At 42.6% G+C, this 143,538-nt stretch overlaps 5 protein-coding genes and 1 long non-coding RNA gene across 8 annotated transcripts in view; 1 reads left to right on the top strand and 5 right to left on the bottom strand.

Annotated features, from left to right (window-relative positions):
• Positions 1–9,114, bottom strand: part of LOC121873538 (solute carrier family 43 member 3-like) — a 47,984-nt gene extending 38,870 nt beyond the window's left edge. The window contains exons 1-2 of the mRNA XM_042377168.1: positions 9,080–9,114; positions 4,307–4,476 (exon numbers count right to left, since the gene is read on the bottom strand). Of these exons, the coding sequence (XP_042233102.1) occupies positions 4,307–4,414 (108 nt within the window). The 5' untranslated portion in view covers positions 4,415–4,476; positions 9,080–9,114. The remainder of the gene's footprint in view (positions 1–4,306; positions 4,477–9,079) is intronic.
• Positions 9,115–20,385: 11,271 nt separating this feature from the next.
• LOC121873574 lies at positions 20,386–22,931 on the bottom strand. Its single transcript, XR_006090266.1, has 2 exons — positions 21,821–22,931; positions 20,386–20,884 (listed from the first exon to the last, which is right to left on the bottom strand). It is a non-coding gene; the product is annotated as an uncharacterized LOC121873574 (long non-coding RNA).
• A 33,162-nt stretch (positions 22,932–56,093) lies between these two features.
• Positions 56,094–57,306, bottom strand: LOC121873566 (zinc finger MYM-type protein 1-like). The gene is made up of 2 exons (XM_042377210.1): positions 56,266–57,306; positions 56,094–56,171 (listed from the first exon to the last, which is right to left on the bottom strand). The coding sequence occupies exons 1-2, from the start codon at positions 57,304–57,306 to the stop codon at positions 56,094–56,096; spliced, it is 1,119 nt and encodes a 372-aa protein (XP_042233144.1).
• Positions 57,307–66,812: 9,506 nt separating this feature from the next.
• On the bottom strand, positions 66,813–81,564 carry LOC121873539 (transcription elongation factor S-II-like). 2 transcript variants are annotated; one of them, XM_042377169.1, is made up of 7 exons: positions 81,392–81,564; positions 79,033–79,092; positions 76,927–77,044; positions 74,006–74,227; positions 70,316–70,527; positions 69,399–69,545; positions 66,813–68,526 (listed from the first exon to the last, which is right to left on the bottom strand). In XM_042377169.1, the coding sequence occupies exons 1-7, from the start codon at positions 81,455–81,457 to the stop codon at positions 68,446–68,448; spliced, it is 906 nt and encodes a 301-aa protein (XP_042233103.1). In that variant the 5' UTR covers positions 81,458–81,564; the 3' UTR covers positions 66,813–68,445. The 2 variants fall into 2 exon arrangements, with proteins under 2 accessions (XP_042233103.1, XP_042233104.1); XM_042377170.1 differs by lacking the exon at positions 81,392–81,564 and adding an exon at positions 80,997–81,183.
• A 495-nt stretch (positions 81,565–82,059) lies between these two features.
• On the top strand, positions 82,060–113,789 carry LOC121873540 (putative E3 ubiquitin-protein ligase UBR7). 2 transcript variants are annotated; one of them, XM_042377172.1, is made up of 11 exons: positions 82,060–82,368; positions 89,684–89,820; positions 90,616–90,676; positions 92,394–92,543; positions 92,745–92,847; positions 92,991–93,061; positions 98,169–98,244; positions 98,278–98,472; positions 106,875–106,975; positions 109,414–109,582; positions 112,719–113,789. In XM_042377172.1, exons 1-11 carry the CDS (start codon positions 82,228–82,230, stop codon positions 112,874–112,876), a joined length of 1,362 nt encoding a protein of 453 aa, XP_042233106.1. In that variant the 5' UTR covers positions 82,060–82,227; the 3' UTR covers positions 112,877–113,789. The 2 variants fall into 2 exon arrangements, with proteins under 2 accessions (XP_042233106.1, XP_042233105.1); XM_042377171.1 differs by having other exon boundaries at positions 98,169–98,472.
• Positions 113,790–124,487: 10,698 nt separating this feature from the next.
• LOC121873542 (actin cytoskeleton-regulatory complex protein PAN1-like) overlaps positions 124,488–143,538 on the bottom strand; it is a 30,158-nt gene continuing 11,107 nt past the window's right edge. The window contains exons 3-4 of the mRNA XM_042377173.1: positions 138,541–138,748; positions 124,488–125,399 (exon numbers count right to left, since the gene is read on the bottom strand). Of these exons, the coding sequence (XP_042233107.1) occupies positions 124,948–125,399; positions 138,541–138,748 (660 nt within the window). The 3' untranslated portion in view covers positions 124,488–124,947. The remainder of the gene's footprint in view (positions 125,400–138,540; positions 138,749–143,538) is intronic.

A 143,538-nucleotide genomic window follows, 5' to 3' on the forward strand; every position in this document is an offset into this window, starting at 1 on the left:
ATCTTGCGCTAGTCAGGCCGCACCTCGATTATGCTGTTCAGTTCTGGTGCCATTATTATAAAATGGATATCAATTCACTGGAGTCTGTGCAGCGAAGAATGACGAAAATGATTCCGGGACTTAGAAACCTTCTATATCAAGATAGAGTTTTAGGTAGTAGGTATTAGGCAACTACCAAACAGGGAGGTACTACCGGCTGGGAAGATATTGGAAGCATAATGTGTTGTCTATGGTAGACCCTGCTGCTATATGGCATCACAAAAATTGTGACCAAGTCCCAGGTTGCTGATCTGACTTTCTGCCTCATCTATACACTATTGCAGGGTCTCAATTGTTTCACTTACTATTGACAACACAACATACATATAATATTTTTCACTTTTGATCGTTTTTCATTTTTGTATTTCTTTATGGTTTATTATTATTATTATTATTATTATTATTATTATTATTATTATTATTATTATTATTATTATTATTATTATTATTATTATTATTATTATTATTATTATTATTATTATAATTATTACATTTTCGACCCCCAGGCACTGATGTGGGTCAGTGACCAGTGCCCGGGTGGGCTAATCCCCGTCCCAAAAAAAATAAATAAATAAATAAAGAAACTAAACTTGCATTCCCTAGAAAGACGAAGAGTGAGGGGAGATATGATAGAAGTATTTAAGTGGGTAAAAGGAATCAATGAAGGAGATATAGATAAAGTTCTTATAATATCTGAGCAGGATAGGACTTGTAGCAACAGATTAAAAGTTGGATAAGTTTAGGTTTAGGAGCGAGATAGGAAGGAACTGGTTCACAAATAGGGTGGTAGACGAATGGAACAAGCTTAACCACCTTGTAGTAAGTGCTGGAACGCTGGAAAGTTTTAAAAGGAGGCTAGATAGATTCATGGCTGATAGAGAGTGGTAGTAACTCTCGACAGGAGCTACCATGCACAGGCCAACCGGCCTATTGCAGGCTCCTTATTTTCTTGTGTTCTAATGTGTTTAAACTCTTCCGCCAGCCATGACCATACGTGTTAAGCCATGGAGGTGTAGGAGAGCGACCTGCACGTGCGACCAGTACGGCCAGTGTTCCAGAAGAAGACCTCGCTAGAGGAAAGGTCACAGCAGACTTAGCTCCTGGGGATAAATTGTCGGTAATGGCTAGTGCTACTTGTGAGCAGGGCAGTGCCTTTCTTAAGTTAGAGAAGGTCAAAGAAGAAAACTTGAAATTAAAGGAAGTGATAGCGAGGATGAAGGAAGAAGATACGAGACAGGAAAGTTGTGTCTGACGAAAACTCAGGCGAATGGAAGGTTGTGAGGAGAAAACGACCAAAATGGTAGTGGAAAAAGACACCAAGGAAACGACAACAGCTAAGTGTAAAAACTCTTAAAGTCCTTTGATAGACGAATTGAGCATTAGCATAGTCAGGGACAGGGCTGAGAGGGAAGGTAAAAAAACCTTAATTGTTGGCGATTCTCAGGTACGGTACCTGGATAGAGCTTTTTGTGATAGAAATAAAAATAGGATGAGGGTGTGTTTACCAGGAGCTGGGGTGGGGGATATAGTTGATAGGATGGACAATATCTTGTCTGATAATGGGAACAAACCCATAATCTGCCTTAGTGAAGGAGGCAATGATATTGGCCGGTGTAGGAGTGAGGAGCTTCTTGATAAGGTCGAAGGGAGGGATCCCTATCATATGTGGTGTCCTGCCTAGAAGGAAAGTTTGCAATGAATGGTTGTCAAGGGCAGTTGGTGTCAACGTCAGTTGGTGTCTACGGCCGTCTTGACAGATATTGCAAGTCAATATCAGTCTCATTCAATGACAGCTGGGACAAATTTTACGGCAGAAGGGACCTTTATGCTAGGGATGGGGTACATCTCTCTGGGGATGGGGTGGCAACCCTGGCTGGCTCTCTCGAGAGGGCAGTTTAAAAGATGTCGAAGTCTTTAAAGTGCCATAGGAACATTTTGGCACGGAGGTGGAGGAGACTGCAGTTGGTGCGGGTAAACAGAGTGAAAGGTTACAGGGAAATAGTGCTTGGGATGATGACAAAACTAAATTAGGCAGGGAGTTAAAACCTAAACGCGTCAAAGAGAGGACTCAGAACACGACTAACATAAATGTCTACTTCGCAAACAGTAGGAGCATGAGAAACAAAATGGATGAAATTAGGACGTTGGTATGTAACAAAAAAATCGATATAATAGCATTCACGGAAACATGGATTTATACTCACGAGAGTTACCTGTCGAATACCAAATTGCAGGTTACAAATTATTCCATACCGATAGGCAGATTAGGAAAGGAAGCAGAGTAGCAAGCTATGTCAGAGATAATCTAAAGTGTCAAATAAATAAGGAAATAAAAACTGAGCTGAATATAGAAACAAATTGGATAGAATTAATCGATGGTAGAGAAAAATTAATTGCAGGAGTAATATTTAGACCTCCTAATCTTGATAGAGTTAATGAACGACTTATTTGGGATGATATGCGCAGGGCTTCCAGGCATAGCAAAGTTTGTATAGTAGGCGACTTTAACTTTAGCCAAATAGATTGGAACGACCTTACAGGTAACTTAGAATCAGAGGATTTTCTTGAAGCAGTTTAGGACTGTTTCCTAAGTCAATATATGACCAAACCCACCTGGGGTAATAATATACTCGATATAGTTCTGTCAAACAGAGAAAACTTCATTAGTAATGTCGAGGTAGGGAACGAACTTGCCACCAGCGATCACAAAGAAATAAGATGTCAATTAGAATTTAAGGAAGACGCAAGGAAAATTCCAATAAAGTCCCAGATTTCAGAAGGGCAAACTTTGGTAGGTTGAAAAGGCAGCTGAGAGAAGGGGTATCACGTTTGGGGGTGGATTACATGACCTCACGTGAGGTGACCTCACACAATGTACCCATAGAAGGCGAGCTCGCTTTATATGGAGCCCTGACAACGATATCATCACAAAATATGACGGTTGAGGATGATCTGATTACGAGATCTGAGATTGACGAGTTCCACAACAATTTAAATAATGAGTTACTTAATGCACAAAGGCAGAACATGCCATACAGAAAACTTAGATCAGACAACAAAGACCCTAAATGGATAAACAATTATTTAAAGAATATTATTGGGTAAAGGAAGGCTATAGGTAGAAATAAATCGTGGTGAAGTTTACCTCCGAGATTATTATAAGGTATTGTCCAGTAGGGTTAAGACCAAGATAAGAAAAGCAAAGAGGAATAATGAACTGAAGGTAGCAAGGGAGGAGAAGTCAAACCCCAAGGGATTCTTTCAAATGTATCAAACTGAAATACCTGAAAAGATTGGATCAATACAGTCAGATACAGGCGAGCTAACTGATAGCCACGGAGAAATGAGCAATAATCTGAATAAATATTTTTCAACAGTTTTCACCACCGAAAATTTGAACATGATACCCGAGGCACCGACCATATACAGAGATAGTGAAGAAAATAGATTAAGCGAGACAGTAGTGACTGGTAACGACGTTAGTAAACAAATAGACAAGTTAAAGCCTAATAAGTCGCCAGGTCTCAGGTCCCACCACCAATACAGTGCAAAGATTGACGATCAACCCACAACTGATATACAAAAGTGACAATTTGAACTTGAAAGAAAGAAACAACTGTTAGAGTGACAACCAGTGCGCAGCTGTCACGGGTGACCTGATTCGGACCTCACACACCCAGGGTCCACCACAACTGCCAACACTGGATGAGAAGCCAAGAAAGACTCCAAACTACATCAGGAGAGAAATGAGGATTCCCTACTCTGCCCAGATGAGGAATTATGAATTCCCAACTCCATCACATGAGGAGCAAGAACCATCTCCAACACCCTGTGTGAGCTGAAGGACATACCCGGAACACGTGGTGGATGTGCTAAACATCTGCAGCTGTAGTGAGGGAGTGGCCCTTAGCACCTAGGTACGATGGCCATCCGAACCGTGGGAAGGACTCTGTTGGCGCCATCATCTGGTCACAAGACTGTTTACAAGATCATCTCCCGCAGTACCAGATTCTAGAGTTAATGTTGTACAGTATATGTTGACTCTATGTTTCTTATTTCTTTGTACTGAAAGCTTTTGTCAATCAAGTGACCCACTCCTCAATTTCACTATACGTAACTTATTATCTCTGTTTATTTTATATTTTAAGCCTTATGGCTGACATGTTATCTCAATAAACTGTTAATTATTATTATTATTATTATTATTATTATTATTATTATTATTATTATTATTATTATTATTATTATTATTATTACACTCACTCACCTGAAGCACCATAAAGAGCCCAGCAGAGGGGGTGAAGATGCCGCTGATGATGGCCATGGCAGTGTTGCGGCGTTGAGGGAAGAGATTACCCAGTTGGAGTCCTGCCATCCTGATGGTGTTGCCGCCCACTGAGAGCAGGATGGATGCCCCCCACAGGTAGTCTGGTGACGCTGTGGAGAAGAACGTGTCCTTGTAAGTCGGTGTATTTGTGACATTTTCTTTACAGGTAGACTCCTGCATTTACTGTACGCATTGTACATTATACAGTATACACCTGTACTGTATGTGCTATACATTATATACCAACACTGTTCATGTATATTGTATACCTACACTGTTTATTTACTTTATATACAGTAATTTTTAAGTAAAATGCACAATTGCACTGTATATTTACACTGTGTACCTACACTGTCTATATAACAGACGTGAACACAAACTCATTCCTCTCTTCCACTGTTCCCCGAGCCCCGATTTCAGATTTGTGAATCCGAAGCATTTATGGACAGAATAATACAGCAGTATTTATTTTTTCTGGTTCACGAGTTTGAATCTCAGGGCTTGTGGAGCAACAGAAGCTGCATAAGAGGCGACAGGACTTCTATTTGTGACTGTACACTGTACACCAGCACTATCTATGTACAGTTCTATTCAGAAGTTCTTTATACACCCGTGGTGGAGGGCGCATAGCCTATTGCACCCTTTATGGACGTCAGGTAACTATGCCAACCATCCCACTAATACAGAATGGAACTGACTACGGAACAGCTTGATTCGAACGAAGACTCATCAAAAAGAGATGGGGAGAATATTAATATGAATATCGGCCAACGTTAGTGCTGATGGATGATGAAGATGAGTTACAAGAAGAAGAAAGCCATAGTGATAGGAGTATCTTCCAATATAAGATAAAGGGCAGTTGGTCAAACCCTGCACAGTGGTAAGGTCGTGGTAGTTGGGGACAGCCAGGTGAGACTCTTAAATATAACTTTTTGTGAAAGAGATAGGAACGTAGGATTAGGGATTGTTTTCCTGGGGCTGGGATAGGGCATGTAGCTGAGAGGATTGATAGGGTTTTGTCACGGGAGGGTCCCAAGCAAGTAGTGTGTCTAAGTGTAGGAGATTCAGATTCAGATTTGCCCCCGAGGGGGCTAGTTTATTGGGCACCCCCTTACATCCTGTGCAAGGTGAAGCGCAGAAGCGTTTACAGCGCCCAACAGGGAAGTATGAAAAGTTCATACTTGCCTTTATGACTCGTACATTAAGGGCGTAAAAGCCTGAAGGGTCATAGGTTTTGTCAAGTTACATAAAGTGAGAGAATGATGAGTGTGTGGGGAGAAAGTTCCCGGTACATTTTATCCGTTTATGGCAAAGAGTGGCAGGTCCCTAATAATGTCAAATGCCAGGCCTGTGACTAGGAGGAGGGATATCTGGTCTGGGAGGGAAGAGGTGTTGGTAACGGCTGGGGACCTATAGGAGGAGGTCATAGGGCAAGTGAGGATGTAGTGAGAGAGGGTGTGAGAGTCGGGTTGGCCACAAAGTTTACAAACAGTGCGGTGAGGCTCAGGGTTGCCAATGTACTCCCATAGGTACCTGTACCCTAGGCGCAGTCTCATGTATATAAGCTGTTGAGATCGAGTCAGGGATTGATATTCTTTGTTGTGGCGGTTGTCGTCACCGGTTACAGCGTCATAGTGGCATAGTGTGACGCTACCCCGTTGTTTCAGGTGTGTCCAATTTTCGTTGAATGCCTCTCGTTGTGTGGCGTGTATGCGAGATTTGAGATGATTCAGGGAGAGGGCGAGAGTGGCTTCAGTATCTTCTTCTTGTGTAGCTTCTTTGGCAAGCCGATCCACAGTGTCACAGGCAGTTATTCCTATATGTGACGGGATCCAAAGAAACTTGACACGGATGTCATCAGTTTGTTCTAGCCCGGCAACGGCGGCTAGGGTGTGTTGGGCGGCAGGGGAGGAGGGGGAGGGTAATTTGAGCCTCGCTAGCGCAGAAGTGCTGTCACTGATTATAAGGAGGTTCCGGCGTTCAGTGCGAGCATAGGTCGCCCCCTCATGAATGCCCGCGAGGATGGCTATGCTTTCAGCATCAGTGGAGGAGGCCCAGTCGTGGACCCTGATTTTCCTGCAGGCCTGGCGCTCAGGAATCCACACAGCTGCCCCAGCGCTGCCCAGCGTGGTAACAGACCCATCACAGTAGACGAGGATAGGAGGGTGGGAGGTCTTTAGAGAGGAAGCGACATCATTAATCTGCTCAAGGCAGTTAAGTTTGAGCATATACCTCAGTTGGGTGGATTTACGACCAGGGAAGGTGTGGACGACAACATCAACACACGGGGAGGTCCACGGCGGTAGAGGCGGATGAGTGTACTCGGGAGGGAGAGAGGTCGAGGGGGTGTAGAGGTGATAACGCAGGATGTCAGCAGCAGTGTGGACGGGCCAGAGTTGAGAGGGAGGGGGGAAAGTAATGGGGACAGGCCAGCGCAGGAGGGTGTTAAGATGTGAGTTCAGTGAGCGCGACAGGGGAGTCGGTTGCTCACTGCGAAGAAGTTTAACACCAAGGATGGCATTGAGAGCAGTAATTCGATCGCAGACGGGAAGCAGGATTAGTTCGCGCTGCATGACTTCTATTCTGGTGGTCATAGGGCAGCCGAGGATGAGTCTCATCGCTCTGTTTTGGATTTTCTCTATGCTTTGTTTCTCGCGCTGGGAGGCAACTACAAGGACAGGAGAGGCATAATCTATGACATGAGACGTAGGACCCTGACAGAGGCTCCTTTGAGGCCGTGAGTGAGGGACTGGAGGGGCCTCGTTCGTTGGCGGCACTGGGAGATGACGTGGGCGGCGACAGCGGAGGTCGTGGCTCTGGTAGTGACTCGCACAGGTAGACCAAGGTACCTGTAGGTGCGTACTTGATCGATGTCTTGTCCTTGCAGAATCAGTGGTGTCTGACGCCGGAAGCGTGAGATGAACTTGGTTTTAGTGTGTGAGATGACTAGCCCGAGTGTTTGACAGGTCCGGGCGAACGTGGAGAGTATAGGTTGTTCATGTTGCACTGTAGTAATTTGGAGGAGGATATCATCAGCGTAGCTTATGATGTGACCGTCTAGGGCTCGCTCAGCAAAGATGACGTTGAGACGGCAGATGGAGTTCCTGAGAACATTGAAGAGTGTAGGGCTGAGTACACCTCCCTGAGGCGTGCCAAGATCAAGGTCCCTGATCTTAGAGTAGTGGCCCTGAAAACGGACACGGGCCTGTCGACGGGAGAGGTAGTCAGCAATCCACGTGAGGAGTTTGCCCTTCACATCCATGTGAGTGAGGCCCTCAAGGATCACTTCACTGTTGGTTTTATCAAAAGCACCCTTGAAGTCGACGAAGAGGGAGGTTTTGGCGGAGGTGTTTGCCATGTAGTGAGCGATGCAGTGAGCAGTACTCTTTCCGGGGCGAAAACCATAGAGGTCAGGGTGCAGGTGGGCTTCAATTTTCCAGTGGAGGCGGTGGAGTATCATGCGCTCCATCATCTTTGAGAAGCAGGAGATGAGGGATATTGGACGATATTCATCTTGTCTGCCTGGTTTAGGGACTGGGATGGTGGTGGCAGTCTTCCATGAATGAGGCAGCTGACCAGTATCAAAAGAGAGGTTAAATAGACAGAGGAGGGGGTTACCAGGGGTGGCAATAAGGGCATTTAACACATCATATGTGACGCCGTCATCGCCTGGGGCGGTGGACCGACCACGCTTAACAGCATTTAGTAGTTCACACTGTGTGAAAGGCACGTCAGTGTCTGCAAATAGGTCTTGGTACTCGAAGATGCGCTGTCGGCGTTGTGGTTGCAGTGCGAGGGTGAGGTCTCGTACAGCGGGTGGTAGCGCATCAATGGAGGCGGCCTCCTGCCACATCTGGGAGAGCGCCTCAGCTCGGGCAGCTGGTCTGGGGTGGAGCGCGGGTCTGGCGTTGGTGCCCCGGGCACGGTTAATGGTGCGCCATATATCACCTATAGATGTAGACTGGTCAATAGAAGAAGCAAAATCAAACCACTGCTTCTCTCGTGCGAGAGTGATGGCAGATTGGAGCTCTTTATTTGTGCGCATCAGGAAGCGTAGAGAGTCAGGGGAGCTGGGAGATTTCTTCCACTGGTCGACTGCTATTCGGTGCCATACTCGGATAGACTTAACATTAGGGTCACGGTTAACGTTCCACTGACTCCTGGGCTGGCGGTTAGGGCGGCGGTGTTTTGGGACAGGGCGGAGGAGGTCAGTGCATTGTTTGGACAAATCAAGGTAGAGTTGGTCTGCGGTGGTGACAGTGTAACCCTGAAACCATTCAGCAATGGAAGTGATGAAGGCAGGTATGTTGGCAGGGGGTAGCCTGAGCCTAGGGCCTTTGGGTGGAGCGGGTATTCTCACATACTGGAGGGTAGTGTGGATAGGGAAATGGTCACTGTGGGGGGAGTGGAGGATGCGGGTGGAGTGTGGGCGGTGAGGGTCAGAGTAGAGAGCTATGTAGTCAAGTTTCCCTCCCCCGATGTGGGTGGGTGATGGAGGGCAGAGAAGACGTACAGGGTCATCGGTGGTTTGTGGGTAGGAGAGCCAGGAGTTACCCCGGGAGTTTGAGTGGGGCCCCTGGGAGCCGAGACTAGGGTGACGGGCATTGAGGTCCCCCACAAGGAGGGTGGGGGTGGAGGTGATATGGTGTGGTAGGACAGGTACAGTAGGGGTGGAGGGAGACACATAGACATTGACAATATTGAGGGACATACCTTTTAGTGTGATTGTGATGGCATGTGCGTCGGTGGTGTCGTCATCAAGGGGGACGTCGAGAGGTTGGTAGGGGACATCCTTCTTGACGTAGATCCGTAGTCCACGTGCATGGCTTCGTGGTAGTCCGTCGATGCGGAGAACAGGAGTGGATGGGCTCTCAACACATGTGTAGCCACTGAGCACATAGGTACCAGCAGCACACCGCGTTTCTTGGAGGCACAGCACGTCGACGTCTTCAGTGTAGACGTAGGTTTTGAGGGCACCAAACTTGCTTTGCAAGCCGTTTATGTTCCAGGTGAGTACCTGCAGTCCTGTAGCGTTGCTATCCATTGTGGTGTATTAGACTGATTACCCCTGACGTGGACGGATGGGCCTTAGGTGCCGGCATGTCGGTGGAGTATGGGTAGCCGGGGGTGGAGTCCTCAGGTCCAACAGGTAGCCCTGGTGGAGACAGCACAGACACAGGAGCAGGCGAGGCTTGAGGTGGGTAGACAGGTTGAGGCGCCACGTGACGTAAAGATGAGGCAGGGCTTGGCTCGGGGGCCCCAGTACACACAACCTGTGAGCAGGGGGGTTCACAGGGGGACTACCAGCTTGTGTCAAACCAAAAGAGGGGAGTGACTGGGTGGCAGCAAAGGGCAGGAGTTGGCGGTGTAGGTCGGAGATGACGGTACAGAGTGTAACCAAGAGTTTCTCAACATGACTGGTAAATTCTTGGAAGAGGACATGATCTGTGTCATGTCACTGGAGACGGGTTGTGGGGGGGCACTGGTGGCGGCACAAGGCTTGACAGCGTCAGGGTAGAGACGGGGTTGTGGGGGTGCACTGGTGGCGGCACAAGGCTTGACAGCGTCAGGGTAGAGACGGGGTTGTGGGGGGGCACTGGTGGCGGCACAAGGCTTGACAGCGTCAGGGTAGAGACGGGGTTGTGGGGGGTCACTGGTGGCGGCACAAGGCTTTACTGCGTCAGAGTAGCGACGGGGTTATGGGGGGGAACTGGTGGGAACACGAGGCTTGATAGCGTCAGAGTAGAGACGGGGAGGAGGCTCAGTAGTGGTTGAGTTAGGGAATGGTAGGTGCTGTTGTGGTGCAGCCTGGTGAAGCCAGGCAGGGGCAGGTGACCCAGTAGACTGAGGGGGGCGTTGTGGTAGACGCAGCCCTTGGGGAGGCCTCTCCCCTGGGACAGAAGGGCGACTGGGGCACTGCCGTGAGTCAGCATTGTGCCGGCCGCCACAGTTACAGCACCTGGGCTCAACTACATAGCCCACACCACCCCTATTAAGGTGGTCTTTGATTTTCTGGGCACAGGAGGCGGAGTTGTGGTTACGTGAGCAGAAGCGACATCTAGGACGATCATGTCGGCAGCAGGCAGTGAAGGTGTGACCCCAATGAGAGCAGATAACACAAAATGCAGGCCCAGGATGATAGGGCTCTGCTTAAAGTGGTGGAAGGATTGGATGGGCTTCCACAGTGGTTGGACATACCCTTCCCTTCCACTTGACAATAACAGCAGCTTGTGGAGTGTGTCCCCGGTAATGTCGACGTATACTGAGTAGATTAGAATTAAAGTCATGTGCATCTTCGATGTCAGCGTATAGGGGGAATCGTTTCACTAGGATGTGGCAACATTCATCAGCGTCTGCTGGGGGGGCCACTAGGACAACCCCGTCAAAGCCAACAGTACTAAGGGTTTTATAGATTTCAGGAGTCTGACACTTGATAAAGTTCCGGTTCTTACCCTGTCGGAATTGAATGTTGGGACCATGCTGTCTGCAGTACTTCATCATCCAATTAAACCGATCCTCGACAGATTTTAATGAGTCCTTGGGAAAGTGGAGATTCAGCTTACTTGTTTGTTTGGCAGAGGGCAGGGTGATAGGGTCCATGGCATTGCTGTTTCCACTGTGGCTAGTGTTTCCCATAGAAACATTACCGTCACTGTCATAATCACTGGGGTCTGACTCTTGAAGGGTGTTGGATTCAGTCAAGACCTGCTGTGTTTTATTCCCAGTTGAATTCTTTCTGCTTCCTTCTGTGTGTGTCGTCCTTTTCTTCCTATCATTCATGATCTCATCACTGTCGCTTCCTTCACTTTTCTTCGCCTCCTCTCGCCTCCTCTTCTTTTCATTCTTACTAATCACTTCTTGAAAATTGTCTATCACTTCTATTGTTGTTGGCCGCGGATTGTCTGCTTCTGATTCACTACTTGAAAGCCTCAGGTCGTCTTCTAAGTTGTTCAGTAGGGCAATCTTTTCTACTTTAGCCAAAGCCTTCATAGGTTTCTGCCCACCACTCTCCCCAGGCATTGTGCAATGCTTGTGTTCGGTCACAGGCGAGATGGAGAGGCAACGACGTCACTACCACGTCATTCAACGTCACGCTCTTCGCACTGCGCATGCGCAGATACGAAAATAACCGACCAGATGGACCAGGCAGGAAGTCCATATATTTTATCTAAAATATTGTCTAAGTCCAACAACTATAAATTTCACAAGCGACACTGTGCTTACAACTGGGCTCCACTTTAGTTCTCTAAACAGACTGAAGGTAGTCGTCTCACTAAATTCATCAGAATTGGGAATTGTAGGGAGAGCTCACCCACAGCCTTTGTTGACGTTTTACGGTGCGCATGTCGAATGAAAGTGTAGGAGGTAACGGCATAGGAAAGGTTAGGAGTGAGGAACTTTTCAAGAGGTATAGGGAGGCGCTGGGGAAGGTTAGAGATAGGGGAGGGATCCACATAGTATGTGGTGCCTATAGGAGAGGAGTTGGCGGTGAATGGCTGTCCAGGGCAATTGCCATAAATTGCTGACTAGGAAAACATTGTGCAAGCAATGATTGGGCGTTCATCGATAACTGGCGACCATTCTATGGCAACGACTACCTGTACATTCGTGATGATCAGGGTGTGTTTTTTTAAAGAGCCAGAGGCCGCCCATAGCGTGTGACAGTGTATCAAGTGTTGGTAAACAAGATCATAATAAAGAAATAATAATTGCTGCAAGAGTTTTTTTTTTTTTTTTCGGGGATTAGCCCACCCGGGCACAGGTCACTGACCCACATCGGGGCCTGGGGGGCAAAAATGTAATACTGTACTAATAATAATAATAATAATAATAATAATAATAATAATAATAATAATAATAATAATAATAATAATAATAATAATAATAATAATAATAATAATAATAATAATAATAATTAGTTCATAGTAAATAAAATTTTTAATAATAAATAAAAATAAAATAATAATAACAATAACAACACTAATAATAATAATAATAATAATAATAATAATAATAATAATAATAATAAAGAACCGTAAAGAAATACAGAAATTAAAAAAAAGATCAATCGTGAGAAACGATATATGAATGTTGTGTTGTCAATAATACGAGAAACAATTGAGACCCTGCAAATGTGTGTAAATGAGGCAGGAAGTCAGATCAGCAGGCTCTACCATTAGACAACACCTTCCTGAATTACCATATAAAACAAGAACCACTAACTACCAGTGACCACATTCCAATGATAATAAAACTATCTACAAGCCCAATCCAAGTACCAACAACCCCACATTTCCTAATGCAAAAAGCAGACTGGGAAGGCTACAGGAGGCAACTAGAACAAGTTAAGATCCCAGATCTCCAAGGCAAAATACTAGAAGATATAGACAACGAAACAGATACCCTTATACTTAACATCAAAAAGGCAATAGAGAACAACATACCAATCACAACATATCTAACGCTACCACACATCAGGACATCTCATGAATTGCCAATGCTCCAAGTACAATACAATAACATAATGATGTACATACAAAACTATCCACCAACAACAGAGCTTATTAGAAACTTAAGGCAAATACAACAAAAGTTAAGAGATGAAAGTCTGATAGCACACCAACAGATATGGAACGAACTAATAAACAACCTGGATACCACAAGAAATGACAAGAACTTCTGGCAGAACGTAAACAAAATTCTAGGAAACGACAAACCCCAACAAAAGTACATAAAAGACCAAAACGGGAAAAAACTCTTTGAAGAAAGAGATAGAATCCGCATACAGGAGAGAATGGAAAACAGTATTTCAAATATCAGAAGAAGAAAATGAGCAATTTGATGAGGAACACGAAAATCATATCTGCAGAGAAATGGCTGAAATGATATATAGGATAACCCTGTGGGGTTTTGTGGATATAATGTTGTTTAGCACTCAGGATGGATGGAAACTCTAAGGTGGTTTTCTTGTATAATATAAGTTATATGATAGACAGTCTGGTGCTGGAGGTGCCGTGTGGTGAGGAGCTGCTCAGTAGCGACGTTCGGTGAGTAGCTTGTTGAAGGAGGTAGATGTGCAGGAGCTTCGTTAGAGAAGATGTTGCCTGTTGCTGGCCTCCTGGTTGAATGAATGCTGGACAGCGAGGAGCTTGCTGGAGTAGGTGTTGCGTGTTCAGGAAGATGGGCCAGAATGAGAGCTGGTTGGTGAGGAAGCTCAGAGAAGGACAGCTGGTGGGTAGCCATGCTCGCTGGCGGGAGCGAGGACCGCCAGGCAGCGGCGGAGGAGGAGGTGTTGCTTGTTTAGGAAGAATGGCCAGAATGAATCTCAATGGAGAGACAGAGCTTATATACCCAGCAGCCGTGAGTCATCTATGAGTCATGTTGGGAAAACCCGAGAAAGTCGCCGGTCTTTGGCTCCGTTGCTAAGATACTGCGGCATCTGGTGATGCCCCCCCCGCTTGGGCCGCTAGTTTGGTTGCTAGGGAAGATGGTAGCAGTTGGTGGCTGCGGCTATGCAGTTGTAGGGGAGAAGCCCACTACAACCCCATACCATGTGGTGGACAAAACCAGGCTCAACTCGATAGAACCAATTACAGAAGGAGAACTGCTACACTACATCAGACACACTAAAGAAAAAGCACCAGGATTCACAAAAATCACAAGAAATATGATCCTATACCTACCCAACAACTGCACACAAGGCATCCTTGAAATATTAAACTTAGCTTTGGCAAGTGGATACTTAATTGATGCATTCAAAAACGCAATACTCATATTCATACAGAAACCAGCCAAAGACCACACTCAAGTAATTTATTGGAAGTTATAGGAAAACTATTTGAAAAGGCAATAAACAAGAGAATCAGAAAACGCAGGAGCGAAAACGGACTACTAAACCCCAGACAACATGGAGATCAACGCGCATGCGTGCGTAGTGCCAACAAAGGCTGTAAGAGACTGCTCCTTAAAATTCGTATTTCTGACGAATTCAGCGCGTCTACCAATCCCAGCCTGTGCAGACAACTATAGTAAGACCCAGTTATCAGCACAGTGGCATATATTTTTTTGTTACTTTTGGACTTTGTCATTTTTTGGGGATAAAACATCTGGTCCTACCACCCGATCCCTCTGAGCAAAGTTTTTCAAGTTTGCGCATGCGCAATGTGATAGTGTGACGTCATTACCACTCCACCTGACTGCAGTGTTACCAACGTGCCCTATGCCCGCCGTTAAACGCTCCCGTTCGTTGGAAACGGCGGCAGTAGGTGACAGTGATGCTGACGACTTTCTTCTTGAAGACACGTCAAAGAAGAAGCAGAAACCTCAGAAGTCAGGGTCTCCAGCAGGGGCCACGGCTCCCCCTTGCACCCCTTCTGGGGCTATAGAGGGTGGACTCCTGTCATCGGGGTCCCCAAGTGAGCCTACATGTGGCTCAATGACCGACCCTCCGCCGACGATGGACATAGGGGATTCCCTTTGTCTCCCTGCCCCGTCGCGCCTTCGTCGTCTCGCCTTCCCTCGGGACTTGCCTCTGAGCACACGGACGACCTGGTTCTTCCGTCACTGCTCTCCACTTCAGGACTCAACACTTCGCCTCCGCCGAGGTCCCACAGCCGTGATAGTCACCACACAAATGGACGAGACGGTACGCCTGCTCACTCAGGTGGGCTTTCCTGCTCCCCAGGGGGAGGTGATGCTGAAGTTCACCATCATCACCCCAGAAACTCGTCGTACCAAGGTAATGGTTCGCCACGTACCCTGGGAGATCCCTATCGACGATCTTCGCCCTCTTCTCCCACAACTACTGGACATGGAACGCCGCATCAACCCGGTCTCCAAACGTCCATCCAACGAACTCATCGGCTGGTGGGTGGGCCCCCTCCCCCCGAAGGTGAATGTAGGACCAATTCACAACTGTCCTCTCGACCGATTTATCGGAACCCCGAAAATCTGTGGTCGTTGCCAATCGTGGAAACACCGCACCTGGGAGTGCACGAGGATGGTCGCCTGCGGTTTCTGTGCAGGTCCTCACGACACAGTGGAATGCAAATCGAAAATTCAGAACAAAATCCCAGTTATTCCATGGTGCGTCAATTGCCATGGCAGTCACCACGCCTGGAATGCCAATTGCCCACAGCGTCCTGGCACTCGCCCGGGGAAAACTTACCTTGTACCACCGCCCTCGTCTCTGACGAAGCCCCTGTCAACCAAACCTCAATCCTATCCACCACCGCCTCTTCCATCCACCAAGGATTTCCCATTGATCTCCTCTCCTCTACCACCCCCTCCATCACCCCTACCACCCATCCTTTCTCCCCTCCCTCCCTCTCCCTACCGTTCTTGGAACAAGGTCGTTGCCGGCCCTGCCACACAGTCACCACCATCTCCTGCCCACCCGGACCCCCGCTGTCTCTCACCAGCACCACCACCTCTTACTCAACTGAACCCTCACCGTCCCTCTCCGTCGCTACCACCACCACATGCCCAGTCGGGCCCTCGGCAATCCTCGCCGCCACCTCCAGCTCATGCACAGGTACACCAAGTTGGTTCTATGGAAACAATCACTCTCCGTCTGGATCGCCACTCCAAGCAAATCAACCTTCTCTCAGCCCAACTCGACTTGTTTGTGAAAACAATTGCGACATTGCAGAAGCAACAACAACTCATTCTGGACACCCTGACCCAACAGGGGCGCATTTTGCAAGCCCTGATGACCCGCCTCCTTCCATCTCCCGAGATGGAGGATCCATCCCTCGCTCTCCCACTCCTCCCTCTCCATTTCTCTCAACAGAATTTGGTACCTCCTCTGGAGCCCTGTCTAGCCCCTCCGACTCATCTCACACCGGAGGCCGTTCCCTCCTCTTCTTACAATGGAACATCCAGGGACTTAGACCTCGCCGGACAGACCTCGCCCAGTTTGTGCTCTCCCATCAAGTAGATGTTGCTCTACTTCAGGAAACCATCACAGACGATGTTACTCCACTCCGCCTCTCTGGCTATTCTGTTTACACCCTGCCTCGGTACCGTGGGCAGGCTCGTGGCCTCCTCACCCTTGTGCGTAACACCATTCCATCTGTTCGTCTCCCTTCACCTGACTCACATGGACCCCCGTCTGAATTACTTTCTGTCTCCCTTACTCTTGGTGACCGGACCCTTCGTGTAGTCAATGTTCATTTCAAGAGTGATTCTCTGGACCCCCAGGTTCTTCACGACCTCCATGATGGGGTTCCCACTATTGTTCTTGGCGACTTTAATGCCCGCCATCCCACTCTTACTCCGGATCATCCCACTCCATGTACCCTTAATGGATCACATCTCTCACAGTTTCTTAATGGGGATGATGATGTTCGCTTTCTTTGTCCTGACGATCCTACTCGCCTCCCCCATAGTTTCCTTGATGTTGGCTTACTATTGAACGGTCATACTTCCTTTCATCCTACCGTCTGCACCGAGCCTGCTCTGTATAGTGACCATCTTGCCGTTACTACCCATCTCAGGCTCTCCTTCTCTGCCCCGACATCAACTCCTTATCGATCCCCTCGCCTTCGTCTCACACAAGATGCTGTTCCTCCCTTTACCCAATACCTTTCTACCTGGGCGGATTCCTATGTTGTCCCTCAGTCCCTTGACTCTTACAGCGCTGATTTTGTTGATGCCGTGTATGACTCTGTCAATCGCGCTACCCCTCCACGCCCTCCCCGTCACCCCAGAAGTGCCACCAACTACTGGTATCGTATCCCTGCCATGAGACATCTCCGGCAGGTAACCCGTGATCTCCACTCTGCCATACGGAGGTCTCGGTCTCCAGAGGACTGGGAAGACTTCAAAAATTGGTGCTCCTTTGCAACTCAGGAGCGCCGTCGGATACGTGAGGCGGACTGGCTATCCTTCACGGGATCTCTATCGTTCCAGTCGTCACCCTCTTATGTATGGAATCGGATTAATGCTATACGGGGTACTCGACGGAGGCCTCCTCCCCACCCTGACCCCGCCTCCCTTGCCTGCTCTTTAATGGAGGACTGGGCACGAGCTTCCTCCCCTGAGGCACTTCCAGATCCAATGCAGGAGGCAGTGCAGGCCCGCATCGATGCGTCTGAGCCTGTTGTTCGTGCTGCTCTTACCTCCCCTGCCCCCACTGATCATCCCATCACACAGTTCGAGCTTGACAGTGCTCGTCGCTCTAGAAAAGACACCTCTCCTGGGGATGATCAGATAACCTACTCCGTCCTCAACGCCTGTACTAATATTCCTAACGGCCCCTTGCTTGCTCTCTACAATATGTCTTATGAACATGGGGTTCTCCCGTCCAACTGGAAAAATGCCACTATTATCCCCATCCCTAAGCCGGGAGATCCTGGGAAATATCGACCCATTAGTCTTACCTCCTGTGTTTGCAAGATGATGGAGAGGGTACTCCATCGTCGCCTTCTTCACACCATAGGCGGCTTCCACAACTCCCTCAATGGTTTCATTCAACATCGCAGCACAGCACACTCCATTGCTTCCTTTTATTGCAATCAGACTGCCCGCGTCTCCGTCTTCCTTGATATCAAGGGAGCCTTTGATACGGCTCAGCCTGCCCTCATTTTAGCTGAACTTGCACGGTTAGGGGTTAAAGGGAGACTTCTACAATGGATCGCCTCTTACCTCACTGGACGTCAGGCCCGGGTTCGCGTTGAAGGCTCTATGTCTCCTGTTCAAGAAATGAACCTCGGCACCCCTCAAGGTGGAGTCCTGAGTCCCACCTTGTTTAACACTCTCATGCACTCCATTGCATCACTCCCGTGGCCGACAGAAGTTGTCCACTCAGGATATGCCGACGATGTCCTCCTCCAAGCCCCTGACTACCTCAGCATGCAGGAAGCCCTTGATCTGGTCTCCAGAGAGTGTGATTCACTTGGTTTCCTTCTTTCAACTGCGAAAACAAAAGCCATGTGGCACGGTCGTGTTGTACCTCCACCCCTTTTCTTATCAGGAACGCCCTTGGACTGGGTTAATGAGACAAAATACCTGGGTGTGTATGTAACTCGCACACGTTGTCAGATCCCTGAAGTCCGCTATCTTCGAGACATATGTTTTCGGCGTCTCGCTCCCCTCTCTACCATGTGCAGGGGTTCCCTTGGTGCCAGCATCCCTGTACTTCTCACCATGTACAAGTCTTTTGTTCGTTCCTGTGTCGACTACGCCGCCCCTGCCCTCGTCAACATTAGTCGGACTGCTGTCAACCGTCTCGAAGTTATCCAGAGGAAAGCTGCTCGTATCATCCTTGGGGCTCCTCAGTGGACACGCTCTACTTCTCTATATAACGAACTTGGTCTTTCCCCCTTACAGGATCGTGTCCAGGAGTTTTACCTAAAAACTGCCGTTTCCATTCTACGGGATCCTAGGGGCAACTATGTCCAAACCAACTTGACTACTGCTGTTCGAGACCGACCTCCATCTAGAAGACAGTGGCGAGGGTCACTCATCCGAGCCCTTCAGGAACACGACCTCCTGCCTGATATTGTTGTCACCCCTGCTGTTGGTTCGTCTCCTTCTCCCTGGCTGGATTTTCAACCTGAAGTGATTGCCCTCGGTGGACCGCTCCCGAAATCCCAGGTGAACCCTGTTATTCTCTGCAAATACCACCTCTCCAGGATCGCTCACTGGTCCCCAGGTAGGGTCGTCCTCTACACTGATGGTTCTGTTGACCCCGCTACAGGTAGGGCCGGGGCTGGTGTCTACATCTCCCGTCCTCATGCCCTGAGCCTATCAAACTGTCTCTCAGAGTTTCTGACGGGGCATCCTCCACTCAGGCTGAACTAATAGCCCTCCTTGCTGCCCTTCTCGCTGAGGAAGAAGCAGATGGTTTCTGCCCCTTGCTTGTCTGCTGCGATTCCAGGTCTGCTCTCGACGGGATCGCATTTGGATCTGGGGAAAATAAGGACCTCATCCTCCGAATACGAGGGTTAACATCCACACTTCAGGATGAAGGCCGTCCTGTGACATTCCTATGGATACCTAGTCATGTCGGTATCTTGGGGAATGAGGCAGCAGATGACCTTGCCAAGACTGGCTGCAACAAGGCCACACCTGACTACGTTGTTCCTCGAACACTCTTACAGATTAGGACCCAAATCCGCCGCAAACAGAGAGAAGCTCGGGAAGCAGCCATCCCCCTGGACTCCCCGCCCACATGGTACGATGTCCTCCGTAAACTTCCTGACTTCTCATACGTCTACGGGAAAGGGTCGCGGAAGGGGGACGTGATTGCTGCCCGTATCATCATTGGGTATGACTTTGCTTGGGAGATTGGTATCCCCACATCCCCTGAGCAACGCTCTTGTGCGTTATGCAGAAGACCCGACAGCCGCACCCTTATTCACTACCTCCTAAGATGTCCCCACACACAACGCTTCCGTGACGCCTGCTGGACCACCACTCCACGACCCCCTGACGGAGACACGATGATCCTCCCAATACTGGCCAGATATTTTGTAAATAATATTAATTATGTGTTAAAGGAACACCCTTCCTTCCTTAGGCTTTAGTAAGCCCCTTTATAATATTTATACTGTATATACTTTTCACACTTTCCAGATGATTCTGGTGTCATTGTACAGGGGTACCTAGTGACAGCACTAGGATCCCGCTTCCTCTATCAAGGAATAAACAATTGAAATTGAAATTGAATTGACAACATGGATTCACTGAAAAAAGGGAACACATACTGCGCTAGCCATAATCACGGAAACGTTAGCCAACAAGAAAGCAGAAAGAAACCAAGGTTATTAACTACTCCTTAGTCTGTACTCACCCCTGAAGATATAAATTACACAAAAGCACTTGGGAACTTAGTGTTTTCTCTTTTCTATGTAGTTATCAGCATATACAGTCGTGGTCAAACCGCGAGCTCAAAGTCTGTCTACACGATAGGTCACAAGAGGGTGGGCCTAAGGCCCAAACAACCAACCAGCCAAGAGGTCGGGTGTCCGGGAGGTGAAGAAACGTCATATGGACTTAACTTTCCTTTAGTTTTCTATGCCTTTACTTAAGACTCGGCGGAGGAATGCGAGTGAGCTTTTGGCAGTCGTTACGGCTCATAAGGCGTCTGGCTTCCCTATTTAGAGAAAGCCCCTGATATGACAACACAAGAGAGGAGGGGGCGTGGCTTGCTCACCACCGGTCACACTAAACGAGGCTGTTATACTTGATTATTTCCACCTCTCGTCACTACCGTTCTTGAAAAAAATATTAATTGAAAAAATAATAATGAATGGTGACTTGATCACTTCAACCTCTCCCCAACCTCTCTCGAGGATATAAAACACAATTAAATGATAAAAAAATAAGAATGGATTGTTGGATAGAAAACAACTTGTCCACCCTGTAATACGTTTATTAGTCATGGAAATCAATGTGAGGTGATGAGGTGGCAGTAGTAATGGTGTTGGCCACTGCTCCACACCCAGCCCAGGATGGACGCTAAAAAACGATGATTGACGAGTCGCGGGCAAATTATAATCTACTGTACCTAACCTGTGAGAAATGTAGAAAGATCTTAAATCAACAATCAAGCAATGAAACAAACAGGTAAGATCACTGTGTTTCATATATTTTGGTTGTTTATTCACTGAGCTTAGGTTAGGTTAGGGTAGCCTCAAAGATGTTTAGTTGGGGGTCGATCAGCCTTTTTTTTTTTAAAGATAATCTAGTTTAGCAAATACATTTCATGTAATAGTGGCTGCTAGGGTTAATATTCGTTTTTATCCTAATAGGTATTTCGGATTTTTACCATTATCACTAGGATTCATTTTTAGGTGAGGTTAAGCTAATTAAAAACACAGAAATACACTAGAAAAATATTATCTCATACCATTTGAGGAAATTGGGATAAAAACGAATTTTCACAGCTGCTGGTGTTGTCATAAGGTGAATAATGGTAAATTTTAAGAAGTTATATTGGGAAAAGATACAGCCTTAGATATAAAAATTCAGGTTCAGATTAGGTTAGGGTAGGTTAACTTAGGTTAGGGTAAGTTAACTTAGGTTAGGTTAACATTTTGAGGAAGAACATTAAATTTAAAAGGGCTATATTTTTGTTCTACCCTCCCCCCCCCCTCAAAAAAAAGAAGCAGCATTAAAAAAAATATATATTTAAATATTTTGAGTGCTGCTCGTGAAGCCAAAGACATCCGGGTTTCCGTCGGAAACGTAAAATTTTCAAATATTTTAACCAATAAAATCACACACAATTGTAGACCTTTAAACTTTCAATATTCTACATCGAAATGTTAACCTAACCTAACCTCACCTTAATTTACATATACTGTATAAGGGAGTTTCTTTTCCCTATATAAGATTCAGTATATATGTAAGTGTTGGCACCTTTTAAATATTAACCCTCATAAATAAAGATGTTCCAAAATTTGCAAAGTTAACTAACACAATATTAATGCATTTAATTTCACTTACAGGTGGAGGTCCAGCTGACTGTCCACCCATCACCAAAACTGAAGAAATAATTCTTGGTGTTATGGATGATGTGGAATTTGAAGGTTTGCCACATCTTACTCCAGGAAAGGAAGAAAATATTTTAATCCAAGAGCAAGGTAATGAAAGAACAGTTTTGGTTTGAAAAATGTCATCATAATTTTTGGGGGGATCTGGTTCACATGATCATACACATATACATTGTACTATCGTGCACAAAAGTCGTGTCCACTACCCAGCCACAGTGAGAGTTCGAATAACCTGAGTTTGAAGTTGGGAAACAGCTGGGGGAAATGCTATGGTCGGCCAACAGATGTCGCCCACTGTAGTGTGTGTGGGGTTGGGGGAGGGGAATAGAGGAGGTGGGGGCTGGATGAGAGGTAGGTTGTGTAAGAGTGGAGCATTATCACGAACCCTATACACGGTACTGATAACTTGAGAAATGTGACAGATGGTTTATTTTACTGATAAGATTGAATTATATAAGTTGTAATGTAGTGTTACCGAACAATAAAACGAGGCTGAAACAGCATAATTAGTATAGTCCTGTAGAACAAATATTACTGCATTTAGCAGTATCTCAGGCGTTAGAACAGCAGTATAAAAAACGTTAATCTCTGTGGAGATGTGCGACAAAGCTCCCTGGGCCTCAGCGTTTCACCTCCCCACATTATTCCCTATGATGTCACTCGGACATGCATGCTTCTACAACTCTGCGGCATATACGACGTCTCACGACGAGCATTCATATACAGTATTTGGCATTGTCACTTGACACTGATGACTGCAGTAAATTTAGGGAAAAGCTATGATTACTTGTAATTGGAAGATTATGGACTTTGGGGTGCAAGACACTTTGGAGGGTAGGATGGCTGGCGTTTGGGACTATGCATAAGAAGAAAAAGTTACAAACATGAATAAAGGCTAAGGAAAAAGAACTGTCTGGCCTCAACCAGACTGCTACATGATATATGGTCCTAAATTACTCACTAAAGAGTGGTTTATAGATTATTTATACAACCATAATTTTAAGCTGGCCTTTTAACTACGTTTTGTCTTACAGTTGTTTCTTTATAGTTACGAATTCATGGAACAGGTGCAGTGCCCTGAGTGCTTATTGCTGCTCAGGTCACAATGATACTTTAAAGAATGGAATATATTAAGGATAAAAGTGAAATATGCAAGGATCAGGGTGAAGGGCCTTGGTCAGCTAGTTTTACTCAGCGACTGTAAAGGCCTGGGACTTAGGGACAGACTAATCAGGATCTTAAAAAAGGAAAGTCAAGGACCATGGTTTTCTGAGGAATAACAAACAACCGTTTGTGATCTCTTTACTATAAAATTATAACAAAACTCTGACACCACTCAACAAACATCAAGTAACAATTACGGGAGTCAAACAATTAATGCAGTCAACAGTTAATGGAGTCAAACAATTAATGGAGTCAAACAATTAATGGAGTCAAACAATTAATGGGAGTCAACAACTGATAGAATCAAACAATGAAAGGGAGTCAGCAATTAATGGAATCAAATAACAAAGAATCAAACAATGAACAGATATTTCCTACGGCAGCAGCCCTGGGGAAGGTTCTGGAACACAGTGATCCACTCTCAGGGGGATGGTCCTCACTCGAGAGACAGCGGCCGATGTCCTGATATAGCAGGAGAACACAGGGGCACAGACGGAGGAGATGAACTGACGGTCGTGGTATGGGGTATAGAGGATTGACAGTCGATAGGTGAAGGTCTGGGGACACGGCCCACGAGTCCCGAGCCTTGATGAGATCACAGCCAAACTTTCGGTTGGCGGATTATCAGGGGTTAAGAAGGTACCTTGGTGAGGTTACCTGGGAACAGTCACGTCAGTTCCCAGTAGGAAGGGGTGAGGTCATAGATGACACAACAATTGATCATGACTATAATATATTCACTTGTATACTACATAAAGCACAAGAACAAAATATACCATACAGAAAAATTAGGTCAAATAAGAATGAGCCAAGGTGGATGACCAGAAAACTTAAACATGACATAGGAATAAAGAAAGGAATATATAAGAAATTAAAGGGAGGGGAGGAGCAGCTCAGAAACAGGTATAATGAACTATCTAGGAATGTTAAGAAAAATGTAAGGAAAGCAAAGGGAGACTATGAAACCAAAATAGCAAGAGAATCCAAGGCGAATCCCAAGGGATTTTTCCTGGTATATAGGACAAAGGTCAAGGACAAAGTTGGGCCTTTAAAGTCAGGGAGGGGAGAATTGATAAATGGCAGTGAAGAAATAAGCAAAGCATTGAACAGCTACTTCTTATCAGTTTTCACAGAAGAAATTTGCGATGAAATTCCGGAGGTGGAACTGATATTTAAGGGAAAGGAAGAAGAGAAATTAAAGAATATCACTATCAGAAAAGAGGATGTTCTTAAGAAGATAAATAAACTAAAGAATACAAAATCCCCAGGGCCGGATGAAATTTTTCCTCGAGTCTTAAAAGAGTGTAGGGAACAGATTAGCGGACCCCTCGTAAACTTATTTACAAAATCATTAGACACTGGAGTTGTGCCAGAGTTGTGGAAACAGGCAAATGTAGTACCCATATTCAAAAAGGGAGACAGAGCATCAGCATCAAATTACCGGCCGATCAGTTTGATGTCAGTAGTGGGGAAATTTCTTGAATCAATTATAGCAGATAGCATCCGATCGCATCTAGAGAAAAGCAAATTAATCTACGACTCTCAACATGGGTTTACAAAGGGAAAATCTTGTCTAACAAATCTGCTAACGTTTTTTAGGAAAGTCTTCGAGGTAGTAGATAATGACGAAAATTACTATGTTATTTACTTAGACTTTAGCAAAGCATTTGACAGAGTGCCGCATCAGAGGCTTCTGAGAAAAATTAAGGCTCATGGTATCGAGGGGAAAGTTTTAAATTGGATAAAATCATAGCTCACCGAGAGAACGCAGAGGGTCAGCGTAGATGGTGTTAAATCTGAGTGGAGCCGTGTAACCAGTGGGGTTCCCCAGGCGTCAGTACTAGGCCCACTCTTGTTCATAATCTACATAAACGATTTAGATACTGGGATCAGCAGTGACATAAGCAAGTTTGCGGATGACACCAAAATAGGGCGGCAAATTAATTCAGGGCAGGATGCAAATGTATTACAGGAGGATCTAAATAAACTGCAGGGGTGGTCTGAAAAATGGCAAATGAAATTCAACACCAGCAAGTGCAGCGTACTTAATATTGGAAGAACAAATACTTATAATGTATACAGCCTTAACGACATCAACCTAGAGAAGTCGACTTGTGAAAGAGACCTAGGGGTACTTGTAAGCCCGGACCTACGGCCTAGAAAACAGTGCGTTAATGTTCGAAATAAGGCAAACAGAGTATTGGGTTTTATATCTAGAAGTGTAAGTAACAAGAGTGCAGAGGTCTTATTGCAACTATATCTTGCGCTAGTCAGGCCGCACCTCGATTATGCGGTTCAGTTCTGGTGCCCCTATTATAGAATGGATATAAATTCACTAGAGTCGGTGCAGCGAAGAATGACAAAAATGATTCCGGGACTTAGAAACCTTCCATATCAGGATAGGTTAAAGAAACTTAACTTGCATTCCCTAGAAAGACGAAGAGTGCGGGGAGATATGATAGAAGTATTTAAGTGGGTGAAAGGAATCAATAAAGGGGATAAAGATAAAGTTCTTATAATATCCGAGCAGGATAGGACTCGGAGCAACGGATTCAAGTTGGATAAGTTTAGGTTTAGGATGGAGATAGGAAGAAACTGGTTCACAAATAGGGTGGTGGACGAGTGGAACAAGCTTAGCAACTTTGTAGTAAGTGCCGGAACTCTGGAAAGTTTCAAAAGGAGGCTAGATAGATTCATGGATGATAGAGAGTGGTAGTAACTCTCGACAGGAGCTGCCATGCACAGGCCAACCGGCCTATTGCAGACTCCTTATTTTCTTGTGTTCTTATGTTCTTATTTGACGAACAGCGGGGTAGGTAGTGACTGTACTGACGGCTGAGTAGAATCTGTCCCGTCCAACCCTCCCAAGTGGGGGGTCGCGCCAGCAAACGAGAGAGTAAGCAGCGGTAACGAGCAGGAAGATCGTTTCCGCCCCTACAGCGACCACATCACAATTATGTTGTTATTCCGACAAAGAGATTATGGTGATATTTATTTATATTCCACCCATCCTTTGCTTAATAAATATTTATGATAATATGCAATATTATATAATTATATACTTATGTTAAAAAGAGTGGAGTGGAGTGAAAAAGTGCGTGTGGGTGGAAGGGGGGGGGGGGTGGCAGGTGCTGGGACTGGCCGACCGTCACAACACACACCCAACTACACCACCACCACTACAACAATTCTCAGTGACCCACATGGAATCCATGTGAACTTTGTTTCGGGTTACCGTCACCTCAACGTATTCTATACATCCCATTCTCAGCTCTTGCAGATAGAGAAAAATAAGGCTTTGGCCAACCTCTCCTCTCATAAGGGAACGTGAGGTGGCCGTGTGGTCGTGGCAGCATTATTCATGGTCTTGCATGGGTTCTCCTCAACCCATAACTGGAACACCCACAGTGAAGACCCAGGAGTTAGGCAACACATTAGGTCTCCAGTGTTTAAACACCCCACCACAATATGCAAGCTTCATATATTTTGGAGTGTGCTCAGTTACCGTTAATATTGTGTGCTGAACATCATGAGCATTTCAATGATGGTAGCAATTGTAACTATATAATTATATTGTGTTATAAGATAACACATTCCACGACGTGTCATACAGATCACTGTATACCACACAGTACATAATTTGTGGCTGTTAAGTTACTTTGTTATGAATTTTCATGCAAGATAGTTTAAGACATCATTAAGGACATGGATTTAAGATAACACTGTAGGTGAGTTAATATATATTAATTGTATTTACAAACAATACTAAAATCCAAACAATACACCAATACACACATCTTAGTATTTGGTCCAGCCACCCATTGCATTCAGGACTTCATCAAGGGGATTAGGCACACCCCTGGTCGTCGACGTATACTCTCCCACACGTCGTAAGCTTTGGCCTCTATTGCTGCACAGGTTCGCTGCTCCTCAATATCCCAATCATGTTTCATCATGGCCCAAATATGTTCAATCGGATTAATATCACATCCTAGTGTTGGCCAGTCGATGACCTCAATTTCAGGGTGATCCTGGAGGTAGTCCTTCACTATGTTGCTGGTATGAATTGGACTGTTGTCATGAATCAGCCTGATAGTGTGGGGGGCTGGAACTGCCATAGCCCAGACTTTAGGAATTAGCACTTGCTCCAGGATGTCTACATACTGCTCACCAGTGAAATGGCCATTGATCTTGACCAGTTCACCTGGCCCATGTGCCCACATCCACCCCCAGAATGACACTGACACCCTACTACTCACTGCACGATGTTGAATTTGTTTCTCATGGTAGCGTGTGTCGGGGGGCCGCCAGCACTGCCTTGCTTCGGCTCCCACTGAACTAAACACCGTTTCATCGGTAAATATATGGTTCTCCAGTATTCTTCTCTATGTGGAAGGTGTTCCAATGCAAAAGCCGAGTCGACACTCCTTGTGAGTAGGTGTTAGCCACCCTTTGTGAGCTGGAATATGGCAGTCGATCCCGGCTTCACAGTCGGCGTCTCGTCGTCATGTGATGGCAGTTGAGGCCCAGATTTCTGTATGCTCCACTGATGTTCGCATTGGATATGCCGTTGCAGCTGCCACGATCATGGCGTCCATCCCTGCCGACGTTACTCGTGGCTCCCGCTTCGAGGGTTCGTCTCCACTGAGCCCTCTTCCTCCACCGGCGGATCCACCTCCTAATCGTCTTGGTGCTCCTCCCACTTGACAGCAATGTTCGGCACAGTTGGTCTCCACATCCCGATGATTTGGCCTCGCTCAGCAATCACTGCCGACGAATTTGCTCGTCCTGCAGGCATATCTGAAATGGCAGAGTAATATTATGTTGTGGTAACTGATGCAGGCTTTTATATACTAGAGTAAATTAATGGTATTAGTAACACCTAGGTTAAGTATTATTACTCTGACATAACGTTTTGGTAAATCTTTTGGATCAACTGCCAAGAAACCCTTCCTATTTCATGTATTCATAGTGAACTGCAAGTGGATCCTCCCCACCCAAACCTCCACCACCACCCTGCGACTGTAGAGTGAACATTCGCCGATAATCATCATCATCATCAAGATTTAGTTTAACCAGACCACTGACACCCATTTGAGTCTCTCCTAGGGCTGGCCAGAGGATTAGTTAACATATATTTGTGTTTCTATAATTTAGTGTTATATTGTTTGGAGGAGATTACAGTATTTCAAAAGGTCAAAACTGAACTTAGGGAAAATTTTGGGGTCTCTGAAAATATCTTACATTGTAGGGTTAGTGAAGCACATTGTTCGATACCGATTATAAATAGGGCATTCAATGAGAATATATTGGACTGTTATTTGTGTTCGGCAGTTGGAGCATATAGGTGGGGCTCCATTAGGGAAGACATGAGTTGGCCATGCGTCAATCGCGTATGCCCAATTCTTAGACGATTCAGAATAGTTTCGTGATGTCGAGAGGATTGTTTTGATGGTGACCAAGGATAAACTGATGATTGATCATTTTAGCTTATGACTTGTTGGTTCATTTTCCCAGGACTTTGCCAATCGTCAAATATTAATTGTTTATAGGTAGTTAGCCTCGCCGATAATCAAAATATATGGTTTTCCACTGTTTTACATATTTTTGACAATTTTAGCTATGACATGTTCGTCCAGATTACATATAACTGTAATAGGTTACATTACGTTAGGGTTCGTTATATAAAATTTTTCTTCATGTTCATTGAGTCGTTCTGAATTCCATTTCTGCTCAAAAATACTACATTACCCAACCCAAACTCCCAGGTTGCAACTGGGGTGTAACATAACCGAGTAAGTAACGTGTGCAAACGCATAGCACATCAAACACCATATTTTTATGGAGAAGTTAACTAAGGAGCTCATATAACAACTGTCATATAATTATAATAGGGTGTCCTACCACTACAGCAGATATTTGTAGAGGTGAAAGAATATGTGATTCTGAGTATAAAACCTATACATATATGGATTTTTTCGGTTTACGCTTAGTGAGGAGGTGGATTTTATAAATTACAAAGCAACCATTACAAATGGCGGAGTCGAAGAGGAGATACCGATAAGATAGTGAAATATAGGAAAGGGGAAGAAGGTTTAGTAGTGAAAGAATGTGGGTTAAAACGAACAGACTTTAGAGGAGAGAAAGTGTAGCCTTCTGCCCACTGCATAATATTGGGTGGTAGGTTGGGGTGACTGGGCGATGGGAGGGGGAAAGGATGTGGAGAAAAGAAGGCATAAGGAAATGGAGGGCCCATCCTATTGGGTGGGTGCACTTATCTTTAATTAGTTTGAGGGCCTTTCATTATTTTTTCTGAGTAGGGTTACACTTTTAATTATAGATAGAGGAAAAATGGATGGAGATAGAGACGTGAGGCTATGGATTTAGGTTGTAGTAGGGGGGTATTATGGGTGTTGCTTGTTTTTCCTACATATCGTAATCCGGCCTGTTGATGTGATTGACCTTGTTGTAAAGGTTTTAACTCGAAATACAAGGGAGGAGCCATGTCGTCGGTTCCAGAGTGCTCATTACAGTAGTCCCAAATCGTCGCCATGTAGAATAGGGAGGGGGGGTTGGGGGAATGCAGGGGAAGGTAATGTGATGGGATGGAATTTTCGATTGACGTTAGTCTTAGGGGTTGGAATGAAGGAAGAGGTGGGGGAGGAGGAGTGGGAGGTGGAGGGGATGAGAATAAGTAGCTCGATTAGTGTTTAGGTGTGGTAACCCACTTGATGCTTAAATTGTGAGGTTTATAGTTGAAGGTGGGTAGAGGCGGGGGGGGGGGGGAGGAGGCGAGGCGCGGAGTTGGAACTCGTGAACGATGATGTTGTTTAATGCAAGTTATGGAACATTACAGTATCTTCAAACGGGTTTTCACGCTATTAATAGGCCTTATGTAATCCACCTATAAGGATTACAACAGCAAGGGTAAGGCTGCAACTGGTAAGAAAAATAAAAATGGTAATATGGCAAAATTCTGCCCTAATTTTTACAACCCACCTCACGCCTAAAGAAAACCAAAAATGCTATGTGTATAGAAGATTTTCAACTCAATATCACATATTCTTTCACCTCTACAAATATCTGCTGTCACCTGGGACACCCTGCACAGTATAAGGACGACATGGGCTATGGTGACAAATTAATGTGACTTACCTGTTGGTGACGACGATGGGAATGAGACCCGGCATGTTCAGTGTTCGACATCACCTCTTCCCTGGTGTGGTGGGGCCAACCAACTTGAGTATTCTCCTGACACAGACTACCACTGGTAGCCATCACTCACCGTTCTTAGCCATGGAACAGCAGAGATATGGTCGTTGTAGTGCTTTTTATTTACCCTACTAATCTCTCACCATGCTTAATATAATTAATCTCTTCATGACATTCTTATTGTTATCAGTACAGGAATCACGATGTTATGCCCACCCACACATTAGCCAGACTAACCCCACCTCCTGCTCCCTCCCCCTCCTGATCCCCTATCCTATGCCCCACATCCCCATCCACACAACACAGGGCAGGCGACATCTGTTGGCCGACCATAGCATTTTCAGCTGTTTCTGAAACTTCAGACTCAGGCTATTCGAACCCTCACTGTGGCTGGGTAGTGGACACGACTTTAAAAATGAGTAGTACAGTACAGCAGAAATGGTCGTGTACTTTCATAATATATCTTGTAAGTTACACAATTAGTGTTATTTTGTCAAAGTCTGATCTAAAACATCTTCAAACCTACAAAAGGTCAGAACAATAATATTTATTTTATAAATAGCTACAAAGTTTAGTAATACCTGTACCATATAATCCCCTGCTTGGTGTTTTGTGTTTTATTTGGAGTAAATATTCGTCCATTGGTCATCTCAGGTTTTGGAATATACAGTTCTTTAATATTTTATGTAGTTTACTCAAATCTGAGATCATTTTATAAGAATATGTGTTTATTTCTAACAGAAATTGCCTATTTGCACAAAAATGGAGGTCAAATTTTAGAAAACACACAAAAATACACACAAAAACTATTCTCATACCAAAGGAACCAATCAAACCACCTAACCTAACCTAACCTACAAGGAGGTAGATATCAGAAGACGACTGGACTAAGGGGAAATATATAACTCAGGTAAACATGGCGGGAACCTGCGGACAGCCAATGGAGGAATATTAACTTTATTTTGTCTATAAACACTACAGTATGTATACAGATAAGATCTAAGAAACATTAAATAACTCCTCTCCAGGGAAGTACTGTGAGTAACACTTTCAGGCACTCTTAAGTTAAGTGTCTGTCTTCCCTGTCCAGTGCATATATGTGATTGCTAAGGTTCAATATAGTCATATTGTCATACATATGAATATTATTAATATACGGGACATGTAAATATGTGTGTATCTGTGGTGCATTTTTATATAAATAAAATGGTACAATTACAGGAAAACCTGATTTCCGGGATAATGGATAACATGAACTTGGGGGGCGGGGGGCGGGGGGAAACACCTGATGTCTTGGGAATGAAACATAACACCTAGTATTTGGAGAAGGCAACACTTAATCTCTTGGGGGTAGGGAATCTGCTGGCACTGACCTGCTAAAGGTGAAGGAGAGCAAAAGGAAGCTCCTGAGATGAGGAATCCAGCCAGGACGCAGAGTGAAGGCGAGGCCGAGGTGGTGGAGGGAGTAGCCCACCAGGACACCTGGGGTAGGCAACACACACGCCACAGTGCAGTATACCATCGCAAACTGTCTTAAGCAAATTACATCCCCTGCACCCTGTAACACAAGCAAATACTGTAAAACCACCAACACCCTGTAACACAAGCATACTGTAAACCACAACAATTCTGTAACACCACTAGCAACCCCTGTAACTGTTATATATATATATGTATGTTTATATGCTGCCTTTATTGATTATATATGTATTATATACGGTGTTACTTACCAAAAGTCAGAAAGTGTTTAGGCTTGTGTAAACACGAAATGTGTTAGGCACGTTGTAAATTCAAGAACAGAGAATAAACGCCCAGCCAGACCGACTATGTGACTTGTCATTCTCCCATTAAATAACGCAAGATACTACACTTTAACGATAGATTTTTTTATAAAGCCCTGTAACACAAGCAACACTATAACATCACCAACACCTGCAATACTACCAGCAACCCTGTAACATCATCAGAAACATCCTGTAACCCCAGCAACACCCTGTAACACAAGCAACTCTGTAACACCAGTAACACTATGTTATATCACTGCTGACTTCAGCTACACAGTGCTGGCAGTTGCTACCTCAGCATTCCCACTCAGCACCTGCCCTCCCAGCACCTTAACTGATGTGTTGAAGATGTAGAGAGGGGAGTGAAAGAGCTGAGGATCTTTTACAGCCGAGCGGTCCTGGTGTCTGTTGAATAGACAGTTCTGCAGGTGTAATTTCCTGACGCCCAGACGCCTCTTACAGACATACTGTACTATGAGCATCACCACCTCTGCAGTAGTAAACACCAACTCTCAATCCTGTCCCTGAATTTTGTGCTAAGACAATTTATGCAGTACTGTTGTCTCTTGGAACAATTATACTGATTTACATCGACCCTCACGTGTAAGTACAGCCTACGTGATGACGTAAGTGTCAGTAATTGAAACATTGTGGACTAATTATGCCTATTCGTTTTCTGCAATAAGACAATGTAGAATGAAATGCAACTAACATTAAAAGAGTTATGAACTTTGTATTATGTCACTATGTTTAATTGATCTTATGGTGGTGACTAATCTAACCAGAATCAAGGTCACTTCTCTTCATAATTGTCTCGGAATGACTATCGGTGATTCAGAATATTTTTTTATTTATGATTTTAATCCTCCTTATGGCGCGAATATTTCAACTAAATATTCTAACCTTATTCTATTCTTCTTATAGTAGATTGATATTGTATATCACGACCACGACCATGATTATAAATAACCACGACTATGATTATAAATAACCACGACCATGGCTATAACAACCACGAACCATGATTATGACACCCACGACCATAAATATAACAACCACGACCATAATTATAACAACCACGAATATGATTATAACAACGACCATGATTATAACAACCACGACCATGATTATAACAACCACGACTATGATTATAACAACCACGACCATGATTATAACAACCACGACCATGATTATAACAACCACGACCATGATTATAACAACCACTACTATGATTATAACAACCAAGACCATGATTATAACAACCATGACCATTGACCATCTGGAAAACGATGTCGCTGTATGCTGTCAGCAGGACGGCGGTTGCTCGCTAGCCAAGCACGAGAGTTCGAACTTTCACGCCTCGGTAAACTGTACCACAGGACTTGCCACCGGGCACGAAGGGCCCACGATCACTTGTATTAGATACTATAGACGGACAAGGGGGGGGGTGACTTAATAGAAGTCTATAAGAAACCTCAGAGGACATTACTCAGATAAGTGTTAATGCCTAGATCTAGAGCATGCCCAACTCACTAGAGGTCACAGTTTAAGGTTGAAGAAGCCACAAGTTCCGAAAATTGTCAGGGAAAACCTTTTTTGAGTGAGAGTTGCGAACTCTCCGAACAATCTGCCAGAGAGCAGAGACCGTTGTAATCGTACCAAGTGTGAGCTCATTCAAAACCAGACTTGACCAACACTGGCGCAGGCACAGATACATTCTGGAACCAGTGCATGCCTAAATGTGACTGACCGCCTAAGTGGTTAACAGGTCGTTCAGTGGCGAAGAGGATAAAGTCAAGTAATGTACTAATGCTCAACCTGTACTAGTGATCTACTTGTATTGATATGCACTGGTGCTCTACCTGTACTTGTGTTCACTAGTGCTCTACCTGTGTCCGTATCTTACATATCTTACACGTGTTAGTTCAGGACGATAAATTAAGCTTGTGTCCAGACTTCTCCCGACTGTAATGTACTGTACCAGGCGGTGTTAAGAACTGACCGCGGGAAGTGATCTGAGAACATATACACATTCACCAGATCGTGATTTGATTTTGATTTTGCCGCTTACAGCGGCTACTTTATTGTGCACCCCACACTCATCCTGTGAGCGGTAGCGCAAAAGGATTACAGAGTAGGGTTTACAAAGGGTCATAATAATTAACCCCCGTTGTCAGGATATTATAGCACTGAATGTTACACAGTATTTCATTTACATTATTTGTTTAGTTCTATACATAAAGGGTAACTATTCACAAATGCGTGAGTACAGGCGTGTGAGGCAGTATGTCTGGCCTCACACTTTGTTATTCACATTTACGTGAGGGGTATTCAAGCACATTGCGTATTTGGTTCTGTACATGAGAATTGATATAGTTACTAAGTGCAAAAAAGTGGATACAATCTTAATATGTCGGCTATCTTACCAGATCGTGGCCGTCAACATGGGTGTAGATGGTGTTATAGGGTGCGTAAAGGCAAAACATTCACTCACTCACCAAGTCAAGGGCCTCAGCGTGGGCGTGGGTGATGTTACCGGGTGCGGAAAAGCTACACATACACTCAATCACCAGGTCGTGGGCGTCATTGTGAGTGTGGGAGGGGTAAGAGGGCGTAGAGAGGATACATTTACTCACCAGGTCGTGGGCGTCAGCGAGGGTGTGGGTGGCGTTGGGGGTGAGGAAGTCACAGAGGTCAGTGTAAACGCCGCGGGACTTGAGGACGTGCACGAGGGATGCCCAACCGAAGATGGTGCCGGACCATAACATGGTCTCCACCACCCCCACCAGGAACATCAGCCACCGGTGCCCCCGGCCTAGGGCGTCCACACTACGGGGCTGCCTACACACACCCCACATGATGTACGCCACGATTAAATTATCAATAGTTTGTCACGTACACCACAACAAAGCCTCTTCCCTCTGGTTGTCACACTGCAAGTATGTCACGAGGAAGTTAATAAGGGAAGGGAGAGACACTGGGAAAACTAAGAAATTTAAAAGAATATATTCCCAATGAAATTATTGCGGAGCAATAATTGACTCTTCCTTCCCAATATAAAAAAAAATCAGATTGAATACAATCATCAGGTGTGAGAGACGTCCACACCAACACTCCTCAGTGACCGACACTACACTGACTACACTTGCACCAGTCGTGACTTGTAATATTATAAAACAACACACCGCTCCTCAAAGGGGAGAAAACACTATATAATACGTATAAGTATCATAGGTAGTTAATATATGAGTTTACAAATTAAATATATTTCAAGAGAATAAATGACCATCAGAGTTTACAGCGTACCGGACGGAGATGAAATATTAAGAGTTGTGAACAGGTACTACTGTATATGCACTTCACTCGGTTGCTCTCAGTGTACTGGTGTCCCTCATGACTGGGCGAAAATATCGCTGCTGCTGCCAACACCTTAATCTAACACAGACGAACTGGCAACTCGGCCACTAAAATAATACCAAATGTTGAAACAGGCGAGCTTCTGGTTATTCTCTCTCTCTCTCTCGTAACCAACACCAGCAGTATCCTAACGCGTGTAATAAACTCACAGACAAGAGAGGATGGTGGTGGATAACAATATTGATACACAACCAGGGAACACTAGACCAGTTTTCTCTATGTCGTTATGAATCCACAATTAAAGCTGTTACAGCATCGGGAGTTGTTAACGTGTGTTGGTCTAGTGACAAATGATTACTGTGTCCTGATGCATGATATTATCTGCCTTTTTTTTCATTCTTTAACCTATATAAAATTTGATATTCAGTTGCAGACAAAATTCCCTGAACCCTTGGCAATATCTGGCATCTATTAGTGGGTCACATTATATAAGAGTCTTTTTATGGTGACCTGTGATGTAATGGTCAGCATGCTCGCCTCGCAAGCGAACGGACCCGGGCTCGATCCCCTGACAGGGTGAAACTATGGGCAAGTTTCTTTATTCCATTTGCCTCTGTCTACCCAGCAGTAATTTGGAACCTGGATGTTAATCGATTTGCTGATCGCGCTCCAGGGTAATTGTTAGCCAGTGCAGTTAGCGAGTTGTCCGGTCTTATCGGACTATGCCTTGACACTGGGTCATGCAACTCGTTAACTTAGGGTGTGGTTGTTGTGTTGGCGACAGCTTCTACACCTTAAACCAATTCACGCCTCGGTGGCCCTTGGGCCGGCCATCCTCTTTACACGAGGGGCAACCATTATCACATGATTGGCTTATATCTATAACTTTACATTTCATCACGTATTATGTCGGAACCTCAAAATGATAAAAAAAAAAACATCCTTAACATCCTTTATAAAGGGCGTTAAAATTCCTAAATCCCCCCACCTAATGATCCTGAAATGCTTACCTACGAGATACGGCCAGGTACCCAGGGAATTTTGTCTACAATTGTACTGTACGTATTTTACTCGGCATTTCTACCAGAATTTCTAGTTCGCTATTATTATACAGGCAAGATGTACTCTCTATCTCTACTTCGATTAAATATTTTCTCTTTTTGTTTCTACAACTGAAGTTTTAGATTAAATGCACATGTGCAAATAACGTTTGTTTCAGAGGAGTCACTCATTGTTTAATCCAATTCTTACTGTGTTTATTAAGTGTCGCCTCGCTGTACCCGAGTTTGAGTTACGAGTCAGCCGGCACTGTCACTATGTTGAAATGCCCTGTAGTTTGAGCTTTTCCCCATCTAGTTATTATATATCTTATTTATATCACTTATGTTATTTGTATATTATTTGTAATTCGAAACCCATTCCCTAAATATGAAACTGTATATTTTCAGCCTTCTGGCTGCCAAGCTCTTTCAATGAACCGTTAATTATTATTATTATTATTATTATTATTATTATTATTATTATTATTATATGAATGTTTAGGCTATTAAACGCAAATACAATGCAGATTCGGTAAAGTACTGATTAAGATGATTAAGCTTGCATCTCCCAGCCACAAATCCTCGTCTAGCTCTTGATAAACTTAATATTGTGTCTCATGAGTGTAAGCTAAACCATGTGTTGAGAGCATCACGCATCACGACGGGGGAGCCATGTTTTCATAAGCTGCGGTCCCGGGATGACACTCACTGCGGCCGTCATTAGTTATGCCACAATGCTAAAACAACACAAGCTGTGTGTGTACCTCGAACCCATGTGAGAGAAGGGGATGATACATTTTAAATACTGTTGCTAGGGAATATATGTGCTTCTATAAAGGTAAGCAAAACTAAATAGAACCTTGATCGTAAATGGACTCATGTACTAGCTGTACTAAGTTAACATTGTTGCTTAATGAAGACATCCTGCTCTTTGAATTAATATATAAGTTAAACAACCACTGCAACAGGTAAATCAAGCCACAGCAAATTCATAAACACAACGATTCCTCTCTAAACGGGAACTACTTTTTGTCTAAATACCATGCTGCGGACTGCTCTGTGTCGATACTTATCACCTGGTAACGTATTAGTGACAGTACTGTTACCAAGGCTGACTGTACACACCACGACTACTGATCAACTCTGACACGAAAGTATAGTATTGTACTGTATATAGGAAGAAGAAATAAAAGGAGACATACTAGATTTTGGCAATGTCTAGATAATGCCAGTAACTAAAGGGTAAGAAGCAGAATCTGGAAGCTCAGATCAGTTGAGCTTATATGTAGTAACGGAATGAAGACCAGTCGGAGTCAGGCATGGAAAATACACTGGTTACAGTATAGTACGGTAAAGTACATGCTGAAGTTGAAAGAAAAGAGCACTGTGGGACACCACTATTGGTAGAGAAAGAGCGAGAGATCGATCCCTTGACAATAACTGCCATGGATCGGTTCTCAAGGAAGCTAGAAATTAGAGAACAAAGTGGGGGAGAGAAACCATAAGAGGGAAGTTTAGAAAGCAAAGACTTGTGCCATACCCTGTCAAATGCTTTGGAGGTGTCAAGGGCTACGACGAAAGTTTCCCCATAATCCCTAAGAGAAGGTGACCAAAGATGGGTGTAGTAGGAGAGCAGAAAACCAGTAGATTTCGCCTGGCGGAAGCCATACTGGTGATCCGACAAAAGAGAATGGCGTTCAAGGTGACGGAGAAAATGAGAGCTTGAGATAGTCTCGAAAATCTTAGAGAGGGATGAAGTTAGGGCAATGGGAAGATAGTTAGAGAGATTGAAATGGTCACCCTTCTTCGGGATGGGCTGAACCGAGGCATGCTTCCAAGAAGAAGGAAAAGTTTGGGTTTTGAGGCAAAGGCGAAAGAGGCGAGCAAGCACAGGAGCTGGAATTTCAGCACACTCTCTCAGAACACGAAGGGGTATTCCGTTCGGTCCATGCGCCTACATCCAACCTGGATAACACACCAGTGACCCTACGAGTGGAGATTTATAGAAAGTGCATAGGTTCAGTAGGAAGAACAGGGGTAGGAGGGGTAGAGATGGAATCATCTAAGGTGGAGTTAGAGGAGTATGAAGTGCCAAAGAGATTGACTTTATCAGGAGGAGAGTTGACTATAGAGTTATCAGGTCGGAAGAGGGGAGGAAAAGAGGATGTAAAGGCCTGGGACTTAGGGATAGAAATCCCTTGCCAGGCTAATCAGGATCATAATATAGGAAAGTCAAGGACCATGGTTTTCCGAGGAATAACAAACAACCGTTTGAGATTGACATCTCTTTACTATAAAAAATATAACACAAAATTCTGACACCACTCAACAAACATCAAATAACAATTAAGGCAGTCAACAGTTAATGTAGTCAAACAATTAATGGAAGCAAACAATTAAAGGGAGCAAACAATTAATGGGAGTCAGCAATTAATAGAATCAAACAATTAATGGGAGTCAACAACTGATAGAATCAAACAATGAACAAATATTTCCTACGGCAGTGGCCCTGGGGGAAGGTTCTGGAACACGGTGATGCACACTCAGGGTAGGGAAGCGTCCATTCAACTCCACACTCGAGCGACGTCTTGAAATGGCAGGAGAACACCGGGACACAGACGGAATGAGATGAACTGGCAGTGGTGGTATGCGGTAGTGGTAGATGACCAGAGAATTGACAGTCGATAGGTGAAGGTCTGGGAACACAGCCCACGAGTCCAGGACCTATGATGAGATCACAGCCAGAATTTGACGGACAGCTGGGTAGCTAGAAAGTGACTGTATGGCGGCTGGGTTGAATCTGCCGGTGACGCAGATAGTCGCTGCCGTTCTCACCTCTGTCCACCTGCCCTAAGTGTCGTCCCCACCAGCAAACGAGCGAGTTAGCAGCGGTAACCAGCAGGAAGATCGTTTCCGCCCTTACAGAGGGAGTGCAGAAGTTATTACAGATGTTTTTGGTTAAGGACCAGAAGGATTTACAAGAAGTGTTAGTAGGGTCAGCGGTCTTTCTTTTTTAATAAATATAAACATATATTAAATTATTTTCCACTTAGTTTAAGTTCATTGAGAAGGAATTATAATATATTTTGTTTGGGTACTTTGATGTAAGTATTCATGTACCCAGCTGGCAACATTATGAATTATTAGTTAAACCATTGTTTCCCAAACCCAGCGCCTTTCCAATGGTCATAAGTAATTTTTCTCAATCCATAGTTAGATTCAGTTGCGTGACTAGTAGCATTTGTAGTACTGTACTACTTTTTCAACTTAACGGCAGCGTAATAATATTGGTAATAATATTATAAACTGTTTGATATTTGAGAGTTCAGTGTTTCAGGTAAAGGAAGCAGTGAGTAAACCAATGAGCCGAGCAGCATGGCTAGAGTCATTGCTGAGATTATTTATTTAATTAACTTATTACATCCCAGGGGGCTGTGGTGTGGTGGATGTAATCCTAGACAAGGTTCTTGAAACTCCAGGGCACGAGCAGTAGGTATATTCAATAAGTGTACAAGATTGGGCGTAATAGCCAACCGATACAGGAGCGGTTACTAGGGACCCCGGACCGTAGGTAGGCCGGAACCGATCCGAGGGAAATTAGCTAGCTAGGCAAGGGGAGTTGCTAGACATTCCTAGGACAATAAATGAGGTCTTCTAATTACTCGACTAGCGCGGTACAGACATAGTACATCGGGACATAGTAAATGAACATAGGCATTAGACATAAGCATAGACATCAGACATGCTATAATAATATGTAGTAATACAGACATGTGAATAAATGGTACAATGAATGGTAACAAGAGTCCTGGTGTCAGGCGTGTTCACATATCTTGGTATGTACATATCTATACACCTCCCTCCCCCTTTACGCTCGTAGTGCAATCTCGAGCGGCTACGGACTCTTTTTCCATGAGTCGGGGGGAGCGGCGAGGGACAATGGGAGGATCAACTGACGACCTTCGTTCCTGGTCTGGGCAAGGGGACACAGGGGACGGGGAGGAAGGTTCGTCACTAGAGGATGGCACTGGGCGGAGGTGGCGTCTGTTTCGCCACCACACACGACCACTGGGGAGGCGGACTTGGTACGAACGAGACTCGCCACGGCCCATGACGACCCCGACCTTGTCCCAGCGGTGTGACGTCGGGTCCTGGATTCGTACTTGCTGGCCGACGGCCAACCTGGGAAGGGGGCGGGCTTGGGCGTCATAGTGGCTTGTCACTTGGGCCATCCGGGCAGCCTCACGGCGGTCACACTCGTCCGCCTTGATCTGCCATTCATCTAAGAAGGACTGGGGGTGGGCAGGCACACAAGTACGAAGGGGGCGGCCATACAACACCTGGGCAGGAGAGCGTCCGGCAGGGGTAGGGGTGTTACGGAGTTCCAGTAGGCCCCTGTCGAACTCCTCGCAGTCCAGGTTCCCCGTCGGTGCTGTCTTGAGGATGAGGTATTTTACGGACTTTACCGCTGCCTCGGCGTGGCCATTCGCCTGCGGGTAATGAGGGGAGGTGACGATGTGGTGGACGCCCCAGCGTTCGGCGAAGCTCTTGAACTCGTGGCTATTGAACGGGGGCCCACCGTCGGTTCGGAGGCGGAGAGGCACTCCGACTTCCCGGAAGAAGCAACAAAACATCCGGATGACCCTGGAAGAGGTGGTGTCCCGACCACAGGGAACTACCACGGGCCATCCAGAGAGCCTGTCGGCGACCACCAGGAAAGACTTTCCGGCCACATTAAAGAAGTCGGCGGACACGGACTCAAAGGGCCGCTTTGGGAGGTCATTGCACAGGTACGGCTCTTGTTGCTGGCTGGGTTGGAGTTGCTGGCAAGGCTCACAGGCCTCAACCGTGCTCTTAATATCGGCGTCAATACCAGGCCAGAAGACGGTCTGACGGGCTCTGCGCCTGGTGGCTTCAACGCCGCGGTGGCTGTCATGGAGGCGGGATAAGGTGCGCCGGCGGAGGGCAGCGGGAACGACGATCCTGGGGCCGTACAACACCAGCTCTCCGTCCGCATAGAGGCTATCCCTTAGCTTCCAGAAGGGGAGGGCGGAGGCGTGAATGTCGTAGCGGTTGGTGGGGAATCCAGCGGAGACGTAGTCGAGGAGTTGGACGTATGCCGGGTCTTGAGCGGCGGCGATGCGAAGCTCCTGGAGAGTCCTATCGTCTTCGATGGAGGGCGTCGTCGTCGTCTTGTCAGCAAGAGAAGTGGCTGTGTGTGTCACTAAAGACCGAACGTGAGCAGCGGCCATGGTACAGTCGACTTCATCTTCGGGTGTGGGGCGACTAACAGGGGCTCGGGAGAGGGCGTCTGGTATGCACAGAAGCTTCCCGGCGCGCCACACAGCTGTAAAGACGTAAGGGGCGGTCTTCTCTTTGAGACGTTGGAGGCGAGGATTTTCGATGGCGTCCAACGTGTAGTGATTAAGAATGGGTATGAGCGGGCGATGGTCCGTCATGAGGGTGAAATGCCCAAGGCCGAACAGGTAAAGGCGGCACTTGGCCATAGCCCAGGCGACTGCCAGCATCTCTAGTTCAATGGTGGCGTATCTGGTCTCCGTGTCCGTCAAAAACCTGGAGCCACACTGAACTAAGCACAGTCTACCCTGGCCGTGGTCTTGAAGGAGGGCATATCCGAGGCCGTATAGACGGGAGGCGTCGGTCTGGAGGACCACTGGTAAGGACGGGTCGAAGGGTGCCAGGACTGGTGGTGACAGCAACGCCTTCTTAACATTCCTGAACGCTAGGTCGTGGTCAGGAGTCCAGAGGAAGGAGCGCTTGGGGCTCATGAGGGGGCGTAGAGGTTGGGCTGATGTGGCGATTTTAGGGGAGAAGTCGGCCAGCTGATTTACCAGGCCCATAAATGAGCGAAGGTCGGTCAGGTTCGCTGGAGTAGGGAAGTCCCTGATGGCCTTGACCTTCTCCTCATCAGCTGAGATCCCCTCTGGCGAGATGTTGTAGCCGCAGTAGTTAACTTGGGGGGCGGCGACCACAAATTTATCTTTGTTCAGGGTGATACCATGGGCACGACATCTTGTGAGCATCAGATGAACTCGGTTCAAGTGGGCCGGGAGATCATCGTCGAAGAGCAGGATGTCATCTACGACCTTCACGCAGTTGGTGACACCCTGCAGAGCCATATCCCCACGGAGGCAGTACGCATCCCCCGTTGCTGCGAAGCCCATGGGTCCGCGGCAGTGTTGGAAGCGGCCGTAGGGCGTGATGAATGTAGTGAGGTGGCGATCTTCTTCCGCCAGGTCGACTTGCCAGTACCCATGTAGTGCATCCGCCGTGGTAAAGAACTTTGCAGACGGGGTGACGCTGCGGACTGCTTGGATGGGCGTAGGCGATGGATGGGCGGGACGGGAGACCTGCGAGTTGAGATGGGTGAGGTCCACTGTGATGCGAACACCTACAGGCTTGGGTGCCAAGACCATAGGGTGGCACCACTCGGAGGGCTCCTCACCGGCGTGTCTGATGATCCCCTGCTGCACCAGAGAATCGAGCTCCGCCTTCACCTTGTCCCGTATGGCAAAGGGGATAGGCCTGGGTGTGTGGATGGCGAAAGGCGTCGCGCCAGGCTTGAGGTGGATTCTCATCGGGGGGCCTGTCATCTTCTTGAGCGGCGTCTTCTGGAGGTCGGGCTTGGAGACAAGGACGTCGCTGAACTGACGAAAAAAGAACTCCCGGGCGGCAGCAGGTGTGGTCATGGCTGAAACAGGTATCTCTGCACACCTGTTGAGGTGTGTCACGGCGAGGATGGGCTTTGGGAACTCGGATGAGACGATGGCCAAGTCCTGACAATGGCCACATGACAAGAGAGGGGTTTGGATGCCCTCATGGACGTGGACTGTGGCAAGGCAAGACTTGGGACCGAGCTGTAGTGTTGCCTTGAAGCAACCCAAAGGTGGAGCCATCGGGGACCCGTCCGCTGTGAGCACGTCGTTCATGGCTGTGGGTGACAGGCTACTCCTGGGAATGTTGAGGGCGTCCAGGTGTGTTGGTCCAATCACCGTGATGTCCGCGCCCGTGTCAGGTATCATCAGGAGGTTGGAAGAGTTGGTACCGTAGGACAGACGAACATTGACGGGCTTGGGGGACCTGTCACTCGAGGCATCATCCACGCGTCGGCATCCTTTGTTGTTCTTGGGAGACGGTGGTGTGGACGTTCTGTCGGGCTGTGAAGAGACGTTTTGACCTGGAGATGGAGGCTTCTTGGTGGACCTGCAACACTTGGCGAAGTGTCCTTGCTTGTTGCAAGCGTTGCATGAGACCTTGTTGGCAGGACATCGAGGTGTGCGGGGCCAATGGCCTTGAAACCCGCAGTTTCGACATGTACTATCAGCCGCAGGGCACTTTCCTGGACCATGCTGGCGCTGACAGTTTCTGCAGGATTCGGGAGAAGAAACTGGTGACTGTGACGGGGGCTGTGGAGAGGACGCCGTCTGCATCTGGCGTTGATTCCTCTTGTAGGTGGAGACGGCGTGGACTTGAGATGGCGATGAGTGTATGGCTGAGGCAGCCTCTCTTGTGGCCTCATACGACCTGCAACAGGTGACGAAGTCGGTGAGGGAAGAGGCGGCGTCGAGGGTGAGGAGTTTCTGAAGCAGGTCCTCGTCACGTACACCCATCAGCAAGATCATTTTGAGCTGGATCTCAGCACAGGTTACAGGATCGCCTGTACATAGGTCCACCTCGGTTGCTAGGTCCTTAAGTCGTGCATAGAAGTCTGAGAATGATTCCCCAGAAGCTTGTTTGCAGGATAGCAGCTCCCTACGACGCAAAGCTTCATTGCGGAGGCCACGGAAATGACTCTGCAAGGCGTTTAAAACCTCTGTCACTGACCTGGGGGAGTCAGGGGGGATGGCTAGCGTGTGCTCTAGGAGGCGTTGAACATCGAGGGAAATGCACGATCTTAATTGGATGAGTTGTTTATGAGGGGGCATTCGGTAGAGGTCAGACATAACAGCAAAGTCTTCGAAACGACGTCGCCATTGACGGTATACTTGATATGTTGCATCAGATTGAAGAGGTGGGGGACTGGGAACTGAAGACTTGCTGTGCAGGGGTGTACTCGAGACGGCAGGCGGTGGAGGAGGCACGGAGAGGTCGACGAGAGTTGAGACTGGAACGGGTGGTTGAGAAGACACTGAGGCATACCTAGGGGAGATAGGTGACGTGTGAGGAGGCGTTGTCTGAAGGATAGATGAAGAGGCTGAAGCTGGCGAGTTGGTTGTGGCAGCTGGTGAAGTCGTCCTCGTTGCCAGCAATTCCAATAGGTCCAGGAATTTGCGGTTATCAGCTTGGTGTTGTTGTTGAAGTTGAAGGCGGTAAGCTGATTCCTCTGACTGTCTTGACAATTCCTCTTGACGTCGTTTTTCCTCCTCTAATTGACGTCTTTGGGCTTCCTTCTCTTGAGAAACTTGTAGGAAGTGGATTAACTGACGTATATCCTGGCTCCCATCCTTTGAATTTGGCGCGCCCGGCGTGTGAGGCGTGAGGGGGGGTGGGAGGGTCTGTGAGGCGTCGTCTTCCTCATAATCCTCATATAAATTTCCCAGCAAATCGTCGTGGTCAGACATCTCGTGTTTGGTATTGTTGCGATGGGAAAGACAAGGAGAATAAGGTGAAGTGCTATATTTTCGCCAATGGATTTGCTTAAGTGCAGGAACTGGCTGGCAAGTAAAAGAGTACTGACTGTAATATTTGTGAAGTGAGAGGAGGCGGCTAGCGGCGGTGTATTCCTCCGCGCGCCCGGGCGAGCTGGCTCAGTGGGAGGGGACGCGGGCAGTGGCTTGCGAGCCTCCGTGGATGGGGGGTGTATGCCGGAAGTGCTGTCTTGGAAACTGGGCTGAAGGCGTGTCTGCTACCTGTAGGGCCGCAGAAACATAGCAAAGAGACATGAAAGGCACTGCACTTCACTTAGGGCACTTCACAAGGTCACAAAGCACTTTAAATCCAGGGGCACTGTGGAGTATATCTTCTGGGCGGGAAACAGACGAGGCCGGGACAGACGAGGCCGGCTCTTGAGGCTTGTAAACTGTCGTGTTGGAGCTACTCAAACTGCGCCATGTGGTGTGGTGGATGTAATCCTAGACAAGGTTCTTGAAACTCCAGGGCACGAGCAGTAGGTATATTCAATAAGTGTACAAGATTGGGCGTGATAGCCAACCGATACAGGAGCGGTTACTAGGGACCCCGGACCGTAGGTAGGCCGAGGCCGATCTGAGGGAAATTAGCTAGCTAGGCAAGGGGAGTTGCTAGACATTCCTAGGACAATAAATGAGGTCTTCTAATTACTCGACTAGCGCGGTACAGACATAGTACATCGGGACATAGTAAATGAACATAGGCATTAGACATAAGCATAGACATCAGACATGCTATAATAATATGTAGTAATACAGACATGTGAATAAATGGTACAATGAATGGTAACAAGAGTCCTGGTGTCAGGCGTGTTCACATATCATGGTATGTACATATCTATACAGGGGCGACAAGCCTAGTCACAAGACCATACGGTCAGACATTAATACATTGGCACTCTTGTCTCGCAGTGTCATGATCGTGATGACGGCTAACCTAAAAACCTTAAGGATTCATATTACTCTCAAACGTCCACAAAACCTTCTGAGTCCCCCAGTGGAAACGTCCCCCGTTTTCTCTGTTTCCTCGATGATGTCATCGAGAGGCCGTGTTTGTCTAAAGGGAACTTTGAATATAATCCGCGGATTTCGTAGCAAGACGCTGTATGTTGGGACCTGTTGCCATCCAACCCTTTGTAATCAATTTAATTTTGCTTTTGATAGCTCAGTCAGAGCATTGTTAGTGAAGATAATAGTAGGGAATGAAACTGAGTTCATAGTCTCAGTTTCAACGTCAGAGTATACAGTAAATTAATTCATCGAAATAGAAGTAGGTGGACTCCCTGACCTATTTTGAGTGAGAGTGCCGCGGGCATTTCAACCGTTAGTAAGTGCTAGCCCCTTCACCCATACAGGTCCCTAACGCCGCCTAGGCTGTGTCTGTAGCGTGGATGTTGTATCCACTATGTCTGGGGAGATGTCCGAGGTCCAGTAGGATCAGTTACCTTCGTGAGACCCGACCGTCAGACACTTTAGACTACCTATGGCCTCATAGCTGGCTCGTCTGACCCTAACGCTCGGCTCGAGAGGGGACCCCAGATCACCAAGCCACACGCCACTACTAGCCCCCATCATTGGTGGATGAGTGTCTAACTCAGTAGGGCAATTTATGTGGTTGTGTTATTCCACTGGGATCTTCAGAGTTCGTTGGAAAGTACCCCATGGTGGCAGGACCCCATGGCAGTTGCTGGAGTATCACTCCTGACGACTGAGTGTTGTAGTGGCAGTTGCCCTGGTCTTAATGGTGCTAAGTTACTGTAAGAGTTTGTGTTATTGAGTATGTCCACCCAGTAGTGGTGTGAGTGTTACTGAGTATGTCCACCCAGTAGTGGTGTGAGTGTTATTGAGTATGTCCACCCAGTAGTGGTGTGAGTGTTATTGAGTATGTCCACCCAGTAGTGGTGTGAGTGTTATTGAGTATGTCCACCCAGTAGTGGTGTGAGTGTTATTGAGTATGTCCACCCAGTAGTGGTGTGAGTGTTATTGAGTATGTCCACCCAGTAGTGGTGTGAGTGTTATTGAGTATGTCCACCCAGTAGTGGTGTGAGTGTTATTGAGTATGTCCACCCAGTAGTGGTGTGAGTGTTATTGAGTATGTCCACCCAGTAGTGGTGTGAGTGTTATTGAGTATGTCCACCCAGTAGTGGTGTGAGTGTTATTGAGTATGTCCACCCAGTAGTGGTGTGAGTGTTATTGAGTATGTCCACCAAGTAGTGGTGTGAGTGTTATTGAGTATGTCCACCCAGTAGTGGTGTGAGTGTTACTGAGGCAGAAGGATAAATCGTGGCGAAATTCACCTCCGGGACTATTATAGGGTATTGGCGAGTAGGGTTAAAACCGAGATAAGGAAAGCAAAGAGGAATAATGAGGTAAGGATAGCAAGGGAGGCGAAGACAAACCCCAAAGGATTCTACCAAATGTATCAAACTAAAACACGAGAAAAGATTGGACCAATACGGTCAGACTCCGCGAAGCTCACTGATAACGACGGAGAAATGAGCAATAATTTGAATAAATATATTTCAACAGTTTTCACCACCGAAAATTTAAACATGATACCTGAGGCACCGACTCTATTCAGAGATAGTGAAGAAAACAAATTAAGTGAGATAGTAGTGACTAGTAACGATGTTAGTAAGCAAATAGACAAACTAAAGCCTAATAAGTCACCTGGTCCCGATGAGATATTTGCCAGAGTATTAAAGGAATGTAAGGAAGAGCTTAGTATGCCCTTAGCAAAGTTGTTTAACATGTCCTTAAAAACAGGTGTAGTACCAGAATCCTGGAGGATAGCGAATGTAATACCGATTTTCAAGAAGGGGATAGATCACTATCCTCTAAATACCGCCCAATCAGTCTAACATCACTAGTAGGCAAATTACTGGAAGCAATCATTTCAAACTCTATTCGAAATCACCTGGAGAAGCACAGATTGATCAATGATTCCCAGCATGGCTTCACAAGCGGACGTTCTTGCCTAACTAATCTATTAACATTCTTTTCATCAGTTTTCGAATAGGTGAACGAGGGGCACAATTATGATGTGGTATATCTCGACTTTAGCAAAGCCTTCGACAGAATCCCCCACGAAAGACTAATTAGAAAGGTAGAAGCTAATGGCATCAAAGGTGACATCCTTAAATGGATTAGGGCGTGGTTACAGGACAGGAAACAGCGAATGAGCATTAACGGCACTAAGTCCCATTGGAGCAACGTTACAAGTGGAGTTCCCCAAGGCTCAGTACTTGGACCATTATTATTTATTGTATACATAAACGACATAGATATCGGCATAGACAGCAACATAAGTGAATTTGCTGATGACACTAAAATAGGAAGTGTTATCAAATCTGACGAGGACTCGGCAAAACTACAGGAAGATCTAAACAAATTTTTCGAATGGTCTGAAAAATGGCAGATGAAATTCAATGTCGACAAATGTAAAGTACTCAGTATAGGAGATGTAAACAGGGAAACCAGATACCGGATGAACAACGATGCCATAGAGAAATCCGACTGCGAGAGAGATTTAGGAGTAATGATAAGTAGGAACCTTAAGCCAAGTAAACAATGTGTTTTTGCTCATAACAAGGCTAATAAAGTACTTGGGTTCATACAAAGGAGTGTTAGTTACAAGACTAGCGAGGTCATCCTAAAACTGTATCTTGCTCTTGTGAGACCACACCTGGATTACGCAGTTCAGTTCTGGTCACCGTATTACAGAATGGATATAGAATCCTTGGAAAGAATTCAGAGGAGAATGACAAGACTAATCCCGGGCATTAGGAACCTTGAGTATAGAGACAGGTTAAAGCATCTTAATTTGCACTCCCTTGAGACGTAGAGCGAGGGGCGACCTGATAGAGGTGTATAAGTGGAAGGCAGGGCTAAACAAAGGGGACATTACAAAGGTACTCAAACTATCCAACCAGGAGCAAACTCGTAACAATGGTTTTAAATTAGACAAATTTAGATTTAGACGTGAAATAGGTAAACACTGGTTTGGAAACAGAGTAGTGGATGAATGGAACAAGTTACCAAATATCATCATTATCTCGAATCCGCTGAATTGCTTCAAAGATAGGTTGGATGCTTATATGAGCAATAGGGGTTGGGTGTTAACGGGACTGCCCAGTATGGGCCAATAGGCCCGCTGCAGTTTCCTCCATTCGTATGTTCTTATAGTTATGCTGTTTAAGTCTAGTTATAAGTGTTAGGACAGGCCAGGAATCCAATGCTCTGTTCATTCATTTGAGAGATAATAAGCATTGCATTGACTGGGATAATGCCTCCTCAATATTACCTTGTAATTCAATTGTCAGCAGGAACATTATAGAATCCGGCCTCTAAACATACCGAATCTGTCAACATGAATTTGAGTAATGGTATGTACAAACTGGATAATTTTGAGAATAAGAAGATTTGTAACCAGGTGAGAAGGTTGGGTCATCTTACCCTATGACCTGACTACCGACCGTTGCGGTGCTTTTTTAAAGATTAGTAGGGTCATTACCTAATACCTGACCATTGTGGACCTGATCTCACTCTCCTCTGTATATATGCACCTTGTTTTGTACTTCTCCTTAGTCTGTACTCACCCCTTTAGATGTGAATTACACAAAAGCGCTTGGGAACTTCCGTGTTTTCTTCTTTCCTTGTGGTTATCAGCGTATACCTGGATCACACGCAACTACAGTGATTTACTTGCATGCATATATATATATATATATATATATATATATATATATATATATATATATATATATATATATATATATATATATTATATTTATATTTATATTTATATTTATATATATATATATATATATATATATATATATATATATATATTTATATATATATATTTATATATATTTATAGGCCTATATATATATTTATATTTATATATATATATTTATATATTTATATATATATATATTTATAGGCCTATATATATATATATTTATATATTTATATATATATATTCATATATTTATATATATATATTTATATATTTATATATTTATATATATATATTTATATATGTATATATTTATATATTTATTTATATATATATTTATATATATATTTATATATATATTTATATATTTATATATATTTATATATATATTTATATATATATATATATATATATATATATATATATATATATATATATATATATATATATATATATATATATATATATATATATATATATATATATATATATATATATATATATATATATGTATTTATTTATATTTATTTATTTATATATATTTATTTATATATATTTATTTATGTTTATTTATATTTATTTATTTATATATATTTATTTATATATATTTATTTATATATATTTATTTATTTATATATATTTATTTATTTATATATATTTATTTATTTATATATATTTATTTATATATATGTATATTTATATATATATATATATATATATATATATATATATATATATATATATATATATATATATATATATATATATATATATATATATATATATATATATATATTTATTTATATATATATATATATATATATATATATATATTTATTTATTTATATATATATATTTATATATATATATATATATATATATATATATATATATATATATATATATATATATATATATAGGCTATATATATATATATATTTATTCATATATATATATATTATATATATATGCGCATGCTAGTAAATCACTGTAGGTATGCGTGATCTAGGTATACGCTGATAACCACAAGGAAAGAAGAAAACACGAAGTTCCCAAGCGCTTTCGTGTAATTCACATCTTCGGGGGTGAGCACATTATTGTACGGGACAACCTATTATCTCCTCTCGTAATGGTCCTAAGAATAGCGGCTACAGCAAGTTCCTTTTCTCTGTTCTATACTTGGTAGATATAACTCCATTCTCATTATTTCAATTCAAGTTTTCCGTTGACAACCTAAGACGATTCTGATGGCCTTTTGTATCACTTCAAGCTTTTGAATAACTTTCTTACTATACATTATAAGGATGGGAGCTGCATAGTCAATTACTGAACGTATAGTACTGATATAAGCCATCCTTAAAATAGGAATACCTGCGCCATTTCCTTTCCATGCCAATGCTCTTAAATGTCTTAAACGTAATTTTACATATATTCTCAAGGTATTGCATCTCAAGTAACTTACTGTTGGCTACCCAATGTACAGTAGGTAAAACAACTATCTGTGCAGGTGGGGGTCGATATGTTCGAAATTTTACGTGTCACTAGTGACAGCCCTCATATACCAAAATTTATCGTCCATGGTCTCATATTGTTTACCACAAAGTGCACAGATAGTGTATGTAAGGGCAGAAGCGATCCTCCCGCTGGTTACCGCTGCTAACTCGCTCGTTTGCTGGTGCAGACGACACTTGGGGTGGTTGAGAGAACGGCAGCGACTATCTGCGTCACCGGCAGATTCAACCCAGCTGTCATACAGTCAGTATCTAGTTACCCTGCTGTCCATCAAATTCTGGCTGTGATCTCATCATAGGTCCTGGACTCGTGGGCTGTGTTCCCAGACCTTCACCTATCAACTGCCAACTGGTCATCTACCACTACCGCATACCACGACCGTCAGTTCATCTCACATTCCGTCGGCGTTTCCCTGCCATTTCAAGACGTCGTCGAGTGTGGAGTTGAATGGACGCTTCCCACCCTGAGTGATCACCCCAGAACCTTCAGGCCACTGCCGTAGGGAAATATTTGTTCATTGTTTGATTCTATAATTGTTTGATTCCATTAATTGCTGACCATTATTTGTTTGATTCCTTTAATTGTTTGCTTCCTTTAATTGTTTGACTCCATTAACTGTTGACTGCCTTATTTGTTTGACTCCAATTATTTGAGGTTTGTTGAGTGGTGTTAGAGTTTTGTGTTATATTTTTAAAGTAAAGAGATGCCGATCTCAAACGGTTGTTTGTTATTCCTCAGAAAACCATGGTCCTTGACTTTCCTTTATTAAGATCCTGATTAGCCTGGTAAGGGATTTCTATCCCTAAGTCCCAGGCCTTTACAGTGTACATCCCAAGGTATTTGTAAACATCAACTTTTTCTAGCTTTAATCCCGACGAAAATAAATCCCCCTTCCTCATAATTTCTTACCTGATATTTATTTATATATATTTTGATTACAAGGCCCATTCTGCAACAAAATGTACTCAATGCATCTAAAGCTTCTTGCATGTTTCCCATACCAGGGGTGCCATCAGGAAGTTCGTAGCGAGCCATTATGTTCATCAATATGTTAAAAAGAGTGGGGCTAAGTACACCTCCTTGTGGAGTCCCCCAACTCCATCTCTCTTTCTTCTGAGTACCAACCCTGAAACCATACTCTAGAGTCTAGCCATTCTGTTACTAAAGTAATCTACAATCCATTTCAGAAACTTCCCAGAAACCCCTAAATTAATTAGTTCAAGTATGACTCCTTTATTTGCCCCATCAAAGCGCTCTTTAAATGTAGCCTTGGAGTTATTCAAACACTTTACAACACAGTCTGCAGCACTTCTCTTTCATAAATCCATGTCCATTGGGCGGCAAGAGATTTTCCACTTCATACAACAACCTGTTTAATGCTGTTCTTTCCATCATTTTGCTAAAACAAGAGGTTAAGGATATGGGACGAAAATCTCCATTGTTCTTTGGTATTAGTAAAATTACTGCTTTCATTCACTTAAAGAGATGCAACTTCCATTATATGACATATTAAACAAGTCTAACAGAGGCCCTTCCCTAATACCAGCCAGACAGTTAAGGATATCATATGTTGTTATTCCATCACCGGGTGCTGTAGACTTCCCCTTTTTAATTGAATTGAATTGAAACGGTTTATTTAGCCAGAGAAACACAGATACAGAGTGGATAATAATAACAATATTAACATGGCTGAGCCAGTTGAGAACCTGAGCTCTCTTTTAGGCACCTGATATATACTATACATTTATCTTAAGGAAGTATTATGTAACATTTAGTATCATCTGGAATAGTACAATAGCATGGTGGTAATAAAAATTATTATTATAACGGTTTATTGAAAAAGTTCTGCAGCCCGAAGGTTGAAAATATACATTGGACATAAATGACTTATTACGTACATTGGTGGTTTAAGAAAAGCCTTCATTACAGAAAGGTAAAGGAACATACAGATTAATGTAGGTGTTGAACACCAAACACGTAGTGTAGTAACTCCCTCCCAGATGGTGTTAGGAGGGACTTCACGTGGTGTAGTAGTACCCTCACAGATGGTTATGATGGACCTGACGTGGTGTAGTAATTCCCACACAGATGGTGTTATGAGGGACCTCACGTGGTGTAGTAATTCCCTCACAGATGGTATTATGAGGGGGCATCACGTGGTGTAGTAATTCCCTCACAGATGGTGTAATGAGGACCCCACTTGAGTAGTAATTTCACAGATAGTGTTATGAGGACCCTCATGTGGTTTAGTAATTACCTGCAGATGGTGTTATGAGGGCCTGACGTAGTAGTACCTCTCACAGATGGTGTTATGAGGGACCTGACGTAGTAATTTCACAGATGGTGTTATATGAGTGAGGTGTGGTCCCAGGCCTTCCTATCGTAGACGGATTAACACATCGCTGGTTGTTGGGTCTCACGGGCAGTTATCACTGGGTACCTAGGACCTTACTGTGTGAAGGTTAACTTGGGTACAACTCGGCTGATACTGTTGATTTGTTCCCACTGACTTGAGCACTATTCACCACTGTTCAACACTGGTTCCATTCCTTCCCAATGAAGTTAAACTTCTGGCGAGAACTTGTTGATATTCCGGTGGGGAGGAGGGTTCAGGGGAGGGAGTTGGTATGGGCCAACACAGCAGTTGACCTGGCTGCGCCCAGAGGAGCGCCAGGTTTCCTCTTGACCCTTCAGTGGTCAAGGATGTAGTGTGATAAGAACATCTCATAATGTTACCACGGTTATTACTTCAATATTTAATTAATTCATTTTTTTTTTTTTATATATATACATAAATTACAGCGGAATTGGAAAACATAGGTATAATGGGGGAGCAGTACAACCTGGGTTGTACAGTAATAAGGTTGAACAAGAGGTCAGAGCTGTCAGGACTATGTCTAGTTGGCAATTATGTTTATTGCAATGGTAATTACTTATCTATTTACATGATAATTTCCGATAAAACGGTTTTGATGGTACAATAAAAGCAGGTACTGTAAATAAAGTAGGTGTTACAAGAAATATTAATACTTAGACAATAGATATTTTTTAAGATTTGATTTAAAGGAAGGGAGCATAGTCTTTGCTGGGGTGGGTGGGGGTAAGTTGTTCCATACCTTAACACCGTGATATTTTATGGAGGTCTGGGACTGAGAGAAGAGCATGGGGGTTCTTAGTAGCTCTGGGTGCCTTAAGTTGTATCTCTGATTATTCCGGAACTGGAAATTATTGTAAAGCAAATGATTGATAGATTTGTAAACAAAGAGCACAGCAGTAGGTGTTAATATCTTCGAATTTTAAAATTTTCATTAAAGCAAATTTTTCGTTTGTGTGATCTGTTTTTTCAAGTAGGTCATTGTCCGTACTATGAAGGCCTGAGCTGCCACCATTTTATGAGGGCCTGGGTTGCCACCATTTTATGAGGGCCTGGGTTGCCACCATTTTATGAGGGCCTGGGTTGCCACCATTTTATGAGGGCCTGGGCTGCCACCATTTTATGAGGGCCGGTGTGTCAGTAACAATTCCTTTTACCCTCATACTTAAGTTATTACCATTGGTAGCGTGACGAGAGGAGGCTCGTGGGTGTGTAATGATAGTATCAAGTAATAGGGAAGAAATAACGGTAAATACTGTAGGTAAATAATAGACACAATTATACAAATACAAAATTTATTTAAACATTAATATGGAATTAGGAGAAAGAATTTATATGTACCAACAGACGAAATCTAGTACTAGGCCCTCAGGCTCAACATACTCACACCACTACTGGGTGGACATACTCAATAACACTCCCAACCCTACTGGGTGGACATACTCAATAACACATAACTCTTATCGTCACTTAGCACCATAAAGACCAGGGGCAACAGCCACTACAACACTCAGTCGTCAGGGGTGATACTCAAGCAACCTCCATGGGTCCTGCCACCATGGGGTACTTTCCGACGAACTCTGAAGATCCCAGTGGATTAACCCCACCACACAAATAGCCCTACTGAGTTAGACACTCATCCACCAATGATGGGGGCTGGTAGTGGTGTGTGGCTTGGTGATCCGGGGTCACCTCGCAGGCCTAGCGTTAGGGCCAGACGAGCCAGCTATGGGGGCCACAGGTAGTCTGAAGTGTCTGACGGCCGGGTCTCACGAAGGTAACTGATCCTACCGGACCTCGGACATCTCCCCAAACATAGTGGATACAACATCCACCCTACAGACACGGCCTAGGCTGCGTTAGGGACCAGTGGCGGCTCGTGAAAAATAAAATGGAGGGACTGCAAGCCTCACACAACAGTAGGATACACAAATTTGACCTACCTCAGGTATGAGTTGTAGTTGATGTCCACGAATTCCCAGGGCATGGTAGTAGTGTTGGTGGTAGAAGGGATGGCCGAGGTGGTGATGGACCAGTATTAATTGAAAATAAAGTCGGCGTGTCTGCTCTTCGATGTAGCAAAATTGTTTATTACTATTTCATTAAAATCCTTTATTTCTGTTATCATTTTATTTTCAATGGATATCACTGCTAAAGCAGACAGTCTGTCATTCACCATGGTACTGCGCAAAAAAGTTTTAATTCTCTTCAAAGTTGAAAAGCACCTTTCTGCTTCTGCCGTTGTCATTGGAGTTGTTATTAAAATTTTCAGCAACTTGACAGTGTCTGAAAATGTTGACTGTAGATTATTGTCATTCATCATCTCCAACAAGTCTATGAGACTTTCTGATTTACACAAATCTTCTCTTGTGTACAGTACAGTAAGTTCAGTTCTCAATTTGTCTTTTTCAAGCATGGGATATGCTGCAACTGCTTGTTCAAGTTCATTACTAGGGAAATTTTTGGCATACACTGGAAAATTATTCACTAAAAGTAACTTGCTTGCTTTCAAATGATTAGTAAAGCTGAATCTCTCTCTGCACTGCAGCAAAATTACGTCACAGACCTCCTTTGCAGCAGCTAATTTGTCTGTTTTAAATTTTCTTCTTTTCTGCTCAGGAGGCAACAGCAACATCATCGCATCACATTCGTCTCTTAACTTCTGAACTGCGGAATTAAAAACTTTTAAAGAGGCGTTAGCCTTAGCTGCATCAATATTTCTAGACTGAAGCTGAGAGAACATGATGTCAACATGAGGCATTACTTTGGAGAAAAATTCCAACCAAAATTCGAATTCAGGATCATTCACAATTCTTTTGATACCAGCTGCTGCAGATCCAGTTTCTCTTGAGTTAGATGCTTCCAGTGTGCTGCAACATTCAATCAGTGCATCTTTCATTTCATGCACAGCATTGACTGTTCTGCTCTTGAAATTCCAACGTGTTGCAGATGGCCTTGGAATTCGATGACCAGCAACATTCTCCAATGCAGCCATTCTTTGTGGAGACTTAGAAAAAAATACTGGTATTCCTGACAAGCTATTGAAAAATACACGAACATTGGTATTCTGTGATGTTGCCTTTCCCAAAATCAAGTTCAGTTGGTGCGCATAACAGTGGATAAAGTGGGCATTGATATACACTTCTTTTATTCTGGTTTGCACACCTTTATTGACTCCACTTAGAGCAGCTGCACCATCATAAGTTTGGGCAATGAGCTTGTGTGGACAATCACCAATTAAAGTCTGGAGCTCTTTATGTAACACACTTGATAAGGCTTCTGCTGTCTGGTTGATAGGGTTAAAAAATCCCCAGAATCTCTCAACAGGCTTCCCTTGTAGCTCATACCTTAGAACAATTACCATCTGTGTTTTATCGTAAATATCCGTTGTCTCATCACACATAACTGCCAAATAATCTGCATTCTTTACTTCTTCCTTGATCTTATTTTTGCAAATTTCCAACATAGATTCTAAAAGTTCATTCTGTATTGATTTAGATGTTCCTTTAAAAACTGTAGCGGTCTTTAAATGAGCATCTAAGCTAGAATCCAGTTCACAAGCAAAATCAACTAATCCACGAAATACTCCCGGATTCTTAGAGCTCATTGTTTCATCATGTCCTCTAAGAGGGAGTTCAAATTTTCCACAAAATTTTACACAGTTTATGATTTTGGATAACATATCTCTGTTTTTTTCACCTGTTCATTGTGTTTTGCAACTGAGAGCTTGTATGCTGTGTCAATCTGAGCTGCAATGTTCACTTTACCCAGCAACGATAAATTAATCATGTTATTCATATGTTTGGCTGACTGCTCATGTTTCACTATTTTCTGTGGCAAATGCCTCAAGTCAGTCACACCACTTTTCGTCCATGCCGAGTCCCCACCAAACAATATGCATGGAAAGCAGAATAAAGTATTTGCCTCGTCACAACCACAGAGCCATTCACATTTCTGATAAACACTGATGTTAAACTGGCGTGTATATTCTTTGTTCCTGCTTGAATGGATAAAACTGGTGTAGGTCTTCCTCTTGCTTTGATTTCAGTCTTTTCATTTAATGTCAGCTGGGAAAAGTTGATGTTTTGCAAATACTTCACTCGATTTTCCATCGTCAAAGGGTAATTAAAGAAAGCACGATTTAACCACACCGTCCACACGCAATGTAAACACGTTGTACGAGACTGAGCTGCTTCAAGTGCAGCTCATTGTGCGGCGGCGGCGTCAATTAATAACAGACATGAATCGTACAGCATTGACAGCAACTATGAAAGTAACTTAAATTTTGGTCTGATTTTAATGAAAATTCACTTAGCAACGTATTGAAAATAATTAAATAACATATAAAATGATATATTTGTTGGTAGTGTATTATTCAGCTGTCTCTCTAAAGGAATCATACGCCTGGCAGTGAGTGTCTGGGGGGACTGCAGCTCTGCAGCCCTATGCACGAGCCGCCACTGTTAGGGACCTATATGGGTGAAGGGGTGAGCACTTACTAACCGTGACAACGACATCACATTTCAGGGGACGTTAAAGACGTAAATATGACTTCACTCAGAGCATATCAACTACGTTACTGTAACACTTGCACAATCAACTATTAATTGGGTCAAATCACTCAAAGAAGGGCGAATTACAACACAGTGGAATAGCCTACCTGTATGGATGAAGGGGCGAGCACTTACTGACCGATGAAATGCCCGCGGCACCTTCACTCAAAATAGGCCAGGGAATCCACCCACTTCTATTTCGATGAATTAATTTACTGTACACTCTGACGTTGAAACTGAGACTATGAACTCCGTTTCATTCCCTACTATTATCCTCACTAACAATGCTCTGACTCAGCTATCAAAAGCAAAATTAAATTGATTACAAAGGGTTGGATGGCAACAGGTCCCAACATACAGCGTCTGCTACGAAATCCGTGGATTATATTCAAAGTTCTCTTAAGACAAAGACGGCCTATCGGTGACGTCACCCAGGAACAGAGAAAACGGGGGACGTTTCCACTGGGGGACTCGGAAGGTTTTGTGGACGTTTGAGTGTAATATGAATCCTTAAGGTTTTCAGGTTAGCCGTCATCACGATCATGACAGTACAACTCTTTTTTGTGTAGTAACCAGAGATTGTGTTTTTGAAGAGCCAGAGGCCCCCATAGTGTGTGACAGTGTATTAGGTGTTGGTAAACAAGATCATGATAGATTTCTTTCATTGCTGTGAAAGTGAGTAACTGTCGAGTGTGATACATGATACGGCACTGTTTATTGACTTTACTGTGAATAGCTTGTATGTGGTTTCTCCAGTTAAGTTTCTCATCAACAATAACTCTGAGGAATTTAGTATTTTGTTCGCGTTTGAGGACTATATTACCAAGGTACAGGGGGTCCAAATCTGGGGGTAAGTTTTTCCTTCTGTGAAAGATCGTGTAGTGGGTTTTCTCAAGGTTTAAGGTCAGTTTATTACGTATTACTCGTTTTAGGAACACGTGTATCATCCTCCAGTGTACACTGATTTTGTACTAACTCACGCTTAAGTCTGCTCTTACTTTGTAATGAGGCCTGCACACTCGAAGGTAATTCGGCAAAACTAGCAGTCCCAACCAATTTCCTAATAAGTTGACTGGCCCTGCCCTGTGGGTCAGCGCAGCTGTTGCCGTTGCTTCGAACACCTCGCACTTTATTCATAGGGATAACTCGCCAGTTATCCACATGTTTTATGGGCGTGGAGTATAATATGAATCATCAGGTTTCAAACAGACCAGCTGTCATTGTGACCATGACAGTACGGCTCAGGTTTGACAGTTCCTGGGGAAATTAATTTGGCGATATCATTAACTCACAACTGTAATCCGGGTACAAGTGACGCTAACTCTGAAACAAAAGCTGCGTGTCGAATGTTCATAGCGTGGGTATATCCACTTCGCTTAAAACGGTAATTAGGGATCCTCCCCTCACATATTGCACTCGTCGAACACAGTCATACGATACCCTGATCACTGTATAATTCGTGGGTATATGTCACAGGAGATAACGAGGTGTATTAAGTTCACACCGATGCATACAAGATATTTTCTTTGAAGTATAGTTTCTGGATCACTTCCAACACTTCTCTTAGGTCTGTTACATTTATCCTTTTTCCAAATCAATCTTCTTTTATAGTTTCATCGGTTCCCGTGGTAGCTACGTTCACTAATTGTTCACAGACGTCAATAGAATGATCTTCAAACGCGATTTACATTTAGCCCTTATAGTACACTAATCCATACTGATTGGACTCTCCCAACCATCTTATAGATACCTTGAGTTCTCCTTAATGCTATGAGTACATACACTTAATATTATATACCCGTACCTGGGTACAATTCATCAAATAATTCAGTAACATTCAGTAGGTGAGTTATTCTTTATCAACGTTTCCCGTTTTCTGAGATTCTACAAGCGCGGTGGATTTGAATGTTATATAGCGTAATATGAATGAAAGAGTTTTGTAGGGATGACAATGATGTGCGCAGTACACATGTACTCTACAATAATATTTATTATGCTCTGAAAATCAACTGACCCTGTGGTAAATTACCAAACCTCTTGAGGAGTGACAATAACAGCGCGTGCTGGCAACTTTACTGTATTGAGGAAAGCAGTGTGAATAAGACTGATAATTAACTACAGAGCAATAGCTCATCTGGGATTTAGTGTGGGATTTCTTGGGGAAAATTAATTATTTTTCCATAATGATTTAGTAACCCGGCACCAAATGAACCTAAATACAGTAATATGGGAATTATGTTGAATTCCATGCTGTTGTTATAAAGGAATGGCAGGCAGCTGAGCTGGAAGTGAGTTGTCCTCTATCCTTCCTCTCCCTGGCTATACACCAAATGTAAATTTGTACAGTATCCATGGTGATCAGAAAAGGAGTGACTGAACGATAGCTCTTTGGCCTCGTCATCACCTCGCACATTTCCCAGCCATAACTTGGTTGCCATATTCCTAGACGACTCCTATTTTCGACAAGACGGCATGAATCGCCTTTATGATTAGGAACCATAAGGTTCACAATTACGATCATGACTACTAGGTCATATAGTTGTGAAATTTAAAATACCTGTATATAAAGATTACGTACTGGTAAATACACACCATTAATTTTTAGCATACTGGATGAAATAAAGGAATAAAAGAGTTGTATTTCATGAATAGATTTACATTAATACTCTATGCTGCCTCCATGATAGTGGATACAAATGCAGCTTAATGATTAAACTATCAGCCGGTAGTTAAAGCATGTATTTACGACCCCTTTCACCACCACCACAAATGTACTCACACTCACAAAAATCTTTCTCTCTCTTTCTGTGTGTGTCGTTATGCAGCATTATTGTGCAGGAAACCTAAAGGGTCACAACCAAACGAATAATGACGGTGTCCCGGCTCCCTCACACACATGCCTACCATAAATAATAGTGACTACTATTCTCAGTTATTATTTAAAAACCCATAAGTATGCAAGTATATGGATTTGTTAAGAGTATTTAAACTCATACAGGCAATGTGAGTGTGTGTGCGTGCGTGTGGTGTGGTGATCCTTTGTTTGTACTGTATTGTGAACGGAAATTTTTTTGTCAACACATGCTTACATCAAACAGGGGATCATATTGTGGGTTTTTTGGGATGTTTGTGTTCACACTCGGGATGGGATGGAGAAAGGAAACTCACAACGTGCTCTCTGTATACATGTTGTATTGGATGTACAATGCAGCTTGGTGCTGGGAAGGCAGCATGGTTACAAGCGTGATGTAGAGAGAGCTGGTTGGTGAGGATGCTCAGAGGAGGACCAGCTTGTGGGTCGCCATGCTCGCCGGCGGGAGCGAGGACCGCCAGGCAGGCGGAGGAGGAGGAGGTGTTGCTGGCTGGTTGGTGTAGGTAGAAAGAGACAGGTCACCACGAGGTCAGGTCTTAAATAGCGGGGGGTAGGCGTGGCTTAGTAGTTGACCCCCGCTCCGTGATGTATGGCGGCGCTGGTTGACCTAGACCACGAGGCACACACTGTGGAATTCGTGGGGTCGGCTACGCAGCGACAAACAGCGTTTGTAGGGGAGAAATCCACTACAATACTCCCCCTTCCCTCCAGGCGGTGTAGGAGACTTGTTGTCTGCAGGGTTGCATAGCACATGTGAGGCAGAACGGGCGGTGCATGCCTCATGTGAGACAACGGCGATGGCGTGGATGAGCCGGTCGCTGGACACAACTGTCTAGATACACAATATCTGTGGGAGTAAAGAGGGAGAAAAAGGGTGTGTGGAGGCGATGAATTTTGTTCTTCCCTCACGGCAGGTACAGAGTCGTCAGATGCGCCTGCTGGGGTGTGTGGGCCTGGGTCAGGAGCAGGGGCTGCGTCAGCAGAAGCGGATAAGGGCTCGTGACAGCAGCTGGGTCCATGACAGCAGCAGGGTGCAGGACATTAGCAGGGAGTACCTGAGGGAGAAAAGAGGAGTGTGTGGGTCCGCACTCAGGAACAGGGGCCGCGTCAGGAGAAGCGGCAGGGGGTACTGCTGGGCCAGAGTCGGTGTCTGAGGCAGGACGGGTGTGTTGGTCCGCGTCAGGAGCAGGGGCCGCATCAGGGGCGGCAGGGGTTACTGCTGGGCCGGGGTCGGCGTCTGAGGCAGGACGGGTGTGCTGGGGTCGGAAGAGGAGCGACTGTCTGCTTAGAGTAGCAGAGCTGCTCTAGGGTGTCTAACCTGCGGTGTAGAGACAGTAGTTGTAGAGCCGATTAGAGCTGCTTCTGTGTGGATAAGCCAGTCTTCCATGTTGCTTGAAGATTGGGAGCGTGATCAGTTTCTCCTCCATCCTGTGTGAGTGCGAATCTTCGGGAGTCACCATTTGTGGGGTTTTTGGAATGTTTGTGTTCATACTCAGGATGGGATGGAGAAAGGAAACTCACAATGTGCTCTCTATATACATGTTGTATTGGATGTACAATGCAGCTTGGTACTGGGAAGGCAGCATGGTTACAAGCGTGATGTAGAGAGAGCTGGTTGGTGAGGATGCTCAGAGGAGGACCAGCTTGTGGGTCGCCATGCTCTCCGGCGGGAGCGAGGACCGCCAGGCAGGCGGAGGAGGTGGTGTTGCTGGCTGGTTGGTGTAGGTAGAGAGACAGGTCACCACGAGGTCAGGTCTTAAATAGCAAGGGGGTAGGCGTGGCTTAGTAGTTGACCCCCGCTCCGTGATGTATGGCGGCGCTGGTTGATGTAGACCACGAGGCACACACTGTGGAATTCGTGGGGTCGGCTACGCAGCGACAAACAGCGTTTGTAGGGGAGAAATCCATTACAATATACACACAGGTGACTTTAAAGTAAGACTTTTTGCTTTTTATTTATTCATTTTTTACCACAGGGGAATGTTGCTCTGAGATCGGTCAGTCCGAGGGGCTGACCGATGTAGTATGTCGAACGGGAGTAACTCTTAGTGGACAGCTCTACGATGAGTGTCTAACTGAGTGACGGGAATACCTCTAGGATCATGATGCCAGAACTGAAGGTTAAGAAATATGTCTCTACGCCTTGAACCTGTAGAGAGACTTGTCAAAAACTGTGAAAAGTTAGAAGGACTCTGCAAAACTACAGACAGACCTAAACAAATTTTTTGAATGGTCTGAAAAATGGCAGATGAAATTCAATGTGGATAAATTTAAAGTACAGTACTTAACCGTGGAGATGCTAACAGAGAAACCAGATACCAGATGAACAATGATGTTACAGAGAAATCCGACCGCGAGAAAGATTTAGGAGTAATGATAAGTAGGAATCTTAAAACAAGTCAACAATGTGTATTTGCTCAAAACAAATCTAACAAAGTACTTGGGTTCATACAAATGAGTGTTAGTTACAAGACTAGCGTGGTCATCCTAAAACTATATCTTGTGCTTGTGAGACCTCACTTAGATTACGCAGTTCAATTCTGGTCACCGTATTACAGAATGGATATAGAATTCCTAGAAAGAATTCAGAGGAGAATGACAAGACTAATCCCGGGCATTAGGGACCTTGAGTACAGAGACGGTTTAAAACATCTTAATTTGCATTCCCTCGAGAGACGTAGAGTGAGGGGCGAAATGATCGAGGTGTATAAATGGAAGTCAGGGCTAAACAAAGGTGACATAATAAAGGTACTCAAACTATCCAACCAGGAGCGAACTCGTAAAAATGGCTTTAAATTAGACAAATTTAGATTTAGGCGCAAAATAGGTAAACATTGGTTTGGAAATAGAGTAGTGGATGAGTGGAAAAAGTTATCAAACATCATCATTAACTCGAATACGCTGGATAGCTTCAAACATAGGTTGGACGGATATGATTATGAGCGATCGGGGTTGGGTGTAAACGGGACCGCCCAGTATGGGCCAATAAGCCTGCTGCAGTTTCCTCCATTCTTATGTTCTTAACCTTATCTCCACCCCCCCCCCCTCTAACCAGCACGCTCCGTGACCTCCCTTAGCCTACTTCTGGTTGCCACTTGTGCAGTGCTGCCTCGTGAGATGCACTCAAACACAAGAATTAAAACATGACTCATGATATTCCTTGTCTAAATAAATCTAGTTAATCCTATTTAAGAATTGCTAAGTAAGTGGAGGTTCCCAATAATATTTGGCTGGTTATTAGTGGCAAGGACAGGGCTGGAAAGGGTCAGTTGGGAAAGTGACGATTGGGAAGAGTTAGACGTTACTTTGTGCTTAAATGACAGTAATTCCGCAAATGTTGTAGAGAAAGTATAATATGAGATCGAAAATGTCTTTTAAACATTTCCTGGTCATGAACGAATTTTATCAATTTTTTCTGGTTTAAGAGTAAATAAGGAAGTGAGGGAAGTTATAGAAGGAAGTGAAAAAGTTATGTGAGGGGAAGAGAATATGTAAATGTGGGTGAGAGACATGGGTGTAATGGTCAGCATTCTTGCCTCGCAAGTGAGTTGACCCGAGTTCGATCCTCGGGCAGGGTGAAACTATGGGCAAGTTTCTTTATGCCATTTGCCTGTCTACCCAGCAGTAATTGGGGACCTGGATGTTAATCGATTTGCGGATCATATTCAGGGGTAATGGTTAGCCAGTGCATTTGGCGAGTTGTCCGGTCTTCTCGGACTATTCCTTGACACTGGGTCATGCAACTCGTTATCTTGGGGTGTGGTTGTCGTCTTGGCAACAGCTTCTACACCTTAAATAAATTCACGCCTAGGTGGCCCTTGGGCTGGCCATCCTTGTTACACGAGGGGCAACCATTATTATTATATTAGTAGGATATGAAAAGTGTGAGAAAAGGGAGATGAGAGTGGAAGGTGAGAGAGCAGTGAGAGGACATAGAGAAGGAGATGTAATTAGAGAGATAAAAGGGGGAGGGCAAGGTGTGTTTAGAGACGGGCCGGCCCGTGTGAGCTGTTATGTTCCGTGTTGCTACCCTGTCCATCAGTGCTTCCAAAGAAAAACCTTAATTATTAACACACAGAGGGAAGTGTAGAAGATACATCTGCCATCGTCTTGGCCTTCTATGCTGGATACAATACTTATGTGTCTAAGCTTGCTTTATTCATTAAAACTTTCGATGGACACTCTCAAGGTCCTGGATGGACTTAGGTATTTAATTACCTAACTAGCCGGTAGACACTACACCCAACACTCTGTGGAAGTATATGGAGAATTAAAAATATACTTGTACAGGTATATGGAATTATGCTAAGTGTAGTTCAAATATTCTCGTCACAATCTATTGTGCATTATAATCCCCCATTCCTTTAGAATTAGAAAGAAAGAAAGAAAGAAAGTCCTACAATACCGCCCATGTCAGCCAGGACTCAAGCCTGGCTATGCCCTGCCCCTCATAATACGTCACGTTGGTCAAACTATCGCCCCGGTAGTTCTGCCGTGTTTTGTTCATGTGTGTGTTCCCGACGTTGCCACCTCACTGACCTAGCCAGACAACCTTGTCTCAGGAATTTTGTCCGTGGTTGTACATACAATATATGTAGAGAACGTTATTGTGAGTTTCCTTTCTCACCTCCATCCCGAGTGCAAGATCTCCTTTGTGTACATGGGCCTAAGAAAGAGAAAATTGACACAAAAGAAAGAGAACTTTGACTACTTGCCACATACACTACGCTACAAGTTGTTCGATTTTGTTAATTTTACCACGGTTGTAGTACGCTACTGTTCATCAAACGACTGTCATTGACGATACAATACTGCTTATTTATTATTCATCAACTAATACCCCAACATCACCCCCAGGACACCATAACACCACCCCATATTGTATGACATAAATTTATGAGTGGTTAACCAATGCACAAGTGTGCGGCGAATTAAAAGACCAGCTGTTGAGGAGCCTGGCATGTTACAACTCCTTTCCACTCCATCTCTCTAATCATCCATACCTTTATACTTTCTGACTCCATATTTTAAAATGTTATGTAATGTAATGTTGAAGGGATACATCATCGTCGTTTATACTTAGACTTATCACAATCTCCTTTAAAAATACTGTACTTTAGCTTCGTCTTTATTCAAGACATCTTCAGGTCATGAGACCCACTAATCCCCCATCCAACAATGGGAGACCATTAATCCCCCACCTGATATTGCATTAGGTCAGGTCAGTTACAGGAGACCCACTAATCCCCCACAGCTCCATGGGAGTTGAAAATACCAGTCTTTGCTGTAACACAGCTTCATTCATGGCCATATCACATAGATTTTTAGTTTTTAAATATACTTATTTAACCAAACCTTTAGATAAGGTATTCTGGATTATTCTAGAAAAGAAATGGAGTTTCTAACTTGATTAGAACTGCTTTTACATTCTCCGGTAGCTTAGACTATTGGAACACTCCCCAGCACCCAGAAACATTCTGTCTGTGCAAGGGGCATAGTTTAGACACTCAAAAACTTTCCGGAGACGTAGGATTTTTCCGTGTTTGAGAAACATGTCTGATTGACCGGAAATGTCTCATCCCTGGAAGTGCTCTGCACCGTTATTGTTCCAACTAACAGGGATATCACTGTATTGTTTCTAGATTCCACAACAGTTATACATAGGAGAAAAGAGTAAAACAAATTATCTACAGGTACATCTGTATTGATAAGGACACAGTACTCAAGATATGAAGACTGTATTTACTCTAATATTTTAAGCAATATAAGTTTGGAAATATTCCAATATATAAAAAAACCAGTAATTGGTCCTACATATCTGTAAACCTTCTTTAATGTTCACTGAAATACATACAAATCTAAAGGATAGGCTTTTACTTTTATTTCTTAACAAAAATTTAATTCCAAACAACAAAAAATAAAAGACTGCCTCTTTATAGTCTATATTATGAAATTAATAGAAATATCAACATGTAAAGCCTGTCTACCATGTGTCACACACACCCAATATGTTTAAATAACTATATGTAGCTCCTTGATGTTAAATTCTCCTCAAAGTTTAATACCACTACAGTATTTTAGAATTTCACATTTAAAATAATTCTCATAAAAATTTAGGTATTATTAAGAAAACCTTCAGGTGAAGTATTAGTTCAATTGCTTCACAAAGGGGTTATATCATGTTCTCTAAAAGTCTGTACTAATGCCAAAATCTTTTTCCAAAAGTGATTTCCCATCACAAAAGACTTAACACATGGGCACCGCAATCAAGCCAGTAGAATGAATTGACAAGTCAAAATAGTGACATTATAATGTACAGTATATCCAAAACTGAAGGAACATGAGAACTGCTGAAGAGTAATGGTATGGACAACCTTCAGGATATACTGTACAATACTTTGAAATATATTCTTTTAATAAAAAATTTTTACTAATGAAAAATAAGAAAAATATCATAAGATGCAAAACTGTCAATATACCACAATACTAATGCACCCACAACTTATTCTTTCTACAATTTATTTTACACCAAATCCCATCACTGGGATATATTTCCTAGGGCAAAAATTAAATAGTCTATGATCCAGAATGTCGAGTGACCAGCTCAGCACATAAAATGATCACATAGCCCTGTGAAATGAACCTCACTACATATATGCTACATGAATAGCATATGAAAATATGAATACAATGTAAAGAAACAAACCCTCACAGTGAAATGTTAAAACACCTGCTCATGAATTTTAGACGTTCCCTCTTAAGTTACCTGGACGATCGATCGCATTAAACCGTAGAATATTCCAGTTCTAAGTCTCATCTAATGTATCACTAAATACCAAAGGGAAAAAGTTTCATAATTGAATTACTAAGTTGATGTACAGGCAAGTAAATCAGAAGATATGTTAGTATTAATGATAACAGCCTGACAAAGTAATTCATAATAAGTAAATGACTTTAGTTACATTTTAACTGTGAATAGTAAAAAACTTCACAATTCTTAGATTTGGATATTGTTTAATTTTAAGTCATTAGCTACAGTGTATTAGACTTTAACTTGGTAATATTTCAGACACACACCTTTTGAAACATAACAAGATCTTTAACAATGAAGAATGTGAGCCCAACAAGACCACTTATTAGAAAACCCAGTTAAATAACACAATTTAAGTATAAGACCACAATAAGCTGGGCTGAAGGTGTCGAAGACAATTAACATTGTATTACAGTAATGTATGGGAGCAACCAATGATTAACAAGTCCACTATAAAAAAAAATAAAATATAAAATCCTTTGGGCACATTAATTCCCTCTAGCCTGATGCTCAACAGAACTTCCAGCGATTTCCACAGTGATTGCACAACACAAATGTGGTCATTGGTTCATCAGAACTTCTGGTCTGCATCTGTTGATAAATAATAAGAGATCATTAGTTTAGGGAAATTTCTGAATCCTGTGCAGTCTAAATGAATCATAAAGAGTATGGCTGTATTGTTTAACTGAATTCCTAAACATACATACATACACACTGTACAAATGCACATTTACACAATCTGTGTACAGTACAGATAAATTCACTGCCTTCAATAAGCTTTACCTAAAAAGTATGAAGAAGAACCACTAGTTCTAAGGCAAAATCCAGAACAAATATAAAGGATTGATGCTGAAATCCTGTTTTCTAGAAGTGCTTCAACCCTAGTTAGCTTCTTTCATCAGAAGCCAGATAGTAGGTAGTAGGCAGCTATCAAACAGGGAGGGACTACTGCCTGGGAAGATATTGGAGGCATAATGTGTTGTCTAATGGTAGACCCTGTTGCCATACGGCACCACAAAAATTTTGACCAAGTCCCAGGTTGTTGATCTGACTTTCTGCCTCATTTACACACAGTTGCAGGGTCTCAATTGCTGCTTTTACTTTGATGACACAACATACCTAAATCATTTCTCATTCTTAATTTTTTTATTTATGGCTCATTTTTATTATTATTCATTTTTTATTATTTCTTATCAGTATTAATATTTTCTTTTATTAAAATCATTTATTTGTATTAATTTTTATTAAGTTTATTATTATTATTATTATTAGTATCATCATTATTATTATTGTATTAAATTTTTGACCCCCAGGCTTTGATGTGGGTCATTGTAAAATGACCTGTGCCCGGGAACATGTCTGCAGAACTTAGCAAAAAATTCTCACCTTTGATCTAGTTCACGGCACTAACAAAATTTGCAACCAAACCAAAAGTTAACATATACTGTACAACTGATAAGTACCTGGTTGTAAGTGCAGTTTCGCTGTCCACATTTGCCACACTTGAGCAAATCTGTTTTTGTACCTTGAGCAATAGCCAGTTGATGGTCATCGATACCTTCTTTTGTGAACTTTTCACGAAGAGCCTTCATCTCTTCACTAGCCATTTCCTGTAAATTTTAAAACATTGTCAAACCAAATTAGAAGGTATAATACATTTTTCATGGCAGCACCGGATACATGTGTCCCCAACCTGGATATATACAACCAAAATCTGGTTGCTATGGAGGAAAGTTAGTGTATGTGGGGGCTGCCATTGTGGTGGCACAGAAGGGTAACTCAACAGCTAGACATAAGAGGGTGATGCGCCATTGAAAGTAGTCCTTGACGACGCAAAGCGACGTAGCATCGGATCACCGGGACGTTAAACGAATTTTTGGCCTCTAAAGTTCAGCGACGTAGTACCAAAACAACGTTAAGCGAGGACTTACTGGTGATGGTGGTAGTGGTAGTACTGGTGATGGTGGTAGTTACTGGTAGTAGCGATAGTTACTGATTATGGTGGAAGTGGTCATTACTGGTGATGGTGGTAGTGGTAGTACTGGTAGTAGCGATAGTTACTGGTGATGGTGGTAAGGTAGTTATTGGTGATGGGGGTAATGGTAGTTACTGGTGTTGATGGTAGTTGTGGATGCAGTAGTGATGCTATTAGTGGTGGTTGCAGATGGTGGTGGTAGTGACAGTTGCAAAAAGTATCTTTATAATTTTGTGTTTGACAATATGACATAACAGCTACAGGACTTTAACAAGCCTACCGAGAAAATAAGTCGCAGTGTTCATTTTGAAATTCATTGGACCCATCCAAAAGATACTTGTTGGAGAGTATGGACATTTATATACACAAATCAATACAAAAAAGAAATATGCAGAAAGTGCTTACTTCGGATGTCATACACGCCATTTTCTTTGGAGAAATAACACCTCTCAGCACATTTTCTCGTAACTGTGGGTTCTTAGAATCTTTTAAGTTGTAAACCCTTGATCTCAAGCGGTTCTTATAAGCCGCGTCGGTATTGCGGAACTCTTGGTAGATGGCCTCTTCAATCTTTTCTGCCAGACTCTCTGGAGTATCCACTACACCATCAGGCATTTCTGAAAATATTCATGTTCACTGTATTTTTCTATTAATAAGTGTATTAACTGGTGAGGAAACACAAGACTTGAAGGAATGAACATTTCTATCATGTTGTTTACAATCAGAAAGTTATGTATGAGGGCATCTACAAGAAAATCTACGAAGGAGGAGGAATTAACAAAATTAAAATTCATCCTGGGCTGTCCTCTGCAGTGAAGTCTTTAATTAAGAAGGAAGTTTAAAACACACAGAAAGATAAAAAGATTAACTACCAGAGAACATGATTATAGAGGTAAAGAAGATGGCAAGATTAAGCTAGAAAGAGTGGATGAAGATTTCAGCAAGAGGATGTGCGATACCTCAAGAAAATGAAGAACTAATTTGGAAGGATACAAGTATGGTATACAGTACATATGGAAGAGAGGAATGGGTCAGGAGAGGAGTGTCTCATATAAAGAACGAAAGATGCTGATAATATATGAAGAAATTAGAGGATGATAGCATCCTGCATTCTAGACTTTTAACTAAGAGGGATTTTTTTTAAAGAGAGAATAGAGTGTGACAATAATTAGAAAGTGGATATAAAGCAAACAATAATAATTTAAAAAGTAAATGAAAAAGTACTGGTGATGAGAAAAATGATATGATTAAAGGAGGGGAAGATATTATCACAAAATGGAGATGGAGAAAGTTTTTCAAGAAGGAGGGTATGCTGATCAAATATTGACAGTTACAAAGTAGAGAGGATTACAAAAAGGTGGAGTACATAATCCTGATATCCCATTTTATAACAGCCTGGATCAAATACCTTTATATGGCTAGTAAGTCTTGGGGATGAATATCCAAGCACTGGGACCTAAACTGTATGGCTGGGATTTCAAAATTAAACAAATTTCAAAATTACATTACAGTATTGTATCGTTCATTAAGAGGAACACCAGATAATGTACAATCTGTGTTGCAGTCGCCCTTAATGCTCGCCTTAGCAACACAGCAGCACCCTTAGTAAAGGTGCTCCATGCTGTGAACCCTCTGGCCTTCACACAGCTTCACCTTATCTGTGGTTATCTTTTCCCCTCCAGCAACTTTCACTTCCCTTCTTAACCTCTTCAGTAAGATGTCTCTCCTGAGTACTATGAGTCCACTCATTGAGCAAGATATATTTTCCTGAGTATGAAATGTGAACACTTTCAACAGACACCAGAAGGAGGTTGAAGGCCTTTGAAATGTGGTGTCATATGTAAATACTAAGAATAAGCTGCACTGACAAGAAAACAAATGAAGATGTACCAAGATTTACCATTTCAAGAGAAATACTTTAAATGTACAAAAAACAAAAACCGTGATACAGTATCTCTGTTGGCCGGAACAATTGGTGCAGAGCACTTCCGGAAATTAGAGATTTCCAGGTAACGAGACGATTCTCTCAAAGCCGTAAAAAAATTCCCCATCCCCTGAATTTCCCGGGTAACGGAAAAATTTTCTTGGAAGTTTCAGAAATTGCCCATTACATCATCTCTTTAACCCGGCAAAATATCGCCCCTCTTATTTTCTGGGTACTGTACTGTAAAATTTTCTCAGAATTTCCATAAAATGCGCCTGATTTTCATCTCTCAAACACGAAAAAAAAAAAAACCACCCCCATCCCTGGAACTCCGAAATTTTCCGACTATTGGAGATATTACTGTACTTTGGTCACATAATTAAGGATGAAGGGATAATAACAGAAATATTAGTGGGTTGCTAACCCTCATTTGGTACTCTGAGCAATGAATACATCCCCCAAGTACAATATTTAATCCCTTATGTACAATGTCTTATCCCTTTAAATACAATGGCTAAATTTCATGAGTACAATAACACTGTATTCATGAGTCATTTTACTCAAGGGATTAAGAGGCGCACTTCAACTTTACAGAAACAATCAAAATGTTCCCAATTGATTGTGCATCTACTAAACATATTTACAGTTATGCAAAAAATATTGATCCCCTTTAATTTTTCATAAGATATTCATACAAAAACTTGTTTCAAGGATGAATAAAACATGTTTACAGAGTTAAAAGTTTTATTCTACTACTATTTAGTACTTTGTCATATTTCCCTTACATTTTATTACCAGTTGAAGTTTTTTTGGCAGGGATTCTGCTAACATTTGAAAATACTCTCCATCCATCTCAAACTCCCACATGCACTTGATTTCCTCCTCTAGCCGATGTACAGTTGATGTGTCCCGTGTTGACAGCTTCCGCTTCATCTCGTGCCATACATTCTCGATGGGGTTTAAATCTGGTGAGTTCCCAGGCCACTCCAGCAATGGAATAGCCCTTTCATGAAGCCAAGTTGTCACACTTTTTGGCCTGTGACGGGGGAGGGGCACCGTCTTGCATGAAAAATGTGGACTGGTGAAGTCGATAATAATCCAATAAAAGTTTTTCCAAGACCGTCATGCAACGATCAGAGTTCATTGTCATGTTTTTGGGGGGGAAATGGAGGCCACCACAACCACGTTTTTCACTGAACGCTCTCCACATCATCACACTTGCAGGATATTTCACAGTTTTAATGGTGTAAGGAGGATCATACCAGCTGGCGTTGATGGGCCTGCTGACTGTTTGTTTCCCTGCAGTCAGGATGCAAAAAGTGCTTTCATCAAACCACATCACAAATTCCATTGTTCTTCGCTCCAGTGCTGGTATTTTCTTGCAAAAGCAAGCCGCTGATGGTGCTTTCGGTCCGTGAGAAGTGGTTTTCGTGCAGCTTGACAGGAAGGCAGAGGAAGTTCCTTCTGAAGGCGATGTTGAATTGTTCATTCTGATACGTTTTGCAGGAGGATGGGGTTTGCCTTCTTCAATTGTTATGCACTCCTATTAGGATCTCTCATTATCTCAAGCCTCAGTAGTGAATTAGTGCATTTGGAGGTCTTCCTGGAGATAATCTCCTGGGTGGAATAACATTGGCAGGGAGGTTGCGTGTTGATCGCTTGAACCTCTTAATCGTTGCTGTTCCTCGTCATGTTCTTGAAATTTCTTTCAGCGACTTTTTCGTCTAACGGGGCAAGGATCCGACCCTGCTCTGCCTCAGACATGTTTTGGGTGCCATGAATATAGTTTTAAAAGAAAATTTGGGGCTAATTGTGGGGGTGTCTTAATTTGCACCCATCAGCTTGGTGAGCAAAAATTAATGCACACCCTGATAGAAAGTAAGTAGGCACTGGCCAAGTTTCTACCACTTCTAGTCATATAGGAAACACCGTAGATTTGCCAGATGTTATATATTCCCGCCTTCACAAATTTGGCGGGCTGCTTTTTGCACGGTGAAAGCATGTATATAAACACAGCTAATTATGCAGAGGGGATCAATATTTTTTGCAGTCATGGTATTTCTTAATTGAATAAATGTGATGACAATGCAAGCTGTATTTACAATTAATTTACAAGACATTTGAAGATCAACTTAATATAAAATGTGTGTACAGTATAAATTAAAAATAACCTGATAATTTAAGGGCGTTGGCAATCATTTCTCGGCATTTCAAACGCAGAAAATCTGTTGTTGGTGGGGCTGAAGATGGGAAGCTGGCAGGTTTGGAACTTCCACTGCTGCTGCTACTGTTACTGTTGTTGCTGGTGTTACTACTGTTTTTGGCTTCTTTTTTGTCTTCCTTCTCCTTCTTTTTTTCCTCTTTTCCTTCCTTTTCATCGTCATCTTTCTTGTCTGGAAAATAAATCCTTGGGTAAGTTGATTCAAGTACACAAGACTAAACAACGCACTCCTTACATGTATACCCCTGACTCCTTAGCCACTGGCAGACATATCCCCAAAAAGTTGCAGTATGGAAGGTCACACTGTTCTGGACTGTTGTGATATACTTATTGCGGGCCTAATTTAAATTCCCCATGATTTTTATTTGTGGAGCATCTTTGTGGGGGTTTCTGGCAACTGCCCTAAGACGGTGTAGGCCTCTCAATCGCTACGAACTGATGGACCATGGACGAGCCAATACACTAATTCTATATTTTCTGAAAGTATCACGGGAATGCTTTTTGATCAAAATAGTGCTTTCCAAATTCATGCCTCCACTGTCTGTTTGTGCAAATTAATTGATTGTGGTAAGTGCGATGCAACAGGTTAGGCCATATGTCACTAAATTAAAAAAAAAGGCTTAAAAGAATAATATAAAATAATTAATTGATTGATTGATTGATTGTGGTATTACATCCCTGGTGACACAACAGCTGAGGTCATATGTCACCAAATTAAAATAAAGGCTTAAAAGACTAAAATCAATTCAGGCAAGGTAAAAACACAAGTAATAAATAACAGAACTTATATAAAAACCATTTAAACGTTAATACACCAGCACCTCAACATTTGCAAGTTCAACTCTCACGAATTGGACCATCTGCAAAACAAGCCTCAAAGGTTTTTATCTATTAAAATACCGTACAGACACTCCCGGGGTTATAGAACACCCGGCTTACAAAAATTCGAGGATACAGAATGCCTCCCAAAAGTCAACTCTCAACAGATGTCAGTGCTCTGGTACTTAACCAACAAAAACATTTCTCACACCTACGAGCAGATCATTAAATATTTTATCCACTAACTTGGCATCACCCCATCTTAAATGCTGGGTTGTGACAAGATTTAAGTAATAATATAAGCTACGAAGTATTAACAATAACAACAACAACAATAATAATAATAATAAAGGACCATAAATGCAAAACTGTAAAAAAGGTCAGGAGTGAGAAACGATATACAACACTATGTATGTTGTGTTGTTAAGAGTAGGAGAAACAACTGAAATCCTGCAATTGTGTGTAAATGAAACAGAACGTCAGATCAGCATCCTGGGACTTGGTTAAAATTTTTGTGATGCCATTTGGTAGCAGGGTCTACCATTAGACAATAAATTAGGCTTCCAAAATCTTTCCAGGTGGTAGTAACTCCCTGTTTGATAGCTGCCTACTACAGTACGGCATAATAACACTATTTGTGGAGGATTAATGCATAAGGCAGCTGAGTGCAGCCCCTTGTGAGATGCCATCTGTGATTCAGTACAGGGTAGAATACATATTTACCTTCTGGAAGGGTCATTTTCGGTTTACAGAGAGATTCCAGGAACGGAACCTTTCTGTAAACCGGAGTGTCTGTAACATAAAAAGGTAAGGGGGCTTATTATAAAAACAGTGGGCATCTGTTTTGATGTGACTCCATGCAGCATCCCATGCGACTGTATTCTCCAGCCAGTTTCAACTGAGAGTTCTCCCACATTTCCTGCCAGTCTCACCTGAGAGCAATTCTAATGTTAATTATAACAGCCATGGCTCCCAAAAGGCCATTAATTGGGGTGATTGCATCTGGTGCAAAGAGAGTGAAGAAAGTCATGACTCTGACACACAAAATTGAAACGTTAGATAAACTTGACAGTGGCATAAGTGCGTCAGGGGTTAGCAGTGGGTTTGGAGTGAATGAATCAACTGTTCGTTCTATAAAGACGAAAGGCAAGGAAATTAGAAGTAGTGTTGGTCAAAGTGCACCACACAGTGCTAAAGTTACGCATTAGATATGTGATAAAGGTATGGAGAGAAGATGGAGAAGGCGTTAAGTGTATGGATTGAAGAGGCTGTGTACTGGCAGGGGAAGACTTGTGCAAGTTGCTTCCCTGTTCGCCACGAGGGCTAGCCAGTGGCGGCAGCTGAAAGCGAGAGGGAGCAAGCAGTGCTTGCACCTTAACACTGACATAATGCCGCCACAGTAGACACATTACACCACCCTGTGCACACACACAGTACAGTATACTCTTATTGTTCGCTGAGGTTAGATAAAACGAAGCCCGTGAGAAAACAAAATCCACAAGTTTTTCATGCCAGTCCCAGGAGTGTGCACATGTATAACAACATTATGTATGCGTAAGGCAAAACTGTATAATAAATATGAAAACACAAATAAATAAACAAACATGAAATAACACTATCACAGACTGCTTCATTCATCTTCTGTTAAATGCCAAGAAACATTAACATATTACTTTAAAAATTGTTATGATGGTTTTGTTTCTTACATTGGAAAAAGACTGATTGTAAACTGAAAATAATGTAAGGTGGACATGATGATATACTGCATCACTGTCTGTGCTAATACAATATTTACATTTCTTTTGGGTGAGGTAAGATATAAATTTTGGCGGGTAGACCCGCAGAAAAATACCTAAATCATAATGCTGCCCATGACCGAGGAAAGGTTGCCTATCCCTGCTGTATGGTATACTGTATATTTGATGTATAAAGATTCTACAAGTGGCAATATTTTGAAGCATCATGTGTGAGATTGTAAACACTACTGGCAGGAAAGTCAACACTAATACCGAACCACCTCCTTATTAAAATAAATCAAAGCAATACACTTACCAGGAACAAATTTCTTCCAGTTCTTTATAAGTTGTTTAGCAGTGGAAATTACTTCTTCATCAGTTGAGGCCTTACGAAGTGCATTCACCGTCATACCAATTCGAGTTTTTGATAGCACCTGGAAGGGTAATATTTTAGTGATGCAGATGCAAGTTAAAAATAAGATATGCACAATTATGAGTGTCTTAAATACGCTGGGCATCAAAGGAGTACTGTACGTACCAGTACAGTACCGTATTAAATACACACAACAGTATTAGGCCGCCATTAATCTCCTAAAACCTTAATCTCTATAACCCAGAAACAGTGAAGTGGATATTAGGATTATGGATGCAATTTACTACAACTTTTAATAGAAACAGCTCTTGGTATATAAAACATAAATAATTTTCACTAGGACCTGAAGCATCCAGGTATGTTCAGAAATACTGTGCAGCTAATTTGGCAATAAACTCACTACTATGGTCCATATTCGTAGTCCACATGCTGAACAGTGAGCCCAACCACCGGGAACCCAAAGATTGTGTAGGGAGACTTTATTCGAGAACAATGATATACCCGTTAACCGGAACAATTTTGTGCAGAGTTCCTCCATGGATGAAAGATTTCTGGGTAATGAGAATACTCTCCCAAACCCGAAAAATCTTACATCTACGGAATTTTTCCGAGTATTGGGAAAAGTTTCCGAGAGTCTCGACTAGGCATATCGCACACGCACTATCGCACATCCCCGGAATGTTTCCGGGTGCTGGGGAAAGTTTTCCGAGAGTCTAAACAATAGTATATATATCATCTCGACTTTAAACTACACATTTAATCCCGACTCTAAACTACACATCTCATTGTCTCATCTCACACAGACAAACACCGTGGGCACAAGCAAAAACATTTACGGCTTGTGAAAGAGTGCACAAACTTTTATTTACAGCAAACTAATCCTGAGTAGTTTATATTAAAGTTTGGTTCATAATATATATTTAAAAAATAAATAAAAATCTATATAATATAGACCATCAAACAAAGGCATTTTTGAGGCTCAAGGCTGTAAACATATATATTTATGGCTAGCCAAAAAGTGTATAAACTTATATTCACAACATCTGTTCTAGCTGTGTAAGCAATATAAATTTAGTACCATAATCATTCTGAATAAATTCTCTACAAGTTCGTCCCAATAAAACATCCTTACACAAAATATTTTGACAATATATAATGATTGGGTCACAATTCTTTTATGAAAAACAAAAACAAAAAAACATAAGAAATGTTAATACTGAAGTCTATAAAAGCAGTTCTAATTTAGGTAGAATCACCATTTTTACCTGTATATACAGGTACTGTATCGTCAATACACGATCTCCCTATCTACAATATTTTGCTTGAACGATGGTGATGTACTAAGAACCCCTATTTAAGATAAAAAAAAAAATTCACATGAACAACGGTCATCATCCAGCCAATGTGGCATATGAAACACATCACCCATTGCATTTGTCAGCTGCGGTCACGTGGCCATCCAGTGACTACAGTGGAGTACCAAACTTTGTTTGATGGTGATCACACATGACCATGATCATGGAGCTCAATGGTTATGAGTCAGTATCAGTGTTGTTACCTTAGAGTGAGATGACATCACTAATGTTCACATTGTGCTCTGCTTTGGTGACTGTGAAGTGATTTTGTATGTGTTTTTTCTGACTGTAAAGTGCCTCTGTTGATGCGACCATGATGTGAGCCATGTCGGCACTTGTGTATAGTTTGTACATTTTCCGTCAATGTAAGTCTGATTTGAAAAAATAGTCATGCTAATATTATTTGTTATTATTTATTTTCTTAAAATTGAGATAGCATAAAAACCTGAGCTGACTGAGCGAAATGAGTTACATTTCTGAATTATTCCAACAATCCCGATCCACAGGGACTGTAGGCGTCTCTGAACAACCACACACGACGGTGCTCCCGATCAGTTGGGCGTTGAAATGACTGAACAGGCCCAAATCCTAAGCATGAAAAAGGTGGCTCAGCAATAGAAATTGGCAAAACCAGTAAATCCAAAGCCATCTTCAAAATCCCATGACCACAAAACACACTATACAGTAATCTCACCTGGAAATTGATTGGGAGTCCTTGTAACACCTTTAGTATATCCAGTGCCTGTGTCTGGTCCTGTAAATATAAGGGTAGAGAGTACAATGAGTTACAGTACATAATTCAGGTAACTGGTACAGCCGCAATCAAAAGTAATCATCCATACTTCCTACTGCCATACCTGTGAGCTCAAGGCTTTTCAACACAACCAGTCACAAGATGGTGGAGGAGGTATTGATGGGAGAGAACTAAGGGTGGCAGACTGGGGTAGTATAGGAGGGTGCAAGTCAAGGGCCACATACATAGTGAAAGTGTATATGGTCTTAAAATTATCCTTAACATCTGAAGAAAGTTAGTGGATGTAACTTGACATTGACAGCCTTTATGGCACGGGCAGTTAAAATGCCTAAAGACCTGACCTAACCAACCAAAGGACCCTACCAAACCTGACCTAACCAACCAAAGGACCCTACCAAACCTGACCTAACCAACCAAAGGACCCTACCAAACCTGACCTAACCAACCAAAGGACCCTACCAAACCTGACCTAACCAACCAAAGGACCCTACCAAACCTGACCTAACCAACCAAGGACCCTACCAAACCTGACCTAACCAACCAAAGGACCCTACCAAACCTGACCTAACCAACCAAAGGACCCTACCAAACCTACCTAACCAACCAAAGGACCCTACCAAACCTAACCTACCAAGGACCCTACCAAACCTAAGGACCCTACCAAACCTAACCTAACCAACCAAAGGACCCTACCAAACCTGACCTAACCAACCAAAGGACCCTACCAAACCTGACCTAACCAACCAAAGGACCCTACCAAACCTAACCTAACCAACCAAAGGACCCTACCAAACCTGACCTAACCAACCAAAGGACCCTACCAAACCTAACTTTTAAACAGGTGGGCTTCACCCCCAGACCCACCACCATATTAAACAGATACTTGGGCATCTAGTAACAATGAGGGCAACTTTTTTTATGTCATGGTGTAATTTTATGTTTTTATTGGACGTGAGAGTACGCTCAGACTGAAGGGGTATATAATTAATTTATTTGTGTACAAAGCATGTAAAGACATCATTTTAGTGTCATAAGATCAGTTTTTCACTTTGGTTTATTCTGTAATTTCCCTCATCCTTCATGCTCTGCTCATTACTTAGTATAATTAAAATAAAAAGTTGTCACCTCCATAATGATAAGAATACTGTATCTGTGGAAATAATGAACAAAATTGAACAACACTTTCTGGTGGTAGCGCTGTTCTCAGAAATTACCAAAATATTTACCATAATAAAAAAAAGTGGAAAAAACTAATGAAGTCAAACAACAACTTCTGGTGGTAGTGTAGTGATTGGTTTTAGCGGCTCCCTTCGTTTTTATTAGGGAAATATATTTTTAAGGTGTATGTTGGTGTGCTCTCTTTAAATCTGACCTACATTTCTTTGGAAAATCCCAATTAATGAGAAAATGTCAGAAACATTTGACTAAGAAATGGGAAATTTCCAAAGACAAAATTTACAGTCAGACTTAAACAAAATACACCATAAAAATATATTTTCCTGTCGGCAATGAAACATGACTTAACACTATTGGTGAAATTGAGACCGTGGTACATGGGAGAGGAAGACCTGGAGGCGATATCTACCGTAGATGCTTGTGATAATTATTAAAATGTCAACATCAGTAGCTCCAAACTAAATACTATTCAAGATTGTTTAAAGGTAATGTAACCTATATCTAAAGTGCAAATAGCAAAATATTAACTTTCTAAATATTCCTGCGAGGACGCTAACATGACTCTTAGACATTACCTCTTTGCCTTCTAGGTTGTAATGGCCTAGTTGGAGTGCATGAGGTCTTAAGACTTACCAGTATTTCTATCAACTACTGAATTAATTGCATCATATAGATATATAACATACTTATTAATATCCCATAAAAATATACCAAGAAACAAACTTAGCTAAAGTGGACATGAGTAAATCTCTGTTGTGGACCAGTCAACACTGCCAGTATCCAATGCAAAACAATAAGATAGCATTAACCATAATAGTGTTCCCTGTATTCCATTATAACTAAGGATGTGTCGTCTTTGTTATCATGAAATTGTTGTGTATCGGTTGAGCCAACATGCGACGGTGCATATGACTACTCTATGACAGCGTTTACAATAGTCGGGTCAATCAAATGTTTACTATCAAGACTATAAGATAAAGTCATAGCCATGTTGCACTCAAGTATTGTGCCAGTGTGTTAACTTGAGAGAGGCGCGAGGGGCACATGCAGCCTCCACACGCACACTCCACAAGTGACAACAAACTACTATTTTAGATGTCAAATCTTATGTCCAACAACTCACACTATCGCTTGACGTCATTTTATCCAGCTTCTTCTTAATCTTAAGCACTTCCTCTTCGCAACCCATGATTTTGGTTTTTTTTGAAGGGATAGATAATTTCAGTCAGAAAAAGGAAAGTTTAGCAGCGTAATGCTTCTGGAAGCAGACGCCGGCGACGACTGTTGTGATTGGTCGACGGGTGTTGCTGGCCAGCGTCCGCCCACAGCCACTACCGCTACTTTTCCTCAACTATTTCATTAATACTTCCATTAACAGTCTTTTCTAAATTCTAAGTAAATATGTATAAAACGCAGAAATACTCTTTATGTTTTTTTATTATATCTATAGGTTATATTATTGACCATAAAGTAATATTTTCTCTAATCTTCGAACATTACATTAGAGTTGCAATAAATTTAAAGTTCAAATGTGAATAATATTCACCCATTACCTTATATATGCTTCATTACATCATAGTTTAAACATTAATAGTTTATAATCTGACGGCAGCACAGATTGTTTTTCCACACAAGGAAAATTACAACATCGTAAATATCTTTAATCACTTTACAAATATTATTCCCCTTTAAATTAGATGTATTGAATATCATGTGCTGATTGATGCATTACAAAATATCATTAAATTACACAACCTTCATAGAAGCAACGTCGGAATTTTGGACCTGAAGAAGAAAACGGGAACTGAAACATAAACAGACAGATATTGGCGCCATCCGTGACCAGTCCTGCCTCTGTCTTTCACTAACTACAGTTGACGAACACAGTAAGGTGTAACAATTAGTACATGAAGGAGTTTGTTAAAGTGTATTCATAAAGACCATACTGAGAGGACAACGATGGCGGAGGTAACTGGTAGTCAAGATGTTGAGGAGTCGGGGATCTCCATGGTGGAGCTGCTGAAGGAGGAGGAGGAGAGGCAGCTGGACGCCGCAGCTGTGCTGGGTGCCGCCGACGACACCAAGTGTACATACGACCAGGTGGGCAACATGTTTTACCTACAGTTAAAACTGAGTATCGGTTTCGGATTTAGCTTTTTAGTGATCAAATTATAGGGGAAGGACTGATACCAATTAATTTGATTTTTCAGAAATTTTAAAATGAAACTGCATTAAACCTTCTAACAACTGTTTTGTGTAAAACGTTTGGCCTATGTATTATATACTGTACACTAGGTAATAATGGGTCAATATTTAGATAATGACACCAGGCAACAGAATATTGACAATGGGTTTGTTATTATTTTACCTTAGGACATAGTGCGCCCGGAAGTTATGAACTACTGAACCATTTAAGGCTGATATATCGGACTAACCCGCCAGGGCTGCATAGTGCCGAAGCGGCCATATCACGGTCCGACTAATTACCCAAATGTACCCAAATGTAGCAAAATATAGCCGTAATGAAGTCAAATAATGGTCCTACATGAATAAATCGGACTGCCAATCACTTCTCGACTAGTATTTGGTGTCACAAAGTCACAAAAAATTGGAAAACTTACTTTAATCTGAGTTAATACATCGCGCGCATGTACTGACGGAGCGAGGAATTACCCAAATATAGCCGCAATGAAGTCAAATGATGGTCGTACAAGCGTAAATCGGGCTGTGAATCACTTCTCGATTATTATTTGGTGTCATAAAGTCACAAAAAATTGGTAAACTTAATTTAATCTGAGTTGTGTTGTGTTCGGTTAGGTTAGGTTAGGTACATGCACTTGATCTATTAACTCAGATTAAATTAAGTTTACCAAATTTTTGTGACTTTGTGACACCAAATACTAGTCGAGAAGTGATTGGCAGTCCGATTTATTTATCTAGGACCATTATTTGACTTCATTGCGACTACATTTGGGTACATTTGGGTAATTCCTCGCTCCGTCGGTACATGCACGCGATCTATTAACTCAGATTAAAGTAAGTTTTCCAATTTTTTGTGACTTTGTGACACCAAATACTAGTCGAGAAGTGATTGGCAGTCCGATTTATTCATCTAGGACCATTATTTGACTTCATTCCGGCTATATTTGGGTACATTTGGGTACATTTGGGTAATTAGTCGGACCCGCCATATCATCTCACTCCCAAAAATGCCTCAAATTTCACATAAGAAACATAAGAAAATAAGGAGTCTGCAATAGGCCGGTTGGCCTGTGCATGGTAGCTCCTGTCGAGAGTTACTACCACTCTATCATCCATGAATCTATCCAGTCTCCTTTTGAAACTTTCCAGCGTTCCAGTACTTACTACAAAGTTGCTAAGCTTGTTCCACTCGTCCACCACCCTATTTGTGAACCAGTTCCTTCCTATCTCCCTCCTAAACCTAAACTTATCCAACTTAAATCCGTTGCTCCGAGTCCTATCCTGCTCGGATATTATAAGAACTTTTTCTATATCCCCTTTGTTGATTCCTTTCACCCACTTAAATACTTCTATCATATCTCCCTGCACTCTTCGTCTTTCTAGGGAATGCAAGTTTAGTTTCTTTAACCTATCCTGATATGGAAGGTTTCTAAGTCCCGGAATCATTTTTGTCATTCTTCGCTGCACCGACTCTAGTGAATTGATATCCAATCTATAATAGGGGCACCAGAACTGAACTGCATAATGGAGGTGCGGCCTGACTAGCACAAGATATAGTTGCAACAAGATCTCTGCACTCATATTACTTACACTTCTAGATATAAAACCTAATACTCTGTTTGCCTTATTTTGAACATTAACGCACTGTTTTCTAGGCCGTAGGTCCGGGCTTACAAGTACCCCTAGGTCTCTTTCACAAGTCGACTTATCTAGGTTGATATTAAGTACGCTGCACTTGCTGGTGTTGAATTTCATTTGCCATTTTTCTGACCACCCCTGCAGTTTATTTAGATCCTCCTGTAGTGCATTTGCATCCTGCCCTGAATTAATCTGCCGCCCTATTATGGTGTCATCCGCAAACTTGCTTGTGTCACTGCTGATCCCAGTATGTAGATCGTTTATGTAGATTATGAACAAAAGTGGGCCCACAAACTACAACAGTGTCCACTTTAATATAACAATGAAAATCCGGAATTTTTATAATTGTTTTCAATCAATTTTGCTCGTGGGTTAGTCCTATATAATTACCACATTTAGATCTCCCTGTTCCGAGCTTTTTGAACCCTTATATACCAGGCGGAAATGGATTATAGCGACACAATTGAATTAATAGATTTTACGAAGTGTTCAGTCTTCGTCTCTGTGAGATGTTATCGGCGCATAACTCATGTGCAATACAGTATTGACTGACGTCTTCCGGTCGTGACCAATGATGTATTGATGTCACGCGAATTGTTTTTGACCAATCACGTTTGTTTTTTTTTTGTTTTTGTTTTTCTCAAAGGGAGCATCCTGGGTACTATTTTAATTTTTTCATTGACTAGTCTCACAATGGCCGTGGTGGAGGTTGGTTGTCATTTGTGCTCCTATGATTATTTTAAGTTTATTGCCGAGTTTTATGAGAAAGACGATCATTCTATCCAATTCTTATGTATCCCTGGTGCTTCTACTTCTAACTATGGTATTGTACTTTAGGACATGAAGCGCCCCAATGTTTTAAACTCCTGAAACATTTAGGTAAGTTTAAGCTAGGCCTGCTAGGGGCGGGGCCCTTTGCTAGGGATTAGGTTAGGTTAGGTGACTTGTTCTTGTTTTCTCCCCCACCCAGAAACCCCGATTTCCCTACTCTCCCCCATTTATTTTGTTGGGGGAGAGGAGCAAATAGTGTATTTCCACAAAAAATAAAGGTCAGATTCATTCAAAACACACCAAAATATACTGGAAAAACATATTGGTCAACCCCTAGGGACTCATGTCCTAAAGTAAAAATCTATCATAGGTTTTTCTAGTGTAAAGCTTTGTGTTAAATACAGATATGACCTTCATTGTCATTGGAAATGAGCAATAGTTGAGATATTGGGAAAAAAAGTGGAAGGTCAAACAATGTAAAAACCTTCAAAAAAAAAACCTAACCTAACTTCAACTCACTTCCCTAACCCCTAACGCAGGGGTCACCAAACTACAGCCCCGGCCCGCGACTAAAAATGAAGTATATATATGTACCTCGCGTTTCATACCAGCTGGATTCGGTAAAATGCTACTGACACCACATAAGAGGCACGGGCAGTTTCCCAATGAGGTTCACGGCGCCATCAGCTCGATGAACAGGCTTTGTGTGAAATATAACAGAGTCTAGAACTGCTTTTAGTGTCCTTGTGGCCTAGCCGGTAAGCGTTCCCTAGTCACACCCAGTAGGTCGAGGGTTCGATTCCTTGCTGGTGAGGTCGTTGATTATATGTTCAAAATCCGCGTGTTATATGGACTAAAAATGAAGTATATATATATTTTTACCACACACACAGTGACCCCTAGGTTAACCGAACTCAATCAGTTCGAGATTAAGTTAGATTAACCCGAAAAAGTCCTGCTTGAAACCATTGTTTCTGTGGGTTTTAGATGAGTGGTTCCAGCTCACCAAAATTTCCTAAATTCAACTAAAAATGGTAGAAAAGTTCACTTACTTTTGAAGTTAATGAAGGCTCCTGGTGATGGTGATGATGGAATTAGAGATGGAGGAGAAGAAGGAAGAAGAAGAGCGATGGCGTGGGAAGAGAAGTCACCCCATGGCACCATTTCACCCATAAAATTTTAGTTCTCTTGGGTGTATTTCAAGACTATTTTCATGATATTTTGCACTGCATTATATATTGTCAATATGTAAAAATATATTTAAAATGACCAATAATTTGCTTGAAACACAGGAAAAACATTTGGTGAAGGGAGTCTCCAAGCAAGATGTTGCACCTCCGAGTGAAAAACAGAGAGACTAACGCCTGTTTGCTGTGTTAAGAGGCTGGATGCCGCGCATTAAACTAGTCACTTTACCTTCAATTATGTTCAATAATTGTTAAAATGACTAAAAAATTGAATATTAAACCTTTAAAACTATTGAATAGTATAAACTTCTTGATATTTACTAAAATAGTAAGGAATTTAAGCCCTAGAACCGATTAATGTGTGTGTGTGGCTCAATATTCAGTTGCCTGGTGTCATTTTCTAAATATTGACCTAATAATGTGCTCTGGAACGGGGATTTGGGTTAATGGGTAAACCAGGATACCCCAAAACAGGTGGAGGAATTGCAGAGTACCTTACTTTGTGATACCTTGTGGAGATTTTGGCTGAACAGCCTCAGCTACAGGAACTGCTACTGTGTCCTCCAGATTGTGTCATACAACTTTGAATTTGCATGGCCAGGTGTAGTTGGATGGTAGCGGAGGTGTCCCTTCGATTTTTTGTATGAAGGCCGATCGTCACTATGAATAATTATAGACCAGTGAGCCTGACCAGAATACTGTGTAAAGTACAAGAGAGCATCATAAGAAATACCATAATGGAACATCTACTACGAAACAACCTTGTAAAGGACTGCCAACATGGTTTTATGCTAGGACACTCCTGCTTAACACAATTATTCAAGGTCCTAGATGTTTGGACTTGAACTCTAGAACAAGGCATAAATATCGACAATATATACCGAGATTATGCCAAGGCTATTGACCCCATGAAAGGTTGAGAATTAAATTGGAAAGGTATGGGGTTTGGGAAAATGTCCTAGCATGGATCGGAGACTTTCTGCATATTGTTTTTTCAGGCGACCCCAAAATTTTTACCCAGCTCATAAACTGAATGATATGAGACTGTAACTCTGGTGGCATTTGGCATTTATTTCTTCCATTGTGTCAGGAATCTCTAGTAATTTTGCATAGGTGGGCCCAACTCACTTTCATAATTATTATTATTATTTATTTATTTATTTTTATTTTTTGTATAGTTCAGACCATTCTAAGACATTTCACACTTCTTTTTTGGCATTTTCGTCAGAAATTTATATTTTTGGGGTATTTTAATAGATAAAATTACCAACAATATTACTTGTTTAAAGTGGGCATGGCTTTGAAGTAGAGGGAAAATGTGAGGTAAGATACCCGGTACTAAAAATACACCAACGCATTATTTGTTTTTATGTTTATTTTCTTACTATATTTTCTTCAGTGAGTTCTGATATGATCTTTTCTTGTGAAAATGTTTTGTTTGGTAGATAATTATAGTATTTCCACGCTAACCTGGCCATAAGCCATGCCCCTCTTCTATACTAATAGCTGATTGGTTCATAGAAAATTCAACCTAAATGTGTTCACAATTGGTAATCAGACCTCTGTTAATATCTAAAATAATGTTAAATATCTGGACTATCAAATTGAAAATGATTTCAAGGCATTAGCCCTTCAAATAGGGTGTTAGAAAATTTTAAATACAGTGATATCCCCGTTATCCGGAACAATTGGTGCAGAGCACTTCCGGGAATGAGAAATTTCCTGGTAACGAGAAAAAATCCCTCGCCCCCGGAATTTTCCGGGTAGCGGTAAAATGTTCTTGGAAGTTCCAGAAATTACCCATTAATGTACATCATCTCTCGAACCCGGAAAATTATCCCTCATTCCCGGAATTTTCTGGGTAACGGAATTTTTTTTCAGAATTTCCAGGAAATGGACCTAATTTTCATCTCAAACCCGGAAAAAAACTCCCCCATCCCTGGAATTTCTTAGGTACTGGAAAAATTTTCTCAGAATTTCCAGAAAATCATTCCCAATGCTGGAATTTTCCAGAAAATTTCTGACTTTGGGAATGATTTTCCAAGAAAATTTAAATTCCGGCTATCGGAGAGTTTCGGGTTTGAGGGGTTCAGGCTATTTATCATAAAAGGTCGATAAAAAGACGCACTTATATACGCGCAGTCCAGGGGGGGGGGGTACAACACTCGGGGAAACCATCGGCTATTTGTAGCTATAAACGAGGGGCTTATGGGCCATGTTAGTGTGGAAAGGGCATAGGCCCTTAGGCACACACTACTTTGTCTTCCTTGGTGGCCTACTGACAGAAATGCCTGTGATCTACTTGCAGACAAATTTGAGGAAATATCAGACATTTTCGAAGATGAAATGATAATTTTTTTTGTTACTTTGACTGATTTTATTGAATTCAGAGAGATGCAATGTTTTACTTGTTGACTGTTGTGTCTCAGTTCTGAATTAATTAAAGCTAGCCTAGACGACCTAGCCTAGATGACCTAGCCTAGACATGATGGCTAAGAAAAAAAGATATGCTGGGCAGGTGGTCACTGACATAAGTTGTGGATTTTTTTTTTTCTTCCTCCAATGAAAGCAACTTTGTTGAAGCTTCATGGTGTAATTTTATGTTTTTAGTGGACGTGAGAGTATGCTCGGCCTGAGCTGGCCGGTTGTAAACAAACAGATGACACTCGACTACTTGGCAGATTTTTCACGGGAGTATTTACGGTAAATAATTCTTATGGGAATGTGAAATTTTAAGCGATACAGTGGAGTTGCGATATTTCATTGGGTACCAGATAACATCATAAATTTATCAAAATGCAAATTATAGTTTAATTGATTTAGATGGAAATAATTCCAGTATTACCTCTATATCTGAAATAATTGGGAGAGGGGATGCCAGAGTTAGCACTCAGCATTTTTTATTTATTATTAATTTATTTATTTTTTTTTTCAACTTGTAATTTCAGGTAGACTTTTTTTTTATACATACACCCACAATCTTTCATACAAAATGTGAAAACAATTACTGTATTTATTATAAGGTCAAAACATAAAGGGAAGAAACATTTCTTACTCGGGAGTTATCACGCAGAGCGGGGAAGTGGCGTGGGGGATGTCAGCTGTACGCGGTCAGAATTATTGGTTCGTTGTTTGATGGCTAAAAGGTGTGGATAATTTTTTTGGTTGGAGTACAAAGAATAGCTCCTTCCATACTCAAACCATCCTCTGGGCAACGTAACACAGTTCTGCCACTCAGCTGACTCATATCGGGGTGAGTCGGCTACGCATTTATAAAATTATATTTTCTTTGATAACATAGCTGTTGTGTTTTACTGTGTTTGTTATGAAAAAGTGCCAGAATTAAGGTTCGGAGGAGCTCCAGAAATTGTTATAGAACACGTCACCATTTTCCCCATAAGATTAAGAATTCACTGTATGCGAGTTTTTTTTTGCAGAACATGACCCTCGAATGAAGTGAGGGTCAGGTATTAGAGTGAAACCTGTTGACTCACAGGATGATTCATATCATCTGACCCCTTTCATATTGCCAGTGTAAGTGCTTTTACTGTTTTATTTTATGAAGGTTTTTGAGTCTCCAAAATAATTACAGATAAAATATTTTACTTTATTTTCAGGGATATGTCAAACGGCAAGCACTGTATGCTTGCATGACTTGCTGCTCTGTGGACAGTGGTAGATTAGCTGGTGTATGCTTAGCTTGTAGCTATCACTGCCATGAGGACCATGAGCTTATTGAACTTTATACAAAAAGGTAAGTGAGACTAAACAGATTATCATACCTGAACACCACATGATAGAGCCTGTCATGATCTAACCCTGATGTGGTAGTTGCTAGTGATTCAATAGATACTCTGGTGATAACCCTAAACTAGTTTGTTAGACTCACATCCCTCAAATGTAAACTTTATAATCATACCATACACTGTACTGTACCTCAGGGAAACTAATGATGACTGGGGCAATAATCAAAAGTAATCCTTCACTCTAACCAAGTGGTTCCCAAACATAGGGTCACAACCCTAAGTGGGGTCACAAGATGCATCATAAGGGGTTGCATAGAGTTTAGGGTCATTGGGTTCCCATAGACCTCATGGTGTCACCTGGGTCTTATAGTGATCACTCTTTTTGTACAGGTGTCAAGGACTGAAGGGCGTGGCCAACAAGGTACTGTCGTTAAGTCGGGATCATAAGATATGGTCAAGGGATTAATTCATTTATTCTCCTTGTGTCAGTCTAGGTCAGGCTTGCCCTGATAACACGTTTCGCAACAGAAGTTCCACACTACAATAATACCATTGAACTGTTGTCAGCTCGGTTCACTCTACTTTCCACGGATGCAGAAAAAAATTAAAGTGATTGATTCCCTGAGCTGCTTACTGAATCATTTGATTTTGTTCAGTATTTGAATTTTTGCATATTAGTGTTTAGTATTTATCTGGCATTTAGAGGACATGACATTTAAGCTGATTCACCTGCTAGTGGTCTTCTCATGTACAGTACTGTATAATAAAAGAGTTTCCATTATGATACGTGTGAATATTTTCAGAAATTTTCGCTGTGATTGTGGCAACTCCAAGTTTCCTCACAATGCTTGCAAGCTTTTGAAGGTATGTATAACTGTACAGGCCACCTAGCTCTCACTCTACTTACTCTTTTCTTTTTACTCTTACTCTTTCTTCTTACACTTACTCTTTCTTTGTATTCCTTTTCTTACTCTTGCTCTTCTTGCTCTTACTCTTTCATTTTATTTTCGCTCTTCTTACTCTTTGTACTCTTGCTCCTTACTCTTACCTTTCTTCTTACTTCTTATTATTACTCTTTCTTCTTACACTTACTCTTTCTTTGTATTCCTTTTCTTACTCTTGCTCTTCTTTCTCTTACTCTTTCTCTTTTTTGTACTTTTCATCTTTCTCTTACCCTTTTTTCACACCCATTTTTCTTCCTCTTCTTAATCTTTTTTGTTACTCTTACTTTTTCTTGCATTCTTTTTATTTCTTCTTACTCTTTCCTCTTACTGCTGTACGTTGTTTTGTGTAACGTCACGTTAGCGAGACTTACTGTACTACTCTACTTAAGAATTACATATTTTTCATCAGATTTAGACACACGTGACAGTGTTATTCTTACATAAATATCTGTACTGGTACAGTACTGTACAGTAAGGTCTTGTATTTCACAAATAATATAAACTGGAAAAATTGCGTCAAATTCAAATTCGCCAAATGCAAATACATAAACTAATGGGAAAAATAGCAACATAGACTGGCCACTCTACATCAATCTTTGATTTTCCCATTTATAACCTACAAATGATTTTAACCTAACCTAACCTGTTTCTCCTGAGACTTTCAACACGTAAGTTTAACTTGTACTTATTGTGTACACAGGTAGACTGTGTCCATTGCATCGTTTATCATTGTGATAACATAAAAATATGGCAAATTAAGTACTCATTGTAAGTGTTAAGATTAGACTAATTACATAGCTATGATTTTTATGTAAATATATATTGGATTAAACATTTGTGTATGATTGCCTATATATGATTTGCTTGAAATACTAAAATTAATTGTATTCAACAGGTTTGACCCAATTATAAAGTTCAAGTTTAACGTGAAGAGTCTGATTAACCTTTAAACGCCCGGAAGGCGCTTACACAATCGAACATACGATGTCGAACGTGAACTGTAAATATTGCATAACCCCGCGCTGTGCTTAAGAGGTTGAGGATGGAATCACGCTATAGCCAACATCCGTATGCAAAAGTTTGCGTTTTACAAACAGTCCCCTATTCATCAATCGCGTTGCAACCAATTCGTGTTAACAAAACGCGTTGTAGCAGAAATGACTGTAACTGGTATGAGGGCTGTGACATCATTCAAGACGGTGGCCAGCATTCAGCTTGCTTGATCTCGTGTTCAGCTGGCTGGATCTTAAGAAATTCATGATATTTTACGCCAAATATAAGACTTGTTTACATTAGGTAGTGCTCGCGAAATGAAATCGCGTGAAATATGAGATCTTACTGTATATCAGTACTGTTCAGTACCATGTTTGGTTGTTTATGATGGTTGTGTGTTCTACTGCACTTAAGAGACAGCATAAATGTTAATTTATAAAGTTAAATAGGCAAGATTTTTAATTAAATTTACTTAATTAGTTAACAGTCAAATATGGATTACCTAAACTTAGTAAAGAAGATTCCAAAATTAATTTTGGTTAATTTGGGAAATTATTTGACCCAATCCTGATGTACATGTTGTAAAGCTGAAAGGTAAGTTACCCGGTAAGTTCTGGTGAGAAATAATAAGACACCAATTTCAGGACAAACTGCCTGAAAACCCAGAAAATGGATACAACCACAACTTTAGTGGGACGTACTGCACCTGTCAACGCCCCTATCCTGACCCAGAGGACACCACAGATGATGAAATGATTCAATGCTGCATCTGTGAGGATTGGTACCATGGCAGGGTCAGTAATCTACTCAATAGTGATTTTTTACTTTTCTTAAGACCTATCAGTTACAGCGTTTGGCTAGATGTTCCCAATTACTGCACATGTTCTTATGCAATCTAACATGGGGTAACATTAAATTTTAATGTGATGTGTGTTGGCTAATGGACATAATAAAAGTTTTCTTAACGGGTTCTTTTTATTGTTAAAAATTTTCAGCATCAGGGCGGCAGTGTTCCTCCTGGTGATGACTATGTGGAGATGATTTGTGGACAGTGCCTTGCTAAACATGATTTCCTCGCACCTTACATGGGTCTGGCTGGTAAGTAAAGTTATTGTGTTATCTGAAATGGGAATTTATTTGAAAAAGACAAATATGTATATACAGTACACTGGTACTGTAATATATATAATAGGTATATAATGTTTAAATTTTCTGATATTTTCTTTTTTCCTCTTTTTTAGTTGCTGTGGTTAAGGCGGAAGAAAGTAAATGTGTGGTTGATGTTGAGAAGTCTACTGGGAAAAATCCACAAGTAGGTATCCACATAATCATCATGTAAATGAAATTTGTTTTAATATAAAGTTATGAGTGTATAAGAAAATACAGTAAATACCATATAATTAATGAGACAAACGACAACAAAGAGGACTGTCTGTACTGTACTCACTTGTCTGATAATGCCAGTTTAGTTAGTCCCTTGGCTGCTACAACAATGCTCACCACATCTTTTATCAAATTCTGATGTGTGGAGTCAAAATATTCCTAAACTACCAAACCTTTATCTTTCATTTCTCTCTCTCTCTCTCTCTCTCTCTCTCTCTCTCTCTCTCTCTATATATATATATATATATATATATATATATATATATATATATATATATATATATATATATATATATATATATTAGGGATCCAAATCCAGGCCGTAAGTCGGAATGGTCGTAAGTCCGACATAGATTTAAAAAAATAAAAATAAAAAAAAACTTAAAATCTACAATGAAATACAGTACAGTAAAGGTAATGAATAATGAGGAATGGATACAGTGTGACTGAGCACTTACCTTTAATGTAGTCAGCTGAATGCACACGGGGCCCCCATAATTTTCTAATTATACATCGGGACTACATTAATTGAATGAAGCAGAGGAGGAGACAGGGCTGCATGTGTCATCAATGTCGCTTTCTTGAGACAGGTTTATGTACGGTGGAAACTTGCTGGTTGAAGGTATTGGAACATCTTGAGGGAGTGAAGAGACAGCACTGGTGGGGCGTGAGGTGACAGCACTGGGGGACTTCTTAAAATAGATGTCCAATTTAGACTGCACAGTTTGCTTTTTCTTTTCATTATAAATTTCTCTGTAGCAAGCAAGTGCATCTTGGATCATTCTGTCAACTTTGGCAAAACGCTCATAATTTTGATCCATGCCATCAAACATTTGCATCCCTTTATTAATTGTAGCAAATGCCTCTGCCATTTGCTTCACTGAAAAATTTTTGGGGGGTGCAGGTCCTTCTACATTTAGACTGGCTTCTTCCTGTGCATCTTGGTGTGCTTCCAGTTCAATAAGATCCTCGTTACTGAGCTCTTCTGCTACACTTTCAACCAACTGTTCAACATCTTCATTATCAATTTCTAACTGAAGCTGTTTACCTAACTCCACTATCTTGTTACTAATATCCGAAATAACTTCATTTTCATTAAATCCTCTAAAACTGTTCACATATCTTTTCAGGACTTTCTTCCATATTCCATTCATGCAATGTTTTGAAACCTGATCCCATGCTACACTAATGTTCTTTATACATGACAAAACGTTGTACTCCTTCCAAAACTCTCTGAGCGTTTTCTCACCTTCAGTAGCAGCAACAGCCTGAGCGAAGGTCATGCGTAAATAATACGCTTTAAAGGCAGCAATAGCACCTTGATCCATGGGTTGGATGATAGAGGTAGTGTTAGGTGGAATGTACACTACCTTAACATCAGGGTGCATGTCGTCCAGGTGTGGTGGGTGTCCCGGAGCATTATCCAAAATCAGCAAAATCTTGAATGGAATCCATTGTTGCAGACAATACTCCTTGGCTCGTGGAATGAAACAAGTCATGAACCAATCCTCAAACAGTGCTAAGGTCATCCAGGCTTTCTTATTACTGCGATAAAACACTGGCAGTGTGTGCTTGCTGACATGTTTAAAAGCCCTGGGGTTCTCTGAATGATAGATCATGAAGGGCTTTAGCTTGAAACCAGCAACATTCCCCCCAACAGAAGTGTAATTCTGTCCTTGAATGCCTTGAATCCGGGCATTGTTTTCACCTCTTTGTGGATGTATGTCCGCTCAGGCATGCGCTTCCACAATAATCCAGTCTCATCCACATTGAATATTTGCTCAGGCAAATAATTCCCTTCCACAATCACTTCATCTAACTCCTCCTTAAAAGCTTCTATGTCGGACTTATGACCAATCGGATTTACGACCTGGATTTGGGTCCCTAACCCTGTCGTAAGTCGGGGAGCACCTGTATATTATTCCACATACATGTAAGTATAAATACAAAGTTTATGTGAGGATCAGACAACGTCCATTTTGGTTAACGTCACGTTCCAAGAACATATCTAGGATGTTAACCGGCGCATGACTGTATATATACATGGTGGTCCCTCGGTTAATGAACACAATTCATTCCACAGAGTCGTTCGTTAACCAAATCTATTATTTCAATGGAATATTACAGAAATTATTATGAAACATGAAGGCATTAGAACCAATGCACTCTGTAAAGAATATGGCATGTCATCCTTGACTGCCTCTACAATCAGTTGTTTGATATGCAAACAAAGCTGGTGGTAATACAACATACACACCTCAAAGTAAGTTAAAATACAGTATTCTATTGTTTTTAATTTATTACTGTACAGTATACTGTACAGTACAGTACTGTATTTAGTTTATATTTTATGTTTTGTTAATTCTATTACTGGTATACAGTACTTTGTATGTATACTTTTTCTGTGAGTTGGAACCAATTACTGTACCCAATATCCCATTGAAATAATAGATTCAGTTAACGAACTACTCTGTGGAACGAATTGTGTTCATTAACCTAGGGACCACTGTATATTTATAAAGTATATTACCTTATTTATAATTAAAATATACTGTACTCTGTGTACCATATTGTCTTTGATGGGGATACTGTACAGTAGGCTCTCACATCTGGACACGTATTTAGACTAAAAACCTCGCGAAATTCAAATCGTCCAAATTTAAATACAAAGGTCCTATGGAGAATTTAATTTGAGTCTGGTACTTTAGATGTTTGGCTAAATTTTGCCTTATTTACCCTACTTTTTTGGCAAATTACTACCTGTAATAAAGCAACGTCCTAATAAACCAACGAAAATAACACAGATAAAGTTAAATAAAAACTAAAAACAACACAGAAAAAGTTTATTAAAAAAAACAAAATTTTTGCCTTGTCAGCCAAAATATATTTTGCATGTTTCTTGCCAACTTTTTACTCCCTCTTTGCCTTTGGCAGTTCTGGGTGCTTAGGAGGGTTCCCATTCACACCAGGTTGACCCCTGCCACCTACTGGTTCAACACTTGCCATATCAAGGGCACGAAATGAGCGTCTGAACACGAGATCACCAAGAGATAAAGTTCTGGCTGTCTCCGTGCGTGGGCGGGAAGGAACTAATGGCCCTGCTAGCGCCACAAACAACTAAGATAATTTGCAGGAAGGAAAATGGCTTGTGACACCAGTGAAGGCTTGGTAGTGAATGAAAAAGTTCTAGACACTCAAGCGTGAAGAAACAAAAATTCCTGCGCTTTGAGACCAGCAGACAACCTTTCGCAATTCCTCAATAGATGGCGATGCCGCACCACTGCCATTAGTAAACAAACCGCACAGCAGCAAGGGTTGTGTAGCTGCAGCCGTTTATTTTTAATTTTTTACCGACTGAGTAAGTAAATACCCTGTAATCGTATTTTTCGCAGTACAGTATATCAACAATATTACTTAAATCAATTAATTTATAGTGTAGAGAATACTTGTAATTGCTAAGTAATGAGGTAAGAGTCTTTGTAAGGGGCTGATTTCAGTTGACCCTAAGAAAACCTCTGCTACAACCCATCAACTAGCGTCTTGGAAGGCGCTCAAACCCGTCAAAATTCAAGTTTCCTCCGTCGAAATTTGAAATTGTCTCTTTTTTTTCCAAATAAAAAACGTTGAATTAAAAACTCGGAAAATTTGAAAACCTACTGTACAGTGATATAATCAGATTTGATATAGGCCTAAAGAAAAGTGATAGTTACGAGAGATGACACTTCATGAGTAAATTGCTGGAGGTTGGGGGTGGGACTGGCAGCTGCGGAGTTTGTGTGTGTTTTTATTTATTCATTATTATAATCTTGTATGATCAGCCTCTTATGGTGTATGTTTTATCATAAATAATATAACATACTTTATTAAATAATAGAATAAATTTGGTATTTACCTAATTTGTAATTTCACTTCAAAATAAAGGGATAAGCCAAATCAGGTCATCTCTTCCCTGACCACTGATCCCCTAAGGAGGGGAGTGAGGGGGTGGGACCTACCATTGCTGCATTCACATTTGTTTTTAGTCTTTATTATATTCTTGTATGATCAACCTCTTATGGTGTGTTTCATCATTAATAATATAAAATGTTAAATAATAGAACAAAATACTATATATAATTTGTAATTTGACTTCAAACTAATGAAGACTGAGATGGACTGTGGCAGGTGTGTGCGTGTGACATATGGATGATGCATTACGCCCTCATCTTCTGTGCTCTTGGGAGGGTTACCATCACTTGTTTGAATTTTATACCTAAAATCTTACCACATTTCTGTGGCTGAATGTGTGTTAAACTTAAGCAAACCATTCATAGTGCAGCATTATGGGCTAGTTCATTCTAAGATTGGGGGAATAAACTGCTCACCCACAGGTCCGAAAGGAGGAGAAAGGCTTCAAGGGAACGTTCGTTGGCAGGAATTTCAAATGACAAATATTTAAGGGTTTGGACAAATGTTTCTTGTCTGGACTATCCCAAAATCAAACTTACGGTGTCCAGACTTTGGAGGGTTTACTGTACAGTACTTTACTTTGTGGCTTTATTCTGATCCATGGATATAAGTACAGGTAATTCACAGGTTATGAAGGAGTTCCGTTCCTGGAGACATTCTAAAGTAAAAAATGTACATAAGTCGAAGCGTTTCCATGTCTATACCGCGCTTACAGAACAATGTTTAAAGTCCCACTATGTCATATCCTGTGTCCTTACATACATCTAAAATCACTTCATTTAAGAGAAAAGAAGACCTAGAATGACAAAATACAGTAAATGAAAGTAAAAAATAAGTCGTCAGGTAAATAAAATCCTGTACAAGTACTGTAATTTAAAGTTTAACCCGTTTGACCCTATGGGACCTTGTTCCTATCGGCGGGTATTCATAAGTCGGATGTACATAACCCGGCGACCTCCTTTGTAGTGCTTGAGTATATTAGCAAATATATTCTTATTACTTAGAGGTTTATGTTGCTCAAAACCATAATTAGCACACCAAAAAAACACGAGTAATAATTAGCCCTATTTATAATTAATCATTTTCAGAATGGATCATCTTCTCCTGTAAAAGATAAGCAAGAAAGGACTGAACATAAGGATGCTGAGGAAGCTAAAGAGAAAGATAAGAAGGATGTTGAGGAAGCTAAAGAGAAAGATAAGAAGGATGTTGAGGAAGCTAAAGAGAAAGATAATAAGGATGCTGAGGAAGCTAAAGAGAAAGATAAGAAGGATGCTGAGGAAGCAAAAGAGAAAGATAATGAAGCTAAAGAGAAAGATAATATGGATGCTGAGGAAGCTAAAGAGAATGATAATATGAAAATACAAGTCATTGGGACTGAAAAAATATCAGGTAAGATGCTTTATATTTTCCTCGCTACATTTATTTGTGCTTTCTTTGATAGTGGCCTGTTGTTGCTGTATGGCCGACTCCTCATTAAGTTAGTCTTTAACTTTCCCAATTTAGGGGAATTAATGAACACAAGACTGTATTTGAATGTGAAGAATGGGAATAATGATGTAAACATAAATGATATCCCTTGTCACATAGCTAATGCAATTGGTTGTCCTTAACAACCTCACAACAAGCCTGTCATCAGCCATCACATTGAGAGATCTTCATGTAGAGACCAGGGGACTGGCCCATCATGTTTAATCTATCTACTTGGGAATTTTTTTTTAAGGGAGTCGTGCACTAACACCCTCCATATAAGGAATGGCTGCAGTTCTTTCAGGGTGGGGAAGAACATAATATTTTAGCCATGTCAAGATGCACATTTCCCATAACATTTTGCTCAACAAGAAAAAAGGGGTCCTATTGTCCACTCCAAACATGAAGTTTTGAACCACGCAAATGAGATCATAAAACTCATGTGAGTTTTATGATCCCCATATGTTCACATTATGGCAGTTAACCCATCTTGAAATGCGAAAGATATCGCCATCAGGGAACAAGACCCTTTTTAGTTGTTGTCGTCGTTATCAATTGGGTTCGAAGTGAAATAGGCAAACTCGTAGTGCTATAGCTTGTCATTTGGTTTTAAAGCTTGCACTATCTGTATTTCATAAGCATGAGGATGCAATCTCTTGTGTACAACTTGTATGCTCTTCACGTGAGGCATGATGAATAGACTTCCTTGGGCTGTGTTGGAAGGTTTCGTGGTCATTAGCAATGGTTTCTTCTGAAATGCCTGGATATCCACTTGTGGGCCTATCAGTAGCACTCCTTATCTCCAGAAACTTAAGGACTATCTCCTTAATGCTCTCACACATGAGAGAGTTGAAAGTGGTGATGGTGTTGATAGTTGTTTTGGTGAAGGCTGTAATAGTTATAATGATAAAGGTTGTGGTTGTGCTGAGTGGAGATCAGGGTAGGAGGTATGAAAAGGCCAGTAGAAGGGGTGGAATGACGTAATTGCTGCCTGTGCTCAGGAGGAATGAGAGCAGAGGGTGTAGTGGGAGTAGTAGCAGTAAGACCAGGGGAACTAGAAATATAAGGGCCTTGAAGAGCTCTAGGTGGAGTAGAAAAGGAGAGGGATTCCTATGTAGCATAGCTGATAAGCAGAGTGTGGTAGGTGGAAGGAGCTTGGTGACCGTATGTGGTGGTGGACCATGTGGGGGTGGGAGGTAGCGGGTGGTATGAGCTTGTATAATGCAGGAGATATGAAGGAGATGCTTGGGATGTGGAAGGTTGTGGTGAAGAAGAGTGAGGGTGGTACGTTGTTGGTGCGGGGTGGTGGTAGAGGGAGTCTGGTGGTGAGGCGCGTCATAACGTGGTTGCAACTGACACAATTTATCCCTGTGATTCATGACTTTCTTTGTTGTTATCACGATCATTCTCACCACCAGGCTTTTTATTATCACTATCCACTTAATCCTCACTGTCCCTAAACAGGAATTCTAAAAAATCATCCTCTTTCAGAGACTTGTTCAAGACACTGTCACTATAACGAGGTTGTATAGCCTGATACGGTAACTGCTTTTGAAAACTAAACACTTCCTCTGTCAATATAAAAAAAATATTACATTACACAACCATCACTTCACTTCTCTAACACCAAATATAAATTATTTCAGGGAGTAGGGTAAGCACTGTAATCCAGGAGTTGAGGCAGCCTGCACGGGGTTATGGACGCGGCTCACTCTCGCAGTCTGAGTGCTGAGATAATACTGTGCATTTATCTGTCTGGTCTTCCCTTCCCATAGGCCTCAACAGTTGCCAATTAATTCATTAGATAGAACTTACTTGTTACTATGACGCATCAAAATTTGATGCATCCGTTCTAAGAGACAGTAAATTCCTTTACCTGTATTGTATATACTGTATGTGTAGTCACTACACACACACACATGCAAATAAATAATAATGGGAAAATCTTCTCACAAATAATGAGAAACAAATGTATTAAAAATGTTGAGTCTACCCTCAAGTCCACTCCGTGCTTTGTTAATAATAAAGCACGGCATAGACTCAACGTTTTTAATACATTTGTTTCTCATTATTTGTGAGAAGATTTTCCCATTATTATTTATTTGCATGTGTTTTGTGTGTGTCTGCAACACACACACATATAAATTTATTTATTTATTTTATTTTTTTTACAGGATTAGCCCACCAGGGCACAGTTCATTGACCCACATTGGGGCCTGGGGAGCAAAAATATAATAATAATAATAATAAAAATAAGTATAAATTATAATAAAAAATACAAATTATAAAATAATAATAAAAATAATAATACTGTAGAGCCATAAATAAATATGAAAATTAAAACAAAATCAAGAGTGAGAAATGATATACAGTAATGTATGTTGTGTTGTCAATGTAAGAGAAACAATTGAGACCCTGCAATTGTGTGTAAATGAGGCAGAAAGACAGATCAGCGACCTGGGACTTGGTCACAATTTTCGTGATGCCATATAGCAGCAGGGTCTACCATTAGACAACACATTATGCTTCCAACACTCACCCACCACCACAACCAACACTCACCCACCACCACAACCAACAATCACCACAACTCACCACCACCACACAACACTCACCCACCACCACAACCAACACTCACCCACCACACACAACCAAACACTCACAACACCACACAACCAACACTCCACCACCACCACAACCAACACTCACCCACCACCACCACACAACACTCACCCACCACCACCACAACCAACACTCACCCACCACCACCACAACCAACACTCACACACCACCACCACACCAACACTCACCCACCACCACAACCAACACTCACCCACCACCACCACAACCAACACTCACCCACCACCACCACAACCACCACCACCACCACCACAACCAACACTCACCCACCACCACAACCAACACTCACCAACACCACCCACCGCACAACCAACACTCACCCACCACCACAACCAACACTCACACCACCACCACAACCAACACTCACCCACCACCACAACCAACACTCACCCAACAACCACAACCAACACTCACCCACCACCACAACCAACACTCCACCCACCACCACAACCAACACTCACGCACAACCAACCTCACCCACCACCACAACCAACACTCACCCAACCAAACCCACCACCCACACAACCAACACTCACCCACCACACACAACCAACACTCACACCACCACCACACAACCAACACTCACCCACCACCACCACAACCAACACTCACCCACCACCACCACAATGCACTCACCCACCACCACCACAACCAACACTCACCCACCACCACCAAACCAACACTCACCCACTACCCACCACAACCAACACTCACCAACACTCACCACCACAACCTCACCTCACCCACTACCACCACAACCAACACCACCCACTACCACCACAACCACTCACCCACTACCACCACAATAACACTCACCCACTACCACCACAACCAACACTCACACTACACAACCAACACTCACACACCACCACAACCAACACTCACCCACTACCACACAACCACACTCAACCCACTACCACCACAACCAACACTCACCCACTACCACCACAACCAACACCACACTACCACCACAACCAACACTCACCCCTGCACACACAACCAACACTCACCCACTACCACCACAACCAACAACACTCACCCACAACCACCACAACCACTCACCCAACCAACACTCACCACACCACCACACAACCAACACTCACACACCACTCACACGACCACCCACAACAACACACCCACACCACCAACCAACCACCACAACCAACACTCACCCACCACCACAACATTCACCCACCACCACACACTCACTACACACCATACACCCATACACACCCACCAAAGCCACTCATTCACCCCCACCACCACCACAACCACGCCACAACCAACACTCACACCACCACCACAACCAACACCCACCACCACCACAACCACTCACACAACCACCACAACCAACACTCACGACCAACACTCACCCAACCCAACACTCTACCACAATAGCACTCACCCTACCACAACCCACTGCCACACACCACAACCCAGCACTCCCCACTACCACCACAACCAACACTCACCCCTACCACCACCACAACCAACACTCACCCACCACCACCACAACCCACTCTTACCACCACCTGACAGCGGCTCACCCCACACACCACCCACTACCAGCTCACCCACTACCACCACAACCACAACCCAACACCACCACACTACCACCACAACTTGCCACACACCTGTGCTCACCCACACCACCACAACCCACTCACCCCTAAACCAACACTCACCCACTACCACCACAACCACATCACCCACTACCATCACACCCCAACCCACACTCACCCACTCAACACCACAACCAACACTCACCCACTACCACCACAACCAACACTCACCCACTACCACCACAACCACTCACCCACTCAACACCACAACCAACACTCACCACTCACCACAATACAACCAACACTCACCCACTACCACCACAACCAACACTCACCCACTACCACCACAACCAACACTCAGCCCACTACCACCACAACCAACACTCACCCACTACCACCACACAACCAACACCACCACTACACCACAACCAACACTCAACCAACACCACACCACCACCACCACAACCAACCCACCACCACTACACAACCACCACCACCACAACCAACGCCACTCCACTCACCACCACACCGCTAACGCCACCACCACCACAACCAACGCCACCCACCACCACCACAACCAACGCCACCCACCACCACCACAACCAACACCACCCACCACCACCACAACCAACACTCACCCACCACCACCACAACCAACACTCACCCACCACCACCACAACCAACACTCACCCACCACCACCACTCACCCACCACCACCACAACCAACACTCACCACCAACCATCATTCACCCACCACCACAACCATCATTCACCCACTACCACCACAACCATCATTCACCCACTACCACCACAACCAACACTCACCCACCACCACAACCACCCACCACAACCATCATTCACCCACCACCACAACCAACATTCACCCACCACCACAACCAACACCACCCAATTAACACCACAACCAACATCACCCACCACCACAACCAACACTCACCCACTACCACCACAACCAACACCACCCACTACCACCACAACCAACACCACCCACTACCACCACAACCAAACACTACCCACCACCACAACCAACACCACCCACCACCACCACAACCAACACTCACCCACCACCACAACCACCACTCACCCACCACCAACCAACACTCACCCACCACCACAACCAACACTCACCCACCACCAACCAACACTCACCCACCACCACAACCAACACTCACCCACCACCACAACCAACACTCACCCACCACCAACCAACACTCACCAGCACCACCACAACCAACACTCACCCACCACCCACAAACTATCATTCACCCACCACCACAACCACAACACTCACCACCACCACCACAACCAACACTCACCCACCACCACAAACTCATCACTCACCCACCACCACAACCAACACTCACCCACCACCACCACAACCAACACTCCCACCACCACTAACACACCCACCACCACAACCATCATTCACCCACCACCACAACCAACACTCACCCACTACCACAACCAACACTCACCCACTACCACCACAACCATCATTCACCCACCACCACAACCATCATTCACCCACCACCACAACCATCATTCACCTACTACCACCACAACCAACTTAATCACTATCTTATAAGAACTCCAGCAATGTAAATTATATTCTCCCCAGTCACTTGTGACATTTTATAAACAAAAACAAAACTCAATCTAGAGGACATAAATAAACAAATAAATACTTCACTAGACCTTCGGCGCCAACTGTCAAACATGTCACTGTCAGTGGTGGCACGGTTCCGCTAATTAGTGAAGCTAACTTTCTCATTAGCGGATTAGCATTTTCGCTAACTTTGGAAACCATTAGCGGACCAATTTGCTTCCGCTAAATTTGGTTCTGCTAACCTTAAGTCCACTAACAACATTTATACATGTTTGTTCCTGTCTGTTGTAAGGTGTGACGTCGCGTGTCTCCAACGGCCAGTCAGGCACACTTGGCTGACTGCGTGTTAGTACGTGCAAAGATATCTTGAGGGCCCAGAGAGTCACCCTGTCAGGTGGCAACTTTGAGAGGCTGGTGTTTATGAAGGGCAACCAGTATCACGTTGAGGCGATGGAGAAGGCCCAGCCATTGCAGCCGGAGTGAATGGAATTTTTTGATTATTAAAGTTTAATACTTTTTTTTCAGTAAATAAAGACTGTCAGTGTATGCTGAAAGAATCAGAGAATGTAATTGTAAACTAATGTATAATTTCATTTCTCATTTATTTGTTAATTTAATTAGGATTTTTTTTGTGTCAATATATTTGGTTATGCCAAGTACTGCATAAGTTCATAACCAGGATGTCATCCAAGGTGTGCACCAAACAAAATTTTCTAAAAACTTACTTTTCATTAAAGTTTAGAGTTTTCTGTTTATTTACATGACTAAGACCAACAATAAGTTATATAAAAATGCACTGGTATAATGTGCATGTGGTTGGTATTGCATATTTACATTAATAATGAATAAGGCCGATAGGTTGTATGAGAATGCAAATTAATCATTTGTGAAATTGTGTACAGTGTACATCTTGATAAGTTGATCATCTGATCTTGCCATGAAGCTATTTGCTACCTATGCTATACAGTACTATAGTTTTTGGATTCGTTTAATACTTTCTGTCTTTTCGTACAGTAAATAAAGATTATAAAGTGTATGTTGAAACTTGAATGTAAACTAATGTTTAATTTCATTTGTTCATTTAATTATTTGTGTACACCTTGATCATCATCTGATCTTGGCATGCTATGCCTTTTTGGAAAGCTCTATGCCTAAGCTACAAGACAACATATGAAAATTTCAGCTCTCTAGGTCTGTTTTTAAGGGTTTTAGAGCTAAAAAAAGCTAAATTCATATAATAAAAGTTAGCGTTCGATTCCGCTATTTATTTTAGGTGTTTAGCGTTAGCGAAGTTAACTTTTTAGTTAGCGGTTAGCGAAGCTAACTTTTCGTTTAGCTGTGCCCACCACTGGTCACTGACACCCTCCCTTCCTCCTCCCCCCTCCCCCAACTTCCAAGCCAGGGTTGGGTGATTATAGGCTTTGATTTTTTATCTTATATAATATCACAGTCTAAAGTTAGGAGAATATAATTTGCATTGCTGGAATCCTCACAAGACAGCGAATAATTTGAATATTAACGTCATCTATTTTGCACAAAAGATAAAAATTTTAGCTATTTGTAATTAGAACTAAAATTTGTATGTCTAATGCAAACTATAGCATGTTTATATTCAAACTAATCACTATCTTATAAGAATTCCAGCAATGTTAATTATATTTTCCCAGGTCAGTTAGTGACATTTTATAAGAGAAAAACTTGGTCACACGTAAGGACAAAAATAAATAAGCACTGGACCTTGGCATCAACTGATCACTAGAAAACAGATCATTTCACATCCCTTAATTTTAGCTGTGTTGATATATAAGTGTTTGTTTTAACATAATACTACAAAAAACAATGTTTTGTTTACTCTAAGAGATGGGCTGAGGTGCATCTGGGTAGTCGTTTTAGTATTTTGTGTTTCAAGTACCAAACTAAATTATTCCATTGAAATAACACTTGGATTTAGTGCGAATTTGATTTAAAGCGACCTCTCTTGGAACGTATCTCGTGTTATATCGACGTTCTACTGTATAAGGAAAAGTAATATAACACAAAAAATCATGGAATAATTAAAGGGCCGAGCAGTGCACCCTCCTCTAGCTCTAATGGCCAAAGCTACACTGGCTTCATGCTGCGCTGCCACGTACATGATGACCAAGACTGTCTTGGGGAAGGTAACAAGGCCCACACAAAGAAAATAACGTCTGTCAAATGGCATCTAAATTTCAGCCAGTTTCACTGAATAGTTTTTGAGTTATTTGAAATTATAGCCCATTGGACGCCACCTTTTATGTTCAACGCCACAATGGCATCATGCGAGGCTGAGAGGGTTAATAACGAAGCACACGGTGGACTTGAGTGTAGACTCGCGTTTTGGACATCAGATGAAATATGTAGGTTAACTGTTCTTTGTTATTTTACTTTTAATATTTACTGTACCTAGTCTATCTGTAGCACATTTTTATTTATTTTTATTTTTTTAATTTGTCTAATGTAAGTAAACCTTATTCTAGGTTGTAAACTGAATGACCTGAAAAAACAAGATCTGCCAAGTGGTGCTGTATTCTTACCATATCTATGGAGAAAACAACTCTGTACCTGTGATGAATGCAAAGTAAGTTACCTGTTCTTTAGTTTACATTAGCTGATGTATAACCCTTAGGCCCCAGGTGACGTTCCAAAATCTCCGACCAGCGTGCCCGGGTAACATTCCAGAACGTCCGCCTATCAAGATAGAAAGAAGTATACAGTACTGTACTATATACTGTACAATGGAGAATTAATTATTGTTGTTAATGAAAGGGAAATGGAGACCCAAAAATTTATATCTGAGTTTTCCCCTCCGGTACAAAATACCTTATTTGCTGACCTATAAGATGCAACACCTCACCACCACCACCACCACCACCAAAAAAAAAAACTCCATGATCTTATGTGCCCATATTACCCAATATTGTTGGGAAATGGATGGTTACTCTCAACATTTAGATATACCTAGTGTTACATGCAATCCCCTAATGAACCCCAAAATAAATCTACTATTTCATATTTTGCATTACTATAACAAATACAAAACTTATATAAATTACTGAAACATATAAGGAATATTATAAAATATTGGGCAATATGGTAAGTCAAAAGACTGAAGCAAACTCACAACTCTGTACCTCCTTTCCAAGCATTCATATACCATACCTCTAAACTTTCTTAACTTGTTTAACAATTGAGGAGCTCCGAACTATAACCTGCTAAGAGCCATATGTTGCTGAAACTTGTTATTTATTGCATTGTATTCCCCAACCTCTCCTCTGTCCCCTGGGTACTTCAGAGAGCTAATTGGGAACATGTACATGTGGGTGAAAGTTCTCTGAAAAGACTATTGGATGTTACACATTCCTACCCGAGCATTTTCCTTCTTTTTCTATTTTGACACTTGGCATATTATGGTCTGGAGCTCCTCTTTTGTGTTACTTCAAGCAACCTTTGTATATTGGTCTATTTAGATGAAGAAAAAAACTGTTTCTACTGTAAAACCATTAAGGAAAACCTAATGAAAGTTTAAACACAACCTCCATTTACATATGCTAACAAAGCAAAATACCCACTGTAGTTGACGGTGCAGAGCACAACCAAAACAAAACATTCAAAGCTAGCACCGCTGATCAGGTGGATTTGATTGGCATTCTGCACAGTCCACTAAGTTTTACACTTTAATTTACATTATCCCATGGCTCAAAAGCAAGAAGACAGTTAAATTATGAAGTACCTGTTGTTATGCTATTTCCAATAGAATAATAGGGTTGGTATTAACAACATGTAAGGGTGGACTTAACTATTTAATAATCAAAACACACATTACTGGTATGGCACACAGTAGCAGCACTTCCACGCCACACTGTAGCACTCCCACGACACACAGCTGCACCTTAAGCTCATTGAACAGGCTTTGTGTGAAATATAACAGTCTAGGACTGCTTTTAGTATCCTGGTGGTCCAGAGGTAGCGTTCCCCGGTCACAGTCATGGGCTCGTGGGCTGTGGGTTCGAATCCTGGCGGGTTGAGGTGTTGATGATTGTGTATATATACACCTAGACCAGGACTTACGACTACGTGGACTTACGACCGCCTCAGATATAGATAAAAAAAAAAAAAAAATTTTTTTTTTTTAAATGACACACGCATTTTCTATACCGAAACGTTTCCAGTTAATGTAGTCTCCATGTATAATTAGAAAATTATGGGGGCCCCATGTGCATTCAGCTGACTACATTAAAGGTTAAGTGCTCAGTCACACTGTATCCATTCCTTATTATTTATTACTTTCACTGTACTGTATCCATTCATCATTATTCATTACTTTTACTGTACTGTATTTCATTGTAGATTTTTTATTAATTTTTTATCTATGTCGGACTTACGACCATGTCGGACTTACGACCTGGATTTGGGTCCCTAACCCCGTCGTAAGTCGGGGTCTAGGTGTATATATATATATATATATACATACATACATACATACATACATACATACACATACATACATACATACATACATACATACATACATACATACATACATACACATACATACATACATACATACATACATACATACATACATACATACATACATACATATACATACATATATATATACATATATATATATATATATATATATATATATATATATATATATATATATATATATATATATATATATATATATATATATATATATATATATATATATACTTTCAATAAATGTTGTGCATCAAAAAATTGGCTTTGCAACCACTACAGGCACTTTTATACTGAACTTGTGTTGCTGTAAAATGGAACTTTACCCTTGGCTGTAGTTCTATTAGTTTTTCATTAGTGTTTAGCATTAGGAACATCATTTGCTATCACCCAGTATATCTCCTCAAATTTTTTATTAGATTTTTCTGGTAATTGTGCAGTTTAGTATAATATGTTCTGATACAGAGTGCAAAATATTCCTAATCATGGGATATATACTTGATAATTATTTGGATTTAATATTGTTTCCAGGCCAAGTATGAAGCAAGAGGGGTTCTCTTTTTACTTGATGATGAGGACCCTGTATCTTTTTATGAAGAAAGTGGGAAATCTCATCATCGGAATCCTGGTGCTGATGTGCAGAGAGAACTGGAAGCTCTATCGTCACTCGATCGTGTCACTCGCACAGAGATGGTTCATGGTAAGTTAGTTATCATTCATCAATTGAGACTTGTGTGCAAGTTTGTTGTTTATAGATTTATATACTAGATAGTTGATGAAATGGGACAGTTAACTACAGTACTGTGTTTTATGACCTGTAAAAATATTGAAGGACTCCTGTACATTCATCATATTAACTGGATTTACAACCCAGGTTTCCAGGACCCCCACATGTGGGTGGCTGAGAATGAATTCCAGAGAACCAGAAAGTGGTATATCTCCGAACAACCATAACCCTAAAAATGAAATTACTTCAATGTAGCAGTTGTCAGCTTTGGCAAAGTGCTAAGAGTCATGACCACTTTCCTGGTTTGGGCTATGGTTTTGGCACTTAAGTTCTTTTAACATGTTTTGTACTCTTACATCTAGGTAGACTGGTTGCCATGCAGTCCTAGATGATATTTTCATAACTATATTTATCTTGTTTCAAAATTGTTTGAGCTGCTAAACTACCCGATCAGTAGTTAGAAGGTGTGCTGGTGGCAGGACCCAGCAATTCCTGGTGCTATGCAGAGTTGTAAAAAGTACTGGACTCTCTTACTTAACTAAAGGTATTGTTACATTGGCAAAATGTTACTCGAATAGAAGTAAAAGTATCCAAAGTGAAATGTACTCAGTAGAAGTAAAAAAATTATTTCATTAATAAAGTACCCTGTACTCTTCTGTCCAGCTGTTAGATAGGGTGGAATGAAAGGCATTTTGTGTCATTAACTCTCCTCCTTTAGTTGATAATCTTTTTTCCCTTTCTCTTTGCCGCAATGTTGCTTCACTCTCTCTCTTTTACAGGTACTTTAATGGGCAATGTTTGGTGGATTTGGCATCGTGTGTACCGCCGGCAAGACCGTTGGCTCGTAACACTTGTTTTGCCAGCTGTGTCCAGCCCACTGTTTCTGTTTGGATATCGGCACACTAAAATAACCCATTATAGTACAGGGGGCCGCCCAAATTCGTGGATTTTAATTTCGCTGTCCTCTATTATTTGCGGATGACACCCTGGATGTGCCCAAGAATGTCTGTGGGTAGTTTTAAAGCTGTCAGCATTTTTACGGCTGGGACAGGAAGCCATTCGTTCTAGAGACAGTAATTTCCTTTACCTGTATTGTTAATGTGTGTGTGTAGAGACATGCACACACAAAACACATACGTACAATTAAATAATAATGGGAAATATCCTCTAAAATAATCAGAAACAAATTTATTAAAAATGTTAGTCTACCCTCAAGTCCGTGCTTCATTAATGAAGCACGGACTTGAGGGTAGACTAACATTATTAATAAATTTGTTTATGATTATTTGTGAGAGGATTTCCCATTATTATTTATTTGTATGTGTTTTGTGTGTGTGTGTGTATGTGTGTGTCTACACATATACACAATACAGGTAAAAGAAATAATTGTCCTAAGGGCAAACACATAAAGGGAATATACATTTCTTTGTACACAAGTAAAAATGTCCCCCCACCCAGTCAGGAAATGTTATTCGCGGATTTGGCGATTTGCGCCATTTTGAGAACCTAGCCCTCAAATTTGCCCCCTTGTATATCCTTCTTTCCTCACACAGCCAAAATGTTGTTTTCATACTCATACAACCTGTCTCACTTCAAAAAGCTGGTTTTCTGGCATCTTTGTGGTGTGGATTAATAGTCTTTTTCTCTTCTATTTTTAATTTCTTTTTAATCTTATTTTCTCGCCCCCCAGCCACCGTTGTGGGTTGATGACCTGTGTCCAGGCAGGTTTTTCCCCGTAAAAATCAATAAATAAAAAGTATTTTCAGTATAGAAGTATTTAATATTTTATATTTTCAATGATAAAACATACACCATAAGAGGCTGATAATACGAGAATATATAATAAATACAAGCAAATAAAAATCAGTTCTGTGCGGTTGCTGCATGGAATGTCAGAATCCTTCTGGATACTGGCACAAATGGGCGTCCTGGAAGAAGAACTGCCCTTATGGCATTGACATAGCAGCCATTAGTGAGTCCCAGCTCCCAGACGAGGGTCAACTCACAGAGCAGGGGTCTGGCTTTACCTTCTGGAAGGGTAAGCCGGCTGCAGACAGAAACCGCATTTATGAAGTTGGCTTTGCCATCTGCCAATGTATCCTGCACTGGCTAACTGAAATGCCTATTGGGATCAACGAGTGCTTCATGACACTCCGAGTCCCACTGAATAACTTACGTCATGCCTTTTTCATCAATGCAGAGGATGACGCCAACCTCGACAGAGTGCTAACCTCTATGCCCTGAGAAGATAAGGTTATGCTCCTATAGCGCGTTTTTTCCCAGCTGAGAAAAGATGCCCTGCCCCCTCGTCAAAATTTACAGCTGATTGGCTGTTGTAAACCTGTCCGATTTTGTCCTGAAGTAATGATGTATTTCTAAATGAGTTTATTCATAATGACCATTTTTGACGAGAAAGATAATTAACTAAATTATATAACGATACATACATTCATTATTTCAAACATAAGCATGTAGGAAGTTTATCAGAGTATTATATATGAATTAACTGTTAAACTCTGGTAGCAAATTCACGCTTTCGGAAGATGCATTTAATATATACTTATTTTTACCCACGATAGGCCTACTATGACAAATTACGTATCAGTAATACTACATTATGCAAAAACAACATTTTAAAGATCAGAATCACATTGAAATATTACACGACCGTTTGCAAAGGTGGGAAATATGACTGCGAACAACTTCATTTAGGGAATTTTCCGGTAAAATTCCGAGCAAATTTCAATTCCTGCTATTGGAGAGTTCTGGGTTTGGGGGATTCCGGCTAACTGTTATTATTGTGTATAAAGACAATTTTAAATGGTTTGCAAAGTTTTAGTGCGTCAAAAAATTACAAAATTGAGGTGATTATTTTAAGCTGTTTGGATAAATTTATATTTTGGGCTGATTTGATACCCATAGCCCCAACAATAGTTATTTAATTTGTGAGGGTTCAGTGTACACTGTATATCTTACGTGATTGCCACAGGCATTCATAGTATGTACATGAAACTATAAATTGTGTGAATGATTTTTGAATTGAGTGAATCTTTTTTTAGGTAAATCATGATACAGTACAGCAATTACAGGTAAATTTTTCTTTAACCAGAATACAACACCCTGAGCTCATCCCTCCGAGAGTACCTGCGTAAGTTTGCCGAGAATAAGAAGGTGGTGCGAGATGAGGACATACGTGAATTCTTCTCCCAGTTAGAAGCCAATAAGAAGCAGCGGCCAGGTTCAAGTATCCAGTTGTTTTGTAAATAAATAACTCGACTGAGAAGCTCTTAGGTTTTAGTGGATTTAAGTACTGTACAATATGTATTTTTTTCCTCATTAGATGTACTGTACCCTGTATTTAAATTTTTAGGTGACTGAACTTCTTTGAGGGTTAATAAATAAAAGTACCTCAATACAGTATAAGGTTTACTATCCAGCATTTCCCTAATCAAAAAGTTACTGTATCTGGAATTTCCATTATTTCTCAATACAACTGCATGAAACTGTCATAATTAAATATTGACACTTCATTGGTAAATTTGTTTATCAAAAATATTTGTTATTAAAAAACAAAAATATTGTTCTTGTAGAAAGTAATGAGACTAAATACAATGATATCTCTGTTAGACGGAAAGATTTGTTTAGAACACTTTGGCTAACGAGGCGACTCTCAAACTCGGAAAAATCTCCCATCCTCAAAATTTTTCCGGGTACTGGATAAAGGGAAAAGTTTCTCAGTAATTTTTCTGAGTACTGGAATTTTTTTATGAATTTTCCAGAGACGCATTATTTCATCTCTCAAACCCAGAAAAGATCCTCCATCCCTGGACTTTTTCCAGGTACCGGGAAAGTTTTCTCATAATTTTCCAGAAAATACTGTACACTCCTTGAGCAAATTTTAATTCTGGGTAAGAGAGATTTCAGCTGGCAGGGATATTATTACAATTTAAAACATTAGTTGGGTGTTAAAAAAAAAATCTGTAAAATGTGTTAGAAAAATGCTCTTATAACTAAGGTATTTTCATATTTGAAACCAAATAGGTCTGACATGCTGGTTAATAATTTTTTTTAATTTTAATGATAATTCTTTTCAAACTAATGATTCACATACTGTGTGGAAGAATCTTGTAATATAAGTGTAGAATGTGAATTTTAGAGAAAAATAAAATTTTTGAAAAATCATGCCAGTTTAACCCTACCTGGTGCACGTGGGGGCTCTTTTATCCCCTCCCTAAGGCGGTTCCTTGATACTGTACATATTTACCTAATTACATGCAGACTTCCTTTATTCTCTTAGAAAACTTATGAATATATAAAGAATAGCCAAATAATTTAATAAACATTGTCCAATAAATTTTTTCCTATTGGATTTATGGTAAAAGATAAAACTAAGCCTAAAACAATATAAAACTCGGACGAACAATTATAAGAAAGATGGTGCTGCCGACACACTGCCAGACGTGTGATTAACACTCACGGTCCTTGTCATTTTTTTCCTTTTTCACTGAAGCAATTTTTCATACCACACATTTACATTTCTGATATTTCAACAATATCCATACAGTATATAGGGGGTCCCCAGGTTCCATTCCTGAGGCTGTCCTTAAGTTGGAAATGTACATAAGTCGGAAAACATACCTTATGTGCACTATATTATAGCCCAAGTCCTTTTATGAATCTCGAATCACCTAATGTAAGAGAAAAGAAGAAATTAAATGACAAAGTACAGTAAAGAAAAGTATTGATTAAAATTTTAACTCTTACATTGAAGCAAGGAGCTGCCTTGCATGTAGAGATGAGCTTTTATAGGAGTGACAGAGGCTTTATTGGGGTGAAACTGAAGATGATGATGATGTTAACAGGGTTGGTTCTGGAGAATTATCTGCTTCTGGAGTTGTTCTGTGGATGCTGCAGAGGTTGATGGGACTGCTTCTGCAGATGCTGCAGAGGTTGATGGGACTGGTTCTGTAGATGCTGCCGAGGTTGATGGGACTGGTTCTGTAGATGCTGCCGAGGTTGATGGGACTGGTTCTGTAGATGCTGCCGAGGTTGATGGGACTGGTCTGTAGATGCTGCCGAGGTTGATGGGACTGGTTCTGTGGATGCTGCAGAGGTTGATAGGACTGGTTCTGTAGATGCTGCCGAGGTTGATGGGACTGGTTCTGTAGATGCTGCGAGGTTGATGGGACTGGTTCTGTAGATGCTGCCGAGGGACTGGTGATGATGGACTGGTCTGTGGATGCTGCAGAGGTTGATGGGACTATGGGACTGGTTCTGTAGATGCCGGGGTTGATGGGACTGGTCTGTAGATGCTGCAGGGTTGATGGGACTGGTCTGTAGATGCTGCCGAGGTTGATGCCTGTGGATGCTGGGGGTTGATGGGACTGGTTCTGTGGTCTGCGGGTTGATGGGACTGGTTCTGTAGATGCTGCCGGGGGTTGATGGGACTGGTTCTGTAGATGCTGCGAGGTTGATGGGACTGGTCTGTGGATGCTGCAGAGGTTGATGGGACTGGTTCTGTAGATGCTGCCGAGGTTGATGGGACTGGTTCTGTAGATGCTGCTGAGGTTGATGGGACTGGTCTGTGGATGCTGCAGAGGTTGATGGGACTGGTTCTGTAGATGCTGCAGAGGTTGATGGGACTGGTCTGTGGATGCTGCAGAGGTTGATGGGACTGGTTCTGTAGATGCTGCCGAGGTTGATGGGACTGGTCTGTGGATGCTGCAGAGGTTGATGGGACTGGCTCTGGCTGCCTTTCAACTTTCTTAAAAAAAATTTTCAAGGGATGTTTGAACTGAAACTTTCTTCTTTTCCTTATAAGTCTCTTTGAACCTTGGTGAATCTTGCTGTATTGGGATCTTGCTGTTCAAATTTAAACAATCCTTCTTCAATAAGCCTGAAACCTTCTGCCATTTCTTTTGCAACAAATCGCTTTGGTTCTAGAGTTTCAGCTTTCTTCCTCTGGCAAAATTTGCTTCTCCATTTTAATCGGGTCCTCATTGCTTAATTCTTCAGCATGAGACATAAGCAACTCTGTAACATCATCCTCAGGAATATCAAGCTGGAGTTGGTTCCCAAGGTCTACCACTGTCTGTGTCACTTCCCCAACATCAACTTCAAAGCCCCTGAAATCGTGGACAAATTGTGGGCAGAAATTTTTCCAAATATCATTCATGTTGGTTTCTTTTACCTCAGCTCATGAATCTGCAATGTTTTTCACTGTAAGACTTCCAATGATCAGTGTCTCAGTGGTCTGAGCAACGCATGGCATGGGCGATGAGGACATATTTGCGATCTCTTACTCTGACTATAATGTAGTCAATGAGATGCCAGTGTTTGGATTGTGGGTGTTGCCATGAATCCTTGAACTTGCACACACACACCCCCACGTGAATTAAGACAACAAGCATCCAGTGAGGGTCTGGTTGTGTGACTGCCTGACGGTACAGGTATTAATAAACACAGATTGTTACAGTAACATATCTCCACTAATTAAACTAATGAATAACAAATAAACAATATTGTATCATTAAAGACTGTTGTTTGATTAATAGTAGTGATGATTGTTTTTCGAGACAGTGTGTAGGTTGGTGGGAGGGAGGGAGGTAGGCAGGCAGGTGAGAGGCAGTGGATATCATTATGGCTCTGTTGTGAAGTTGGCTCAAGCTAATCCATCTTTGCATCACTGAAATTATGATTTAGGTATGATAATAGAGGTAGTGGTGATGATGGGGGAGATTGTGGTAAGAGGTGATGTTTCTTATCAGTTTGTTTGGTAATACCGCCTGCAGCACTGCCAGACATTACTGAACAACTGATGTCTACCCACAAGATTGAGTGTAAGTATAAGTGTGCGATGATGTATCCCTTCAACATTATATTACTTAACATTTTAAAATATGGAGTGAAAAAGGAGAAAAGTGTGGGTGGAAAGGAGTGTTGTCAAGCTCTCCTCAACAGCTGATCTTTAGGCTGCCACCACACAGTCACAGGCCTGTTCATCAATTAACCACACACAAATTTATGTCATACAATAAGACCTTCACAATATGATATTATAAAACAAAGCCCTAAACCAGCAACACAGCACAACTGCAGTCTTCACCATCGCTATGGATGCATTTCTTTGTTAATTCCAATGTTCAGGGATGTGATTTCTCCATTTTTTCTAGATTATAATTTTTTTATCGTTTTAGGCGACCCACATGAATCATGTACACCTGTTGAGATTTTTTTTTGGGGGGGGGGCTAGTATAACCATGATGAGAGAAATGTTTGACAATAAAGTCTGTTGTGCGAGGACGATGAGCCAGGACGATGAGCCAGGACACTGAGTATAGCGGCCACTCTTTACAAATTCTTGCATTACATCATATACTGTATTTGTCATTGGCTGAGTATTGCTTGTTTTGCATTCAATTCTTCTATTCTTTAGTGTTTTGTTGACCAAAGATCAATGACATTATACAATGCCACTATTAGAAGCATTATAATATGCCCCTCCATCCTATCCACTTGATCCACCCTCCCCCACTGCCACTGGCTGAGGGCTAAGCATTTTTCAATATAACTAAATTTCTATAATCATTTTACACTTCCCGATGATCACAATTTATTCTATAACCCATGCTATATTTCATAGTTGTATAGGCAACTCAGTAGGGCTTGTTTGTGTGTCCCTCAGGAGGTCAGGGCTGTAGGGCATGTGTGTGTGTCCCTCAGGAGGTCAGGGCTGTAGGGCATGTGTGTGTGTCCCCAGTAGGTCAGGGCTGTAGGGCATGTGTGTGTGTCCCCCAGGAGGGGGACCCTATGATGGGTAGGAACATAAAACTCTCCAGCAGTAGGTATAGAAGCATGTTAAAGCAGAAGAGGTTGTAGCAGGAAGAAAATAAGAGGAAATTGCTGTCAAAGAAGCAGTTAGAATCAAAGAAAACAGCATTAGGAAATGACTCAAAATTCGAGGAAGAGCAGAGAGGCCTTCCAGCAACAAAACCAGAAGAGTTTACTCTCCCTGAAAAAACTAGCTGTTGTAATTGAAACTAAGAATAAAACAAAACCAAATGAGTGAATATTACATGGGAAAGAAAACTTAATATTTTGTTTGTATATATTATGGAACATGCTCTATTTTTCTTATTTTAGTCCCTGTACTACATATGATATTAAAACTCCAGTTGCTGATGCATTAAAGATAAACACTTTGGTAAGTATTACATTTTGAATTCTCACACAATACAGTGCAAAAAAAGATTACCGTTTAGTTTATCTTCTCTCAATAATGGTGCACAATTAAAAATATTAAATTCAAGTTTAGTAACAACTAAAATTTGTAAAGGAATTTTAAGACTATATGCATGAAAAGTATTGTTGCAATAAACATACAAGTTTTATTTTGGCTAGTGTATTTTAACTATAATATTAGGCACTCAAAAATGAGTAACAATGTGAGAAATTAAGTTAAATATACGGGTAGTAAAAACTTCCCGAGTAGATGTTTTCCCGTACTCCCAACTCTAGAAATGTTTTCAGTTCTTTTTCAACATTCCTGCATGTTGGTGGTGTGTGTGCATGTAATAATAATATTAATAATAATACATAACGGTTTATTGAAAAAGTACTGCAGCCTGAAGGGTGAAAATTTTATTAGACAAAAATGACTTATTACATACAAAGACATGGGGTGGGTGGGTAATTTGACAAAAGCTTTCATTACTAAAAGGTGTTGGCACATGAATTGAACATACAAATTATTATAACTTACAGTTGAAGGCCCGGGCTGGTCTCTTACCCTACTCGTCCGTAGATGTTGACATGAAGGACCTCACATGGTCATGGAGACATCGGGTGATGTGGTGCAGTAACTCGTCCATAGGTGTTGATATGAAGGACCTCATATGGTCATGGAGACACCGGGTGATGTGGTGCAGTAACTCGTCCATAGGTGTTGATATAAAGGACCTCATATGGTCATGGAGACACCGGATGGTGTAATAATAATAATAATAATAATTAACGGTTTATTGAAAGAGCATGGCAGCCGGAAGGCTGAAAATATACAATTACATAATCGGGGAATGCGTCTCTTGATTTACAAATGATATACAGATAACATAGGTGATACAAATATGATATATAATAATTAGATGTTGATAATTTTTACAATGGTTGGGACTGGACTGTTATTATAGCAATCAGTTCATGCTCGTATAGGCTGGATGCGGTTGGGCAGGTGTGTGGCCACGTGGCCAGGACAGTAGCTTGGGGCAATGCAGGTGTGCTCCATCCTTCAGGTTATGTCAGGTGAAGCTGTGAGGTCAGGTCAGGTTAGGTCAGATCCAGCCACACTCAGTATTACACTGCTGTGTTTTTGTGCTTTTCCTTGGAGTGCAATATAGGAACACTGTTTGGTAGTCAATCGTTCACTGATTACTTGAATGTTTTGCCGAATAAATCCCGGTGAAGTAAGGCTGGTAGGGCGTTGGGATATAGCGGAGGGGGTGGGGGGGGCCAAACAGACTCGGCCTGGCTGCTCAAACTGGGAGAGCCTTCAGGGCACGTCTTGTCTCGCTGGTGGTTGACAAGTGGTGTGGTGCTCACGTGGTGCAGTAACTCATCCTCGGGTGTTAATATAAGGAACCTCACATGGTCATGGAGACACCGGGTGGAGTGGGATGGTGTCACTGCACCTCACTCTCTGCTAGGTGATGTTATGTTATTTCATAGTCAGGTGTAAAGCTGACCCAGTGTTGTTCCCAGAGTGGACTGATTAACACCGCCTGGTCAGAAGAAGGTGGTCGGTTCCCAGGGGTGCTTATCTCACTGGTGGGTCACTGCTCTCTCTGGTACTATTTAGTGCTGAATTATCTGGCTTAAACACTGATCATCACTGTTCAACACTGATCCCACTTCTTTCCCAAACGAAATTGTCACTTGATTATTTTCATATCCCGGTGGTGAGGATGGGTCGGGGAGAGGGACTTGAGGAATGGGCTAAACATGGTTGCACAGGTTGATAGGCCTTGACCCTCCGGTGGTCAAGGGTGTAGGTTGTGTGTGTGTGTGTGTGTGTGCAGAGGATGACATCAAGGATACCTTTTACGCCGACCTCGACAGAGGTTGTGCTCCTTGGTTGACTTCAATGCCAAAGTTGGCAGAGATGCTGACCTTTGGCAGGAAACCATAGGGAGTAATGGACTAGGCAAATGTAATCCCAAAGGCCTACTCCTCCACAGCAAGTGTGCTGCACACAACCTCACTGTCACCAATACCTTGTTTAGGCAGGCCAACAAGCTCAAGGGTTCGTGGCAACACTCACTATCCAAACACTGGCATCTCATTGACTCCATTATTGTCAGAGAGAGATCACCGAGATGTCCTCATCACCTATGCCGTACGTGGCTCAGATCACTGCGACACTGGTCATCGGCTCGTTAGAGCCAAGCCCTCACTTCATGTCACACCAAAACGGCGAAGGCAGCATGCCTTCAGAAGAGGTTTTAACACTAAGCGTCTGGAGGATCCAGCAGTAGCACATGCTTTCAGAGAGCAGCTCGAACATGGGCTGCTAAACAACCCAACAGCAAACAATGCAAATCCCAGTGCCGAATGGGGTATTCTCGACACTGTCATGACAAAAACCTGCAGAGAGACCCTCTGCCATATCGAAAGAATACACCAGGACTGGTTTGATGAAAATGACCAGGCAATCAATGCACTCATCAATGATAAACATGCTGCTTTAACTGACTGGCAGAACAACCCTTAGTCTCGGACCAAAACTGATACCTTCCGAAAGAAGAAAGCAGCGGCCCAGTGGGAACTTCGCATTCTAAAGAATAATTGGTTTAAAAATAAAGCATGTGAAGCACAAAATTTGCAGATCAGCACAAGATGCGCAAATTTTTCAATTCCGGTAAAACATTTTATGGGCCAATCACTCGTGCCGCAGTCCCCATCCGCTCACCCAACGGTAACTCCATAATTAAAGATGGTGAAGGCCTCCTTCAGTGCTGGAAAGAGCACTACCATTCACTGCTCAACCAAAACACAGATGTGGATGTCCTGATTACCCAGCAGGTTCCTCAGCATCCAGAGCTGACACACCTCAGTCATCCTCCATCCCTGGACGAGGTAGCTACTGCCATCAAACAGATGAAAAATAACAAAGCCTCAGGGCCTGATGGAAACCCAGCCGAGGTGTATAAAGCAGGAGGACTTCTGCTTACCAGCCGTCTCCACTCTCTCCTGGAGAATATCTGGGAAGAGGAGGAGAACCCCCCCCAAGCCCTTAAAGACGCCTCCATTGTCAATATTTATAAGAACAGGAAAGACTGGTCAGACTGTGGCAACTACTGCAGGATCTCACTGCTGTCCATAGCTGGCAAGATTATCGCCCGAGTCTTCTTAAACAGGTTTCTTCCTGTGGCTGAAAACTTCCTCCCAGAATCTCAATGTTGCTTTAGACCATCACGTGGCACTGCTGACATGATCTTTGCTGCCCGGCAGATACAGGGAAAGTGCAGAGAACAGCATCGTGACCTATACATGGCTTTCATCGACCTAACCAAGGCCTTCAACTCGTTCAACAAGGAAGCCTTCTGGTGGACCCTCAGCCGTTTTGGCTGCCCACCAAAATTCATCGCCATTATGAGGCAACTCCACGATGGCATGAACGGCAGTGTCCTGCACAATGGCACCGAGTCTGAGTTCTTTCCTATCCAAATGGGCGTTAAACAAGGGTGTGTACTGACACTAACTCTCTTTTCCATTTTCTTGGCTGCCTTCCTTACTCATGCCAGTGCCAATTTAGCCAACAGGGTGGACAACATCAGACGATTTCAGGCAAGAACAAAGGTGTGGGCAGCTTCCATTACTGATCTTCAGTATGCAGACGACCTCACCCTTGTTCCTCACACTGAACACGACCTGCAGGAGATCCTGAACACCTACGCAGATGCGTTTGCACACTTCGACCTTGAAGTGAATGTACTTAAGAGTCAGATTCTCATTCAATCTGCCCATGGTTCAGACACACCTCCACCATCCATCCAGCTTAATGGTACTACCCTCTCTAATGTTACCCACTTTCTGTATCTCGGCTCCAACCTGTCCACCAACATGGACATTGATGAGGAGATTCAGCATTGGATCAGATGCGCATCTCAAGCCTTTGACAAGACTCCAAAATCGTGTATTCAGCTGTAGGGAGCTGAAATTATCTACAAAGTTACACGTCTATCGAGCAGTGTCATCCCCACCCTGCTCTATGGCAGTGAGACATGGGTCACATGCAGGAGGCACTTCAAGGTACTTGAAAACTTTCACCACCGCAGTCTACGTTCCATCCTCCTTGTTTGCTGGGAAGACGAGGACAAATGCCAGTATTCTTGCTGAGACCAATTCTAGGAGCATCGAAGCTACCATTATCCATGAACAACTACGCTGGACTGGCTATGTTACCCGCATGGACGACAGTAGACTGCCAAAGCAGCTACTTTACAGTCACATAACGAATAGTAAACGTAATGCTAGTGGGCATCTGAATTGGTATAACCAATTAAGCATAGTCTTAAGACAAACCTGAAAAAGTGCCAAATCGATCCCCTCACTTGGGAGTCGATTACCCCACATTGTAATGCTTGGAGGAGCACCACACGAGTGAAAATGCTTTCGAGTTAGCCCGACTACTACTACTTTGCTGTCACTTGGAATCGAGTATGAGGATAATCCAGCTATGAATACAATGATATGAGTTATTAGGGATGTCACCTTCATTGGTGAGTTTTGAGGTGACTAAAGGGGCCGATACGTGACCGGCAGAGTCGCTCACTTGAGTTGCACATGTGGAGTGTTACATCGAGTGCAGAAGGGGCGGTGGCAGCGAATATATATATAATTTATATTTTGTCTAAGATACACCAATATATTCACCAATATCCTCGGCGGGCCAGTTCCCTCTTCCTGGTTTATACTTTTTGATTTTTCGTTCCATAGCTTTTAGTGGATAATACAGAAGGAAAGCTGAGTGTAAATACAGTTTTGGCGATCTGTTGTAAAAATATATTTGGAAGATGACTATACAAACAATCTAAGAAGCTCTCACAGTTGAGGTGCAAGCGGACAGGTAACTTTAGTCGCGCTACATAACTTTGTTACAGTTTCATTGGATATTAACTATTTTAATTTCCTTTTCTAGATACAATAACAAACTTTATTCATTCCTAATTAAGAGTACTTGCTTTTCGGTCGTTATTTCTATATTTTAAAGGCATTAATTTATAATAGTTTTAATATCTGGATCTGGTATATTACATTATATTATATAAACATTATTACCTAAAACGGAAAATAAAAGATTGCAATCTCTATATATTCTTCTAACTTATTGTCATACCTATATGCGTGTCTTCATAAAATTTATCATTTAACAGAAAATTAGATAGATTTTCAAAACTAGTTAAGTCACAAACTAACACAATTTTGTTCTAATGTTGTATACATAATTATCGCCTGGGGAATCTGCAAAGCCATGAGGTGCTTCCTGTAATTTGTGGCTCAGTGTTTGGTCGGAGGAGTCACCTCTGTCCTCATGGACCAAGGTCAGGTCATAAGCTGCTCCATCAACCAGAAAGTCAGGTTTGTCTACAGAGATTTATTTTCCGTATTGTATACCAACTGGAGAGTTGGGTCTCGGATCCTCATATGTTTCTGTGTTGATTTTCTCTTATCTTAGAAGAAAACATATCTATACTTGCAGTAGAATTTCATTGTAATATCAATCTCTGTCTGGTGGCCAGCAGGCTGGGTAAGTGACTTAGGTTCGTTTTCACATACGTAGTTTGAGAAAGTTTAACGTGTGAATTTTTGAGGATTGGGACTACTAAAAGGTGTGAGAGATGTTGCACTTACGATCCGAAATAGGATATTTGGTTGAATTTTGTATAACACAAATATATTCGTTTTCTCTTAGAGTCTTATGGTAACGCTCGGAAAAAAGACTTGGATGTCTATTTCAATGTTTCTTCTTACAATGCTTATGTGTATATTTTATATGAATTATTATTATTATGTGGAAAAAGAACAGGCCAGTTTGGCAAATTTACAAAGTAAAGCTTACCTTTATTCAAGCGACAAGTGCAGTAAGTCACTGCAACCGCGACGCTACAACAAATCAAAACACACCACAGTGAACTCGTGTTACTTCATCAGGAATGAATCACTGAGTATTACCAAAACTTGTCCGCTCTTGGTAAGTCAGACTTCGTTTAGTGTAGATATGTTTTAATTCACCAAATCGTAGTTGGCAAGGTAAACTTTCTGAGTGTTCGGTGATCGTATTTGTGGAATTACACCAAATGAAAGCTCTTGAAAGTCGAAAGTTTAAGTCTATTTTCACGTAGAACTGGAGAAGTAGGAAAATATTTCTTCTATAGAGTAAGAAAGAAAAAACAATAGTTTTAAAAAATATGTACATCAGAGCTCAGTGTCCAGTATTACCTGTCTAACAAGTATATGAACTTACCATATTGCGAGTATGTTCACTGCATCCAGTCATTTATACATGACCACCTGCGTTAAGGTCATACATACTGTAATGTACGCTCATTATTAAAAAAGTTTCATAACATATTACTTTGTCGAACACTGCAGCATCACAGTGACACAAAGTTTACTTTAGCAATTAGTGAAACCTTTTCTATTGTGCAAATCTCAGGGTAAGTAATATATATATATATATATATATATATATATATATATATATATATATATATATATATATATATATATATATATATATATATATATATATATATATATATATATATATATATATATATATATATATATATATATATATATATATATATATATATATATATATATATATATATATATAGACATTGCATCTTTTATAATTGAAAGACGTAGACTTATAAACTAAGGTACAGTACGTGTCACAAATACACCTGTAGCACCATACAAGTCTCACCCTGTGAGTGCGTGCGTTTGTGTGTGTGTCGCTGGGCGCTGTGAGACGGGGTCAACCGCCCTCTGCTTTGAGTGCTACATAGAGCGTCACATAGCATAGCGTGGCCCACAATACTTAGCGCAGTATCTGTATAGCATAGCTCAGTCTCCATATGCTGTAAGGAAGTCTCCACACAGCAGAGAACAGTCTTCACTCTGTTTCAATGAGTCTTTCAACCAGCATATTGTGGCCTCCACAGCGCTGCCCTATAACATTACTCCTCGGTTATCTATAGTGAAAAATGACTACCATGATGATATGTTGATGATGATGAGGGAGGGAAGGTGGGAGACACCATCGCCGGGAGCCACTACCGCCTCTGAGGGTGGTGAACGGGTGGGGCGTAGGGCGGAGGGAGGTCGGATATGGTGTTGAGCCTGGGAGGTGAGGACACCACTCTTGTGGCAGTGCGTGGCATCACCCCTCCAGTCCTCCTTCCACTCCCCCTTCCACCCACTGGGTAACTAGGCGCGGAGTAACTGGGCGGAGGATCGGGTGGATAGTGTGGGTTTCTCGGATAGGAAGGACTGTGTGGGAAACCGTTGCTGTGTGGTGGAGGAGCCTTGGTGGTATTGGGGATCTGTCTCGGTACGTGGTGGGTCTGGCGAACGTCTGTTTCTGGAGCGGAGGGCCTCGGGGCTACCTGTTGGTGGGTAGTGACGCCGCTGAGGGTGAAAACGGAGGAAGTGTCGCCGCCCAGCTGGCGTGGAGTGTTGTGTGTGGCCATGAAGCACCCGCCCACAGTTGCCACCCCCGCCATACCTGGCCAGGAGAAAAGATAAGAGTAAATTAGCGCCAATATGATTGTAATTTCTCTCTTCACATGTCGGTAAAAATACTTCGATAGTGGCCATTGTATAAGTTAGCCTTACCCGACGTAGAAAGTAAACAATTTATGACACATTGGTGGGAAGAGGCTGAATCACCTACTGTATGCTTGCATATGTATGTTTGCGCTATCTATACTTGAAAATGGTATAAACAGTAGCACTAAGTTTACTGCTCAACAGATCATACAGTGCAGTAGTTGTTATAAGAAACAAATAACATCATCACAGCAGTGCACACTATTAAAGCCACACCATATAAAGAATAACACAGAGCGTGTAAACCTGAAATAAGGTGGTCGCTAGAGTAAGGTGGTCCTGGAGTAAGGTGGTCCTGGAGTGGTCCCTAAAAGGTGGTCGCTGGAGATAAGGTGAACGCTAGAGTAGTGGTCCTGGGTAAAAATTGGTCCTGGAGTAAGTGGTCGCGCTGGTGTAAGGTGGTCCTGGAGTAAGGTGGTCCTGGGTAAAAGGTAAGGTGGAGCGCCTAGAGTAAGGTGGTCCTGGAGTAAAGGTGGTCCTGGGTAAGGTGGTCGGCTAAGTAAAGTGGTCCTGGGTAAGGTGGTCTGGAGTAAGGTGGTCCTTTGGTAAGGTGGTCGCTGGTGGCAAAAGTCGCTGAAAGGTGGTCCTGGAGTAAGGTGGTCGCTGGTGTAAGGTGGTCCTGCTGGAGTAAGGTGGTCCTGGAGTAAGGTGGTCGCTGTGTAAGGTGGTCGGTAAGGTGGTCGCTGGAGTAAGGTGGTCCTGCTAGGTGGTCGGTGGTCGCTGTGGTGTAAGGTGGTCCTGGAGTAAGGTGGTCGCTGGTGTAAGGTGGTCGCTGGAGTAAGGTGGTCGCTGGAGTAAGGTGGTAGGTATAGTAGGGTGGTCGCTGGAGTAAAGGTGGTCGCTGGTGAGGTGTTCGCTGGTGTAAGGTGGTCGCTAGAGTAAAGGTGGTCGCTGGTGAGGTGTTCGCTGGTGTAAAGGTGGTCCGCTTCAAGGTGGTCGTTGGTGTAAGGTGGTCGCTGGTGTAAGGTGGTCGCTAGAGTAAGGTGGTCGTTGGTGGTGTTCGCTGGTGTAAGGTGGTCGCTGGTGTAAGGTGGTCGCTGGTGTAAGGTGGTCGCTAAGTAAGGTGGTCGCTGGAGTAAGGTGGTAGGTATATAAGGTGGTCGCTAGATGCAAGGTGGTCGCTGGTGAGGTGTTCGCTGGTGTAAGGTGGTCATAGCTGGTGGTGTTCGCTGGTGTAAGTAAGGTGGTCGCTGGTGAGGTGTTCGCTGCGTTGGTGAGGTGTTCGCTGGTGTAAGGTGGTCGCTAAGTAAGGTGGTCGTTGGTGAGGTTCGCTGGTGTAAGGTGGTCGTTGGTGGGGTGTTCGCTGGTGTAAGGTGTGGTCGCTAAGAGTGGTCGGTGGTGGCTGGTGAAGGTGGTCGCTGGTGAGCGCTGGTGTAAGGTGGTCGCTGGAGTAGGTGGTAGGTATAGTAAGGTGGTCGCTGGTGTAAGGTGGTCGCTGGTGAGGGTGTTCGCTGGTGTAAGGTGGTCGCTAGAGTAAGGTGGTCGCTGGTGGGGTAAGGTTCGCTGGTGTAAGGTGGTCCTTGCTAGAGTAAAGAGGTGGTCGTTGGTGAGGTGTTCGCTGGTGTAAGGTGGTCGCTGCTGATTGGGTGGTCGCTGGAGGTAAGTGGTGGTCCTATAGTAAGGTGGTCGCTGGAGGTAAGGTGGTCGCTGGTGAGGTGTTCGCTGGTGTAAGGTGGTCGCTGGAGTAAGGTGGTCGCTGGAGTAAGATGGTAGTATAGGTGGTCTGGAGTGGAGTAAGGTGGTGTCATGGTGGGGTGTTCGCTGGTGTAGGTGGTCGCTGGTGTAAGGTGGTCACTGGTGTAAGGTGGTCGCTGGTGTAAAGGTGGTCGCTGGTGAGGTGTTCGCTGGGGTGTAAGGTGGTCGCTGGAGAGGTGTTCGCTGGTGTAAGGTGGTGCTGGTCGCTGGTGAGGTGTTCGCTGGGTGTAGGTGTTCGCTGGTGTAAGGTGGTGTTCGCTGGTGTAAGATTGGTCGCTGGAGAGGTGTCTAGCTGGTGTAAGGTGGTCGGAGAGTGTGTTCGCTGGTGGTGGTCGCTGGAGTAAGGTGGTAGGTATAGTCAGGTGGTCAGCGCTGGTGTAAGGTGGTCGCTGTGAGGTGTTCGCGCTGGTGTAAGGTGGTCGCTGGTGTGGTGGTCGGAGAGGTTGCTGAGGGTGTTCGCTGGAGTAAGGTGGTCGCTAGAGTAAGGTGGTAGCTGGAGTAAGGTGGTCGCTGGTGAGGTGTTCGCTGGTGTAAGGTGGTCGCTGGGTAGGTGTGCTGGAGTAAAGGTGGTCGCTGGTGAGGTGTTCGCTGGTGTAAGGTGTCGCTGGTGAGGGTGTTCGCTGGTGTAAGGTGGTCGCTGGTGTAAGGTGGTCGCTGGTGTAAAGGTGGTCGCTGGTGTAAAGGTGGTCGCTGGTGTAAGGTGGTCGTAAGGTGGTCGCTGGTGTAAGGTGGTCGCTGGAGTAAGGTGGTCGCTGGGTGGTAAGGTGGCTGGTGGTCGGTGGTCGCTGGTGTAAGGTGGTCGCTGGAGTAAGGTGGTAGCTGGAGTAAGGTGGTCGCTGGAGTAAGGTGTTAGCTGGGTAAGGTGGTCGCTGGAGTAAGAGGTGGTTCCGCTGGAGTAAGGTGGTCGCTGGTGAGGTGTTCGCTGGTGTAAGGTGGTCGCTGGAGTAAGGTGGTCGCTGGTGTAAGGTGGTCGCTGGTGAGGTGTTCGCTGGTGTAAGGTGGTCGCTGGAGTAAGGTGGTAGCTGGAGTAAGGTGGTCGCTGGTGAGGTGTTCGCTGGTGTAAAGGTGGTCGCTGGTGTAAGGTGGTCTGGAGTAAAGGTGGTAAAGCGGGTAAGGTGGTCCTGGAGTGGTGGTCGCTGGGTTAAGGTGGTCGCTGGAGTGGTCGCTGGTAGCTGGAGGTGGTCCTGGAGTAAGGTGGCTGGAGTTATGTGGTGGTGTAAGGGTGGTCGCTGGTGTAAGGTGTTCGCTGGTGTAAGGTGGTCGCTGGTGTAAGGTGTTCGCTGCTGGTGTAAGGTGGTCGCTGGTGTAAGGTGGTCGCTGGGTGGTGGGTTGCGTTCGCTGGTGTAAGGTGTTCGCTGTGGGTGGTCGCTGGTGTAAGGTGGTCGCTGGTGTAAGGTGTTCGCTGGTGTAAGGTGGTCGTTGGTGTAAGGTGGTCGTTGGGTGTAAGGTGGTGGGTGTAAAAGGTGAGGTCGTTGGTGTAAGGTGGTCGTTGGTGTAAGGTGTTCGCTGGTGTAAAAGGTGGTCGTTGGTGTAAGGTGGTCGTTGGTGTAAGGTGTTCGCTGGTGTAAGGTGGTCGTTGGTGTAAGGTGGTCGTTGGTGTAAGGTGGTCGTTGGTGTAAGGTGGTAGGTATAGTAAGGTGGTCGCTGGAGTAAAGGTGGTCGTTGGTGTAAAGGTGGTCGTTGGTGTAAGGTGGTCGCGCTGGTGTAAGGTGGTCGTTGGTGTAAGGGTGGGCGGTTGAGGTTGGGTTGGGTGTAAGGTGGTCGTTGGTGGAGTGGTCACTGGTGTAAAAGGTGGTCGCTGGTGTAAGGTGGTCGTTGGTGTAGGTGGTCGGTGGTCGCTGGAGTAAAGGTGGTCGCTGGTGTAAGGTGGTCGTTGGTGTGTAAGGTGGTCGTTGGTGTAAAGGTGGTCGCTGGTGTAAGGTGGTCGTTGGTGTAAGGTGGTAGGTATAGTAAGGTGGTCGCTGGTTGTGTAAGGTGGTCGCTGGTGTAAGGTGGTCGCTGGTGTAAGGTGTCGTTGTAAGGTGGTAGGTATAGTCAGGTGGTCGCTGGAGTAAGGTGCCGTAAGGTGGTCGTTGGTGCAAGGTGGTCGCTGGTGGCGTGGTCGCTGGTGTAAAGGTGGTCGCTGGAGTGGTGGTAGCTGGAGTAGGTGGTCGCTGGTGAGGTGTTCGCTGGTGTAAGATGGTCGTTGGTGTAAGGTGGTCGCTGATGTAAGGTGTTCGCTGGTGTAGGTGGTAGGTATAGTAAGGTGGTCGCTGGAATAAAGGTGGTCGCTGGTGAGGTGTTCGCTGGTGTAAGGTGGTCGCTGGAGTAAGGTGGTAGCTGGGGTAAAGCTGGTGGTGTTCGCTGGTGTAAGGTGGTCGCTGGTGAGGTGTTCGCTGGTGTAAGGTGGTCGCTGGTGAGGTGTTCGCTGGTGTAAGGTGGTCGCTGGTGTAAGGTGGTCGCTGGTGTAAGGTGATCACTGGAGTCAGGTGGTTGCTGGCGTAAATGGTCCGGAAATAATGTCGTTGAGGGAGTAATGTAGTCACGGGAGTAAAGTGGTCTCTTGAATAAGGTACTTAGTGCCTCTTGATATGTGGTGTAAGAATAGAGAATAGTCTTGTATGCTGTCTTTTGAACTCCGTCTAAAAAGCATAGGTATTATCAGTAAGTATGACCGTTGTTTAAGCTAAAGGTCTATGAAACATAACCCTGACCTAAGTCACACCGTGTTCTTTCTAAGTCTTGTCTTGGCTTGTTGACAAGTGAGGGTATAATGGAAAACGGTAATACATCAACCTTGTACTGTACATACAGTAGGTAGCGCCGTATTGGAAAGTCTCGGAGAATGAATCTTGTGATGACTGCAAAAACTTGATCCCCATTTGAGAGTGTTCAACTATTGTCTATATTAATGAATATGGCAACTGCTGCAACAATTTCCCCGTGCTAAATGATGAGGCAAATACACCACACCCGTTAAGTTTAAAAGAAATGTCACCAGATCAGGCAATTGAAGTGTAAAGTTGAAATGGTAACTACTATCTAACTAAGATATTTGATACTTTATGCTTTTTTAGAAAAATTAACAAAGGGATTCGAATCAACACGTTTTCTGTGTTAAATTCTCTAGAATGTTGCGACACCGGACAAAGATCTCCCTGTGACCACGCCCTCCTTATTCCTCTCACTCCTTCACCCATAAGACGCCCCTTCACTCACCACCTCATTATCTAACTCACATCCACAACACAAGTCCTTCAAAACTCTAGCACTACTCACAACACTACAAACTCTCACTCCGCCAAAGATACGTCCGGAGATTATCACCCTTATACTATGCTGTAAAAGGATCAGTGTTGTGCCCTTGAGATGACGGCCGTCTCCGATAAAAAAAAAAAAATACACGTTCACCATTGTTTTTACAACAGAAAAGAGAGGGTTCCATCTTTGGGGTAGGGGACCCCCCCATCCAATTTCAATTTCTTAACACTTCTGAGGTACATACACATCTCCACGCTAATTTTTCATTTTGTTTCTTAAAAACTGTAACCGTGCTCAGCGAACAGACACACACACACACAAAATAAACATAAACTGTGCTGTAAAGTTTATATGAAAATAATGGTTCAAATCGACAGACAGTCGTCTTTACATTATCGGAGGAAGACAAAAAGTAGCCCTGAGCGGCAGCCACGTGACCTACACGGCTCCACCCCTTCCTACTGCTGGCTTCACCACACCCTCTGCCTCTTCTCCACTCTCCTGCACTATGCTGGGGTTACTCCCTGTCACTCACACTCTCCTGCACTATGCTGGGGTTACATCCTGTCACTCACACTCTCCTGCACTATGCTGGGGTTACTCCCTGTCACTCACACTCTCCTGCACTATGCTGGGGTTACTCCCTGTCACATACACTCTCCTGCACTATGCTGGGGTTACTCACTGTTGCTCACACTCTCCTGCACTATGCTGGGGTTACTCCTATCCTCACACTCTCCTGCACTATGCTGGGATTTACTCCCTGTCACATACACTCTCCTGCACTATGCTGGGGTTACTCACTGTTGCTCACACTCTCCTGCACTATGCTGGGGTTACTCACTGTCAGCCTTACTCTCCTGCACTATGCTGGGATTTACTCACTGTCACTCACACTGTCACACCTATGCTGGGGTTACTCACTGTTACTCACACTCTCCTGCACTATGCTGGGGTTACTCACTGTCAGTAACACTCTCCTGCACTATGCTGGGGTTACTCACTATTTATACACTGTCCTGCACTATGCTGGGGTTACTCACTGTCAGTAACACTCTCCTGCACTATGCTGGGGTTACTCACTGTGCTCACACTCTCCTGCACTATGCTGGGGGTTACTCACTATCCAGTAACACTCTCCTGCACTATGCTGGGGTTACTCACTGTGCTCTCACACTCTCCTGCACTATGCTGGGGTTACTCACTGTCACTAACACTGTCCTGCACTATGCTGGGGTTACTCACTGTTGCTCACACTCTCCTGCACTATGCTGGGGTTACTCACTGTCAGTAACACTCTCCTGCACTATGCTGGGATTACTCACTGTTGCTCACACTCTCCTGCACTATGCTGGGGTTGCTCACTGTCACTAACACTGTCCTGCACTATGCTGGGGTTACTCACTGTCGCTCACACTGTCCTGCACTATGCTGGGGTTACTCTGTTGCTCACACTCTCCTGCACTATGCTGGGGTTACTCACTGTCAGTAACACTCTCCTGCACTATGCTGGGGTTACTCACTGTTGCTCACACTCTCCTGCACTATGCTGGGGTTACTCACTGTCAGTAACACTCTCCTGCACTATGCTGGGATTACTCACTGTTGCTCACACTCTCCTGCACTATGCTGGGGTTGCTCACTGTCACTAACACTGTCCTGCACTATGCTGGGGTTACTCACTGTCGCTCACACTGTCCTGCACTATGCTGGGGTTACTCTGTCATGATCGTGATGACGGCTAACCTGAAAACCTTAAGGATTCATATTACGCTCAAACGTCCACAAAACCTTCTGAGTCCCCCAGTGGAAACGTCCCCCGTTTTCTCTGTTTCCCCGCCTTTGTTTAGAGGGAACGTTGAATATAATCCACGGATTTAGTAGCAGACGCTGTATGTTGGGACCTGTTGCCATCCAACCCTTTGTAATCAATTTAATTTTGCTTTTGATAGCTGAGTCAGAGCATTGTTAGTGAAGATAATAGTAGGGAATGAAACTGAGTTCATAGTCTCAGTTTCAACGTCAGAGTGTACAGTAAATTAATTCATCGGAATAGAAGTAGGTGGACTCCCTGGCCTATTTTGAGTGAGGGCACGCGGGCATTTCTACCGTTAGTAAGTGCCCGTCCCTTCATCCATACAGGTCCCTAACGCAGCCTAGGCCGTGTCTGTAGCGTGGATGTTGTATCCACTATGTCTGGGGAGATGTCCGAGGTCCAGTAGGATCAGTTACCTTAGTGAGACCCGACCGTCAGACACTTCAGACTACCTATGGCCCCCATAGCTGACTCGTCTGGCCCTAACGCTCGGCCTGCGAGGTGACCCCGGATCACCAAGCCACACATCACTACCAGCCCCCATCATTGGTGGATGAGTGTCTAACTCAGTAGGGCTATTTGTGTGGTGGAATTAATCCACTGGGATCTTCAGAGTTCGTCGGAAAGTACTCCATGGTGGCTGGACCCCATGGCTGTTGCTTGAGTATCACCCCTGACGACTGAGTGTTGTAGTGGCAGTTGCCCTGGTCTTTATGGTGCTAAGTGACTATAAGAGTTGTGTGTTATTGAGTATGTCCACCCAGTAGTGGTGTGAGTATGTTGAGCCTGAGGGCCTAGAACTAGATTTCGTCTGTTGGTACAAATAAATTATTTCTCCTAATTTCATATTCATGTTTAAATAAATTTTGTATTTGTAAAATTGTGTCTATTATTTACCTACAGTATTTACCGTTATTTCTTCCCTATTGCTTGATACTATCATTACATCTACCCACAAGCCTCCTCTCGTCGCGCTACCAATGGTAATAAGTCTAAGAGTAAAAGGAATTGTTACTGGCACACCGAGGCCCTCATAAATGGTGGCAGCTCAGGCCCTCCTAAATGGTGGCAGCTCAGGCCCTCATAACTCACTGTTGCTCACACTCTCCTGCACTATGCTGGGGTTACTCACTGTCAGTAACACTCTCCTGCACTATGCTGGGGTTACTCACTGTTGCTCACACTCTCCTGCACTATGCTGGGGTTACTCACTGTCAGTAACACTCTCCTGCACTATGCTGGGGTTACTCACTGTTGCTCACACTCTCCTGCACTATGCTGGGGTTACTCACTGTCAGTAACACTCTCCTGCACTATGCTGGGGTTACTCACTGTTGTCACACTCTCCTGCACTATGCTGGGGTTACTCACTGTCCTAACACTCTCCTGCACTATTACTCATTGTCGCACACACTGTCCTGCACTATGCTGGGGTTACTCACTGTTGCTCACACTCTCCTGCACTATGCTGGGGTTACTCACTGTCAGTAACACTCTCCTGCACTATGCTGGGGTTACTCACTGTCAGTAACACTCTCCTGCACTATGCTGGGGTTACTCACTGTCGCTCACACTCTCCTGCACTATGCTGGGGTTACTCACTGTTGCTCACACTCTCCCGCACTATGCTGGGGTTACTCACTGTCACTAACACTCTCCTGCACTATGCTGGGGTTACTCACTATCACTCATACTCTCCTGCACCATTCTGGGGTTACTCCCTGTCCCTCACACTTCCCTGCACCATGCTGAGGTTACTCTGTCACTCACACCTTCTTGCACTATGCTGTTACTCACACTGCCCTATATCACACTCGCACTCTACTGTGTTACACTTTATCACTCACACTTCTGCACCACCCCACTCCTCAGTAGCAGGGAGGAAAAAACAAAACCAGCCGCTGACCATTGACGCCATTAAAGGTAAAAACCTGATATACCCCAATAAGTCCTGGCTGGCCGTGTACTCTAGGTTCTACACGTCGTTCTTGTGATAGAGTCACGGACTGAGGGGTCCTACAGGAGGTCCTTGTGGTGTTCATGTGTGTACTTGACTATAGCACTAGGTATATCAGGTGTGTCTACGTGAGTGCAGCTTCTGATGAGGCGTTTAGATGCACAGAGACATTCCAATACAGGTGTCTATACTGAGGCTGCGTTTACATAATTATAACGACCTCCACGTAGCCAATATTTTTGTAAAAGGAATTGCCCAGATGTATGTAGACACCTTCCCAGGGTCCTCTCCTCCTCCTCTCCCACCCCTGACTCCTCTACCATGCCATCACTACACATCAACTCACATGGCCATCTTAGAAAATATAAAGGTCGGGCCGGCCAGCAAGAAGTTCACACCACGGCGTAATTTTTGTTTTTGTTAAACACAAAGAAGTTTAAGTGTACACATCTGTCTTTGGGATCGAGGCAGCTGAGATTGGGACATGGACTAGTGGGCCACCTGAATTTGTAAAAGGCTGACAGGGGTGCTTTTACTGTTATCACTGTTTTATTGTTTTTAGCATTACATTTTAGTCCGGTTACCTTCGTACACCACTAAAATTATTGCTTTCGTTCATTCATGACTTATTGTTTTTTCTACAACTGAACTAAGGTTCCACCCTCAAACACAGACTCCACACGCAAACACAGACTCCACACGCAAACACAGACTCCACACCCAAACACAGACTCCACACCCAAACACAGACTCCACACGCAAACATAGACTCCACACGCAAACACAGACTCCACACCCAAACATAGACTCCACACCCAAACATAGACTCCACACCCAAACATAGACTCCACACCCAAACACAGACTCCACACCCAAACACAGACTCCACACCCAAACACAGACTCCACACCCAAACACAGACAGACTCCACACCCAAACACAGACTCCACACCCAAACATAGACTCCACACCCAAACACAGACTCCACACCCAAACACAGACTCCACACACAAACACAGACTCCACACCCAAACACAGACTCCACACCCAAACACAGACTCCACACCCAAACACAGACTCCACACCCAAACATACACTTTATACCCACTCGATTCCAGATTAATTTATCAGCTTTTCATGATCTTTCTCGTCTCTCAAAGCCGTTGCCGTGACGTTCCACTTTTAAAGGTTTCGGGTTCTTTTTGACCTCGTAACTTATATTGCAGGTGACTAAAGGCCACTTTCTGTATCATCATGGACCATTTTTTTCACCTGGAGTTTCCATTCAGCTTTTAAGTTCTTTTAATTATGATTGTGTATATTCTCTTCCACAATCTCTTTCTTTCTTCTTCTGACCCACCATCTAAAATACAAGTCACTCTCATCACCGGGACATTCTAATGACAGGGTTACTTCATTGAGCCTTCCCACACACCGTGTATCATGCGCTCTGCCGGTCAGTCCAGGTCCAGTTTTATCCTCAAATATTATTATTTGAGGAGGGCGCTCATCTCATTGGGTTGCGACAGTGTTTGGGATATATGTAGTACTTTTTTAATATATTCGATTTTTTTATAACAATAAAAAATGGTTAATTTTTAAGAATACTAGTGATATTAAAAAAAAACCTATTATTTATCGAAGCGAATTCGTTTACAACTCTCCTACCGGAACATACCGATGATCGTTTGCTGCTTGAAGAGTGATTTCTGTAATTTTGAAGGTGCAGTTTACGGGTGCTATACTTGACTTCTATTTGAGGAAATAATATAAATTTCCTTGGGCATGAACGAATGAAATGAATCAGCATTTCTCTCTTACATAGGGAAATGTGTTGAGGCTGTCAGCTTCCAAAATTTCAAAATTATTCATAAAATTTTATCTTATTAAACAGGATGGATGATCTACACCAGTTAATTGAATTGGAAGTGGCGACGTAGCCGGGAATTCCCGGCTGGGAGGACTGGAGGCTACGGAGTCGGGACGTTAAGTCGGTTGGAAAAGTCATGTATCCTAATATATGAGAGTTGTTGGGTAATGAACGTATTTTTTCATAGGGCGCTTCCCCTTCTCATGAACATTCCAGTCACCCACAGGGAATCCCTATGAATATCTGTAGGTATTAATCACGCCATGAGCTTTCACTACGCTTCATGAATATATACCAAATTTAAGCATTGCCTATAGGAATACCCTACACCCCATGCTACCTGACCTAGCTTGGAGAAGGACGTGCCCTAAGTGCTCGTGTTAGTGACCATAGGAAATGGCCGCCGTGGATCGTTGTGTTGTGGGGGAAGAGGGACGGTGTGTGAGGAAAGACGACCCCTGGCCACTCTGTTAAGTCAGCTGGAGCAGTTCTGGAGAGAGATAAACATTTTAAAGGGGGAGAACGAAGCCCTCAGGACTGAACTCCTTCAGGTAGGTGTCCTGCCTAACAGGACACCTGCCAAGAAGGGTCAGGAGGAGCAGGCGTGGAGAGTGGTTGTCTCCAAGGGGACTAGGGTCAGACTCAGGAAAGTTGACCAGGGTGTGGAGTGCAGTATCCCCTACCAAGTGTTGGAGGAAGCTGGCGAGGAAGAGAAGAGGCAGGACGAGGAGAGAAAAGGGCAGTTGTTCAGACCCTGCCCAGTGGTAAGGTCGTGGTAGTTGGGGACAGCCAGGTGAGGTTCTTAGATAGGACTTTTTGTGCAAGAGATAGGAAACGTAGGACTAGGGTGTGTTTTCCTGGAGCTGGGATAGGGCATGTAGCCGAGAGGATTGATAGGGTTTTGTCACGGGAGAGTACCAAGCCAGTAGTGTGTCTTAGTGTAGGAGGTAACGGCATAGGAAAGGTTAGGAGTGAGGAACTTTTCAAGAGGTATAGGGAGGCGCTGGGGAAGGTTAGAGGTAGGGGAGGGATCCCGATAGTATGTGGTGTCTTGCTTAGAAAAGGAGTTGGTGGTGAATGGTTGTCAAGAGCAATTGGTGTCAACGGCCGTCTTGACAGATAATGCAAGTCAATATCAGTCCCATTCATTGACTACTGGGACAACTTCTACGGCAGAAGGGACCTTTATGCTAGGGATGGGGTGGCAACCCTGGCTGGCACTCTCGAGAGGGCAGTTCAAAAGATGTCGAAGTCTTTAAACTGCTAGGGGAACATATGAGCACAGGGGTGGAGGAGACTACTGTGGGAGCAGGTAAACAAAGTGAGAGGTTACAGGGAAATAGTGCTTGGAATTATGCCAAAACTAAATTAGGCAGGGAGTTAAAACATAAACACGACAAAGAGAAGACTCAGAACACGACTAACTTAAATGTCTTCTACGCAAACAGTAGAAGTATGAGAAACAAAATGGATGAAATCAGGGCGTTGGTATGTACCGAAAAAAATCGATATAATAGCATTCACCGAAACATGGATAAACCTAGACTCACGGAGTTACCTGTCGAATACCAAACATCATCATTAACTGGAATACGCTGGATAGCTTCAAACATAGATTGGATGGTTATATGGGCAATAGGGGTTGGGTGTAAATGGGACTGCCTAGTATGGGCCAATAGGCCCGCTGCAGTTTCCTCCATTCTTATGTTCTTACGTTCTTACAATGAGTTACTGGGTGGTGCGGAGAGCATAAAATGGGACATGCCAGACGAAAGGTTATAAACCCTTACCTGGTTGGACTGTGACTTGTGTGACCTTGATAAGGTGCAAAAGGTCAAGGTCAAATAGAACAAAACTATTTCCATATTTCCAGTACTCCTGTTTGCATGACCTTCAGCGAGTCCATCATCTAAATACTCTTTATGTCTACTATGTGAGTCCATCGGTTGCTGCTAGACGGCTTTTACAAAGTAGTTTCCATCATCCCAGTATATGTCCCACTATACCTATACTGTACGTGATATGAAACGAAGCAAGTATTGGTAAACTCACGCAACACTGCACCTCAGTAGAAAGTGAGTTTCTACCAGTGACAAAACTTGCATAAACGGTATAGAGTTTCTGTCACAGCTAAACTTACATATATAGAGCATGTTGCTGTGATACTATTACTGTGCTTCAACATAAGTTGTTTAAGCGCTAGACGTTTTTGTGTATAATGCTTTTACTACAAGTAAACTTTTACTTGAATTAAGTTTATTTTAGTTCAAAACTATACGATTAAGTTTGGTGGAATTTAGGTAAATTTAGTGGCTCTGGTAAGTTACACGAGCCCAAAACCACAAGTACAGTAAATACATAAAATATTCGTCAGCGAATAAGTGACTTATGCATTAGATAAATGGTGTATAGAGCTGACAACGCAGGTAAACAATTAAAGAGGAAACATTGATCCTCACCCGCCAGACCGATCAAGACGAACATGATCGAGTCACCGCTACTGATGCTCTTCTCATCCTCGTCATCATCGTCATCATCATCCCAGTCGTCGTCGTCGTCGTCGTCAAATTTGTGCGTCTTGAGGATGAAGGTGCCAAAGACGATGAGCACGACACAGAAGACGATGACAAATAGCATCACCCGACGTGTGATTCTCCAAGGACCCACCTGAAAGAAAGGGGGAGCATTAGAACTCTCTCTCTCTCTCTCTCTCTCTCTCTCTCTCTCTCTCTCTCTTTTTCTCTCTTTTTCATTTATTTCTCCCTCTCTCTCTCTCTTCTTTCCTTTTCCTCTCTCTCTCTTTCATCACCTTCTGCCCCTACACTTAAGTACGAGTGTTCTGTTTTTATAAGATATACCAGCTCCTAGTTAGACCTTGAGCACTCGCAGCTGTTAGGGAACAGAATTGTGGCATCAACCCAAAGTATTGTGTTCTTACAAGAGTCACACAGCAGCAAAGATACTCAGAAATAAACACTACTGACTGATAGATAGTTATACTTTCATTAAAATCATCATACAAGTGTACATACTATCTATATCTATATGTGACCCAGAAGTAGATGCCAGATATTGCCAGGTGTTCAGGGAATTTTGTCTGCAACTATCTAACCAGCAGCGAACACGTACTGTAGCAATATTAATTTTAAATTAGACAAATTTAGATTAAGGCATGAGATAGGTAAACACTGATTTGGAAATAGAGTAGTGGATGAGTGGAACAAGTTGCAGAACATAATCATTAACTCGAACACGCTGGGAAGCTTCAAATATAGGTTGGACAGATATATGAGCGATAAGGGTTGGGTGTAAACGGGGCTGCATAGTGTGGGTCAATAGGCCCGCTGTAGTTTCCGGCTTATGTTCTTAAAAAAAGCCATTATATACTGTAAACTCGTAATGTCTTGCCTGCTGTGACATTTTACATGTAAATATTACTGAGATGGGTTAATTTCATTACCCGACCTTCAAGCTACCCAGCGCACCGGAAAAGGTCACGCCAGCCTCTGGAAGCTGTCGGGCTAGCGGGCTCGGTTGTAGTGTGTTTGCCTACACCCTGACATTTATATTTACTCGGCAGGAGTTTGAACGGATACAAATACCAGATTTTAACATCTAAAAGTTCCTTACTAATTACATTCTTAGTATTTTCAGTAATACAGGTTCCCTGTTATAAACCACTGATTCCAGGCATTCCCAGGAAGATCCTTGTGTCAGTGTTAAGAAACGCTCAGCGAAACCCATGTTCAAAAAGTGAGGTTTGCAGTTTAAGCATTTTAAGTAATAAAAATGAAAAATAAATATTCCTATGATTTTGGACTTTTAAGTCACCTTATATACGTACAGATTTTTTAGTACAGTAATCAGGTTACGTTCCAAAATCAGCATCAATTCCTGTTGGAGTATCAAGTCCTCCACCTGGACGTCTCAGCGCCAGTCCAAAAAGTCTTAGTTTTTATGAAATACTTAATTTGTTGAAGCGATCCTTCCGTTTTTTTTGTACTAATAAAAGCGAGAGTTTGTATTACCGTGAACCATTGAATAATATAATACACGCAACAAATACTACGGATTATGTGACGTCAGCCAAGGATAAAATAATGTTTATAGTCCTTGACGTCAGCCGTCCTAGTGACGTCATAGTCAAATATTAGTTGCGACAGAGGTCAAAGTTCAAGGAAGACACCATTAAGAGTCCTACTTCAGTTTTTACTTGTAGTGACGTCATAGCTTAGGATGATCTTGATTTTGCCGTTTACAGCGGCTACTTTAATGTGCACCCCACACTCATCCTGTGAGCGATAGCCCAAAAGGATTACAGAGTACAGTTTACAACGGGTCATAATAATTAACCCCCGTTGTCAGGATATTATGGCACTGAATGTTACACAGTATTTCAATTACATTATTTGTTTAGTTCTATACATAAAGGGTAACTATTCACAAATGCGTGAGTACAGGCGTGTGAGGCAGTATGTCTGGCCGCACACTTTGTTATTCACATTTGCGTGAGAAGTATTCAAGCACATTGTGTATTTGGTTCTGTACATGAGAACTGATATAGTTACTAAGTGCAAAAAAGTGGCTACAATCTTAATATGTCGGCTATCTTGCCATTAGAGATGAAGTGTTGTGCCATTTCACACACAGTGTGCTTGGACCTGTCCCTAAAAGGTTCTATCTTCACATAGTCGAGGACGTAGTGTTCAAGTGTGTGGCCACACTTTACATTTAGTCTTGTTTACATCTGCTTGGGGAACATACTGCCAGAGGTACTTATATCCTAACCTTAATCAAGCGGTTACAACATCTTGTGATTTAGTGATCTTGTTACTTGCTCCATATACATGTTTCACTTGATACATCTCATCATGGCAAACTATGGATCGACTAGTGCCTGTTTGCACGTGTCCACTTGCGTCAAATTCGTCAATAAGTTCTTTCCTAATTACAGTTTTAAAGGGTCCCTTTAACAGACCCAAATTGTATTCAACAGTGTCTTTGTTAGTCACAAGTTTGGCGAGGGCATCAACTCTGTCATGTTTTATGAGGCCTATGTGAGAGGGGATCCACAACAGTTTGACCTTGACACCCGGTCAACAAGGTACGTATATTTGTGTCTGGCTTCAGAGACAAGCGCGTGACAACTTGAGTTGAGGGTGTCAAGAGCAAGTAGTGAGGATAGAGAGTCAGTGATGATGAGACTGTCAGTGACAGTGGTTTCAATGAATGTAATAGCTGTGAGTATGGCAACTAATTCAGTTTGTAGAGTGGAAGCCCAGTTGCTAATTCTAACTCCTTTCTCAATTATATTACCGTCAGGTTGAGTCACAACAATAGCACTTCCAGCCCTCCCACAGACGGTGTTAAGAGATCCATTAGTGTAGATGGTCTGTGTGATATTATCATTAGTCTGTAGTGTGTGTAAGTGTTCAAGAGCTCTCACTTTGGCAGTGTGTTGGAGATGAATACTTTGTATAATTAATTTTTTAGGCGGATATGTCGGTATTGTGATATCGAAGGGAACTGTCCGCCAGTGTGGCAGAAGCGCTGTTGTGTCTCAACTTTGTACAGATGGTCTAGTCCAAATATCTTCATATGTGTAGCTGTAGTTTGGATCCATTTAGACTCACCAGTCCCATGGTTCATACATTCTAGCAATTTTAAGGAAACAAAGTTATCAGGATCATCACGCAGAAGCCTCAGGGCTATCATGAGAATGACTTCAATTATTCTTTCTTTAACACTGGGTATACCAAGTTCTTTCCTCATATTAAGTACTTTAGTGCTCATGGGACATCCTAGGATAATTCTGAGGGATTTATTTTGCATTTTCTCGAGCTTGTCAACGCCTTTCTTGTCACGAAGGACCATGGCTGGTGCGTGGTAATCTATCAGAGATCTTACATTGCCTAGGTACATTGTTTTAACAATTCTAATATTAGCACCATAATGTGGGCTGTACCCCGCTACACTTCTAAGAGGTCTCAGTCTGTCAGTACATTGGCGGGTTAGCTGTTGTATGGCAGGTAAGGTACAAGGGCCGGAGGCACCAAGATATTTAAAAGAAGAAACATAGTCAATCATGTTGCTACCTATCTTGAACTTGGCGGGGCCGCGTTTGCGGTTACCAGCTTGTTTGTTGAACACCTTAGTTTTCTCAGTGGAGATAATGAGACCGAGGTTCTCACAGGCTGCTTGTACATGGTTCAGGGTGGTTTGCATTCACGATGCGTTTTAGTATGTATAAGAATATCATCAGCATAGCTGATTGTGATATTGCTGGGGTTGTCTGGTATTAAATTTAACAATGCATTCATAAGAGCATTGAACAAAGTGGGGCTAAGTACTCCACCTTGAGGGATACCAAGTTGCATATCTTTAACTTCACTTTTGTAACCCTGAAACAGTGCAGCAGCCCTTCTGTTGGTTAGGTAACCTCCTATATCCATTTTGGCTAGTTCGTACAATATCAGTTGCCTACTGGCAATCTCAAATGTAGCTTTTAGGTCAAGAAATGTGGTGTATCTGTGCCTTTCATCACCATGCACAGTTAGGAATGTGGTGATGCAATTATGTACACCTTTACCATGGGTGAAGCCATTTATGTTAGGAGACATGTGTTCTCTGATTCTATATACGAGTCTGCCAAGAACCATCCTCTCAAAGGTTTTACAAAGGCAGCTGGTTAGTGATATGGGACGAAAAGAATCAGGCTGTTCTGGTTTTGGTACAAGAATACTGCTGGTCCATGATGTGGGTAGTAGGCCCTCGGCATGACTCATATTGTACAATACCAATAATGAATTGCCCGGCACACGCGTTAGTAGTCTAACGATGTTGCAGGTGACTCCATCCTCTCCAGGGTCAGTAGACTTACCCCTGGCGAGAGCGGCGTCAAGCTCCCACTCAGTATATGGAACATCACACTCATTGTGCTGTTTGCCCAGCATAAAGTTAATAAGAATACTGTACTTCTCTCTAAATACTTCGCATCAAGGAGTCCCCGAGTCCTAGCTGGTAACATGTCATAGCTAGACACATGAGCCCACTTTGTTATTAGCTCATTCGACTTTTGCAGAGGGTTTGGATGGGAGACGTGTCTACTGTTTCTATCTCTGATTGCGTTTGTCTTTCAAGGCTTTGTTGAGGGATGTGTGTTGGTTCAGGCTGTTGACATATGTCTCCCATGCATTTTGCCTGAGTTCGTTTACACGTTCCCTGACAGCAGCAAGGGAGACTTGATACAATTGTAACATTTGAGGTGTTCTAATTTGTTTGTAACCGCTTAGGAAATGGGTCGTTAGGTGTGTTAATGAGGGCCGGTTAATGAGGTCATCACAGAACTGGGAGTCAGACCTGCACAAGTGCTGCTCAATGGTCTAAGAGTATGGCAGGGTGACTGTAGGTGTGGCAGGGTGACTGTAGGTGTGGCAGGGTGACTGTAGATGTGGCAG

Source organism: Homarus americanus, unplaced genomic scaffold (assembly GCF_018991925.1).
Source record: "Homarus americanus isolate GMGI-L3 unplaced genomic scaffold, GMGI_Hamer_2.0 scaffold30858, whole genome shotgun sequence".
Classification (NCBI taxonomy): domain Eukaryota; kingdom Metazoa; phylum Arthropoda; class Malacostraca; order Decapoda; family Nephropidae; genus Homarus; species Homarus americanus.

Bases quoted from the DNA above. Each gene is read 5' to 3' on its own strand.
- LOC121873566 (XM_042377210.1), bottom strand. From the start codon at position 57,306: ATGAGCTCTAAGAATCCGGGAGTATTTCGTGGATTAGTTGATTTTGCT. The intron at 56,172-56,265 runs GTCTGTGACGTA...ATAATTTTCCAG, and splicing joins AATTAGCTGCTGCAAAGGAG to TGTATGCCAAAAATTTCCCT.
- LOC121873539 (XM_042377169.1), bottom strand. From the start codon at position 81,457: ATGGGTTGCGAAGAGGAAGTGCTTAAGATTAAGAAGAAGCTGGATAAA. The intron at 77,045-79,032 runs GTGAGATTACTG...TTACCCTTCCAG, and splicing joins GACTCCCAATCAATTTCCAG to GTGCTATCAAAAACTCGAAT. The intron at 68,527-69,398 runs GTACTTATCAGT...ATTTATCAACAG, and splicing joins GAAACTGCACTTACAACCAG to ATGCAGACCAGAAGTTCTGA.
- LOC121873540 (XM_042377171.1), top strand. From the start codon at position 82,228: ATGGCGGAGGTAACTGGTAGTCAAGATGTTGAGGAGTCGGGGATCTCC. The intron at 82,369-89,683 runs GTGGGCAACATG...CTTTATTTTCAG, and splicing joins CCAAGTGTACATACGACCAG to GGATATGTCAAACGGCAAGC. The intron at 109,583-112,718 runs GTAAGTTAGTTA...TTCTTTAACCAG, and splicing joins TCGCACAGAGATGGTTCATG to AATACAACACCCTGAGCTCA.